Consider the following 123,091-nt stretch of genomic DNA (forward strand, 5'->3'; position numbering starts at 1 on the left):
GGATGTTATAAAAACACAGCCAGTAAAAGTAATATTTACAAAAGTTATAAAAACATTACAATTATAGGGAAAAAATGCCCATCTCTGCTTTTATTCCACTGCTAATCCAAATCTTGAATATCTCTGAAGATTATCTTGATAGAATTTTGAGAGAACTGTCTATAGACTGATCAGATTCTTCTGCTGCACTTACATTCGACTAGCTAAAATACCCTTGCGGATTTATCAAATTCTCATACAGTTTAAAAACACAGTTCTTTTTTCACTTAGTGGAAATAAAACTACAAAGTCCTGCTATTCATCTGAGAAATAAACCTTGCATAGAAAATTTCTTGAACTCTGAAATTGTTTTAGTAACTGAGCTACCAGAATGTTATCTCACAACTAGTTCATATTATATGAAAGTTCACTACAAAGCAGTCACCACACATTTAGGATTTTTCTAAATATAAAATAAGTGGGTTTATAAAAATGCTCACCAGACAAATAATTATCTCTTTATAACCTAGAAAGAATTACTTTCGTGATGATATAATTTTTAGTGTTTGGGATGCCGTAATGTTCCAAGTTTAATGCAATATACATGGCAAAAATTTACCTTTCCAATGGATACAATCTGTACCTGACTGAAAGCATAACAGTGAGTCACAGCGATCAGTCATGCAAAGGCAAAGAATAAAATCTGTTTTTTAAATAGCACAAGTTTTCCACCTTAGACAAGACAAATTAAGCACTGGTTCCATCTTCTTCAATAACTCGATTCATGCTGGTGCCATGTGTGATGTGCGTCATGGGATTGTTACTGAGATCTCTGATGCTACTATGTCGTGACTGTTCATTGAGACGGTGAGAACTACTATGCCTGGAGTGATCCGTTAGTCGTGACATGCTGCCATGAGGTAGTCTCTCCTCCATTCCTCTGTAACTGCAGGGTGTGTACCTGATACAAGAGAGTTTATTTTGAAGTGAGTAATAGAACACACTAGAAAATAACGCTAATAATTTTCACGAAAGTGCCTCATTAAGTGAATGATGAGGAAACCAACAGTAAGTAATAAACTTTTGATTATTCAGACTAATATCATTAACGTTGTAGAATTACTGACATGGCCAACAAAAAAGGGGAGATAATCCACTGAGGTTCAGAATTAGGGTCCTATTCCCTGCAAAAGGACAGAAGTGAAGGTTAACTGCTGAATGATCCGGAGCTATACTAAGTATGGATTCTGTTCTCTTTCAAGAATTTTGAGCACTGGGGTGGGTTCAGGCAGAGGAAGAACAACAATAGAAGAAATGTGGCCTTGCCCCTTAGAATCTAGAAGATTGGTTATATTAGTAGTACAGCAAACTCAAATTGTAGTAAAAGATTAGCAATGGAAGAGGAATTACTGTAACCTAAAAGAATAAGTGCACTTGGTAAGCAATGATGACATACAAGTCCACAGCTTATTTCCATACAGCCCACTTTTTCTTTTTTTTTTTTTTTTTTTGAGACAGGGTCTCACTCTCTTACCCAGGGTAGAGTGCAGCGGCATCATCATAGCTCACTGCAACCTCAAAATGCTGAAGTCAAGTGAACCTCCTGCCTCAGCCTCCAGAGCAGCTGGGACTATAAGCTTGTGCCACCATGCCCGGCTAATTTTTTTCCATTTTTTTGTGTAGAGATGGCGTCTTGCTATGTTGTTCAGGCTGGTCTGGAACTGCTGGGCTCTAAACGATAGCCCCCCAGCTCCCAGCGTGCTGGGATTACAGGCGTGAGCCACCATGCCTGGCCCAGATAGCCCAGTTAACAGCTGAAATAACTACCTATAAATGATCTTAATTACTTTTCATTAGAGCTTGAGGCTGCGAAGATGCTCTTTCATAGAAGCTACATTTACCTGGAAGTTACATCCTAGTACTGTGTAACCTACATCTCTGCTAAAGCAAATTCTCTACCCCCTGAGCCCGAGACCCAGCTAGAAGTATGTGAGCTGAGCTACACGGCTTACTGCAGGCAGTCTCCTTCCTCACTGTACGTATCTTGAAAGGCAACGGTGGGGGTTGTTAAATTTTCCTCTGTTGCAGTTCTAATTCACTGAGCCCCATCACAGGCAAGAAATTTTAAAAAATTCTCTGCCATGAAGAATAAGAGATTAGCTCTAGGCCAGTCAAGGTAACAAAAATCAATTACCATTTTTTTATTAGTCCTTTGCTTATAGAGCTAGAATGCTATTTATCAATGTTTCTGGCTTTATAGTGTGCTCTTTCAGGGTGAGGACTGTATTTTATTTATCTTTTAATCCCTAGTGTCTTAAGAAATATTTGTCTAAGAAACTTTTTGCTCATACTTACACTCATACATACACTCTTTTGTAAAAAGTATTTGATTTAGGGTAATAAAGCTCAAAGAAAGCTCAGTATAATTTATAACTTTTTTTTTTTTTTTTTTTTTTTTTTTTTTTTTTGAGACAAAGAGTCTCACTCTGTTGCCCAGGCTAGAGTGCCATGGCGTCAGCCTAGCTCACAGCAACCTCAAACTCCTGGGCTCGAGTAATCCTCCTGCCTCAGCCTCCCAAGTAGCTGGGACTACAGGCATGCACCACCATGCCCGGCCATTTTTTCTATATATATTTTAGTTGTCCATATAATTTCTTTGTATTTTTAGTAGAGACGGAGTCTCACTCTTGATGAGGCTGGTCTCAAACTCCTGAGCTCAAATGATCCACCTGTCTCAGCCTCCTAGAGTGCTAGGATTACAGGTGTGAGCCATCGCGCCTAGCCTAATTTATTACTTTAATTAACATATCACGTTTTGAGTAACATTTCTAAAAATAAATAGAATATAGCAGGCTGTACTTTTTTAATAGTCATCAAAACAACTAACCATAAGCATCTTGGATTTACTGTCAAAAAGCATTCACCTACTATTCCTTCATAATAATAATAAAATAGATTTCATGACTCAGTATGAATCACTTATAAAATTTAAAGATTTTAAAGAGATTCATACACTACTGAGGTGACCTTCTAAGTCTTATAGCAGTTTGCCAAATAACATTTTTATAAGATCACAGAGTTTAAAAATTGAGAAGCCCCTTGAAAATTATTTTTTTAAAAAGCATATCTTTTGGGCCGGGCGCAGTGGCTCACACCTGTAATCCTAGCACTCTGGGAGGCAGAGGCGGGAGGATTGCTTGGGGTCAGGAGTTTGAGACCAGCCTGAGCAAGAGTGAGACCCCGTCTCTACTAAAAAATAGAAAGAAATTATCTGGACAACTAAAAATGCATAGAAAAAATTAGCCGGGCATGGTGGCGCATGCCTGTAGTCCCAGCAACTCGGGAGGCTGAGGCAGAAGGATTGCTTAAGCCCAGGAGTTTGAGGTTGCTGTGAGCTAGGCGGGCGCCATGGCACTCTAACCAGGGCAAAAGAGCGAGACTCTGTCTCAAAAAAAAAACCATATCTTTTATTTCTGGTTTGAATAAAGCAAAAAAGAAAATTTAAGAATGAAGAGATAAATATTTAAATATTTTTAAAATTTCTGTTAATGAGTAAAAGAATATTTAATTCTTACTTATTAAAAAACATTTCACATTTAGTACTTAGTTTTAAGTTTGTACTCTGTGTCTGGTAAATAATTACAATGTTTATAGATGAAAATATTTCAGAATGAGCTTTTTATTCTAGTTTAACAATTATTATTTTGCATAATGGTTATTGCCCTAAAACTGAGTAAAAGATTTTTCTAAATTTCCAAATATGACTTGGCAACTGACTTAGAGATCTTTCATCTCTCAATGGCTTCATAAATATCTATTTCAAATAAATAAGGCAAATGAAAAAAGCAAAATATAATGTTCTAGCAATGATATAAAACTAACAAATCATTATGTAAAGTATGAATTGGATTTTTTTAAAAATAAAATATAAGCCTTTGAGTTACAAATAAGACTCAACGAATACATTTTCCTAGAAAAAATTACCACAGTGAGTAATTATATCTAATTATTAAGTGATAGATAAGGCCATACAGAAAAAATTTTACAATATGAACAACCTGCCCATGGAAAATTCAGAATCAACTACATAGAAAAATAAACTTAATTATAGTATTTAATCCCAATTGTATATGTAGGAATTATCACATTTATCTTTTGACAGTCATTTAAACCACTGTGACCATCTATTCTAATATACAACACAAAAATGTATATTAATACAAGCTTAGGCAAAACAATTAGGATGGTTAATTTGCTGCTACTGTCAAAAAGATAATATGGTGCATTTCAAAGTCAAAGTTTAAAAAACTTGAGAATTTACTTTTTGATTCTGCACACTGTTTGCTATCATTAATCTAAATAACTGGATTAACTGTAGTTTAACCAATATCTCCTTAATTTATTCCCTAGCTTTCTCTTGTCATGTCAACTACTTACCAACCCCTAATCACTCATCCCAAACCTCCACCTACCAACTCATCTACTTCCTTTTCTACCCACCCTCTCATCTAACCACCAATTACTTATTCTTTGAAGTTGACATATATGTGTAGGTGTATTTACCTAACCCTATTTTATTTTATTTTACATAGCACAGAGATCAATAATTATCCATCAAGGAGTCTGGGCCAGAGTGAGTATTAGGAAATGGGTATGTGTGTGATCTCACAGCCCAGAAACGATGAGATGATGAGAGAATGGCCAAAAGATAGTGTTAATATGTAAAGTTAAAAACTGGAGCAAAAAGAAATTGCCACAAGGTGGCTTTTAAAATTATAAAAAATCCTTGTTCAGACTTTTAGGTACGATGTGGTCTTAAATCTCTCAAAGTTGCCCTAATGGATGAAGGACAGAATAGATAGAATGGAAATATTTTAAATATTCATTTCAAAAATCTGGCAAGGCAAGGAAAACTAAATGATAGAAGATTTATCAGAGTCAAAGAAAGATTGCTGCTCTTTTATACACAGGGTAGCTGACCAATTTAGAAGGCAAAAAAAGGCAAGTTGAGAGGAACAGGTCAAAAAAGAGAATATAGAGTATGGGAATCACATGCTACAAGATGAACACAGGGAGAAGGATGAAATTGACAGGATAGAAAACTGCTGCAGAAACAGAGATGTCTTAAAGTAAACAGAATGCTCCTGATTTTAGGTGTCAGAATTTTCATTCTTTCAGTTTCCAAAACTACAAGTCTAAAAAAGAAAGAGAGAGAGAAAAATCTTTGGTACATTCCTTTTCTCCAGCTGCTAATATTCTAATAGCACCAGCTCCTATCATTTTTTCTTTCTAAATGTCTTTCATGTCAGCCCTTCCTCTTTCCCCCGCTTGCCACTACTCTCCTATAAGCCTTTATCATCTCTCAGCTGGATTACTGCAAAGCTCCCAGGCAGTTTCTAATTCTAGTACCTCATTCCTCAAATTTAACAAGAGACCCATAGCGAGGTTCTCTAAAACATCCTCACTGTGAAGCTTTTTTAGAAACTGCACCCCTCACCCCTCCACGACCAGAATTAGTCACTCCCTCCTCTATGCTATAACTGTATCTAATAAACAGGGATTGGCAAACTATGGCCTGCTGGCCAAACCTGGCCCCCTATTTTTGGAAATAAATTTTATTAGAACACAGTCATTCCCATTTGACATACTGTCTATGACTGCTTTCATTCTGTAATAGCAGAATTGAATAGTTGCAACAGAGACCATATGACTCATAAAGCCTAAAATATTTACTATCTGGCTCTTTATGGAAAAAGTTTGCCAACCCCCCTGGACTATACTCTTGTACTTATGTTTTACTTTAATTGTTCACTTATAATAACAATATGAGCTGATATCAGGCACTTACTGAGACAGGCACTGTCCCAAAGAATTAGGTATGTTATCTCAATTTTTAACCACATTATTAAAATGACTGTTTTCATTCTATAGATGAAGAAACTGAGGCTTATTCCAGACCAATGTTCTATACCAAAACACTGACTACACTTTCTAAACAGACTGTGAGCTTAAGAGCAAGAATCATGGTTAAGTCATCTTTATATTCCCAGAGCCTAGCACAGTGCCTGATGTGGCAGGCATTCCATAATTGTTTACTAAACTGATCTCACTAAAATAACTACTTTCACACTGTCGTCTCCCCACTCATTTCCTACAATGACCCCCATATTGCTTACGCATCAAATCTAAACTCAAACTCCTCTGGCTGGCTTTAAGTCTGATCATAATCTGGGATAATTCTCCCTAGCAAAGTTCAAAGGTTAATAATGTTCAACTTCTATTTCAGAATTGGCTACTCCTCTTTCTTAAGCTGTATGACCATCATTCAGATTATGAAATGAACTAAGCTACTAACAAAACTCACCTGCCGTCACGTGATCTGTGGAGGCTGCCGTGGTAGCTGCTCACTTTGCTGTGAACACTCCCTGCTTTGCTTCTCTGATCATCCACCATGGCCAGCTGCGTTGAGGAAGCATGTGTGGATGTTCCTTGAGTGGAAGTTCCCCTTGATTTTCTTATAATAGGAGTGTTTGGATCCCTCAGGAGAGACTGAGCAAAATCAGGCTCCTGGAGTACCTGTCGGCTCTCATTCACTATCCTAGACAACAAAAGAGTAAGTCTAAGAAACATACTAACGCCCCTATAGACCAATATGCAATATTTCTGTGCAATACTGAAGTTATTCTTGAGATTAATTGCTCTCCAAATTAGGTCTTTAGGATTGATTTAAGGTAACATTGTTGACGGAAAGAATAACAAAAATCCACATCAATCTGTCCCCTAAAGTGGTATGATGGAAAGAGGCCTGTTTTTGAATAAGGAAATCAGGATTTTAGTTCCAACTCTATCAATAAATATGTGATCTTAGGCAAGTCACTGTCCCCTTTTTCCTTGATTTTCCTCATCCATAAAACGAAGGTAAACCATTTCATCATTTCTAAAAAGTCCTTTTCAGCTGAAGAAATTTATGATTCTCAAGACACCGAAATATTACAAAGATATAACTATAAAATTGTTTTCTTGCATGTTTTATGGAAGTAGCAGAAGCTTCACTATAGTACGAACACAACATTTTTTTAACTTGTAAGAGCAGTTGTTTTAAGAGCAAGTTGATTTTATGGCAGAAGCGGCTGTCTAGTGCTGGAATAAACATAAGTGGTCATAATTAGAACAAAATAATATGAAAAGTTTAAGCAAACATACAATTAAGTGTCAGGTATATTAAAAGCTTAAGGAGAAAATTTTAGACGAATGAATTATTGTCATGAGCAAAAGTTTTTAACTGCTATGAAAGAGTTAAAAGTAGACAGATGTTTATGATGATGAACAGAGCAGTAATTAAATTAGTAAAAGATATAATTAAATAGTTGTAAAGATCAGTGTCTTGGGTTATGTAAATAAATGACTATGAGAATCAGAGGTAAAGTTAAAATTAGATAAACAATTTCATTACAAAAAAACAAACTCCAACACAAAAAGATTGGATCATATGTTGAGAAAATACATATATTCCAGGTTCTCAAATTATAAAAGGATTGTTATTATTGCTGTTATTTTTAGCACAGTGGTAGAAGGACTGAAGGAAGATAAATAGTTATTGAGTATTTATACATACATCCTCTTAATATTACAGAGATTAATGTCATCAGAGGATATTTCTAAGGGAATATGAGATACCTATTAATAATAGATACTGTGAACCCCATTTTATAGACAAAGAAACTGAAGTTGTAAGAGATTAAAGAACTTTCAAAAAAATCACAACAAAACCAACAGGCAAGGATCAAACTTAAGTTTAAAGTCTCAGAAGATAATCACAAAGTAATGATACAACAGTGTTACATATATCCCCAAAGTGTCAAAAACGAGATAGAAGAATAAGTCAAAAATAGTGGGAAAAAATATATATATAAAAATTTGTTCCTCTGTCATCAATAGCCTTATTCATCCTTATTCATATATACATACATCCCACCCAAGTCAGTCTTGATGGCTGACTTTATTTTCTAAACTCGGTTCAAACTGATTTCTGGTTGATTGAAACATTTAATTTAGCCTTCAAAGGGTGAAGGTTTGTCCCCTCATTTTACAGATAATTTCCAGAGAAATTAAGTAACATGACCCAGGTAATTCCAAAAGAGGATTTCTAAAAATATTTAAATCCATTGAGAATTATTAGCATAATGATGGTCTTAAATGTGGCTTCACTTAGGGGGAGAACATTAATGTGATTAGCACAATTTTAGAAGCCAGTTTCTTTACAGCATGGTATAACAGAGTCGTTTAGAGCAAAGCTCGAGGCAGACTGCTTAGGTTTGAATCTACATGCTAGCCATGCACTCACAGAATCTTGGCACTATACCTCAGTTTCCTTATCTGTAAAATGATCCCTTTCTTCACAGGGTTGTTTACAGGATTCAATGATTTAATAATGTGTAAAGTGCTTAGAACAGGGCTTTGAATACTAAATATGCCCAATACATTGGTAACCATTATTATGATTACTTTACAGTCGTTTCTCAAAGGCTAACCAAGTAAATGCTAGAAACCCAGAGCACCTTCCTGGATTGGAGGATCATGACAACTTTGTTGCTTGGGGATTCACAGTAGCAGAAAACCAAATAGAAGGACCCTTGGGAGTTTTGACCAGTTTCAAAAGGATTCTGCCCCAATCAGGATCCCCCAAATATTAGGATGAGTCTCTCTGTAAGGGTAGCTTGGCTTTAGTTCTATTTGGAATTTCTAATACAAACCTATTACAGAATTATTTGTATATGGTCCAGAAGTGCCCAGGAATGTTTAACTCAAGCCCTTTCTTAAGCATCATGTTTTACTGTGATTAAAATGTAATTAAATTTTCCAAAGGATACTCAAACAAATCACAGTAAATACTACAGGGAAGGGTACTCCATGAATGCAGGGTCTTGTTTGTTTGCTATTTAATCACTACTATCCCCAAATAGTTCATGGTACATACCAAACATTCAATAAGACTTTCTTAAAGAATGAATAATTGCCTAGGATATACATCTTTTTGTTGCTGTTGAATGAACCTCCCTGCTTTTCCTTCTCTTCCCTATGAAACTATATTTAAAGGAGAAATGCATTATCTGATATCACTACTAGCAGTTTCAGATATCATAAGAAATATATACAGTCTTCCCTCGATATCCTCGGGGGATTGGTTCTAGGATTCCCCTCCCCCAGGATACCAAAATTCAAGGATGCTCAACTCCCTTATATAAAATGGCATAATATTTGCATATAATCTATGTTCACCCTACTGTATACTTTAAATCATCTCTAGATTATGTATAACACCTAACACATCACTTCATTTGTGTAGAGTCAGTGTAGTGCTCAGTATGCAGCAAATTCAAGTTTTGCTATTTGGAACTTCCTGGAATTTTTTCTTCCAAATATTTTTGAGCCACAGGTGATTGAATCCATTGATAGAGAACCCTTGGATATGTAGGGCCAACTGTATTTTAAAACTGTTAATTCTTTTATCTCTGTGAATCTAATTTGTGTAACAGAAATTGCTATTTACTGGTATTTTAGTAAATATAGATTTTGTTAGTGAAGCAAAAACTAAGGTAACTTTAAGTAGTATCATATAAGAAAACTATTAATACATTAAGCATACACAACATTTCACATACAGTTTAAAGAGGTTTATAGACTATGCTCCAAAAACCATTTTCCACAAACTCTAGGTTAAGTAAAACCATAATAATGGATTCCACTAACTTAGAATTTGTGATATTTCAGATACAGTATACACATGAGACTTAAACTGAGTGAAAAGTTTGAAATCATTAGTTCTGCTATGAATATTGCAGGGCCTTTTTGTTTTGTTTTGTTCTATGAACTAAGAGCTAAAAAAATTAAAGATTCGTTAAACATACCCTTAAATGATTGCTTTGGTGAGTCTTATACTTTACCATGACGTTCTAATATGCAGTGTGGCCAACTCTGAATTAAAATAATTTCTTCAAACATAACTATCATTTTTCTACTTTTGCTTTGACATCAGACTGGAGTAACAGTCTATTTCTTTACGCCACTTCTGGTATACTTGGAAGAACAGCAAACAGCTGGAGATGGAAGTTAATCGAACTCTTAACATCGGCCCATCACTGCGACTGTGGCCAAGGAGGTTACTCCCTGTGTCTCTGTTCTGTCACCCACCAGACAGGGAGGAGGGCACACACCAACCCTCACAGGACTATCAAGAGGATCAAGTAAGAATGTAAAGAATGGCACTGATTTTTTAATTTTAAGAAAATTATAATTTGAATTTTTTCATAAAGATTGGCCTTCCTTCAAATATTCTGACTTGGTACAGAAATAGAGCACAAGCCTGGTTCTACTTGCCCATCTTTTCAAAATAAGTTTTTAGTTTTTAACAAAGACATGCTGCTGTGCCAATCACAACTGATGGTTGCTGACAAGGTTACGATCTTGTTTGAGTAATTCTCCAAATCCAAATCATTTTAACAAAAGCAACACAAAAACTTCAAATAAATACGAGGTTTGCGAACATCGTGAAAATTTATTTCAACTTACTCTTTCTTCCTACGACCATGAAAAAAACTGGCCCATTCAAAACATGTCTTTTTGCTTCCAACCCAAAAAATGGAGGGAATGCCAACTATGAGAGCCATCAGGTATTTCATCAGAAACAGAATCAGGTCTGGACGACTCATCTGAGTAACCTACAAAGATGGAAAGAAAAACATCTTAAGTATATTAAAAAAAGCTTTCCATTAAAGGCCATTATAAAATCTTTTAAATAAAATAAGCAATAGTGAAATAATGCTACAAATTTGATGTGCTCATATATATAAAGTTCTACAGGTAAATTTCTTACTACGTGGAAAAGATACACTCCTGAACATTTGGCAATTAATTTATATTCAATATATCAAGCCTTATATTTTCCTTATTGGCTGACACTAGCCATCTTCTAAATAAAAAGATTACTAACTTGGAAAATAAACCATGGACAGGAATAGAGGTTCAAATAATACCTATAGTCTTCTCGGCCAATTTCGCAATTAAGAAAGTATTAATCTTGTCCCCATCGTGTTATTAACTCTGTTCTTGTCTTTAACATGCCCTTCCTTCAACCTATTTCATGTTTACTCTCCTGGCTGTTTTCAAGCTTCCTCTTTAACCTACGAGTTATTTAGAAGTGCATTTTCCAGTTTCCAGTTAGATGGGCTTTTTTTAAAGTTTCTTTTTATTTTTGGTTTCCAGTTTAATTGCTGTGGTCAGAGAGAGTGGTCTATATGCTTCTGGTCTATATGATCACCTTAAATTTTGGAGATTTCTTTTGTAGTTTAGGACTCAGTCAATTTTTATAAGTAGGCCCTTTCGTTACATTCACCATCTGTTGCAAACGTATCTTGCTCTTACTCTGTAAACCTATCTTGTCCTTCTCAATAAACTGTTTCACACTTGCCTTGCTTTTGGCGTGTCTGGTCATTCTTCAGCCAAAAGCACACCAAGACCCAAGAACAGAAAAGACTGCCTACCCGATAAAAATATTTAATAGCAGGTCAATATTATGCCAAATATATATATATACACTAAGTTTTAACCAATCAAATATTTTTGTATATTAGGCAGTTTCTGATATTTTACTATAAACATACGAGTATCTTGTTTAATAAAAAAATTAAACAAATTTCTAAAAAAAAAATGTGTATTTCTTGTGTGCTCTACTGCATACCATTTGTTGGATACAAAATTTTCTATATGTATTAGATAAGATTTATTAATTGTGTTGTTCAACTCTTCTATATTCTTGACAAATTTTCTGATTTGTTTACCTATCAGTTTTAATAGAGGTATGCTACGATCTCTCATATGACTGTGAACTAATCAATTCTCCTTCTAATCCTACTTTCACTTTCAAACTTATATTAGGTGTATATAAGTTCAAGAATGCTCTAGCCATTCTTTTTGCTTTATTAAGGCTTTTTATTGTCTAACATTAATAGTGCCAACCAGCTTTTTTCTTCCTCATACCAGCATATTTTCACGGGTCTTTTCGTATTTACAAGTATATTTCTTTCAAGCCTGTGTTAGTTATGCCTCTTTTAAGCAGTATATAGTTTACCCCCACTAAAATGTAAGCTCCAGGTAGAGATTCCACCCCTCCCCACTGTTTTATTCCCAAGCCTAGAAGAGTGCCTGGCACATAGGTGCTCAACAAAGTATACTTACACAAACTTAAACTATATACTTGTACTTGGTTTTATTAGAAAAAATAGTTAAAATTATTCAGCACTTTTATCTTCTTCTTGAACAAGACAATGCTCCTATCTTTAGCTTCCTATCTTTCTCATTATTTTCCAGATATTCCAAGTACCCTTCAGTGTTAATTAACTTTGCCAAAAAGCACACCCATTCGTACCTGTGGATTCCCTTTTCTTTGTGCTAAAGGATGCCCTTTAGAATTTCTTTCAGATATAGTATGCCAGAGATAAGTTACTTTTTTGTCCAAAAATTTATTTTGCACTCAATCTTGAATGGTTGTTTAACTGAGTAAAGTTATCATCTCTCAGCATTTTAATATTGTCTTCTAGCTCCTACCATTGCTATTGAGAATAATTGATACTCTTTTGGAGATTTTTTTTCTTCCTCTCCGGTAGCTTTTAAGTATGTCCTTTATCCTTTTATTTTATAGTTGCACTGAACATTTCTCGTTTTGATTGATTTTTATTTATCCTGCTTAGTATTCAGAGTGTGCTTTTAATCTGAGGACTCAAGTTTTCCATTCTGGAAAATTCTCAGCCATCAGCTCTTCGGTCATTGCTTCTTAGTCATTCTTATAGTTTCTTCTGGAATTCCTATTAAATGTATAGTAAGTCCCTCTACCTATTTCTTAATGTTTTAACTGCATAATTATACATATCTGTCTATTCCAATTTCATTTTTATTTACTATACTTTCTTATTCTCTTAAAATAGTTTTTATTATTTATCTTTTAGAGAATCCTAAATATACTTATTTTAAAATAAGTCTTAAAAAAAATCAGTCTACTACTTTTATTTCATCTGAGAGTGAAGCCACCTTCTGGTTGTTAATTTTATTAAATGCCTTTCTAGGTTTACCTTTTTTTTTTTTTAAATCGTGATTTGAAATTTCAGTTTGCAGATCTTAAGTGAAAGAGTTCCCTCTCTCTCTCCCCATTCAGCTCACCCTGTCTCACGCCCTATCGTTTGCCTTCACCGGTGCCCATGAGGCCCTAGTCGAAAACCCGGTGACTAAAAGCTCCAGATATTAGGGCTACTACAGATTCAGGCACTGAGCCATTGCAGTTTGGCTCAATTATTTGTCTTCAGGGCCTCCCACATCTTTAGATAAGTATTTTTTACATAAATCACAGCCTAAGGGAACAGCTGGTGACACCTTTTATACAACCCTCCTTCCAGGAGAAAGGAGAGCCCCAGGAGAGCCCCACCTGTAATTCCTACTTTTAACCAGTGAGCCCAGCTGTAGTCTCCTGCCTTCCATGTGACACTCTGATTTCCCAGTACCCCACAGAAACTGAACCCCTGGTCACCTCCTGCCACTTTCAGACCTTCAGTCCAGAGGGCCCATGTTTTTCTCTCTAGACATCATTTTCCATTTTATTCTATAAATAAATTTATGCTGTTTTTTAGATCATGTTTTTTAAAGTGCTATATATATCACTGATATATGATTATGGCTGGCTTGGTAAACCCAAAACATAGAACTTAAATTATGTGCCTTTGCTTTCTGAGGGGGGGGAAAAAAAAAGAACTTAAACTATAATCATGATCTGAAATTAAGGTGTAATTCTTCTAGGTTTTACATAAAAATCAACCAATAAATATTTATGGCTAGCCTACTACTCTAGGAATAATACTGTTCAAAGTCCTGTGTGAGACTTATACAACAGAAGTAAGGCCTGCTCGGTGCTCCCACTAAGCTGATAACCTAGATGAAAATACAAATTAAAGAAACCACAGAACAGTTAAGAGCTATTAATACAATTAGGAAGAAGTAGGTGAGGAGACACTAAAGAACATCGTTAAAAAAGCTCCTTGTTAACACACACAGTAGCTTTTTGTTGGTGCAATTTTTTTTAACACTTCTCCATATTATCAGTTATCAATGACCATCTCATACTTCACAAAATTTTCACCCTAATCAGATATTACACTTTCTTCTTGGCCTCCCACACCTACTCTCTTTCTTTACCCTTTTCTCCCCCACTACCCTCTAGAGGAGTTGGTAAAGTCTCTGTTTTCTCTCTTTATACTCTCAACTCATCACCCAGACTTAGAAGCCATCTAAGCGTTACTTTTTACCTAACGAATTTGCTCTCAACTTTGTTGTTCTAAAATGTGATTAGTACAGTAGTACTGATAAAATACAAGGTTGCCTTGTCCACGTTCAAATAGCTGTAGCTGTTCTGCCCACCTGCCGTCATAGTTCTGTCCTCTGGAGCTATAAAAAGAACAAGGCTATAGCTAAGGTTCCAGAAGTCCTAGCCAATTCAATAAGATGTCCTGCCAGACATAAAACTAAAAGAACAGTGTAAGTATCGGGAACAAAGAGACAAAAGAGTACCCAGAAAATCCAAGAGAACCAACAAAAAATATAATAGAAATAATCAAATGGCTCAGTAAGTTGGACACAATTAATATACAAAAACCAAATCTTTTCTTATATACCACCAAAACCCAAGTAAGAAACATAATGAAAACAATTTCATTTATAGTATCAACAAAACTGTAAAACATCCAGGACTAAACCTAACAAAAAATAAAAAGAAAAATAATAAAACTCTACTGAAGAACATAGAGAAAAACTGAAATAAGTGGAGAAATATTCCATTTTTGAATTTATAAGACTATTCCACATTTGGTTTCACATTGAGCAAAAGGAAAAGACTGATAGCTTTGACTACTAAACATTTAAAACTTCTACAAAACAAAAAATCATATATCAAATTAGTAGACTAATGATTAAGTAGGAATATTAAGTGTATTATCAGTCAATAAAGCAAACCTAAGGAAAAGAAAATGAAGGATTAATAATTAAAAAATTAAGTAATTTAAGACTAAAAAGTCACAAAACTAATATTATTAACACATTGACGACTGCCAGGTGAATTGTACTTAACTCAGGCTTTTTTTTTTTTTTTTTCTGGAGAAGATGCTTTAAAACACACTCCCCTTAAAACATGTTCTTGGCTACAAAGAATCATTATCACAAAAATGCAGGTTCTCCTTAAGTCATTCAACACAATTCTAAAATTCCAATAAAAATACCATCAGAGTTACCTAGAAATTAGACAAGTTGATTTTAAAATTTATATGGAAAAACAAGCAAGAATAAACAGGAAAATCCTGAAAGAGAAGAGAAATATATCACTAAGCTGTAATAATTAAAACTGTAGTAAATGGGCATAGATAGTTTTAGTATTTAATATAAGTGATATTTCAAACCGTTCAGAAAGAACTTACTGAATAAATGGATTCTAGACAGGCATCTAGAAAAAAATAGAGCTGAAGCCATTCATCATACCTAAATGAATTTCTAGTAGATCAAAAGTTCAAATATAAAGAAGAAAATCCCCATAAAGTTCTAGATGAAAGCTTTTATAATTCTGGGGAGAAAGGAAAGAATGACTTTCTAACAATGACACAAAATCTACAAGGAGAGATAAATGTGACTACATAAAATCCCACATTTCTGGCCGGGCGCGGTGGCTCACGCCTGTAATCCTAGCACTCTGGGAGGCCGAGGTGGGCGGATCGTTTGAGCTCAGGAGTTCGAGACCAGCCTGAGCAGGAGCGAGACCCCATCTCTACTAAAAATAGAAAGAAATTATATGGACAGCTAAAAATATATATAGAAAAAATTAGCCGGGCATGGTGGTGCATGCCTGTAGTCCCAGCTACTCGGGAGGCTGAGACAGGAGGATCGCTTGAGCTCAGGAGTTTGAGGTTGCTGTGAGCTAGGCTGACGCCACGGCACTCACTCTAGCCTGGGCAACAGAGTGAGACTCTGTCTCAAAAAAAAAAAAAAAAAAAAAAAAAAATCCCACATTTCTGCATGGCCATAACTTCCATAATGGTCAAAAGACAATAAAAAAGCTGGCATAAAATTGTTGCAAATTATAAAGGAGATAAAGGGGCTAATTTCGTAAATGAAAAGAACTCCTACAGTTAAATAAAAGCCTACAACCTAAAGAAAATGGGCAAAAGATATGGACAATTTACAGAAAACAAAATACAAATATAAGAGCTCAGACTCATAGTTAAATTACATGATGGGTCTATTTTTCAACCTATTAGATAGGTAAGATCCAGAAGTCTGACAATACTTTGTGTAAATGTGTGGAGAAATACTCATATATTGAAGACGAGAATGTAAATTCATAAGCTTCTATAAAAGACAATTTGGCCATATCAATCAAAATTATACCCTTTGACCAAGCAATTCTTTTAAAAATTTACGATACAGATATATTTATATATGTGAAGTATGTACATGTGTTGTTTATAATAGTAAAATATTAGAAACAATATGATTTATCCAGTCAATGGAATACAATGAGGGCATGAAAAGATACTAAGGAAGTTTCTCTTTAGGTATTAATCTCCAAGATGTACTGTTAAATGACAAAAGGTGGGGAGTGTGTATGGTAGCTACCATTTTAGTAAAGAAGAGGTAGAAAAGGAATATACTTGCTTACATATGTACAAACACCTCTGAACGGATACACAAATTCCTTGTAACATTCCAAGTTAGCCTTGGGAGGGGCACTGGGAAACACAGGTAAGGACAGAAGGGAAATCTTTCCCATATACTTTTGTAGCTTTTGAGTTTTGAACCATTTACAATATATTATCCATTTAAAAATTTTAAGAAAAAGTAGATTTTTTAGAAGTATGAACATTCTAAATATAATAAGTGCTGGGTTCGGGGATACTGGGAAACACCCTTAATGTTGGTAAATTTTTGGTAAATTGGTATAATCTTACTGGGACTACAGGCGTGCACCACCAAGCCTGGCTAATTTAAACCATGTTTTGTGTAAATTGGTATAATCTTACTGGGACTACAGGCGTGCACCACCAAGCCTGGCTAATTTAAACAATGTTTTTGTAGAGATGAGGTCTCACTATATTGCCCAGGCTGCTCTCAAACTCCTGGCCCCAAGCAATCCTCCCACTTCAGCCTCCCAAGTGCTGGGATTATAGGCGTGAGCCAGAACTAGAAGATGTCTCTCCAAATACTCGTACCTGTGTTTTTTCCATAAGACAACTGTAGGCTTTGAAATCAGTTCACATCCCAACTCTACCACTCACTGTATCACTTAGGATAAACTGTATTAATTAGATGAGACTCAAGTTTCCTAATTTGTAAAACTGAATATAATCCACCTTACTGGGCTATTGTGAGGATTAAATGAGATAATGTACATAAATTCCTGAGCAAAGGACCTGGCACATAGAACATAACCTAAAAAAACTGGAAGCCACTGTGATTACTGTACTGTGGTGCTTCTAGTGTACTATTCTCATAAAATACTGAAATAATTTCCTTAAATTGGTGTGGTGATGCCTTCAAAAACTACTGGAAATAAGTTTTATGGACATGTGTTCATTATAGTGATGTATTGGAATTCATTTTTATTAACTACAGTGATAATAGTACTAGATTGTACTAAATATTTTTAATACTGTTATGCAGTAGAATAAAACAATGATCCTCGAAACTAGTAAGTAATAAGAATCCCAAAGTGACAATTTACACAGAATAGAAAAATGCCCTTGGTCACCAACAACTGTTATGAAAGAATTATTAATATCAAAGGTGACACAGAATAATGCTTGCTGTAGGTCAGGGGTTGACAAACGATATCCTGGAGGCCAAATCTGTCCCAATGCCTGTTTTTGTAAATAAAGCTTTATTGGAACACTTCCTTCCATTTGTTTGTTTATTGTCTATGGCTGCTTTTGCAATAAAGCAGCAAAGCTGAGTAGCTGCAACAAAAACCGTATGGCCAGCAAAGCCTAAAATATCTACTGTCTGACCATTTAAAGTTTGCCATGCCCTGCTGTAGATCATGGCAAGTACGTTGAATTTTTTCCTAAAAATGTGTAAACCGTTTGTACAACCAGGTATTCTGCAGTTAAAACTTAAAAACAAACATACGGCTTAGGCTATTCTGTTTAACAGAAGCCAGAATAATAACGTGTATGTTTTATCGTATTTATCTAAAAGTGTCATTTGACAGCATTTTACAACCTGTACATAGAAGTATTAACAGTTTCTATACATTTCTATGATATTCAATATTTCTGTATTTTCCTCCAAGAGACTTAGAATATTTTTTACTCTTTTCCTCTATTATAGAAACTGAATAATTCTGAGGAAAAATTAATTTGGTAGAAGGAAGTCATAGGCAGGCAGGATATTTATCACTTTAAAGATTAGTAGTAAAAAAAAGATTAGTAGTACTATTAATAGTATTTATAAAGAAGAATTATTCATTGTCTCTAATGTTGGAAGCATAAAACATACCCATTTCCCTCAGGTCCTTTCATAAACAATGCTGATTCCTTTTGGAACTTCCTGGTAAAGGGAAACACTCTTATCAGAAAATGAAGCTAAAATCATAACAAATTAGCTTTAATGTCATTCTGCTATTTTTGCATTTTTCTGAATCAAAACTAGATAAACAACAGATGGATTGCCTTGTGTGACTGGAACAATACATATGATATTTTTTGTTTTCTATAAAAATAATTTTTTAGACTTCTACAACTGGCTCTAATGTGAATTTGATAGTCTTAGCTAAGCTGCTTGTAGTATGGGAACACTTTTCTATTGTTAAAATAAAAGTTTTAGTGTCAAAATTCCTTGGGATATATAGCATTGGATTAGATGGATGCAAGAATTAAAAAAAATAAAGGAGCACTTTAGGAAAGGAAACTTTCTGCTTTTCAAAATCACTGTTTAAAAGAAAAAATGATTCTAGTACAGAATACAGGGATAATCCTTTTTCAAACTTATGTACTTGTAATAACAGAAGTTAATACTGAAATTTTACTTTGTGCAAAGCACTCTGGTAAGAGGTTTAAATGTATCTTATTAGGCCGGGCGCGGTGGCTCACGCCTGTAATCCTACCACTCTGGGAGGCCGAGGCGGGTGGATTGCTCAAGGTCAGGAGTTCGAGACCAGCCTGAGCGAGACCCCGTCTCTACTAAAAATAGAAAGACATTATATGGACACCTAAAAATCTATATAGAAAAAATTAGCCGGGCATGGTGGCGCATGCCTGTAGTCCCAGCTACTCGGGAGGCTGAGGCAGTAGGATCGCTTAAGCCCAGGAGTTTGAGGTTGCTGTGAGCTAAGCTGACGCCACGGCACTCACTCTAGCCTGGGCAACAAAGTGAGACTCTGTCTCAACAAAAAAAAAAAAAAAAAAAATAAATGTATCTTATTTAACCTTTGTAGCCAACGGTGAGACAAACATTACTATATCTAACATATTATTTCCTGCACTTTACATGACGAAATGGTAGAGAGTAAGGACATAAACCAGCCTGTCTGACTGTAAGCCCATATTTTAACCAATACATTATACTATATTCAAATGCTTTTCTAGAAATATCAACAATCTTTGAGAACTGTAACTCTTCCATAAAACGCTTTGAGTCTCTTAGGAGGCACTAAATAGAGGGATTTATTATTAGAGAAAAAAACCTCAAGTATCTGAAAAATTACTAATGTTACTTAAAAATACATATGATGAAAAAGCATTCTAGAAATAAACTTCACTGTAAACTGTGAAATAAACATCACTCTAACAACTCAGGGTATATTTCGTAATTAATTCTGAATTCAGGCACTAAATATTACTTTTTCAAGTATTATTTAACATATATCAAAAATGAATGTTCTTGCTAAAATAGTCGATTTTAAAATCTAGGCAGTGACATCAAAAACAAGGTAAGTCTGAGAGACTGTCACAGCAGGCTAAGGAGATATGACTGCTAATGTAATGTATCTTGGGTGGAATCTTGGAACAGAAAAAGGACATTAGATAAAAACCAAAGAAATCTGAATAAAGTATAAAGTAAGTTCCTACTTACTTTATATACTCAGTTAATAATAATATATCAATACTGGTTAACTAATTATAACAAATGTGCCATACTAATATGTTAATAGGGAAACCTGGGTACAAAGTATGTGGGAATTCCCTGTACCATCTTCACAATTTTTCTGCAAGTCTAAAGCTGTTCTAAAATTTTAAATTTTAAAAATAGAAAAAAAATCTAGGCAGTGAAACAGTTATCACCAAGAAATTCATTTTAAAGATTTTAAAATGTTACAACTAGCCCATTTTTCCTCAAATTATGAATTTATATTCACACGATTTACATTAAATCCAACTGATATTTTGAAACAGGATGATAAATGACTTCATAAACTGATTTTTCAAATATTTGAAAACTTCCCTAGTATGAGAGATGACCATAAGGCAACCTTACTATTTTTAAGCAGAGATATTCAAATATTATTTTCTCTTTTTAAGTCATCTGAAGCTACTCCATTATTGCTTAATACATTTTAAGGACTGCTCATTAGGAATTATCAGATCCTACTATAGGCATGCTCAGTGATAAGCAAATCTTATTCAATTACCTGTGGACCTTACTTCAAAATGAAAATTTTGGCTGAGCGAGGTGGCTCATGCCTGTAATCCCAGCACTTTGGTAGGCCGAGGTGGGAAGATCGCTTGAGGCCAAGAGTTCGGGACCACCCCGGCGAACATGGCAAGACTCTGTCTCCTAAAAAAAAATTAGCTCAGAGTGGTGGCATGCACCTGCAGTCCCAGATACTTGGGAGGAGACTGAGGCAGGAGAATTGCTTGAGCCCAGGAGTTCGAGCCTGCAGTGAGCTATGATCACGCCACTGTATTCTAGCCTGGGCAACAGAGTAAGACCCTGTCTTTAAAAAAAAAAAAAAGGTTAAAATGGTAGCCACATTACTTCTTTCTGCTTTAAAGGCTTTAGAATGACAAGAATGAGTCATACTATTTATTTCATCAGGTTGTTAGGGCTATCAAATAAGAGCACAGATTTTACCCGCAACAAAATCTGTATAAATAAGAGCTTTTTTTTCTTTTTCTTTTTTTTTTTTTAAGAGAGAGAGTCTTGCTCTGTTGCCCAGGCAAGAGTACAGTGGTGTGATCACAGCTCACTGTAGCCTTGAATTCCTGGGCTCAAGACAGCCTCTCACCTCAGCCTCCCAAAGTGCTGGAATTACAGGTATGAACCACCATGCCCAGTCAAGAGCTCACATTCTCTCTCACAAGAGCACTTCATCTTTTTTGAACAAGCCAGGGTTAACCCAACATCTATTTCCTCAAACAAGATTGGAAAGCAGAAGAGTCACCAGAGAATTTATGGAATTCATATACAGAATAAAGCTATCTTCCAGAACAGCCTCTAAACTATTATGCTGAAGAGAATATTACTAATTCTGGAAAAAAAAACACACACTGGAGGAAGTTTTAAAAATGCATATATCTGAGTGTTATTAACCCATGAGCTGTTAGAGTAAAAAACATTTTCTTCCATCAACCTTGGGAAAACTTCTGTGGAGGAAAAAGGCCAAAGATTCTCCAACTTGAATTAATAAAAAGTTCTCAAAAAAGAAAAATAATAATCATGAAGTTGCTTGCAGCTAAGTCTGTGAGACAGTGTGCGTGACCAACTTGATTAGTAATGGTCTTTTGGTTAAATTTAAAGTAACTATTAAAAATGCATTTAAAAAATTAGGAAGTATTGACAAAACACAAGTTAAGCTTTCAATTCAAGAATCTAAGGCTGGGCACAGTGGTTCGCACCTATAATCCTAGCACTCTGGGAGGCAGAGGCAGGAGGATCGCTTGAGCTCAGGAGTCCAAGACCAGACCGAGCAAGAGTGAGACTCATCTGTACTAAAAATAGAAAGAAATTAGCCACGCAACTAAAATAGGAAAAGAAACAAAAATTAGCCAGTCATGGTGGCACATGCCTATAGTCCCAGCTACTTGGGAGGCTGAAGCAAGAGGATCACTTGAGCCCAGGAGTTTGAGGTTGCTGTGAGCTAGGCTGATACCATGTCATTCCAGCCCGGGCAACAGTGTAAGACTCTGTCTCAAAAAAAAAAAAAAAAAAAGTTTTAGTGTTTCTTTCTTTGCTTCTAATGACTATCTTTCTTCCCCTTAATCTTGCTAAAGGATTATCTTTTTAATAAATTATTTCTGGTCTTATTTCATGCCTATTGCTTTCTTTAGAATTACTTTGTTTTACTAGATTTTTTTTTTTTTTTTTTTGAGACAGTCTTGCTCTGTTCCCCAGGCCAGAGTGCAATGGCATCAGCCTAGCTCACAGCCTAGCCATCATGCCCGGCCTAAGAACTTTTTAAAAATGAACTTACGACAATGTATTTGAAAAGTTAGATGAAATAATTTTTCACAAAAATATAAATTACCAAAAATGCCTCAAAAATAAAGCCATTACTATTAAAGATATTTAAATAATAATTTTTAAAAACCTAGTGTCTTACACAACTTCTCTCCTCTTACTTCAAAGATATGAAGACAGGGTTTTACAGGAAAATGTATAAATCCTTTCAAAGAGCAGACAGCTCTCATATGAAATGTAAGAACTGGAAAGTAAGCAAGAAACAAATCTGTCCTTATATGCAGACAATGGAATTTCTACAAAGATTATCTAAGAGAATCTATACACAGAGCTAATAAAAAAGTTCAGCAGGGATGTTTGATATAAGATCAATATACAAAATCAATCGATGGCATTTTTTGTACACCAGCCATAACGAATTAAAAAAGTGTAATGGAAAAAAGATCCCATTCACAACTGTAACAAAAACTAAGATATCTAGGAACAAATGAATAAAAGTATAAACAAGAAAATATTAAAATTAGTTTTGCAAAAATAACAATTCCCTCAGATTCATTTATAAATTGAAAAAAAAATTCAATTGAAATCCTGACAGTGTTTTTCATGGAAAATTGACTCTAAAATTCACATAGAAGAGCAAAGTACCAAGAATAGCTAAACTAATTTTGAAGAACAAAGTAGATGAAATGTGGAATTGACGTGTGGTTATATGAATGAGAGGGCCTAAGAATAAGACTTGTACATGACAGAGGCTACATTAAAATTTGGATGGACTATTTCATAAATGATGCAGAAAGCACACTGCTTATCCATATGGAAAAATAAAATTGTTCCATACAATATTGACAAAAATAAATTTCAAGGGATTAGCAATATGAATCCAAAAAGCGAATTGTAGAAACTGCTAGAAAAAAATACGGCAGACCATTTTTTATGACTTCAGAGGCAAGGAAGAATATCTTTCTTTCTTTTTTTTTTTTGAGACAGAGTCTTACATTGTTGCCCAGGCTAGAGTGAGTGCCCTGGCATCAGCCTAGCTCACAGCAACCTCAAACTCCTGGGCTTAAGGGATCCTACTGTCTCAGCCTCCCGGGTAGCTGGGACTACAGGCATGCGCCACCATGCCCGGCTAATTTTTTTCTGTATATATTTTAGTTGGCCAGATAATTTCTTTCTATTTTTAGTAGAGACGGGGTCTCGCTCTTGCTCAGGCTGGTCTCGAACTCCTGACCTCGAGCGATCCACCCACCTCGGCCTCCCAGAGTGCTACGATTACAGGCGTGAGCCACCGTGCCCGGCCAAGGAAGAATATCTTAAAACACGGAAGAAAGGCCGGGCGTGGTGGCTCACGCCTGTAATCCTAGCACTCTGGGAGGCCGAGGCGGTTGGATCGCTCGAGGTCAGGAGTTCGAGACCAGCCTGAGCAAGAGCGAGACCCCCGTCTCTACTAAAAATAGAAAGAAATTATATGGACAACTAAAAAATATATATAGAAAAAATTAGCCGGGCATGGTGGCGCATGCCTGTAGTCCCAGCTACTCGGGAGGCTGAGGCAGTAGGATCGCTTGAGCCCAGGAGTTTGAGGTTGCTGTGAGCTAGGCTGATGCCACGGCACTCACTCTAGCCCGGGCAACAGAGCGAGACTCTGTTTCAAAAAAAAAAAAAAAAAAAAAAGACATGGAAGAAAGCACTAATAAAGTAAAAAGACAAGCTATGCTCCGTTATGCGAATGACTGACAAAGAATTAATACTAATAATATTTAGACAACAAAAAGCAAATAACCCAACAGAGAAATGGACAAAGGCAACAGGTGAATTACAGAAGAGAAACCCCAATAAACATAAGAAAACACACTCAACCTTTCTAGTAATAAGAGAATTGCAAACCACTACAGAATTGAGATAACTATTTCAAAGGCTGGCAAAAACTTAAAAGCACCAAGATGAGGAGAAATGGGAAACTCATACTCTGGCATGAGTATAAATTAAAATAACCACTTGAGTTGAAGATGCTTATATGCTGCAATGCCAAAATTCCACTTTTTGGTATACAGTCCATGGAAACTCTTGTTCATATTCATATGCAAGGAATGAGGTATTACAAGAATCTTCACTGCAAAATGGTTTAAAGTAACAATACAATGGGGAACTATAAGTCCATCAACAGAAGAATGAGTGAATAAACTGCAGTATATTTACACAATAGCACACTCTACTGCAGTTAAAATGAACTTACACCACAAAGTAAAAGAGAAATTGGCATTCTCAGTGTTCTATACGAGCATTGCTGACCCCATACTCCTTGTTCCCAGTTAACACTGTTACCATTTCTTAAAAATGTCCCTTCTTCTCAATCCATATGCCTACATTCTCATTGCTATCATCTACTGACCTATAGACTACATATTCAAAAAATAAAAAAGTTCTTGCTTTCAAAGAGTTAACTGTCTAGGGGAAAGTGACTAGCAAACAGAAGTTATCTATAATACATAAGTACTTTACCAAAGGTATTTAAAAGAGTAACACATGGGTTGGGGGAAATGGACAGGTGGCTGGCACGCTCAGAATAGGAAACCTAGGACATGATGACTAGGAGACACCAAGTCAGAGCACTCTTACAAGAAAACTTGTTTTAAAAGAATGAAAGGAGAGTAACTGCTAGGGGCACAGGAGGATGGGAGATCCTCCTATGGGAGATGGGAGAGAGAAATACTTAGCATCAGCTCCTCTGAACTATTTTCCTAGACTATATTCCTCATCCAAGACTCAGTCCCAGTTGGTCATTTACTAAGCATGAGCAAGTGATTTGACATTTCAAAGCTTCAAATGAGGTACTAGATGTTTAAGAACTCTAAATTACAGAGGGAACCTGAGTGAATGATCTCTAAAGTTCTTTCTAGATCTAAAATCCTATGATTCTAGGACAATCAGAGGCTCTGAACTCTTTAAACTCAAAGGTGAATCACAAAATATCCAGTATGCAAAGAAGAAAAACCAAGACCATTAAGAGTTTGTATATTTGTGTAACTGCATTCTATCAACTTTGCAAAACTGTTAAAACAATTAATTCCTAATATGAACATCAGTAAAATTCCCACAAAGACAGCACCTTTTTATTAGAGTTGGTAAAGTGCTTCTCCCCTACAAACCTGCAGACTTCTTAAAAAAAAAAAAAAAAATCAACAAGCAAATGCTTTTGTGTAATAGAAGTAAACTGCTTAAAAGCCCACAGCTTAGACTTATAAGTCATCTTTTAAAATGAAGACGTCTATATAAATATGTGTGTTACGTATTTACTATAACATATTTGTTAATCATCTTCCCTTTAAATTTTTAGTGTACAGGTTTAAGGTTCATGAAGTTTTCTAAAAAATAGCTAAGAATAGTTCTTTATAATACGCTTTCATTTTACTATCACACATTCTGAAATTTATAACAAGGTTTCCCTTACCTGATATGGACATGGAATGTGATATTCTCTGCAGCGTTCTTGTATCCATGTTGTTTCCCAGATGCCACGGTAAGCTTGCTCATAAAAGTAGCATCCAATTACAACCAAGAGTGGTACAAGATAAAGAATGCTGAAAACACCAATCCGGATCATAAACTTCACTAATTTATCTTGATTCTCCTTTTCTAATGGAATCTCAATTCGAACTCTGTTTAGGGATATAATGCCAGCTAAGAGGAGAGAAACTCCAACTACCACATATAGGCAGAGGGGAGCAAGAACAAAATATCTCAATGCATCAACGTCGTAGAGCCCAACAAAACAAACGCCACTAATATTGTCACCTTCAATTTTATTCATCGCTAGAAGGATGATAGTTAGAGTTCCGGGGATGCCCCATGCACTGGCGTGAAATAGCAATGCTTTCTTCTCAATAGCTTCACTACCCCACTTTGGCACAGCTGCTAAGAACCATGTGATGGTGAGAATTACCCACCATACACTGCCAGCCATAGTGAAAAAATAGAGTACCATAAAAAGCATGGTACAGGCTTTATTATGAGATCCTTGTGTCACTGTGGAAGCCTTATACTGTGCAGGGCTAGATGCATTGCAGGCTACTCGATCCTCAAGCAAAAACCCAATGAAGAAAATTAATGATACCATCATGTAGCAGACTGCATAAAATATAATAGGCCTTTCAGGATAACGGAATCTTGTGACATCAATCAAAAAAGTTAAAAAAGTAAACAACGTGGCAGAGAGGCAAATGATTGAAATCAATCCTATGAAATAGCGAGCAAATGACAGTTCTTCTCTCCTGAAGTACATATTTGGGCAAGGCGGTGAACAATCACGCACGTGCAAAAAGGAATAACCGAGATCAGGATCAATTTTCAACTCTCGGGGACACCAAAAACCATAGTCCCTCTGCACTGCCACTGGAGCTCCTTCAGTTGGATCTCCAGCTAAGTTCAGATCCACAAGTCGAGGATACGGCTCATCACAATCTGGGAACCTAAAAGAAACACATAAGATGAGAACCATGTTTACTTATGGGGAAATCTACTGACACCTAATGATTTGGAGTTCCAAATTTAGCACCCATGACCTTATTTATTCCTACGTCCTTGGTGGGGCAGGGGGCAACTGCAGTAAGTAGGAATAAAATAAATGGTGACATCTTGTTTGTGGGCCATACAACTATATCTTCCATAGTTGTCAAAAAATGATATGGTTTGCTTTCAAAAGCAGCACTCTTTATTAAAACAGTCAAGCATATGAGCTTGGGAGTCTGAGGCTGCAATGAGCCATGATCATGACAATGCCCTCCAGCCTGCGCGACAGAGACCCCATCTCGAACAACAACAACAAAGTCAAGCATAACAGTATCCACAGAGTATTTATTTAGGATGCAGATTAGAGTAAGATTTCAAAGCATGAAAATTTATAGGTACAACTATGTAGCTCCAGGAGAATAGTAGCTAAAAGTTACTTTTTGCTATCCTTTAACTACATCATAGTCCTGAATTTAGCCTAGACTCAAAATAGAACTTAATCCCCATTGTAATGGCATTAAGAGGTGAGGCCTTTTGGGAAGTGAATGGATTAATGCCCTTATAAAAGAGGCTTCAAAGAGAGTTTGTCCCTCTGGCTCTCCTGCCATGTGAGGACACACTGTCCCTTACTAAAAAGACACATACCTTTAATAAAAGGATTTATTCTATAAAATTTGGATTCAGTCAGAAGGCGGCACTCAAGAACCCAGAAGGCCACAGGTGGCCCCAAGGCTGCAGGTTCCCCTGGGACACAGTGTTCCTCCCCTCCAGAGGATGCAGCGACAAAGTGCCATCTTGGAAGCAGAGGACAGCCCTCACCAGCCACGCAACCTGCCAGCACCTTGACTCCCCAGTCTCCAGAACTGTGAGATACAAACTTTTGCTGTTTATAAATTATCCAAACTGTGGTATTTTGTTACAGCAGCACAAACAGACTAAGACAACAGGCGCAGTAGGAACAAGGATACGAGAGATGTGGAAGAATGAAAGGTTGCTATGAAAGATCACTGCACCAGAATTTAGGATTTCAAAGTTAGGCAATCCTATGCTATAGTGAACACATAAAATAGGTTTAGGACTATCAAAACAAAGAAATAAAAGATTTTATAAAGAGATTTTTGGCCGGGCGCGGTGGCTCACGCCTGTAATCCTAGCACTCTGGGAGGCCGAGGCGGGTGGATCGCTCGAGGTCAGGAGTTCGAGACCAGCCTGAGCAAGAGCAAGACCCCGTCTCTACTAAAAATAGAAAGAAATTATATGGCCAACTAAAAATATATATAGAAAAAAAAAAAAAAATTAGCCGGGCATGGTGGTGCATGTCTGTAGTCCCAGCCACTCGGGAGGCTGAGGCAGTAGGATCGCTTAAGCCCAGGAGTTTGAGGTTGCTGTGAGCTAGGCTGACGCCACGGCACTCACTCTAGCCCGGGCAACAAAGTGAGACTCTGTCTCAAAAAAAAAAAAAAAAAGAGATTTTTATATTTATATGTAAGCTACTAAATTAAAAGACCCCTAAACAAAGGGAGTTAAATACAAGAAACATGAAATAAGGTTCCTGCTCAGGCAATTCACAACTGTTGTTTTAGAACAATTTACAGACTTCTAAAAGAGGGCACCTCCAGCTGTTTGAAGAGAGACTAGATAAACAGATGGGGCTGGATAATAGGTCAAATAGGTGGGAAATTGATAAATATGAGGAAGGAAAATGTCCATGAATTGACTACAGGAAGCTAATATAATAGTCTGCATTCAATGTTGTTGATAGGTTGTTATAAACTGTGCCTTTAAGCAAAACAACATATAGCAGGTCCTCGAATAACACCATTTTGTTCAATGTCATTTTGTTACATGTTGATGAGAAAAAATTGGGTTTCATTATATGTCACTTTGCTTAAAATCATGGTTTCCGAGAACCCATCAACAATATTAAGTGAAAATTTACTGTACATGCTTTATTTCTTAAGTTGTTCTGTCAAATGAGAGTAACATCACCTGCTTTACTTACCTCCAAGAGCTACTGCCAGATAGCAAACAAAACTACTTTTAAACATAAAGGAGAAAACAATGTTGCTTATCATGCTGGTGCAGATGCAGTGAAAAGGGAACACATATACTGTTGGTGGGAACCCACGGAGGTTAGTATGGAGATTTCTCAAAGAACTAAATCTACCATTCAGTCTTGCAATCTCACTACTGGTTATCAACCCAGAGGAAAAGAAATCATTCTATCAAAAAGATACCTGCACTTGTATGTTTACCTCAGCACAATTCACAATCACAAAGATTTGGAATCAACCTAAGTGCCCATCAGCGGATCAGTGGATAATAAAGATGCGGTATATTTATACCATGGAGTACTGCTCAGCAATAAGAATGAAATAATGTCTTCAGCAGCAGCGTGGATGGAACTGGAGGCCATTATCCTAAGTGAAGTAACTCAGGAACAGAAAAAAAAAATGCCATGCATACTAATTTATAAGTGGGAGCTAAACTATTGCTACATAAGGGCACACAGAGTAGTACAAAGGTCACTGGAGACTCAAAGGGGGAAAGGTGGGAAGAAGTGAGGGGTGAAAAATATTACCTATGAGGTACAATGTATACTACTCAGGTGACAGGTACACCAAAAACCCAGACCCCACCATTATACAGTATATACATGCAATGGAATTCAACTTGTACCCCCTAAATCTATTAAAATTTTACAAATAAATTAAAAAAAAAAGAATGTTGCTTATATGAATACTAAGAAAACACCCTTATATGAATAATAAATAAATGACCATCGGTAGAAGATGGCTAAATAACTATAAGATACTAATACAATTGGCTATTACATAGCAATTGAAAGGAATGAACCAGACCTACAGATATAAACATAGATACATGTAAAAAAAAAATTATGTTTTTATGGATATGTATGTAGTAAAAGTATAAAAACAAACATGGGAATGATTAACAACAAATTCAACATAATAATCACCTTACTCTTGGGGAAAAAAGAAGGGAATCAGATCAAGATGGGTAACAAGGAAGAACCTTCAACTCTATATTGTTTTATTTCTTAAAACAAAACCTGAAGCCAGTATTACAAAATGTTAAGACTGGACAAAGCTAGATAATAAAAGGTATGTAAGTGTTCACCTTATTATTCTTTACCCTTGAAATATTTCAGAATACAAAAGAGTAATTATATAAAATAGTATATTACTACTAATAATAATGTTCACTCACATAAAACTATAAGAATGTCTAACAAACAAATCCCCAACTTTTTTTTTTTTTTTTTTTTTTTGAGACAGAGTCTCACTTTGTTGCCCAGGCTACAGTGAGTGTCGTGGCAGCAGCAACTAGCTCACAGCAACCTCAAACTCCTGGGCTCAAGTGATCCTCCTGCCTCAGCCTCCCAAGTAGCTGGGACTATAGGCACTTACCACCACGTCTGGCTAATTTTTTGTTTCTATTTTTAGTCGGCCAGCTAATTTTTTCTATTTTAGTAGAAATGGGGTCTCATTCTTGGTAAGGCTGGTCTCGAACTCCTGCCCTCAAGGGATCCTCCCTCCCAGAGTGCTAGGATTACAGGCACGAACCACCATGCCCAGCCTCAAATCCTCAAATCTTTAAGAAATACTCACAGTCCACATATTGGATATAATTTGAAAAGCACGTGACACAGAAAACAAGGACTGATGGAACTACCCTAGGCATTACCACATCTAAATCATAAAGGTATTTTGAAAATAAAGCCCCCACAGTGAGGTAATAAATGATTATTTTCTTCTCTGTATTTTATAGTTTCTCATAAATGACACTACTTTTATAGCCCAGAAAAAATGTTTTAAAGAGGAAAAATCAACTAAATGACTTAAGTATTTCTCAATTTCTTTTAAAAATTTCTTCACAAAAATGTTTTCTTTTTCATTTAGTGCTTCCAGATTCTTAAGGAAATAAACAATGCTGAGGCCATGAAACTACTGTTCAAAATTAATGACTAATACATATACTTCAAAAAAGTTTCTAAAACAGATGAAATAGAAGGCAAGTAATTTAAAACATACTGCAACGTAAGAAATTATCCATGAAAATCTATAATTTTCGCACCTACTGCATTCCATGTCTTCAGGCCAAGGAACACCAAACATCTCCATGAGCTTCGAACACTCGCTGTAAGCCCGCTGACACAGCCTACGACAGGGAAGTGTGACACGTCCATATTCCATACAAATAGGAGCATAGAGCGCACAAAGAAATGGCCGAAAATCCCGAGAACAATCCAGATTCACCATAGGGTGGAATGGCTAGGAAAAAGTTAAAAGTGAATAATTAGATAAAACATTGTAAACAAGTTAAAGCGTCCTGTACAATTGCAACATTCATTTTTTCATTTAAAATAATTTCTGAGGGCTATACTTTCCTCAATAGGTGACTAAAGAGTGAGAAAAATTCTGTAAGAATATTAAAAAATCTAAACAACCCAATTACAAATCTGACCTAAATGACATATTTATAATCATGGCACCCAACAACGACTGGACCCTAGTTAACACACACTGAATCTTTTCCAAAATTGACCAATATTCTGGGTTCACTGATCTGACGGGAGGCAGAGCTCAGGCGGTGATGCAAGTTATGAGGTACAGCTGTAAATACAGATGAAGCTTCACTGGCTGACCTGCCATTCACCTCCTGCTGTGCGGCCTGGTTCTTAACAGATCATGGACCATACCAGGCCCCAGCTACCAACAATGACAGAAAGCAGATCAGTGGTTGCTTGGAGCAGTGGATAGACACAGAGGTGGACTACAAAGGGGTGAAAGGAAGCTTTTGAGGTGATGGAAATGTTCTATATCTTGATTGTGCTGATGGTTTCACAGGTTGTCAAAACTCCAACTGAACACTTTAAATGAGCATAGTTTATTGTACACATATTTTATCTCAATAAAGCTGTTATATAAAAACAAATCAAAATATTAATACTTTTCAAATAAGCAAATTGCCTTGATTTTAACCTTAACAATTTTTAACCTCAGCAAAATCTAAATTAAATAAGGTAGCCTGAATACTGAAAAGTTGAGAACAAATGTATAACATAAGGAATACTATTAAAGTTGTATGAAGCAGAAAAAAGGAACTTTAGCTGATTGGATTTTAAAAGAATCTTACTGAGTAGTTCCCTAAACAGTAATACTTTTGTTCACTAAATCAAGACCACGATATAGGAAGTTTACAAACTGGAAAGTAACTTTCTAAAATTAAATTTCTGGTTTCTGCAACAAAGGTGCACTACAGGGAACCTTCCATTCTTTGTTCAAATTCAAATCAACCAAGCCTTTGTGTTCCCATTCTCTTTCTTCTTTCAAATTTCCATTCCTGTTACCATAGGAACCTGCTAGCTGACAAGCCTTCAAGCATAGCAACAGCCCAAGCTTAGCAAGGGTGTGCAAAAGGGACAGAGTCAAAGGCCAAAATTTGAGTCATGAGAATCAGAATTCCAACCTTTGTCACTGTACAAAGGGTCTGGTAACCATGGAAACCATACCCTACTGGGTTTGGGAATATTATGACTAAATTCGCTAAATGTGAAACCAAATGTAGAATGCTCTTGTAAATTCAAAAATGGTGTACTCATAGCTATTTCAGATCCAAATTAGAATAAAAAATTATTCAAAAAGAACTTTTTAAAATAACTTCAAGTGATTAAAAATAAAACCTTTTAAAAACCTTTTTGTAACAGTACAATGCTTAATGAGAAAAGGTCCAAAACTTTAAGAATTATTTTATGTTTAAAAATCTCTAAGTTTACAAAAACAGCTTTAATCCCACAGATTTCTTTTTCAAATCTTAATTTTTAAAAATGTCCCACGATAGCATACTTTCCAATAGTCTTTCTGTGAGTTTGCAGAAACTTGCCATTACCACAGGGGCATATTTATCTTCATAAGCAAAAGCAGAGTTCCCAGAGCAATCAATAAATCTAACTTTTCTTTTGGAAGTAAACTTTTAATATTTACAATATCATGGACAGTTCTGAATTATGGTCTGTCTCAGAAGATAAAACTTTACAAATTCTACTACATTTAATAATTTAATTTAAAAGAGGTATTTTTAAGGTATTCCTTTAAAGTGATTTGTCACACAAGAAAATCAATTAAAACTGCCATTTTTTTCTCCTAAAGTCAGAAATGACCAAGTGCAATTCATTCTCCACTACTTGTATGTTCCCTTTGCAACTTACAGGCTTCTTAATTCCTGCCTGGTTCCCCCCTTCTCACAACAGGCTTCTCAAGCCACTTCACTAGATATTGTGTGTTTACGGAAAACTACCTTATTGATATTAATCTCAACAAAAAGTAATAGGAAAGTAGATCTTCTGGATAATACATGTATTCTAAAGATTTAAAACATGAATTCTATGAATAAATATTAATATAATAAAAGAAAGTTCATTTTTTAAAAAGCCTATCCACAAACCGTTAATAGTTATTATTGCATGGGAGTACATTATACTATTCTCTTAGGACAACAAAAATCAGTCTTTCAAGGTTCATTCAAATACCACCTGCAACTTGAAGCTTTCACTGACCACTCCCCCATATGTGATCCTTCTCTCTTTGAATCCCCTTACTATTTTGTCGCATTTACCAAGTTCTTCATTTGTTGTAGTAATTCAATCAAAATATGTTTAATAAATACTAAATCTTAGGCCCTACACTGGGAATTAGACAAAAAAAGAACAGTTGAGATTTTTAAAAATAAAATTTCTTTACTAATTTTGCTATTTTAAAACACAATGTGTTTCTTATGGAAAAATCAGAAAATACAAATAAAAATGAAGAACATAGAAAAACATAAACTGTGCTAATTTAGAATTCAGGAACAACTACTGTTGACGTTGGTAAAAATCCTACCAAATCGCTTACTCTTCATGAACATGCATTTTTTTTCCCCCAACAAAACCAAGATGATACCACACATGTTTTATCTATCCCCCCTCCCTTTTTACTTAACAATGGATCAAGTACAACAGAGTTCTGACAAACAAAGATGGAGGGTATTTACACAGAAGGAACATTAAAGGCCTAGAGACAGGAAAGTTGTGTTGCTTTATTCCTTTGCTTAATTATATCACTTATAAATGCAAACACATAATGTTGAAAGCTTTAAGTCACTTTGATTAAAAAAAAAAAGTAAAGTAAAATACTAGTGTTCAAAGGTATGTGGTAACCTTAGTATTATAATTACCATCACCATCCCCACCAACCATACTACTATTTACAACCCCAGGAGATTCAAAGCTTAGGTACAGCACCAAAACTATGACTACTGCCACCTCTAAGAGATTTATAGTTTATAAGGTTCATGAATTCAAATATTTATTTAGCAGTTAATATGTGTAAAGCACACAGAGATGAATAGGACAAGCTCTGTTTCCAAGGAGTTAAAATTCTTGTAGAAAAATAAAAATGTAAACAATTCCAACAGAATAATATACACACTAAAATAGAGGTACATATAGAACATACTGATAAGTATGGATAAGAGAGTCACTAACTTCTGGGCATCCCAGGTTTCACAAGAAAACAGCATCCAAACTAGGCCTTAAAAATTAAATAAGGTATCACCAAAGAGGATATTGGAAGAGTCTTCCAGGCAGAGACAGCATTTGCAAAGACTTGGCAGATTTAAGGAGTGCTAAGTTCTGTGCAACTGTGATGAATAGAGATTCTGAAGAGTAATGAAGCTAGGAGAAAAAGTTGGAGCCAATTTGTGAATGCCTATCGTGCTTTATATTTGATCCTCTGGGAAAGGGTTGGCAATGACATTTTTTTTTTTTTTTTTTTTTTTAAGAGACAGCGTCTTGCTCTGTGTTCAGGCTGGAGTGCTACAGTGGTGCGATCATAGCTCACTGCAACCTCCAACTCCTGGGCTCCAGCGATCCTCCTGCCTCAGCCTCCCAAGTAGCTGAGACTACAGGTACGAGCCACTATGCCCCGCTAAATAAAAAAATTCTGTTAACGTCATTCCTTAAAAATAAAATGAAACATATGAACCTAACTGTGCATTGAGTTTATACGGAGAAAAAGTATTTAAGTGACTTTAAAACACAATAATTTGACTGTACATCCTTGGTGAGATACATCCCTAAGGACAAAAAGAAATACAAACAAATCTTAAAACTGCCTTCAGTAATCATATTGTTAATAATAATATTGCTATTATTATTCTGAAATTACATGTGAATAAAGCTTCAGTATGAGAAATAAAAATAAATTTAAAGATGTTAAATATTAGCTTTAACTGCTTGCACCAGGAAAAAAAAAGATGTTAAATAAAAACCTTGCAATATTATTTGAAAGTATCAGTATAAACTCACAAGGATTTTCTCTTAAAAAAAAAAAAGTATTTACTAACTCTGTCTAGGAAAAGGTCTAAAAATGACTAGCCTAGTATCAACAGGCTTAGCACACAGAGAGTAGTCTCTAAGTATCATTTCCAGTTAAAAGGAACCAGTGCTCCCTAAAGAAATTGATAATTCAAGGTTTGAGGCAGAATGTTATTAAGTAAACTTGGATCATACCAGAAAGCAAAAGACCTCTAGGAATACTGTCAAAAACACTCAGAAGCTACCCTGTAGAGGATCCTACTACCAAAGATGGAACATTCTGAGCACCAATAACTATGGCAGATTAAAAACACATCAAACATGTTAATCCATGAGTTAATAATGAAACTTAAAAAAAAAAAAAACTTCATTGGTCACCTTTGGAGGATGCTTGGGAATCAATTCATTATTCTAAAAACTAATAAATAAAGAGGAACAAGCAAGTATTTATCCTTTCTTATATAAACTGTACATAAGAGTAACAAATAGTTAATGAGAGGAAGTTTCTGTTTATAAAGTATTCCAGCTGAGAAACAAAGAAAGCGGGTTAGAAAATCACTATTTCTCAAATCCCTAGAAAAATTATCGATCCAGGAAATCATCAATGGCTGCTAACATTATAAAAAAGAGTAATAATCTGATACGTGCCTCCTGGGAGGAGTATGTTATACTGCCTATGAAGTATTCTCCCCCCAAAAAAGCACACAGCAAAACAAACCAGAATCTACTTAAATAAAGCCTATGGAAACTCTATAGGACAAATATATTACAAGAAAAAAGGGGTAAGGGAAAGGGAAGGAAAATCTATAAATTAAAAGCAACTGATCAGACACACCAATTGAATGCAAGGTATGAACCCTGGTTTGAAAAAGCCAATGAAAAATAATTGTGAAACACTCAAGGGTAATTTGAACATTAATTTGATACTTGATGATACTGAGGAAGTAACAAAGGTATTGTGTTTATATATTTTGAAATAGAGCTTACTTTTTAGAGACATGTGTCAAAATTTTTATGGATGGAATTTTGCCATCTGGGATTTGCTTCAAAGTTTGCATGCAGCCACAATGAAACAAAACTAGCTATGAGATGGTAATTTTTAAAGCTGGATGAAGGGTATATGGCATTAATTAAGTTATTCTATCTATATATGTATATAACTGAAAATTTACATAATAAAAATTTTCCTAAATAAAAAGCTAAAATATGGGCTGGGCACGGTGGCTCACACCTGTAATCCTAATACTCTGGGAGGCCGAGGTGGGAGGATTGCTTGAGGTCAGGAGTTCAAGACCAGCCTGAGCAAGAGTGAGACCCCATCTCTACTAAAAATAGAAAAAATCAGGTGGGCGTGGTGGCACATGTCTATAATCCCAGCTACTTGGGAGGCTGAGGCAGGAGGATTGCTTAAGCCCAGGAATCCATGGTTGTGGTGAGCTATGATCACGCCACTGAACTCTAGCCAGGGCAACAAAGCGAGACTCTGTCTCAAAAAAAAAAAAAAGCTAAAATATGAGTTTGGATAACTGGGAGACTGGTTCGAACACACTTTGTTGTTAATGAACCATAAAAGACAACAAAGGATGTTCAAGCTTTTAGCCCTACGGAGCGCTAGTTTCTAGGGAAAAAAAAAAAAAATAGACAAGCAATCAACCTCCCAAAGACACTAAAGATTGCTCATTATACCCACTAACTGAAATTAAAGAACAGGGTGACAGGCACACAGTATTCACATAGCACTTTACTTTTTGAAGTTCTTTGATATAAATTGCCTCATTTGATCTTAACAATAACCCTATAAAATGGACAGGAGAAAAATTCACTTCCTAGAGGAAACCAACACAAAGAGGTCTCAAAACTAGTTAGTGACAGAACACACGTCTTCTATCCCTCTTCCAGTGCTTCTTCCACTAACCTGTTCCCTTCCTATCCAATTTGGTTTAATTATTCAGTTTGGGGAAAAGCCTGCCCAGATCTCTTTTACTACCACTGGAGTCATAAACACCTGATAATATGTGGCTCAGTAAAGATAGCTACTGACACTGTTGATTTTTGCTCCATGCTGGACAGTTCCCAAAAATTTACTTAACAATTTGGACAGCTCAAACTGGCTTAGAAAACTCAGAAATGAGGAAATTTTTTTCCTATCAAAAGCCACTGGTACTCAGGGCAAAAAGAGAAACATCAAGTTAACAATTTAGAAAAATTTAACATGGGTGTTAGTGTATAGAAATGCATGTTTTGGAAGGTAGGGACAGAGAAACATTAGCAAGGACCTTTTCCAACTTAATGGACTGACACTTATCCCGTTTATTTGAACATGTCCCAATTTCAATGAAAGTACAGACTAGGAACCCTCTAGACACAATGCAAGAACATTCAATTTACTGATTGTGAAGAATTAAATTTAAAATAACCCACATTCTGCACTTTCTCTCGTCCTTGGCAAACCTAGCTGACTGCCCATATACCATTCTGTTCCAGGAATTCATTTTAACTCACCAAACATCAGTAATGGAAGGGAGGCTTAAAGCCTGGGCCTGCTGAAAGATGCTATAACTAGGAAATTCTCTTTCAATTCAACCAGTCTCACAGTGAACACTCAAGAATGTGCTGGGACTGTCTGCTGCAATTACTTGCTCCTGGATCAGTAGAGGGATAGAGGTGGAGCGTGTCAGCAGCAGCTCTGAGCATGCTGTGCTGTCTGCTGAGTTTCCATGTCTTTTGCTATTACAGGAACTTCACACTTTCAAACTGTATCTGATGATTGTTTTTGTCAGTGGCATCACTGTTTGAGAAGAGCGCAGAGAGAGCCTACTACACCATCATTATGAATGAACCTACAACTAGCGATGCAATTTCCTTGGAGCAAATACATCTTTCTAGTACTTTCCTTTAGGTAATTTAGAAATGGAATTTAGAACAGAATTAACATTTGTGAATCACCTAATGTGTACCATGCATTGTGCTAGCTACTTGATAAATCTCTAATTTAATCCTAACAGGCCTTCAAGGTATTTTTGTTGTTATTGTCTTTTCACGAATGAAGAAAACAAAGATTAGGAATGTTAAGTAACCTGTCCAAACTCTTAAACCTACTATATGGCAGAGTCAAAAGCTGAACCCAAGACAGCACAAACATCTTAATGCCTTGCTTCTCACTACCTTATCTGCTTTCCAAAGGAGTTATGACTTATAATGACACTAGAAATAAGGGTATTTCTAATTCAAATTTTTATGAGAAAATCAACAGCTATAATACGCAAAGAATGTCATGCCTGGAACCAACTTATTGTATTAAACCAATACCTATTTTCATAAATGCTAATCTGACAGTCTATACCAAATCTCTCCACCAGTTAGACCTTGTATATTCAAATATACAAGGTCTAACTGGAAAATGTTTTGTTAAATCTCTATAGCATTTTCAAATATTTGAAATATATAAGATACTCCTCCATTTCAAAATCTATGAATAATCTTTCTACAAATTTTCCAAGATTTATGCTAGTCTACCTCAAAGTAATGAATCTTTGAGTTTTACTATAAAATGAAGAATTCCAAAATACGTAGGCTTCCATTTACTGAAAGCACTATAAAAATGGATTAAAAACTAAAGTATAAAGCCTTCCCTCTAAATTATGTAGCCACATTAATACAAGAACATGGATAAATGGTAAAAGTTATCACTTACAGAGTACTTAGTATGTGCCAAGTACTTTACACATGTATTTTCATTTTCTACCTTACAAAAACCTCTGCAATTATTATTAGCTCTATTTTGCAAGCAAGGAAACTAAGGTGAGAAAGTTCATATAACTTGGCCAGAATAACACAGCTAGAAAGTGTTGGAGCTAGAACAGAAATCCAGGTTGGTCTAACCCCAAAGCCCATGCTCTTTACAGCCACTATTTACGCCTCTCAGTTCTTATCTGGTAAATATATCCTTGTCCTCAATTCTGAAACCATTATAAGCAGACATACACACTTATTTAAACCTATTAACTATATCCATTAATCTGTCATAGTTTCTAAAGTAAAATCATTAAGAAGTGCCTGAAAAATTACCATTAGAAAAATTCAAATAAGAACAAATTATCATAATTCTGAGAGATCAAGAATGGATAATTCACATGACAAAAACTTCTTCATTGTATGGGAGTTATTTTTAAATTGATAAGAACATGGTATGACCAGGAAATCATTTTAAGTATTTAAGAAAATTCAAGGCCAGGTGCTGTGGCTCACACCTATAATCCTAGAACTCTGGGAAGGCCAAGGAGGGAAGATCGCTTGAGTTCAGGAATTCGAGACCAGACTGCATAAGAGTGAGACCCCATCTCTACTAAAAAATAGAAAAATTAGCAGAGCACAGTGGCACATGCCTGTAGTCCCAGCTACTTGGGAGACTGAGGCAGGAGGATTGCTTGAGCCCAAGAGTTTGAGGTTGCAGTGAGCTATGATGACACCACTGCACTCTAGCCCAGGTGACAGAGTGAGACTCTGTCTCAAAAAATAAAAAAAAATTCAAAGACTGTAAATCAAAACGTTGAACAAAAGAACTTATTTTTTAAAAATCACGTTATACTTAATGACTGAACTGTGAATAACAACATATTCTGCTCTTTATCCAAAGATTTTATTAATATTAGCCAAATTACAGAAGAGATGTAATCATAACTTGGACAATTTTAAACTTCTGAATGGCCCATGTTTCACTGTTCCAAAATTCTTTAGAAAGTGTAATGTCTAAAAAAAAAGCCAACAGTAACATTCCCTAAACATGAATCCTTCAGTCTATTAGTATCTGAACCAAAGCATATAAATCTTTAAATGTACAAAATATTATTTAAATAGCATATTCTTCTCCAGTTATCAAACACATTCATCAGATTAGTTGACAGGACAATGTAAGAGTCATTTTCGAAGAATTGTCAAAGAACAGATCAAGCCTTACCTCCATTGCTAAAGCTGCTGTCTGTTGGTCATAATGATTCAGAAGATTAGGCATGAAGGTAGTATTATAAGGCAAATCTTGGCACATCCTCAAGGTAATAGGTTCACAAGAAAACAAACTGTGCCCACCTATACGCCCCACAAACATAGTCAAGGGCCAAAGATAGAGGACAATCCAACTCATAGCCATCCTTCCTCGATCTGAATGAGATTCGGATGATCAGGGCCTACTCAATACGTATTTTAGATCTTTACACACCTGCAGGTCTCAGCTTGAAAGTACTTCTTGTATATCTTACTGTAAAGTTCTTCAAATAGTTAAATACTCTTTGTGCTGTCAGAGGTTCGTTAGCTTGGTCTCACAAAAGGCATTTGTTTTTGGTTTCACAATATGGGAAAATGACATCATCTTGTCTCTTCTTTTCATTTTATTACATAGGGCACATCTGGCCAACGATCAAGTTGATCAACCACATTCCCAAACAACAGATTCCATCTTAGGAGAAGAGCTATTTCTTCCTTTGATCGAAATATCTGAAAAATATTATTTAAAAAATGAGAGCAATTAGTCATTTTCTCTTAAAATACTGTGAACTTCATATTAAAATCTTTCACAAGAGATATCATACTGACCAAATAGATAAAAATACATGGGTACTTCATAAAGATATAATATGGGTTTTCTATTTTATCATTCATGTTATAAATATACTAAAATAATCCTTACACACAATTTAAAGGCAAATTTTTCTTCCCTCAGTTGCTTATATAACGCATGGTTTAACTTCTCAAGTATGACAGCAATTTTTCATTTATCACAAGATGTAATTGATCCATTTTGAAAGATTCTTAAGCTGTTGTCCTAAATTTTATTTAAATGATATCAATTATACTTATAACCTAAATTATTGAATTTGAAATTTATTATGTTTTAATCCTTAATAGCACATTTTTACACTAGTTGATTTGACAGAAGCCATCTGTGAAAGAGATCTGAAAAATAAACCAGAAGATACAGATTCAAGCCTCTTACAAGCTGTGTGAATGTAAACATATCACTTAATTTCTTTGAATCCAGAATTTTTCTTCCTGAAAATGATTCCAATACCACCTCTCTCACAGGGATGATGTATAAGTGAATCATGAGAAAATGTACGCAAAAGTACTTCATAAATGGTTATGCAGCATCAAATGTTAGGTATTTTTATTACTGAATTACAGCTGATACAAATGCTACCTCTATCAACCAATACTGAACTGACAAATAGAAGGTTATAAAAGTAATACCAGGAAATTTTCCCAATATTACATCATCTTTTTAGGCTGTGCAAAAATTTAATACCATAGATATAGCCTTTGAATTAGAAACATTTAACCAACAAATGGCCATTACATACAGCTAGACTGCAGAGAATAGAAATCATCCCTAAAAAGTCGCAGCAGAAATAAGAATAATTCCCAGTTATCATTTCCATTGAGCTTTAGAATTTCGGACTTGCCCCTACCTTCCCAGGGTTGGGAGGGTATGGGTGAAACAAAAAGCAGGTCTGGTAGAAAAAAAGAAAATTCTAAGCTATCACATTTTTATTTGGTTTAGTAATGACATTACCTTCAGTTTTATTTGATTTTGTTTCATATGCATTGGCTATTCTTGTGTTTGCTGTGCAAAGTCTGTGTTGGGAAAAGATGAGAAATTCAGATTCAGAAATTCTCAGAGACCCAGGTTAACAGGACCACTCAAATACTAGCACCCATGATAGCTTACACCTTGACACCTGGAACTGGTTTGGCTTAAGGAAGAAAAAAAAACTGTTCTTTGTGCATTGACTATCAATGCCTGGGACCTCTGTATCCCAAGTGTCACTGACTAGGCAGAAAACTATTTGGAGAAAGTAAAACAGTTGCTGAATCTTCCCAATTTCTCCCTCTCGTAGATAGTCTTGAGTGGTGGAAGAGAAAAGGAAAGTCTGAGGCCTCTAGAATTAGGAAAACTAAGGTTATGAGCAATCCCTGCTCAGAAAGCCTAAATCTCCCTGTGCTCTACAGCAGAGATTTCTGTGACAACTTCTTGGCCTGCCATATTTTTTTCCTCCTTCAGGTTGACCCCAGAAATGTTAAGACCTGGCTATAGAAAACTAATATTAACCATAACTAAAAACATATTTAAGCTTAATTACCATGTAGCACAGTAATAATTATGCATATCTTTAAATATATGTAAAATAACTGCTGCAAGCTTTATGTGATTACAGTTTTAAAACATCCACGCAAGTTCAATCTTTGTAGTTTACAGCTTATGCAGCATGTTCCTCTGCTTGCAACTAAAAAACAAAATTAAAGAGAACATTGCTCCCTATTGAATATGTATATAATATCAAGAATTTCAAAAATTTAATTTAGACTAATCTATTTTCAAGCCATTATAGGCTTCAAATTAACGGTTCAAAAAAGACTAACACCCAAGAGTTGAGGAAGAAACAGCAATATCTCACTGGGTTTTTAAAACTAGATGAAATGCCTCCTTATACTTCTGCCTACTCCATCTATTTTATTTGCTTTCCTCTCGATTATTCTTTTTGCCTCACTTGCAAGTGAGGCTTCCTCCTTATTTTAAAAGTGCTTCCACACGTACTATGACATCAAAATTACCACATTTGAAGACACTTTCATAAAATCTATTATGTTAAGCTGTAGAAAGACAATATAGCAAGATTGTAGTTTATGATTATTAAGAGGGAAAAAACAATGGAATTCAGTGAGACAAAAAGAAAACAGGCAAAATACAGATTTTAAGAATTTTCATTTCCCCAAAATATCAGCTCTCTAATTTTATAAAGTATAGCAGATTGATGGACCCTCTGCAGGTCTAAGCAATCTGAATGCTGGAGAAAAATACACATTCTGATGATTACCTCAGGTTACAAGTGCTCCCTAAGTCAGGTCTTGAGAAATGTTATCCTAAAATAGAATAATTAAAAAGAGTAAAGGTAATATTTGTATATAATTATATGCACAAAGTGAATTTCAAAAATAAAAGCAGATAAAGAATAACACTTTAATAGATGAGCGAACAATATAAATTTACAAAAGAAATACAAATAGCCAACAAACACATGAAATGATATTCAACTGTACTAATAATGAAAAATGCAAACATGAGATAACAGTTTTGCCAACCAAATGGGCAAAAATAATAATGATAGAACACCATATAGGAGAGGGCATAGGGAAAAGAACATTTTCGATGTTTCCACATTTTCAAATACTACTGGTAGGAAGGCAAACTAGTTGGTACTTTTTACCAAAAAAGGGCTACTTATATCGAAAGCCCTTAAAATGAGCACAATCTGATCCAGCAAATCTATTTTATAATTTATTCTAAAAAAATTAACACACAAGTACTCATGGTGCATAACCAAAATATTAGCATAGGCCGGGCGCTGTGGCTCACACCTATAATCCTAGCACTTGGGAGACTGAGGTGGGAAGATTGCGTGAAGTCAGGAGTTCAAGACCAGCCTGAGCAAGAGTGAGACCCAGACTCTACAAAAAAAAAAAATAGAAAAATTAGCCAGGCATGGTGGTGCACGCCTGTAGTACCAACTATTTGGGAGGGTGAGGCAGGAGGATTGCTCAAACCCAGGCGTTCGAGATTGCAGTGAGCTATGATAATGCCACTGCATTCTAGCCTGGGAGACAGAGACTCTGTCTCAAAAAATAACACTGTTTATAACAATAAAAAACTGGAAACAACCTAATAAGCGATTGGTTAAATTATGGTACAACCATATAATGAAATATTATAGTCACTAAAATGATGAGCATAAACCTGTACTTATTGACATAGTAAGCCAGTAACAAAAAGTAAAAAATTAAGGCCAGGCACAGTAGCTCATGTCTATAATCCTAGCACTCTAGGAGGCTGAGGTGGGAGTACTGCTTGAGCTCAGGAGTTGGAGACCAGCCTGAGAAAGAGTGAGATCCTGTCTCTACTAAAAATAGAAAAAGTAGCCGGGCATCCTAGCTACTCAGGAGGCTGAGGCAGGAGGATCATTTCAGCCCAGGAGTTTGAGGTTGCAGTGAGGTACGATGACACCATTGCACTCTACCCAGGGCAACAGAGCGAGACTTTGTCTCAAAACAAAAACAAAAACAAACAAACAAAAAATCAGTTTACAAAACAGTGTGTGTATATATATATCCCATTTTTGTCAGAAAAAATATGTATACATAATAAAACTACTTTGTTTAAAAATATTATAGCTATTCTATGGGAGTGTATAAAAGAATCCATGATACATTATTTTGTGCAGGAATAATTAACGTTGCTAAATCTATAAATGTGTGCTGATTAACTGACAAAATACTAGTTGAATGACTGGTTTACTGGCTGTTAATTAAAGCAACAAGCCAAGAGACACACACTACTGCCCTAATGTAGGTAGTAAGAAAAGCAAATAAGTGATGATCAATTTAGTATGAGTCAAAAACTGATTTTCAATACTGAAAAAAAAATCAGATCACCTATCAACAGAATCAAATGGTATGCACATTATTTAAAACTCCCCCACGCCTCCCCAAACAGGATCTGGCTCTGTCTCCCAGGCAGGAGTGCAGTGGCGGAATCACCGTTCACTGCAGCCCCAAACTCTTGCCCTCAAGTGATCCTCCCAAACCTCAGCCTCCCTAACTGCATATTATGGGCATGAGCCACTGCACCCAGCCATAAACCTTTGATACATATTCCCAATTACTCCTCAATAACATAATGAAATATCTGCTTCTTATCAGGATCATGTGAATGTATCATTTTCCGAAGGTATGGGCATCCATGCAAATGCTTTAAGCTGAAGTTCCAGACCTGCAGGACATAGCAAAGATTCTGAACCCAAAGAGATCCTATCAAAATATGGCAACTCATTAAATAAAGGTTAACAGTTGTTTTTGGCATTCTTATTGATATTATCATTTTTTTAATTACAGGAATCTGCAGTATTTCACCTGAAAAAAGCGACCTACTGGGTTAGCATAACTGGAGTAAACAGTTTTACAGGCTAGGCAGGGCCCAGGGCTATGGCAACAGCTGTTCACGCGCTACCTGCAGGAAAAGAGACCTATTCACTTCTGCATATAGCAATATTAAATATTTGGAAAACTGATTTCAGATTAAGTTACTGGGTTAACATTCCATCAGAAAACAAAAATGACTATGAATGTATAATATCAGGAATCCGTTATTCCCCGATTATTATCAGCTTTCTTTTTTTTTTTTTTTTTTTTTTTTTTTTTTTTTTTGAGACAGAGTCTCACTCTGTTGCCCAGGCTAGAGTGAGTGCCGTGGCGTCAGCCTAGCTCACAGCAACCTCAAACTCCTGAGCTCAAGCGATCCTCCTGTCTCAGCCTCCCGAGTAGCTGGGACTACAAGCATGCGCCACCATGCCCGGCTAATTTTTTCTATATATATTTTTAGCTGTCCATATAATTTCTTTCTATTTTTAGTAGAGATGGGGTCTCGCTCTTGCTCAGGCTGGACTCGAACTCCTGAGCTCAAATGATCCGCCCACCTCGGCCTCCCAGAGTGCTAGGATTACAGGCGTGAGCCACCGCGCCCGGCCTATCAGCTTTCTTATGATGATAAAAAGTAAAAGCCCTTGGCCAGGAGCAGTGGCTCACGCCTGTAATCCTACCACTCCGGGAGGCCAAGGTGGGAGGATTGCTTGAGGTCAGGAGTTCGAGAGCAGCCTGAGCAAGGGCGAGACCCCGGCTCCACTAAAAATAGAAAAACTTAGCGGGCACAGTAGTAGCACATGCCTGCAGTCCCAGCTACTTGGGAGGGTGAGGCAGGAGGATTTCTTGAGCCCAGGAAGGAGTTTGAGGTTGCTGTGAGCTAGGCTAATGCCACAGGCACGCTAACCTGGACAACAGAGTGAAACTCGGTCTCAAAAACAAAAAAACAAAAAAAAACAAAAAAAGTAAAATCCCTTAAAATAAAATCAACTGAGTATTTGTCCTGAAGGACAGCAATAAAGGCACGGATGCAACCTTGAAAGACTGTTTCCCAGCCTGGCTACAAAGCCAAATCCAGGGCTGGTCTAGGGGGTTTTGCAACGAAAGATTATGTTCAGCAAGTCTATTCCAATTTGCACTTTCTCTACAGAAAATGATCCATTTTATCATTCTGTTTAGATTTCATTTTCTTGACATCCTATAAATACAGGTAACATTTTGCATTTCCAATACAGAAATACCACCTAAAGGTTGCCTCAAATTAAATGCTGGATACACACTGGCTACAGTGGGAACAGAAGGGATATTCTTTGTCTTCTTTCAGACTCATTTTCCAAGAATGCATTGCAAGGACTAGCAATGACTACCTCTAAATAACATCTTTTCTCAAGGAAATTATTGTGTTGTTAGAGAGACAAAATATACCCTGAGAGTATACTTATTACTAGACTGTTACTTTCCTTTTCCTAAAATTTATATAGTCTTTGGTCTTTTGTTGTCTATTTAAAAAATACATTCATTCTCAAAATACTGCCTCCTGGTTGCTACAAGAAAGTTTATACAGCTTCATATTCTCAGGACCTAGATTCCTACTAATCTCAGAGTATCTCTTTTCCGACCTTTCCTATTTCATCTAATTTTTAAAGTCGATCTTGTCATCTGCTGATTATAAGTAACCTAACCCAATGTGTTGAGTCACATACACACATACGCAGGCTCAAAACTAAAATAAAGGGGGGTAGCCATCAAAATTCAGTCCAATTTACAAATTATTAATTACTAAGACTAAAGAGAAGATCTTTTAAAATTAACCTGAAAATAAACTGGAGAGTTAAAAGATGGATAGATTACGGACTTAAAAAAAGTCAGGCTAAAATTCCAGCCAGCTTCCCTTTCCAATTAAAATCTTTCAGAAAATTCTCTAATATCAAGCACCTGCTTTTCCCCCCCTAACAAGGTTGTACGCTTTGTTATGCATTGACTACAGAATCATTTCAATGAGATAAAATTTGGGAATAGGATCTGGCTTTTCAGGCCCACTAGCTTTGTTATATTTATCTCAAACTTGATTTGCAATGCATTCCTTGGATCCAAACTGTCAATACTCCTCAGCATGATGAATTGGAAAATAAAAAGAGGGAATTCATTTTTGACACAATAGATAAAACTTTTTCCTAGCCAGTGAAGAGTTGCTACTCTTCAGGCATTTGTTCCTTATAGAACTTTCACTACTGAAAACCTCATTTCTCTCCTCAAGACCTTGCTACACAGCTCTCCCCCATCTATACTGGATAATTTCTCCAGTATGTATTTTCGAAGCCATTCTTTTTGCCTTATTGCTCTTTGGGGGCACAGCTGTGGTTTTAAGCAGGCATAATTCTACAGTTCTGGGGGCGGGGGGGGGGGGGGGGGAACCTTGAGGCCCAAACCACTCATCCCTGTGAAAGAAGGTAAAGATGTGGTAAGAATTGTTTCCTACCACGTCTCCTAAAAAAAAAAAAAAATCAAAGTCGACAGCAGCCTAACATCAACAAACTAATAAGCTCAGAAGTTTTGAGTGGCCGGGCGCGATGGCTCACGCCTGTAATCCTAGCTCTCTGGGAGGCCGAGGTGGGCGGATCGTTTGAGCTCAGGAGTTCGAGACCAGCCTGAGCAAGAGCGAGACCTCATCTCTACTAAAGATAGAAAGAATTATATGGACAGTTAAAAATATATATAGAAAAAATTAGCCGGGCATGGTGGCGCATGCCTGTAGTCCCAGCTACTCGGGAGGCTGAGACAGGAGGATCGCTTGAGCTCAGGAGTTTGAGGTTGCTGTGAGCTAGGCTGACGCCACGGCACTCACTCTAGCCTGGGCAACAAAGCGAGACTCTGTCTCAAAAAAAAAAAAAAAAAAAAAAAAAAAGAAGAAGTTTTGAGTATAAAATCTTAGAGTTTTACTATCAAACCACTATGAAATATAAGTTGGGTAGATTTTTTCCTAAGGTCAAGTGGGAAACATATGACTTATTGTGAGCAAAAAACTACTCTCTTCTTCCCCAATGACAAAGCTTTCACTTGGTACCATACAAAGAAAGAATGTGCACTTCGCTATTAAATTCCCCTCAATCCTCTCTATTTCAAATATCTCAATCATGAAACTCCCAAGAAAAATCCACCTAAATGCTCAAAGCACAAAATAAAGCTCAAAGGAATATAGTAGCTAAGATGAGGAAAGAGACTACAGTCCTTTCTTTTCCTTTTATTAATGGGACACTGCTATAGATTTAGGAGAGATGCAGACAGACTATCAGTAGTGGATGAGGGGGGGAAAGCAAGAAGAAAGAGGGTAGAATGGTAGGTTTTATCAATAATTTACTTACTTTCCTAATACAGTGAAAGCATGGGGGAGGGGCACGGTAAGAGGAGGGCTGCGTCTTAGTTATATTTTACCTTCAGCTCTATCCTGCCAACCCCACCCAATCAAGCTTTTACACCTCTTTCGTATGCTCCCTAATTCTGAATCTTTTTACCTTTATTTTGTGGTTTGGTAGTTCAAGTAAATGGGGTTTGTTTTTTTTTTTCCTGGAGGAAAAAGATAGTATTGATTTGTTTAAAAGTAAAGATACAAAGTGTTATCTTCAGGAGCAACCGCTTCTTAATAAAACAACTAGGGCTTTCTATTCCTTTCCCAGCCTCTAATGCCATAAAGGCTACCAACACACCATCAAAGGCTAAAAGAAGGGTGAGGGAGGAAGGTAATATCCCAGGGTCGTTGAGGTCTTTGTTTCCTTGCTCATACGGTAGTGGCTCTGCAGAGTAACTCAATTCCTGTAAATACACCATCCAGGTCTATCAAAGCCACTTTTGCAAAATAAGATTTTGTTTGAATCCGTTCACACAGCACTCACTGATGCAGCTGGTCTCTCTGCTGCTGCATCTCCCTAAATTCAGTAGGGAACCACAATTCAAATTTTCATTTTACACTGGGCAAAAAACTGGACCTCTTTTATGAGGTAGAAATCTCTAAACTGTGAGTCTATTCCTCCGTCTAAATTAATGGCATGTGGCTTTTGTTCTAAAAAAAAAAAAAAAAAAAAAAAAAAAAAACCCACCCTCTTTCTTTCTCTTAGGGGAGAGATCTAACTCCCAGACTCCTAAGATGTGAAAGCCTCCAGGAAGATGTTTACATTTCTTGAAATGACACAAGACTACTCAATACTGCTTCGCGTTTTAACAGCTCCTTTATTTCGGAGGCCATCCAGCAGTGCCCACCCCACGGCACACACACACACCAGGAAAGGGGGCGGCGGGGGGAAGCCCTGGGAGGAGGGTGCCAGACTTTGCAAACTGATGGGCCGGAGGGGACAACTTTTAGGCGCCGGACAGACAAGGTGGGCCCAACGCCGAGCCGGGTCCGGGCCGGAGGAGCATCGCGGCGCGCGTCCCGGCCGGGCGGCGCGGGGGCCCTCGGTCATTGTCCGCCCACCCACGCCCCGCGGCCCCGCGGCCCGGCCCGGGCCCCGCTGCACCCGCGCAGGGTCTGGGCCGGCGGCGGGGAGCGAGCCGCGGGCCACACTCGCACAGGTTGCCGGGCGCAGGCTCCGCATGGCCAGGGTTAACCGTCCCCCAGGGCATCTCCCACCGGAGCCCCCATCTCCGAACTCGGCGCCTCCGTGCCCCCCGCCCCGGGCCCGGGCCCGGGCAGCCGCTCCGACCCCCGCCACAGCCCGGCGCCCCAGGCTTTTGTTTTGGCCGCGACGAGGAGAACGATCCCCGAGGAGGAGGTGCCGGGCGGCTGCTGGCTCCGCGGCACAGGGTGAGGCGGAGCAGCCGCACCGCGGCTCCTCGTTCTCCACACCCGCCGCTCCCCTGCCCGCCGCCCCGGCCCGGGGGCCGCTCGCCTCGGGGCTCACCTCAGACCTCGGGACCCGGCTCCGGAGGGCTGCAGCGCCGGCCGGGGGCGACCCGCGCGTCCCTCAGGTACCCGGAGCGGCCGAGGACCGTCCGCGCGCCTCGGAGCGACCGCGAGCGCCAGGGCGCGCGGCCCGGGGAGCGAGTGCGCGCGCACGCACGGCGCAGGCGCGCTGCGCACGCTTGGCCAAGCGCTCGCGGCGAGAGCCCGGCTGCGCGGGGCCGGCCCGGCGCGCTCCGTTGTGCTCCGCCTGGCGCCCTAGGTGTCGCCTGAGCGTCCCTGCAGCGGCGGCGTGCCGGTTCCGAGCCCCGCAAGCGTTCGTCCGAAGTGTACTGGGCCCTCCTCGCAAAGCGCTCCCGCTCCCGCGGAACCGGCGCGGTGACTCGCGGTCACACAAGCCGGGGCGGCTGTTGTGGCAAGACCGGCAAGCCTGGTCTGAGAGCCAGCGTGCCGGCCGCAGGACCCCGCGACTGGGGCTGGTCAAGAGGCGGGTCACCGGGTGCTCAGGAGGAACTGGGCGTAGGTAGCGGTCGGCACCTTTGCAGAGCTCCACGCCGAAACGGCGTAGCAGCCAGAAAGAGGAAAAGAGCCCCTTTGCCAAGACCTTGGTAAACAGGTGGAGCTTATAGTTACTGGTGCCGTGCCCCGTTTTGCCCTTTAGGAAATGATTCCCCTCACCTTTTCTACAGCAGCGGTTTTAGCGCTGAAAGAGGCCTTAGAGATGACCTAAACCAGCTTTCAGTGGAAGAAAAAAACTGCCCAAAAGGTTAGATGACTTACCCAAAGCCATGCACCATTTTAATGACAACGTCTAGATTCATTCAAAGCTAAGGCCGATTTTCTTTTCCCTACACCGTTTAACCTATTTTTCTTTCTCTCTTCGTCCCTCTCCAACCTAGACTTCACGGGCATCATTTTGTTCTGTTGGTAGCACACATTTAAAGTAATATTGAACAATGTGAATGTACTTAACACTATTGAATTGTACTCTTGAAAAGGGTTAAGATGGTAAATTTTATGTATATATTGCAATTCTTTAAAAAGCGCTCAGTAAACGTTAAGTAAATATTGAAGAGTACTGAGCGTAGACATAGAGTTTCACAACAGGTGAGCTGTGTAAACAAACATAATAAATGAGATCTGAAATGACAGTTTGCATTTTTCTAACAAGTAAACACTTGTGCAGTAACAATTTTTAAAAAATGGTAATATTGATCCTTAGGTCGATTCTAGGCAGGCCAGTGGAGCTAGTGGTGCCTCTGCTGAGGATGAACAGGGAACAGAGAGTGTATGGGAAAATCTGTGTGTGCCAGATCCTTGTAGCTGAGGACCTCTAGAGATGCATTTTTATTCAATTTACACACCATCCTGTAAAGACCGTCAGGCAGGGGCACATCATAGCTCACGTTGGGAGGTGGGAATGATGTAGAAATGATCACAGGTGTATCTGCAAGACTAAAATCTCAGAAATAAAATATTGAGTGAAAAAACAAATTATAAGATATGTAAATGATGATGCCTCTTAAAAAAACACCTGCCAATACTATATATTGTTTATGAGAGCAAACATGTATGTATAATAAAAGCGTAAAACATGGACAAGAAGATTGCACACCAATTTTATGACAATGACTGCCTCTATGTAGGCAGGGAGGGGAATGGGACCTGGGAAGTTTACAAAAGGAGCTTCTATTGTGTCTGTTACACACACACACACACACACACACACAAATTTAACATTTAAAAAAATCTCCATGGAGAATCAAGGGTGTTCCTTGCTAAACTTTTCTTTTTTAATTTTTTGAGACAGGATATTACCCTGTTGTCCAGGCTGAAGTACAGTGGCGTCATCATAGCTCACTGCAGCCTTGAACTCCTAGGCTCAAGCGATCCTCCTGCCTTAGCCTCTAGAGTAGCTGGGACTACAGGCACGCACCACCACGCCTGGCTAATTTTTAATTTTTTGTAGAGATGGGGTCTCACTGTGTTGCCCAGGCTGGTCTCAAACTCCTGGCCTCAAAGTAATCCTCTTGCCTCAGCCTCCAAAAGTGCTGGGATTATAGGCATGAGCCACCCCACCCAGCCTCTAAACTTTTTTCATTTCAAATGTCCCGCTTAAAAGTAATGTTGAGGCCGGGTGCAGTGGCTCACGCCTGTAATCCTAGCACTCTGGGAGGCCCAGGCAGGAGTATTACTTTGAGGCCAGGAGTTTGAGACCAGCCTGAGCAAGAGTGAGACCCCATCTCTACTAAAAAAAATACAAAGAAATTAGCTGGACAACTAAAAATATATATTAAAAAAAAAAGTTAGCCGGGCATGGTGGCACATGCCTGTAGTCCCAGCTACTCGGGAGGCTGAGGCACTAGGATTGCTTGAACCCAGGAGTTTGAGGTTGCTGTGAGCTAGGCTGACGCCACGGCACTCTAGCCAGAGCAACAGAGTGAGACTCTGTCTCTAAAAAAAAAAAAAAAAAAAAAGTAATGTTGACAAATCACAGACATTGAGTTCTGCATGTGCTCACTGTGAACACAGTGTGAGCGGCATGGCTCAGACTCCTAGGGGAGCCAGGTCAGAGGATGAGATGCAGACAAGAGGCCCAGAAGGCGCTGGGTGAGAGGAGAGACCAGGGCTAACCTGAGATGCTCTCTATGATCCCGTCTCTCTCTCATTCCATGTTGTAACCACCAACAGAAAGTCTTTAATGAGTGGGAACTTCACAGAGAGACACAGCACTCTCGACATTGTTAAAACTGGTCTCTTTCTGGATGAACCCGTTTTGAAACCATAAACGTTAACTGGTAATGCATGGTAATTTAGTATTGCATCTACACACCGCCCCCAGACCCTCCCCTCCCCTCCCCACCCCCAAGGCTTTGTTTATTCATTTATACACAACCTGGTCATGTGGAAAAATCACTAGGCTGGAATTCAGACAACCTGGGTTCTAATTTCAGTTTGGCCATACTGATCCTTTGTTAACGTAAGGAAAGCAACTTCTATGAGCTTCACTTTCCTTTTTCCTTTTACACTGGAGGGATACAAATGCTGCCTACTTAAAAACTACAAAACAATACACACAGAGTTTGTACATTTGTTTGAGTTGAAGGGGAGTACATTCTTATCTATTTTAGGAAACAAAAATAGAGAAGAAAATCTCTTTTTTGCCGTTTTTGTTTTGTTGTTGGTTGCTGCCTATAAGAACTGCTTTTCATTGACCAAAAGAGCTCTGTTTTGGCATTCTGATTTTGCTATTCTCCAGCACTTGTTTATAGTTCTACCACAGCTGTACGACTGACTGGGAGCCTTCCATTAGTTACTTCCTATACATTGCATTATGCAGTCTTCCTGATGCGATTTCTTTTTTATCCTTGTATCCTCACTCTGCTTCTGGCGCTCAATAAATTTAATTAATTAAATTAGACTGGATTTTTTGAGTTCTCAAATTTAGAGTGGTTCTTATTAAGGCATGCCATCTGCTGGTTCCCTGGTGTATCTGTCAACCAGCCTAAATTCCAAAATCCAATAAATTGAAATTTGTATTGAAGCATCCGTGTGTCCGTGTTGGGCAATTTCCCCGTGTCCTTCCACTTCCGGTTGCAGATGCTATTCTTTTATTAAGCCAGTTTTTCCTCCAACCCTCTTTTACCTGTTGGCCACTCTTAAAACCCGGCAAAGTGGAGTCGGCATTTCGGAGCTCCAGAGCGGCAGGGGCAGTAGGACCGGGCATGCTCAATAGGTAGGGCTCATTTGGAACACACCGTGCCTTGAACCAAGGTTTGCAACGCTGCCTGTTTCAGGATTCGAGGCATCTTCGTTCTCGACTTAGATCGAGATATTGCAGTCCCTCCCATCCTCTTGGCGCCCACGCTTTTTAATTTTATCCCTGTGCCCAATTTTGGAGCCAGCCCTCCTGGATCTCCCGGCCAATCAAGAGCCCACACATTGTTGCCTAAGAGACCCCGGATGCCGGCGACAGGATTTACAGATGGCGATTGGACTCCTGGAAGCTGGGAGGGGTGCGGGGCTGGAGGGAGTCAAAGAAAAAGCTGACCTCCTGCAACTATGGCAACGTCAGCGCTTGAGGCTTGAAGAGGGAGACGAGCTAAAAGAGGTGAGAGCTGTGGGCAGTGCATGGAAAAGGTGGAGCCTCTCCTTGGAGGGCTCCCGGGCTTCTCACGAGCCTTGCCGGTGCTCCGGGGATCATATTTTGCTGTCCCATGTCAGCTGCAGTTCAAGTGCCAGATACTGCAGGCTTGTGAAATTAACAACCAACAAAAACCCATATGCCTCTCCAGCCCGAGCTCTTCGCATTGTATTATACCTCTTGCTTTGTTTTGAACTAGTTAACTATAAGATGACTTTGTATTTAAGTCTACCCATACCCTATTTCCTGATAATATTTGAGATTCCCTTGTCTGATGATATTGCAGTTTACAGTGGATGAGTTGTGCGTTAGCAGAGAAACCCAATCCTATTCTGTTCTGTAGACTCCAAATAAAAATCCGATAACCCTGAGTATAACTCCAATGCCCGGTTCATAATGTTCCGAGTTTCACTCTACATTTCCACTAGTTTTAATCCTTAAACTCTTTCCGCCTCCCCCGGTGTTGTATTCATTCCTTCTGCTGATTTAACAAATATTTATTGATCACCTAGTATGTGCTACTGTGACTAGGATTCAGGTGAGCAGTATCAGAAAACCACATAAACAAAGAAGCATCGGAGTTTTGTGCCATGTACTCAGGGTGATCAGGAGTTCAAGTGTCTGGGCAGAGAGTGCATGAAGGGGGCAGAGAATGAAGCTGAAAAGGTGGGAAGTGAAATCATAGTGGACCTAGACTTCCACGCCAAGGAGTCTGGATTCTGTAGCCATTAGTGAGCCTGTGAAGGGTTTTGAGCTGAAAAGTGACATGAGCAACTGGTCTTAAAAAACAAAACAAAACAAAAAACCCTTGCTAAGGTAGACTATGAGCTCCATTAAAGCAGAGACTCTTATCTTCGTTCCCCCAGCACGTGCCTAGTGGACACTTAATAAAGTTGTTGAATAATGGTGACAGTGTGAAGAATGGCTCAGATCAGACTGGAAGCATGTAGCCAGAGGACCCGTCCTTGCTGTTGAAAATGGAACTAGAACCATACATTTGGGGACTGAAGCCATAGGTCCTCTTCCTACATTTTAATCCCAGGAAAAATTAAAGATAAGCATTCGAGGGCAGTCATCACAGGGAAAAGAGGTCCTAGAAAAGCAACAGCAAGACTTACCTGTGGAAGGAAGCGAAGACAATTTGTTTTGTTGAAGGAGTGGGAGCAATTCTTTTTTGTGTGTTTTATATAAAGGTTTTTGTCTTCTTAATAGTAGCGAGTGGTCTGTACTTTGAACATGTACGTGCATACAAGTACACACACTGCCCACCTTCTGGAATGGAGGAAGGAGGAAAAAATTATAAAAGCGTAATACCAAAAGACAAGGCAGGACACCCCCATCGGCTCGCTTTAGGACTATATTACCGAGAGGGCTGTTTCTTCTGGCCAGGCCCACGTGCTAAAAACCAAACTTTCCTCAAGTGGGTTTGTAGAAAGCCTAATATCAGTGATATCCAGCTCTGAGGAACCAGGAAAAAGAAAACAACCAGTGCAGGCCCTTGGGAGAGTCACCGAGAAAAGCTACTTTGTCCTAATTCGGAAGTTGTGCCTAGGATCAGTGAGATGGTTTCCTACACAAACTGAATGGAGAGTTTCCCAGTGTAGAGCAGGGGTAAGCTCTAAGCTTCCCTGGACGCTTTGAGGGAAGCAAAATTTTTATGTTCATGTACATTTTTCTAGAGAGATGATTCATAGCTTTCATCATATTCTCAAAGATCTTTATGATCCTCAAAAAAGGATTAAAAACAACTGGTTTGGCCGGGCGCGGTGGCTCACGCCTGTAATCCTAGCACTCTGGGAGGCCGAGGCGGGTGGATTGCTCAAGGTCAGGAGTTCGAGACCAGCCTGAGCGAGACCCCGTCTCTACTAAAAATGGAAAGAAATTATATGGACAACTAAAAATCTATATAGAAAAAATTAGCCGGGCATAGTGGCGCATGCCTGTAGTCCCAGCTACTCGGGAGGCTGAGGCAGTAGGATCGCTTAAGCCGAGGAGTCTGAGGTTGCTGTGAGCTAAGCTGACGCCACGGCACTCACTCTAGCCTGGGCAACAAAGTGAGACTCTGTCTCAACAAAAAAAAAAAAAAAATAAATAAATAAATAAATAAAAACAACTGGTTTAAGGAGAAGAACTGTAGAAGATAAATACGTAATAATGAAAAGAAATATATAATTTTTCACTGGGCAGATCTAGAATCAGTGGCCATGCTTTGTGTCTATAATTTGCCTGCTCACATGAACTTTTATCACTAGCTGCCAATGAATAATACCGTAATGAAATCATTTCTTTTGTCTTTGTAACTTACCTAAACCTGTGGTGACTCAGATAATTATCTGTTAGGGGCTGAGAGGAACCTGAGGGCTGATCTGAACACCTCCGTTCTAGTGGCAGCAGGAAGGCACTGTCTTGATGACACCTGGGAGGCTTTAAAATATTGGCTTTATCTTCTGTCATAACTTAAACCTGAGAGAGAATATTACAGGTCAAGTGAGAACCTCAGAGATTTCAGCATTTGGGGAAATCTTATATCAGCCAAAATAATCATGATTTTTTTTTAATTTCCCAGTATTTGCTTGTGTAGGGTCACTGGTGGAGCCCATAGGTTGGGCAGGCAGGCAGGCCCTGGTCCCCCTCAGCCATCACTGTTACCTGTCTATGGGAAACCCATAGAGGAGAACAGGCAGAAGCATCCAGAAACACTGAGGATATATATTGAAACTACTTTCAATCTTCTGTAAATGTCTTCTACTTTGAAATATTTTGTCACGGTCTTCCAAAGGACAGGTTTGCAGACACTGTGTAAATGCCAAGTTCTAGGAAAGGGTGCCAAGGAAGATATTACTTATCCAGGACACCTGTCTGCCAGGCCCTCTGCCAGACCCTTCTCTAATCTTTGCAATAGCAGTTGAGGCTAGATACATACATCCTTATTTTATAAATGAGGAAACAGAGTCTCAGACAAATTAAATAACTGGCAAAAAGTTGCACAGCTCGTAAGTGTTACAGCCAAGATTAAACCTGTACAAGGTAAACAACAATAAAAAAATTGTTTGCAAACAACAGAAACAGATTCTAGCTAACAAAAGCAAAACAGGCAATTCATTGCAAGGATAACGGGTAACTCACAAAATGGACAAGAAAGGACATGGGGCTTCTGGGGGCTGAAGTAGTGGGAACAACTTAACAGTCTGCTGGGGGCACCAATGCTACTTTGAATGCCCCCCTCGTCTGTAAAATCAGGATAGGCCATTGTCAATCCAACTGGCCTAACTTGATTTTATGACCATCTCTTGGCTAGGGAAAGACAGGCCACCTTGATTAACCAGCCCAGCAGGCTCTCAACAATGAGGGAAAAGAATTTCTCATGAAAATTAACGTGCTTTAATCAACAGGAGGCAGACTGTAGACTGGGTAACTAAAAACAGCAAATTTCCCTGAATAAACTCAAATCCGTCCATCTCCAAAGCCTTGGCTTTGTCCATGACACCATTCTACTTAAATATGGGAGTGAGCTGGAATTCTTGTTACTTGGATGTCAGAAAGTTAAGAGGGGAAGAGAAGGGTTGATATCATGAGGAACAAGAATGAAGCATTTTATATTGCACCATGATTTGAAATTGAAAATATTCTTTCTGGCTATTACGGTAGCCAGATTGATTCTGGGTTTACCTCTATGGTCCAGTGAAAATAAACTAGAGTTAAACTGGCCTGGGTCTGACTCCCAGTCCCACCACTTACTATCTGTGTGACCTTGGACAAGGTGACTTCGGTGAGCCTCATTCTCTTCATCATCTGAAAAATGAGCTGAAAGCCACCACCTCACCAGATGGTTGTGAGCTTCCATTGAGCATGCATGATATAAGTGCTTGACTTATAACAATAAATGTTCTTCCCCCTATTCTCTCTCCTAACATGCTAAAAAATTATACGGTATTAGTATTTTTAGTATTCTGAGGATTATGTGATTCATTTCTTCTGATAGGTATAGTCTTTCTTATGGAAGAATAGCCACTTATTTCGTGATGGCATTTGCACCTCCAAAAAGCATAGATGGTTCCAAAATGCAGACAAAGATGAGTACCTGGACACCCCTAAACCATCAGCTTTTGAATGAGCGGGTAAGTGGCCAGAGCTGTTTCGTCAATTGGATCCATGACTTAAAGAAAAAAATGTATTAAAAAATTGGCTACCTAAATATGAACAGGAATTGTTTAGGATTGTGTAATGGATGAGAAGAAAATGAAGGATATGTTCAAAAAACTTTTATTGCACCCTTGCTATAAGCACAAGGCTGGCAATAGACAGAGTCCCTGCCCAAGAAGAAAATGTCTTAGATGTGTTCCTTCCTCCACTGTCACTCGTTTCTCACCCCAGTTGCCTGTTTTCGTCCATCGCTGGTACTCCTCTAGAACCACCAGGACTGAGAGAAGAGAGGGTCGTCTGTCTGTGAGGAGTTCCCCAAACTCCAGCTCCACAATCTCAGTCCACACCCTCACCACCCTCTGGCCGCACATGACAGTGACCCCCTAACTGGTTTCACTGCCTCTATCGCTACTGATCCACCCTCCATTCTGGCCCCAGAATCATCTTTCTATTATAAAATACCAGTCCTACCATGTGAAACTGACATGGGCCCCACCCCCAAGAGTGGATTCCAGCCACCCACGCAGAGCATCAAGGGTCCGTCATGACTTGACCTCAGCCAACCTCGCAAGTCCCACCCCTGCTGGGGCTTCCTTGCACCTGGTGTCCAACCCAGCTGGGGTCCCAGGGGCAGCCTGGCCTCCCCCACCTCCGTGCCTTTGCACACGCTCTCTTGGCTGAAATGCTCGCTCCTCTGTGAGGCTGCCCCTGCTCCCTGCTCCCCTCCTCACCGTCACCGTTTATTGACTTTGCCGCTCAACTCTAATGTGTTTAAGAGTTGCGATTCTATCTTTTCTCTCTGTATTTTCAGTGCCTGATATGGTTCTTGAAGCACAAGAAAAAGAGTCCGAGTTCAACTCTGCTCCCTGACACCTCCTCCATTCACTCTCGCCCTCTCACTCCTTCCTCTCTCCTTCCTGAGCCCAGATCTGCCCCTCTGTTTCTCTGAACCTGACAGGTGTGCTGATCCCTCTAGCTGAGCTGGGTCACCAAACCTGCCCGCTCCTGCCCCGGTGGTGCTTTCTGTGTCTGCTCCTCTGATGTGAAACGTGAGCAATTTTAGGAGAGAGACAGAAGAGCCAGGGTAGGGATTGGAATAATGAGACGTAAAATGGAGACAGGGAGTATAATAAAAAGGAAAAAGATAAAGGAAATGAGGAAAGAGGAGAGAGAAAGAGAAGCAAAAGGAGAGACAAGGAGAAACAAAACAAAAGGCAGGGAGGCAGACTGTCGTAGTGGCTCATGCCTGTAATCCTAGCACTCTGGGAGGCCAAGGCGGGAGGATCCCCTGAGGTCAGGAGTTCAAGACCAGCCTGAGCAACATGGTGAGGCCCTGACTCTACAAAAACAGAAAAATTAGCTGGGCATGGTCCCAGCTACTTGGGAGGCTGAGGCAGGAGGATGGCTGGAGCCCAGGAGTTTGAGGTTGCTGTGAGCTACAATGACACCACCACACTCTAGCCCCCAGGCAACAAGCAAGACTCTGTCTCCAAAAAAAAAGGAAAGGCAGGGAAAGAGAGAGAACTCCAGCCTTCATCCAGCCATAAATACCAAACAAGTTTACTGAAAACCTTTTTTATTCAGCTCAACAATTACTTATTGAGCACTGTTTGCAGTGCTCCAACAGTTTACATAACAGCTTATCTGCTTTCTACCCCCAAAACTTCAGTGTTTAGTTTTGAAATATGTTTCCCCATAGAATTGTGAAGGTTTTGCACACATGTGAAAAAGTGACTTGAATTGAAATATGCATTTGTTGGATTCCTTGGTTTTCAGACATTTTCTTTGAAAAACTAGGAGTCTTGATCAATTTAGCAGCTGTGGAGAGAAAAGTGTCTTAATAACCAAAACTTGCCAGAGTGCCTGTTCCATGTTGGGTCACCAGAGAAGCAGATTCTGAGATTAGCGTGTAGGGCATTGAGTGGGGAGTGCTGTCAGGTTCTGCACGAGAAGGGAAGCGGAGCAGAGGGGAGGGGAGAGGAGTGCGGGGGAGGAGAGGAACGGGCGAGGCATAGGTGTGGGGCAGAGGAAGGAGTTGGGCTGGAATGCAGTATCAACCAGGTCTCCTCCACTGGCCCCATACGACACCCTGAAGCTGGCATGATCCTATAGCGTGATCCTACACTGCAGCAAGGGGGCCCGACCTTTACACTTTCACACTGACCCTTCAGTGGGTGCCAGCTCTCCTGCCCCCAGCCTGACCTTGGGCCAAGCTCGTGGCTGTCAACCAGCAGCCTCCCAACGGGGGTGGGGAGGGTTCAATCCTTCCAACCTGGAGGGGAATCAGTGCATCACAGCAAGCATGACGTCATCTTACCGTGGTTCTTTAATAGACTTTTATCAAGTGTAACAATCATTTCTAGAGATAGTATTTATTTCATTGTTCAGAACTCCCATTTTATTCTGCCCCCCCAAAATCATTTTTTGGTTTAGTTAGGTTTGTTGTTTGGAGTAAAATTATGTTTTAAAATCTTTGTGTGGATATATATACACACACACATAGAATTTGTATATGATTATACCAAACTATTAATACTGGTTTCCCCCAAAGAGTGAGATGGGCATTGGTGGCCAGAGGGGATGTGTCAGAAGAGAGCGCTTTCATTTTCTTACTTCATAGAGTGCGGCAAGGTTTCCATTTTAAGACAGTTTTAAAGACAAACATAAACGAATGCAAACGAAGAACAGTAACTCTGGGAATTGAAAACTCTGGGTGCAGATCAGCTTCTCCCAGTGCTTTCCTGCATGACTGAGTCCCGCACCCTCCCGGGGCCTTGTCCTCCTTTGTAAAATGAGTGGGTTGGATCAGATGACCTCGACGGTCCCTCCCAGATCTAACATTTTGACCGCGTGAAAGGGATTAAAAACAAATGCCCAAGGAGGCTGCAGCAGGCCAGAAGGCGTCCTGCAAGAATTTCAGGGGTGTTCTAGACTTCAGAGTCGGGGTACTCGTCACCAATGATCAGTGTAATTTTCAGATCCTGTTTTTTGTTTCTGCATTAATTTTGTCTTTCTCCTGTTCTTGTAGTAAAATGTGAAATATGTAACTATCTCAGACTAAAATAAGAGTTGCAGAATTTTAACTTCACAGCAGGCTTGAGGCAGAGAGTTTGAATTCAAATTTGGATGCCTAAAAAAACAGCATCATCAGGGATATGTAGGCATATGTAACCGAGTACAAAATAATTCAGGCGTTGTGAATTTTGAGGGGAGGAATATTTTAAAAGGATATATGTCTTTGCATCTAGTGTTTTAATTGAAAGTGATCCTTGTCTCTCTCTCACACACACACACAAAAATGACTATGGGAGGTGATGGATAGGATAGTTTGCATAACTATAATAATCAACGTCATGTTATACACCTCAAATATATATAATTTTTTAAAAGAAAAGAAAGTGATCCACATTTCTTTTAGAGTATGGTTCACACAGGTGGTACAGTACGTGTTAAGAGTGTTCTGAGGGCTGGATGCTGTGTCTCACACCTGTAATCCCAGGGCTTTGGGAGGCCGAGGTGTGAGGGTCACCTGAGAGGCCAGGAGTTCGAGACCAGCCTGGGCAACACAATGAGACCCTATCTCTACAAAAAAAATGTTTTTAATTAGCTAAGTGTGGTGGCACACACCTGTAGTCCCAGCTACTGAGGAGGCTGAGGCAGGAGGATTGATTTAGCCCAGAAATTCCAGGCTACAGTGAGCTATGATCGCGCCACTGTGCTCCAGCTGGGGCAACAGAATAAGACCCTGTCTCTAAAAAAGAAAAAAAAAAAGTGTTCTGAGAAAAAGCACCTAGTTACCACCAATTAATCATTATTTAGGAGCCCTAAATGTCTCCCTCCTACAGTGTAATGGTGTCACATAATGAAATATGTAACTGCAGTGTCAACAGACTAAAATAACCACCATGGATTTTGACTTAACAGCAGGCTCTGAGTAAACTGTGATGTAAACAAACTGCAGCATTCTGCAAGAAAAGAAGATCCCTTTTAACGTTTCCATTTTGAAGAGAGATTTTGTTTTCCAGCTCTTTAAAATGAAGGACCTGATTGCAAATCTTTGGAATGAACACTTGCTCCAAACTGGGGAATGTAAGACTGTAGATCCGACTGAGGACCCAACGATGAAATCATTTGCCCAAAGTTCTATTTCTTGCCAAGGGTCGAGTCAGAACCAGATGCGGGGGCTGCTGACGTCCAGCCTCTCCCCTTTTCTCCCGTCCGTTTCTGCGAGGGTCTGGACCCGTCTGACCAAGAGCCGACTTGCTTGGACCCTGCTTAGACTTTGTCGAATGTTGGCTGCATAACACTCCCCACCTCCCCCCATTCCTGCCCTGCTGCCTTCTTGGTGACTGTCCTCTCACATTCAAGTCCGTGTCCCTTTGTCCCCAAGGGGCCACACCCTCGTTGGACACCATGATGTCCCAGCCTCCTTTTGCAGGCTTGGTTGTGGTGTCAGCACGTGTCCTCTTCTTCCTACCGTCAGGCCACAGCATGGGCAGCCGTTCATCGGGAACACAGGGCTGGAAGTCGGGATGGGGAAGACCAGGCCCTAGTGAGGCACCAGGTGCAGAGTTGAGCTGAACAGAGAGTCTGGATTCAGTGATTGTCTCTGAAAAAAATCTACCATTGTAACCTCCTTGGGCCTCTGCGTGTCCTCTCTAAAATATGGGAATTGAACGAAAAGATCTTCAGGATTTCTCTTAGCTCTAAAATTCTGTATGACTGTTGAAGCTTTCTTGTGGCTGTTACTCAATCAGCAAAACGGTTTATCGAGGGCCTGCCATGGAACCTGAACTTGCTGGTTCTGTGGAGCACGCATGAGAAAGTGGTGTAACCTACACGGGACGGTAGAATTAACAGAAACCACTAGAGAGCAAAAGCAAACACTATAAAGTCTAAGTGAAGCATGAACTATAAATGGAGTAGGAGTTGGGAGGAGAGAGATCACTGTGCATCAGAAGTGACCTTGCTTGAGTGACAGGCGATGGACAGAGAAGGTGTCAGGAAATATGTGTCCAGATTTTTTTGAATCTTCTGTGCTCTATAGGTTTTCTTCTGTTTTCATCTGGAAATTCTGAGTTTATCTGTTGCCGTTATTTGAGGGTCCTAGCAGCCCAGGTGGCAGTTAACTAGGGAAAAGAAGGGGCCTCTTTTTCTTCCTCTTTTTTTTTTTTTTTTTTTTTGAGACAAAGTCTCGCTCTTTTGCCCAGGCTAGAGTGCTGTGGCATCAGCCTAGCTCACAGCAACGTCAAACTGCTAGACTCAAGCGATCCTCTTGCCTCAGCCTCCCGAGTAGCTGAGACTACAGGCATGCGCCACCACGACCAGCTAATTTCTTTCTAATTTTAGTAGAGACAGGGTCTTGCTCTTGCTCAGGCTGGTCTCGAACTCCTCACCTCAAGCAATCCTCCCGTCTCATCCTCCCAGGGTACTAGGATTACAGGCATGAGCCACCTTGCCTGGCCCTTCTTTTTCTTCTTTGATGTACAAAAAGTATCTACCTGTGAGATTCCCTGGCCGAGAGCAAAACTGACATTTCACTGGTCCCAAGGTGGTTGTTGAACCAATTATTTCAATTCCCATTTTGAATGTCCTTGGCAACCAGAGCTTGAGAGTCTAAAAAAGGAAGGCAAGCATTATCTGTTGGAAGCATAAAACCAACGCCTCATCCTCCTCCACAAAAAGGGAAGAAATAGGTCTGTGCCACCTCTCCAAGAAGGAACATTCTTACAGTGCTGGGGAATTTAGGGAATGCCAGCCAAGTGGAAGGGAAAAACATGGATCCCAATTCTGAAATCTGACAGAGGGTGTGTGCGTTGTTGCGAAGAGAGACATTCACATATGTTCATTACTCTCTCTTCCTCTCTTCATAAGCCCCTCTTCTGCCAGACATACCCGCATTAGTCTTCCCTTCCTCACTCACTCCAATACCATGTGCACTGATGCTCAGAAAACCACCTAGACACCAATAGATATACTCATATTGTACTGATATATCCATAATGATGTACATTCTCCAATCACATGCATTCAATTCAACAAGCATGGGCACCTGTAACATGCTGTGTATAGCGCCCCACACTGGAGATGGCAGGATGAATAAGGCATAGTGTCTGTCCTAAATAGTGTATAATAATAAACCGTACATTCCTGCAGCTGTGAAGCAGAAAAAAAAATAGTAATAATAATAATAAACCATACAGATACTCAGTTGCAAGCCCAGAGGTACACTACACATAAACAGGTATCTAATCCTACAAACACACAAGTACAGGGACACTCACTGGTATGTGTACACACTGAAATATAAAAGCAAAGCTGCTCGTTCATAAACTTTGTAAATACTCCTATCATTAATACAGAATTTAGGAGGAGGGAGTTCCATGTTCCTGTTTTTTTCTTTGTTAGTTTTTTCATCTCCTTTCAAATTCTAAAATCGATTTCTCTTTACAATTCCATTTTTCCATTTTTTTTTTACTTCCCTGAAGCTCAAGAACATTTCTTTTTAAAAACTACTAATATTACTTCTTCTTTTATATGAGTTATTCCACGTGGAGAAAGAAACTGAAAGAAAGAAAAAGAGAGAGATAAAACCTTTCCCTCGCATAGTTTTACTCCTCTCAGGAGTAAAATCTGTCTTTTTATATTCAGCTGATATAATGAGTATTTATCCACTGGTCCCTTAATGACATCTTTTTCGTAATGGGTATTTTGAACCATGATGTATGAAATCACTCTATTCTTTTTTACTTTTTGTAGGTATTTGAAGAAAGAAGAGCCCTGCTTGGAAAATGGGTAAATATTTAAAATATATCTATTTCTGTATTATATTGTTAAATGTTTTTGTATGTTCAGGCTACTAACCACAGACCGGGTGGCTTATAAACAACAGACATTTATTTCTCACAGTTCTGGAGGTTGGGAAGGCCAAGATCAAGGTGCGGCAGATGCAGAGCCTGGTGAGGCCGTCCTTGTAGGCAGCTGCCTCCTTGCTGTGTCCTCACGGGACGTGGCAGAAGGGGGAAGTGGAGGCTCCTTTATAACAGCGCTAATCCCATTCACAAGGCCTCTGCCCCCATGTCCTAATCGCCTCCCAAAGGCCCCGGCTCCTAATCCCATCGCATTGGGGGTCAGGATTTCAACATATGAATTTGGGGGTGACACAAACCTTCAGGCTGCAGCAGTGTCACAGAGCCCCAAGGACTCAGCATGGCTCACACAAGGGCTTGCTCATTTCCTGGGCAGCATGACTGGTACTTTCTATATGTAACAGTTAGGGTATGGTCAGGAAAACAGAAATCAGATGTTATTTTAACAGACGCAATTTAGTGGAAAGGATTGGTTAAACAAATACTGGAGAACGGAAAAGACAAAAAGAAAATGCTGAGGTTCCACGGAGACAGAACTGCAGGCATTAGCTACCGCCAGCTTTACGGAACCTACGAAGCTCAGGGGGAGGCCTCTGGCCCCACAGCGGACCCAGACTTCTGTGGAATAAAGTGCGTGACGTCATCACAGCCGATTCTGACCTGTCTGAGGAAGCCTGATGGTTCTGGGTGTGTGGACAAAAGCTGGACCCTGGAGTCAACTGCTACTGTCGGGGCAAAGAGTCAGGTGATCCCGACAGCAGCAACGGCAAGCAGAACAGATGGAGTGAGTCTCTTCTCCCTCGGTTTCCCACTGGCAGCATTCAGCAGGGAGCCAGGTGTCCAAGGTTGCATGGTTGTACAGTCCCAGCCTCCTACACTCACGGAGTAGAGCACAGAAAGGTGGGTTTGCATCTGAGAGACAATAGCGTAGTAACCAGCAGTTCATCCGCTGGCTACTCTGCATCTTATACCCCTTTCCACATATCCTTAGACACCCATATGAGAATTGTAACAACTTTATGCTTTTACCTCCCAATATACAACTATTGTTCATCACAAATGAGGACTTCCTCACCTGTTCCTCATAAGGGGAGACACAGGGTCCCAGTGGTCCTTGTCCATCCCTGGGAGATGATCAAAGTATCCACCTCTAGGCACTGTGTTTTACTTGCACATTCCTTTCCAATACCACCTAAACATTCTCTGCTACCCAAGAGAATTGAAAACATAGGGTCATACAAAAACTTGCACACTAATGTTCAGAGCAGCATTATTTGTAATGGTCAAAAGGTGTAAAAAATCCAAATGTCTATCAACGGCTGAATGAATAAACAAAATGTGGTCTATCTATATGATGGAATATTATTCAGCCACAAAAGGAAGGAAATTCTAACACGTGCTACAACATGGATGACCTCTGAAGTCGTTGTGCTAAGTGAAATAAGCCAGACACAAAGGACCAATATTGTATGAATCTACTTACATGAGGTACCAAGAATAGGCAAATCCATAGAACAGAGTAGAAAAGCAACTACTAGGCATGGGGAGTTATTGTTTAAAGCACAGAGTTTCATTCTGAAATGATGAAAAAGTTCTGGAGATGGATAGTGGTGATAGTTGGACAATAACGTGAATATACTTAATGCAATGAACTGTACACTTAAAAAAACGGTTAAAATGGGCTGGGCGAGGTGGCTCATGCCTGCAATCCCAGCACTTTGGGAGGCTGAGGCAGGAGGATCACTTGAGCCCAGGAGTTTGAGACCAGCCTGGGCAACATAGCAAGACCCTGTTTCTAAAAATAAAAGAAATGCATGAACACAAAATTTTTGAATGGTGGTTATCTCTGGGGAATGGAGAGAAATTTGATAGGGAGTAGTGGTCAAAGAGGATTTTCATGTTTAGATCTGTATGTACCTGTGTGAAACTTTTAAAACAAGAATGCATTCATACTTTAATTATGAAATTAAATTTTTGATAATAGGACTCAGAAACTCAACTCAGATTAAGATAGTATAACGAATAAACAAACAAAAACAAGCTTCCCTCTTCATCCTGCCCCTCCCCAGCTCCCCCAGGACCTCTTCTTGCCATTCGGTGTGAGCTGGATGGCATTTTATAGCTCAATTCAGGCTGGCAGCTCTGGTAACCTCCTCACTTCCTGAAACTGCAGCAAGAATCCCTGTAACAACTACTCTAAAAATAGGGTTAATGTGAGTCAAGAAAGCCCTATAAAAAGGCATCTTTCAAGAACGAACTGAAGTCATGTACCATATGTGATACTGGAACAGGAGCATAGTGGTCCTGACTGCTCCCCAGTGTCACACACTGGATCTGGTTACTATGTTATGAGCATTTCTACTAGAGAGATGATTCAAGAGATGTGGGAGATAATCAGATTCCTGTGCAGTGATCTCTTCCATGGATTCTCTACTTTTTGTATTATTCCTAGCACCTCCTAAATGCCGAAGGGATTTTCCCCTACTGTTATGCATTCTTCTGAGTAATCTTCCCACCTTTTTCAATTGTTGGCAGTTCAAAGAATGTAAATTAGTTTTCTATTAGCCTAAACAAACACAATTAGAAAGGAAAATCCCTCGAGGCAAAGAACACCTATCAAAGCCAGATATAAATTACCTTTGACTGTCGTACTCCAGGAAATAAATGAGAAACCGATGTAATTATCTTTTTAATCTCTAGAGAAAGGGTTTTAATGCTTTCTTTTATAGATTTCTCTGGTATTTTATAATCCTAATGTTCTTTTATATTCATTAAATCACTCGTTCTGTAAGCTGAGCCCGTTCCCTTTTGTGGGCATCAGGAAAATAGATGAGCTGACCTCGGTTATTCTAAATGAACTTCCCATCCTTGAAAATGCACAAACACGGTAATTTTATGCACATATCTTTTTTATATTGGTCTAGCCCACATACATGTTATTTTTAACATCACTATGGCATTTTATAATAATAGCTGCCAGGTCTACAATGAGTCATGCACTCTTAGGAATTTTATACATATATTTTGTAGTTAATCCTTGTGACCACCCTACCATGTAGAAATAATGATATTCTTAATGTAGAAATGAAAAAAAAAATTGAGGCTGCAGTATTTCTAATGAGTAAAAGAAAAAATGGAATCTTGGGAGTGAGGCAACAAATTGTCTGATTCCCAAGCCCAACATCAATCCATTATACGACACTTTCTGCCATCATGTTGATACATTATAGTTTGCGTAGCTGATCTGATGCTCTTAGGCATTTGGCATTTTGTATTATCTCTGATTTGTGGCGGTGATAATATCTCATGAAAATATTTTGCAACCGCCATCATCCTGGGTCCCCACGTAGCTTAGTCTCTACAGGCTCGCATAGTAATTTAAAGTAATTTAAAAATGAACTCCAATCTTCAGTTTGTCTCTCAAAGAAAAATCACAGGAGATCCATTGTAAAACTCACAGCAATGCTCCTCAAATCTCCTCCCTTCGTTCCCCCCACACTAACTGCTATGGAGGCCTCACTGTCTCTGTGAACCCCGCAACTCCCAGCAAGTCAAAGCCTGTTCTTCTATCGCCTCGCACCTCCCTTTTGGCTCTTTAGTTTATAGATCAATTCAGCTTCCAGGGCCAGTTCCCCTGACCCTAGCTAGGTCTGGTTTCTCTCTACTCATTCTCCTAATAACCCATCCCAAAAGAGCGGGGAAAGAAGTCTCCTTTTGTGAGAGTCGGAGATGGGGGTTGGACAGAAACAGGGATAGGAGAAGGCAGGGAACACTCACACGTGAATCAATTTCATTCCTGTGGTGTTTGTAGTTAAGGTTTTTGGTTTTTCATTTTAAAGTCCCCCTCCCCTTTGAATGGTAGTCTCCAGAGTGAGATTTGTGGGTCACTGAGTAAATCTATAATAGTGAATAGTTTTAATCAGAAAGTGGTCCTATTGTTAAACAAAATGTATGGGAATCCATTGTCTTGGACTGAGCTCCTGCACCAGGCCCCAGCAGACCACACCAAACCAGATCGGAGCGGCTCCCACGATCAAACTGGCCAGTTTGACATTTAATACAGTTTTCAAAAAAAAACCAAAAACAAGAAACCAAAACAAAATAAAACCCAGGAGATTGACAACAGCCAATCAGAAGGGCCCCAGTTTACCTGAACTATTAGTAGCATGATAAGAAAGTTCCCTCTGTTTCAACCTTATAGGAAAGGAACTTTGAAACAACCAATGCCCTTTTTTCCTTATTTCTGCTTTCTTCAGCCATCTTCTGCCTGTAAAGCCAAGCTCCTCTGCTCATCTGTTCTTTAGATGGGATGCTACCGAGTCATTAATCGCTGAGAAAAGCCAATTAGATCTTTAAATTCAATTTGTTGAAATTTTGTTTCTTAATATTACGAATTAAAAAAATACATTGTATGACTATAATGAAGTTCATTTGTTGTAAGGCTTGAAAGAGTTAAATTTTTGCCATGCCTTTATAGGTAGTCAGTATATTTTATGATTACAACGAAGTCATTACAAAATTCTGATTACTTTATAGTAACTGTACTAAATACCTATATGTGAAATGCAATAACATACAAAAATACAATTAGCCCAAGCCTCCCTAATTTCTCTTCCCTAATGGGCTAGGGAAGAAAAGAGAGATTTAGACTTCTGGTGAAGTGGCTCACTCAGCTATTAATATTTAATAATAGGCATTCTTCCCTTAAGAGCCTTTTTTGGGTCTTGGCCAATCCCAAGGTTCTCATCATTGGTCAATCCCCGATCTTGGGACTGGTTTATTAGGGTCATCTCTGGGAAGAATTATGAAGCAGCCAAAGCTTTTGTTGGACGTACCTGGCTTCCTTTGGCATTACTTTCTCTCTCCAGGTCCTCCCTTATCCCAACCCTTCCTCTCCAATCATTTCAGTCATTTACATGCTAGTAAGAATTTAACCCAATATACTTTCCTTCTCAGGGATATTTGCATGTTATACTTTATCTCCAATTGTGAATGCAAGCATTTGTTTCTCGTCCTGGAATTTTAAGCACTGATGAGATAATGTAGAAACTATTATACTTGAGGGGAGAGAAGTTGCCTGGGTGTCTTCTCTTGAAATTGCATTTTATAAGTAGGTATTTTCTCAGTTTATGAATATAGTCAGCTCCCAACTTACCACTCTCATGTAACTGCAAGTTTCGAGGTCAAATGCACTTCTGTGTGCACACTCCGGTCGTGCACACACACATAAAGGTAAAGAGGACAGGTAGGTAGCAAAACATGGAATTTACTGACGAGGGAAAGAAATAGATGATTTGCATTAGAAATAAATTTCTAAATTCACTTTTCATGCCATTCTCATCTCTTACTCATGATGAATCTTGCTATCAGACTAGACCTGGAGCTTTTTATGTGCTGTTTATTTTTCCAGTTTGACAAATGGACAGACTCTCAAAGGAGAAGAATCCTCACGGGCCTGTTGGAGCGCTGCTCCCTGTCACAGCAGAAGTTCTGCTGTCGAAAGCTTCAGGAAAAAATTCCAGCAGAAGCCCTGGATTTTACTACCAAGCTTCCGAGGGTGTTATCTTTATACATCTTTTCTTTCTTGGATCCCCGAAGCCTTTGTCGTTGTGCACAGGTAAAGGCAAAGAAGGGGCATGGGGCGTTTTGTAAGGGCTGCCTTAGGAAACTCTGGAACTTGAATAATTTAAGGAAACACACAGGCACACACACACACACACACACACGCACACACACAACCAAGAAGCAGACGAGATGGTCCATATGTTCAGTCTGGATAGTTCGAAGGAACCCCACCTCCTTTGTGCTTAAGTCTGTATTTAGTGCTCAAAAGGGAGAAAAAGTATGAGACACGTCAGTGTTCGCAAAAATGTATTGGCTAGTTGGGGAGATACACATGTAAGAAATGACCCATCAGTAGGACAGTCTCTTACTGCACAGCGTACAACAGAAGCCTAAAGTGTGTAGTGCAGGTAATTCACTAAAATAAAAAAGCTCACAGTAAGCTGCTAACGGGATATGTACAAAAGAGCATGAGACAAAAGAGACCCGAGTAGGCAGGGATGCTGGCAGAGCCCTTGGAAAAGGAGCTGTTGTTTTCTTGCAAGTAATTCTGTGGCGTATTAAAGTGAAGTTAAAATATTAGGTATAAAACTGATAGTCATTTTGTTGAGTCTTTCCTAGAGTCTAGGAAAACCAGAAATCACTTGCTACCATGCATTCACGTATGTGTAACATGTTAACTTTAGTTTTTACTATTAAGAACACGAATACAGCAAGAAAGATGAATTGTTCGATAAATGGTGTTGGGACAATTGGGCAGCTATCTGGGGAAAAGAATCTCAGTAGAATAAAGAGATTTATATGAAACCAAAGAAAACCATTAAAGTACTCAAAGAAAACATAGGGAAGGAGGACTTTGTGAGTATTCTATAATACCCAGAAGCCTTAAAAGAAAATACGTAATTGAAAATCGAGCTTTCTTCATTTTATGTATCATGAGCAAGAATGAAGAAAGCAAGATTTTAAATTGTGACTATAAAAATTAAAATATTCTTCATGGAAAATAACATCCTGAATACATTCTAACAGAAGACAGGGGAAAAAATCAGTAGATGGGGGGAAAAAATCTATTGCAAACAAAGGGCTAATTTCTTTATTTTTGAAAAAGCTCCTCATGCCTCAAATCGTAGCACTTTGGGAGGCCAAGGAGGGAGGATTGAGGGAGGCCAGGAGTTTGAGACCAGCCTGAGCAAGAGCAAGACCCCATCCCTACAAAAAATAGAAAAATAAGCTGAGTGTAATGGGACGGGCCCGTAGTCTCAGCTACTTGGGAGGCTGAGGCAGGAGGATCACTTGAGCCTAGGAGTTTGAGGTTGCTGTGAGCTATGATGAAGCCACTGCACTCCAGCCTGGGCAACAGAGTGAAACTCTGTCTCAAAAAGAAAAGAAACAAAATGAAAACACAAAAACAAAACAAAAATATGTTATCTGCCTTGGGGAAACCAACTTAAGTACCTAGGTCAAAATAAAATCTAAGGAAGAGGAGGAAAGGAGTGAGAAGGGAGACTTTTCTCCCCATTCTCTCCCTGAAAAATTCCATCTCTCCATCGAATTCTGAGTTAATTTACCATTTGGAGGTTAAGATGGGTGTTGTTTCATTTCTGGGCTGAACAAACTATATGTGGTTTCTGTTCCTGCCTGCAGGGCTCTATTGTCAGATCCTCTTTGTTCCTCCTTCCAGCTCCTGAATCTTTCATTTCTTCTAACTGTGCCCCACTCTCTGCTCAATGTCTTCAGCACATGAAACAATACTGACAGAAGGAACTCAACAGCTGGTGGATGGGAGAAGGGAGGAGGAGAGGGGTAGAAAAATGGGTGTATGGATAGCAAGGGCCTTTACAGGGTGGTCTTCTTTTGGGGGAGGGGCAACTCAAAAATTATTAGTTATGTAATTAATTTTGAAAAAGAGGCCAGGTTTCCAAGGATGAAATTTGGGCTTGAAGGCTATATGTCATCTTTGCAACTCTTACAAGTAAGGACACAGAATCTCTAATCTCACCTTTATATATGAACTTGATCCTAGTTTCCAGCAAGACTTATTCAAAACCTTGGGTAAATTATTACAACTATTGCTACAGAGTAGGGCCACCTCCATCATTGGCTGGATGTATGGGATTGGCCATAACGCTATGGAAATGGAATGTATGGAACAAATACTTTATGCTTCTTGAAATCCTAAAGGCTCTATAAGACATACCATATAGTATGAGTAACTGTGCTCCATTTATAAAATGTATATTTAGTGAAATTGTAAGAATGGAGGAAAAAGGAAGCACATCATGAAAAGATGCAATAATGTGCAGACCTGAGTTTATATAACCTTCATATAACTTTCATATGACCTCCAGGAGCCTTTAGGAAGTTTCAAGGTCTGAGTCTCAGTTTCCTCACTTGCAATATGAGAGTAATAATTATACTGATCTCCCTAGGTTGCCACGAGGATGGTTAATAGGTGCTCAATAAATATCAGTTGACTGATTCTAAGTCTGATTTAGCGTTTAAAGTATATCCTTCTAAAAAAAAAAAAAAAGAAAAGACATCCTTCTGCTTGCATGGATAGGAAGCACTTCAGGTTAGGAGGTAACTGTTTAAGCCATGCTTTGGAGAAAAAGGACAAAAAACTTATTTCAGGTCCAGGAGGACAGCTCAAAACCTAGAGAAAGTGGGCATGTAAACTGAGTAGGTCGTTTTGGTTTGTTGAATTGTCACTGTTTTTCCAGGTGTGCTGGCACTGGAAGAACTTAGCTGAGCTGGACCAGCTGTGGATGCTCAAGTGCTTACGGTTTAACTGGTACATCAATTTCTCTCCAACTCCTTTTGAGCAGGGGGTCTGGAAGAAGCACTATATTCAAATGGTGAAAGAACTTCACGTTACCAAGCCTAAGGTAAATTTCAGACAAAAAGCAGCGAGCTTACAAACATAAGCTGTTTACAAATTCTAGAACTAAGACTATATCAAACTGGAAGTGGAAGTAGTTCAAAAGAAATATAATGTGATTTCAAAATTCTCCTTTTCTGAGACTTGGTAGCCGTTTTCAAGATATCCATGTTAGTTGAGAACCCTCCTCTGACACTCCCAGGCCACAGCTGCACCCAGGAGATGAGGACTAGGACGTTTCTTCCTCTGCCGGGTCTCCGTATCTCTGACTCAGACACCAGACGGTTCTGACACGGGGAGTCCGTGGGCAATGTGCAGTATTTGTTATTTCTGGGTCTTCAAATTTTGCTTTACTAATTCAAATTTTCTATGACTCTATCAGGTGAGCTGAAGTTTATTTTTGTGTCATTTATAAGGAAAAGTTTTCCAAAAAACAAGTCCTTAGAGAAGGGCCGAACAGGCATATTAAAGTTCTTAGTTTTTGCTAGAAACTAAGCAATGTAGAGCATTTACATATAATGATAAAAAGCAAGTCATGCAAGAATAATTTTTTCTTGTGGCTTTCTGTGCATGGTAACCAATGTTTATATTCACTCTCATAGTCATAGCTAATTAGATAATTTATGAGCCATTTTTATGAGCCCTTTGTTTACAGCATTACCCATACGCATGCGGAGTTGTACATCATTTCTTACAATAGATGAGTTCCTGAAAAATTATGTGTAAATTAAAATTTTTAAATGATTTTTAAAACCACGGGGGTATTATAGCCTGTGGAAAAAACTGCAATGAATCCTTTTAATATTAAAGAATCCTTTTGAAATATGAATAGTCAACTCCTAACTTGCTTGTTTAGGTTTAGGTTTTATTGTGTTTTCTTGAAATAGATTCCATCTACATTTAATACAGTAATAAACTATGCATAATTAATATTGTTAGAATTGCAATGATAAAACTAGTCTTTCTGATTTCAGTAGTTTGGTATGCTCCTTGAGGATTTCTTTTAAAAAGAGAGTTTTAAATGCAGAATTTTTAAAAGAATTCCCCTAGTTCTGACTCCTATCCTCATAAAGCTTTTCTTAAATCTCATTCTCAGTCGGGGAGCAGAGTGGCCTTCAATAGCTGAAGCTCGGACTGTTTTGGGGGCAGAGAATAGTGATTAAACAACTAATAAAATGAGAAGAGGTTTTGAGTATTATCCATAAAACTGACTTTAATGCTTTGTCTTCAGCAATAACTCTTTCCCACAAAGTATTTATGCATAACTATATTTAAACATAATGAATATTGTAGTTTGGATGCAAGAAAATTGCCATCTCTTTGCTTGGTATTAAAGTTCTATAGGGAATATGTAGTTATATGAAACTTAAATTTTATTCTGTTAAAGAAATAGACCTAAGTCCGAAAGCCTAAGGTTAAGAAAATCAAGTTAATAGAGTTATCAGTTAAAGAAATAGACCTAAGTCAGAAAGACTGAAGTTAATAGTTCTCTGACTGAGGTTAATAAAGTCAGCTGTCAGCACCACGTATACTTGTACCATTTGTGTAATTCCCTGGGAGGTGGCTCCAATGATGGTGAACATAGGCAGCCCCTAGAGTACAGCAAACTTAACCCTCCCTCAAGCAAATTCACCACCCCCTTTTCCCCAATCCTTTGTACCTGATGTGTGCTCCAGCAGAGCTTTTGAAAGCATGTTATGAGCAGGTGGGAGTGGTTAATACTAGTTCCCCCAACCTTAACATGAGAGGGCTGAATGAGAATGATCTTCAAAACCGTCTGCGAGCCTACGTTATCCACTCCGGAAAACATCATTTCAAAAAGGCTTCAGACTAGAAAAAGAAGAGTAAATGAAACCCAAAGTAGACAGAAGGAAGAAATAATAGGCCGGGCACGGTGGCTCACGCGTGTAATCCTAGCATTTTGGGAGGCTGAGGCAGGCCGATCGTTTGAGCTCAGGAGTTCGAGACCAGCCTGAGCAAGGGTGAGACCCCCATCTCTACTAAAAAAATATGAAGAAATTATCTGGACACTTAAAAATATATAGAAAAAATTAGCCGGGCATGGTGGCGCATGCCTGTAGTCCCAGCTACTTGGGAGGCTGAGGCAGGAGGATTGCTTGAGCCCAGGAGTTTGAGGTTCCTGTGAGCTAGGCTGACGACACGGCACTCTAGCGCAGGCAACAGAGTGAGACTCTGTCTCAAAAAAAAAGAAAAGAAAAGAAATAATAATAAAGAACTGGAATTGATGAAATTGAAAACAGACAAACAATAGAGAAAGTAAAGGAAGCCAAGGGGACTTTTGGAAAACATAAATAGAAATAAGTTTGTAATTAGACTAATCAAGAAAAAAAAGAGAAAACACAAATTACTAATATGAGGAATGAAAGAAGGGGCATCATTAAAGATTCTGCAGATGGCTTGGTTTTCAAGCCTGTGGATCGATACTGCACCTAGCTGAGTTTTAGTACGCTGCAGTCAAATTGGCCAAACAGAACCGACAAATTGTATTTAACAAAACCAGTGAAAGGAAGGCAATGCAATTTTCCCTTTCCTTGGGAAGACACTGGTTTATGTCACTACTATATTCTGGTGAATGTTGTAAGTTTTCATTATGAAGACATTGGATTTATCTGAAATCCATTTAAAAAAATCAATATGTCTATTCCACCTGAGGGTTGTTTTATGCTGAAAACAAATAGCATTATTTTTCTAATATTGAAATAAGTGCTTCCACTGGTAAAATAAATGACTTATTTCAACTGAAGAAAATTTAAAAAAAAAGAGATTCTACAGACATTAAAAGAATGAAAGAATATTATGAACAACTTCATGTCACTAAATTCAATAACCTAGGTGAAATGGACAAAATACTTGAAAAATACAAATTACCAAAACTGACTCAATAAATAATAGAAAACATGAATAAAGCTATATCGATTTAAATTGAACTCATAATTTAAAAACTTTTCACAGAACTCCAGACCCAAACAGCTTCATTGGTAAATTCCCTCACACATTCAAGGAAGAAATAATACCAATTCTACATAACCTCTTTCAGAAAATAGAGGAAGAGGGAACACTTTCCAACTCTTTACCCTTATACCAAAACCAAAGACTTTACAAGAAAAAAAAACAAAACTACATACCAATATCCGTCATGAACATAGAAACAAAAATCCTTCAAAAGTATTAACAAATTAGGCCGGGTGCTGTGGCTCACACCTGTAATCCTAGCACTTTGGGAGGCCAGAGGAAAAGCTTGCAGCCAGGAGTTCAAGAACAGTCTGATCAAAAGCGAGACCCCCATCTCTACAAAAAATAAAAAAATTAGCCAGGGGTGGTTGTGAGTGCCTGTAGTCCCAGCTTCTCAGGAGGCTGAGGCAGGAGGATTGCTTGAGTCCAGGAGTTGAGGTTGCAGTGAGCTATGATGATGCCGCTGCACTCCAGCCTGGGCAACAGAGCGAGACCCTGTCTCAAAAAACAAAACAAAACAAAAAACAATTAACAAATTAAATCCAGTAATACCTAAAAAGAATGATACATGATGGCCAAGGAAAGTAAGATTGTCATGATAGCCCAAAAATCAATGTAATTCACAGAACAAAGGAGAAAAGATATATGATCATTTCAATATATACAAACAAAAGCATCTAACAAAATTCAACATCCACTCAGGATAAAAAAAATTCTCAAAAAGATTTCAAGTGATGTGAACAAATATTTTGTTTACTTAATTCAGAAAAGTTGTCACAGATTTCGTTATTACCTATTTTGTTGTTAAAGTGTGAGGCATTTTGTACTTTCCAGAATTAAGGATTTTTATATATAATTGCTAGCATGTATGCCTGAATTTTCCCCCTGAAGTTCTTTCTTATTTTCTTGTATTATTTATTCCCGGTCATGTTAAACTAGACATCCTTCAGCAAAAACAGATTTAATTCAATATAAGCTCAGGGAAATGAAATGAATGTCCATTCTAAATGAGACCTGCCTTCAGACATCTTCACGGGTCAAAAAATATGTTTAAAAAAAAAAAAAGAAAAAAGTTATTAAATTAAAAAAAATTAAAAATAAATGAGACCTGCATAAAATATTGAATATTAAGCCAATAATGAGCTGTCAATTATATAAATATAAAATGTCTGTTTAATCTGCTACTAGGCTACAATCATTCATTAAATGAATAAATATTTATTAAACACTGTTGTGTGCTAGGTGCTAACAGTACAAAGATCCTGACCCTGCTTCAGAGCCTAGTTTAGTGGCCCAGGACATAGACAAACAGATAACCACAGCCCTGAGTACTAAGTGTTATCCTGTAATAGAATTGTATGCAAAAAGCAGTTGAAACGAGGATCAGAAACTGACTGATTATGCTTGGAGGGACTGGGGAATTTCTTGATTTTCACAAACAGTAGAAGCAAACCGATTTACCAAGCAAAGCTTTCCTAATCTCTTAATGAACAAAAATTAAGCCCATAATGGCTTCTCCACATACCAATACCCATTTCCTCAGGCTACAACCACATTAGAACTTTATGAGTTTCACACACAAAAGACAGACTTTCGATTTTCAAAATTAAAGCAGAAGTATTCTTGGGAGGGGCTGAGGTTTTGATCATTGATAAAAGTTACAGTCTACCTCTATACAGCTCAAAATTGTCCCTGTGTGTTAGAGGTCAGTAGGGCTGGAGTGCTCTCTTGGGAACATGTACTATTCATCAGGAAATTAACTGTAGTTGTGACAAACCAGACAATGAGGTGATAGAACAGGTGGCAGTATAGGATAGGGAGCTTAGGCTTCTGGGCTTGGAGCAAGACAATCCTGGATTCAGATTCTGGCCCTGCACAATTAACTAGTTTCTCTGATCTTCAGTTTCCTCTTCTGTAAAATGGGAGTAGAAATGATTACCTTATAGTCATTGTGAAGCTTAAATAAGAGAATGCAGGCTGGGTGTGGTGGCTCATGCCTATAATCCCAGCACTTTGGGAGGCTGAGACAGGAGGATTGCTTGAGCCTAGGAGTTTGAGACCAGCCTTGGCAACATAGCAAGACCTTGTCTCTACAAAGAATTAAGAAATTATTTGGGCATGATGGCGTGCCCCTGTAGTCCCAGCCACTCTAAAGGAGGCTGAGGCAGGAGGACCACGGGAGCCCAGGAATTCCAGGTTACAGTGAGCTATGATTGGGGCACTGCACTCCAGCCTGGACAAGAGAGTGAGACCCTATCTCTAAAACAAAAACAAAAATTAAATTGAAAAATTGAAAAAAAAAAAAAAAAAGATAAGGCATGAAAACTGCCCGAGACAGTGCCTGGCACAGGGCAAGTACTCCTGGGGTGGTGGCTGCTGTGATCATCATCACCATTATGGTTACCATAGTGATGAGGATGATGATGGTAATGATGCTGCTACTGAAGATGATGGCAATGATGATGATGATGGTGGTGATGATGATATTCTTTGTTTTTAGTGTTATCATTAAGACAGTGTTTTGTGAACAGAAATACTTAACTTTCTTCTTCTAGACACCTCCAAAAGATGGATTTGTAATTGCTGATGTTCAGCCAGTTAAAAGCAAATCTCCAGAGGAAAAGCAGTCTCCTCTATCAGCTCTTTGGTCCTCTTCCTCTTTAAGAAAGAATAACAAACCAGGGAAGAAAGAACTTCCACCATGGCGATCCTCTGATAAGCATCCAACTGATATCATTCGCTTTAATTACCTAGACAACTGCGACCCCATCGAGAGTGTCTGGCTCGGGTAAGCAGCTCATGCCCCTCTCAGCTTCTTTGTTCTTAGAAAAAACGTTTTGGCACTTCATAGAAAGAGAAGAAAGTAGAACTTACTGTGAAATACAAAAACTTTTAGTAATTGAAAGGTAAATTAACCATTATTAGCAAATTTGCCCTGTCATGATTTGTTTGCATTTTGTAACTGTCATGATTCAACATTACATCTTCTTTTAATATTTTAATATTACATTGCAATCCAGCACTGTGGGGTTCATTCTGGCCTTTGCCCTTTCCCTCTTTGTATCTCCCTTCTCTAACAGTAAGAAATCTGGCTCTCATTATATTTACTTACTATATTTTACATAAAAATATATATTACACTTACTTATAAATTCTGAAAAGAAAGCCAGGTGAGGTGGCATGCACCTATAATCCCAGCTAGGTGGGAGGATTGCTTGAGCCCAGGAGTTCAAGACCAGCCTGGGCAACATAGTAAGACCTCATCTCAAAACAAAACAAAACAAAAAAAGAAGAAATAGATAACACAGGTAGCCTTTTATTTATTAAAGAAATGGATTCATAGTTAAAAACCATCCTCCAAAGAAAACTCCATGCCTAAGTAGCTTCACTGGTAAAGAAATGATACCAATTCTACAACAGCCTTTCCAGAAAATGGAGGCGTAAGACACTACACAACTCCTTTTGTGAGGCCAACGTTATTCTTTTTTTTTTTTTTTTTTTTTTTGAGACAGAGTCTCACTCTGTTGCCCAGGCTAGAGTGAGTGCCGTGGCATCAGCCTAGCTCACAGCAACCTCAAACTCCTGAGCTCGAGCGATCCTCCTGTCTCAGCCTCCCGAGTAGCTGGGACTACAGGCATGCACCACCATGCCCGGCTAATTTTTTCTATATATATTTTTAGCTGTCCATATAATTTCTTTCTATTTTTAGTAGAGATGGGGTCTCGCTCTTGCTCAGGCTGGTCTCGAACTCCTGAGCTCAAACAATCCGCCCACCTCGGCCTCCCAGAGTGCTAGGATTACAGGCGTGAGCCACCGCGCCCGGCCCCAACGTTATTCTGATACCAAAACCAGAAAAAGACATTATAAGAAAAGAATCTGCAGAGCAATACCCCTCGTGAAAATAAATGCAAAAGTCTTCAATAAAATATTAGCATAAACAGAGATAAAGAGGATAATAATCCTTCATGAGCAAGTATGGTTTATTTCAGGAAAGCAAGGTTGGCTTAACTTTTGAAAATCAGTTAGGATAATTCACCATGTTAGCAGAATAAAGGAGAAAAATCGTGATTGTTTCAAAAGATGCAAAAGAGGCATTTGAGAAGATTCAACATTGATGATAAAAACCCTCAGCAATTAGGAATATAAAGGAACTTTCAAAGACTTGCTCATAAGTGTTTAGGCAGCTCTATGAACGATAGCCAAATACTGGAAACAATCCAAATGTTCAACAGATAAACAAAAATGTGAGATATAATGGAATATATTCATCAATGAAAAAGGATGAACTAGTGATATAAGCAACAGCATAGGCGAATCTCAAGGTGGTTACGCTAAGGAAAAGAAGCCAGACACAAAAAAGTACAAGTCTGATTCCCTTAACATAAAATGCAAACCAGTCCATAGTGACAAAAAGCAAAACAGGAGACACCTGGGCTAGGGATGGAGGGTGGGATGGTCTGCAAAGGGGGGTAAAACGTTCTCTCTCTTGATTGTGGTGGTGGCTTCGTGGGTGCATGTGACTAGCAGAACTCATCTAATTTTACACTTAAAGTGGATGCATTTATTTAAGTAAATTAATGCTCAATGGAGTTGATTAGAAAAAAATTTTGATGAAAGGAATAGCAAGAAGGAAGAACGACTAAACTGTTATATTCAGGTGCAGATGTCGTATTGAAAAAAAATATTATTGATCCTTTGACAGAGACACCAGAAATCTCTTCATTAGCATCTCTCAAACCTAAAAACATCCTACCAGGGGCCAACAGGGCTCTAGCATAATATCTTAACAGCTTTAGAGATATGTCAAAAGTGCTTCCCCAGCCCTCTCCAAAGATGCAGAGTATGTGAAACAGCCCTGGGTCTTTGGGATTTCCCAGGCTCAAGCGATCCTCCCACCTTGGCCTCCCAAAGTGCTGGGATTACAGGCATGAGCCACCGTACCTGGCCTGTTTGACATTTTTAAACAGTTGGTTTATTTAGTTAGGCTCCAAATACGGTTTACACATTGCATTTGATCCATGAATCATTTCAGTGGGATTTTTTTTTTTTTATCCACAGGTTTCCCCTCTGTCCTTTTTTTTTTCCCTTGAAATTATAAAAATCACATCATTTATCATGGAGAGCTTCTCACATTCTGGATTTTGTTGATTGCACCGTCAACTTGCACCTTAACATGTTCCCCTGTCCCCTGCACTTGGCCGCACTGACAGACCTAGAGACTCGAGTATATGATGAACTGGGGTGTGTACTTCCAACACAAGGCACATAATTTCTGCTTGTCTCTCTTTTTGGTAGCCATGGACGCTCATTCCCTAGAGCCATTATTTCTGTAAAAAAAAGTTCTATAAAGGGCCAGGCAGGAAATATTTTAGTCTTTGCAGGACATATGGTCTCTGTCACAACTGCTCAACTCTGCTGTTGCAGCCTGAAAATAGCCATAGACTATATGTAAGAAATAAGTTTGACTATGTTCTAATAAAACTTTGTTTATAAAAAGAGGCAGCTGGATTTGGCCTGTGAGCTGTGGTTGGCTGATCCTTGCTTTATCCTAATATTTATGATAGTTTTAGAAAACAAATACTAATATTGTATTAATGCAAGCAATAGGGTTATTGAAAACAGTATAACATTTCCTTGCTGCGTTTTTGTCCTTGGGGTATATTCTACTAAGGATATTCAGAAAAATTACTGTGTTGGAGTCACATGAAATAACTCCTTTGTGTGTAGTAATGCCACCAACTTGACAGATAAAATCATTTGTTTCATTTTCCTTTTCAGATTTTAGGTATTTTCCCCTTCATTTTATTTTATAATTTTGAGAAAAATTTAGATGTTTCCAAAATTAAATATACAAAATAAGGTATATTTGGAGGGAAGTCTAGCTTCTGGTCCCTGTTCTTTCCTGTTCCTGATCAGTTCACATGGGAATCCTACTTACAGGTAACCATTTTTCACTTTATGGTTTAATCCCTCCGTTTTATTAATAAAAAAGTACAAGCAAATACATAAAATACATTTAGAAAGACATTTTAATAGCTCCTTTCTGAAATGAGTGGTAGCGCACAATACACGCCCCTTTATCCACCTTTCTTTTTTCATGCAACAGTATATCCTGGAGATTTCCCCACACTTGTACATAAAAATATCCTGCCCTCCTTTTTACAGTTCCTAGTACTCTATTGTGTGGCTGCGCCAGAGTTTATTCAACTGATTCTCTATTGATAGACATTTGGCTTATTTCCAGTTGAGTGGAGACAATCTTTTAAACCACAGGAACAACAAAGTCAAACGGACGAATAGCTATGCAAACCATCAAAGCTTTAAAATGATAATTTATAATTTTCCCATTGCTTTCCAATTTACAGAAGAAAGAAAAGAAATGAAACCACCCCAGACTTCAGCCGACAGTCACATGATAAGAAAAATAAATTGCAGGACAGAGCTGGGCTAAGAAAAGCACAGTCATGGTGAGTATTGCTTATAAACGACACAGCACCATCATGTTAGTGAAAACCACTAGATCTCCAAACCTATTTGTGAGACCGAATTTTTTTTTTTTAATCAGAATCGTCAAGTGGTGGTTTAAATCCTGGTCTCTGACATTGACTGACAGATGAGACGTGTGACCTTGAAGATGCTCTTTATTTAATCTCTCTGAGCCTCTGTTCTCTCATCTATTTTTTTACAAAAAGAGTGGATGAACTGATGTGTATGAAACTGCTTTGAAAACTATACGATATAAAGGGAGTATTATAATTATTGGTTCTTTTCTTCTGCCATGAGTCCTTTGAGGCAGGGGCAGGGGCGACCAGAAATTGCTTCTCTGTAAGGGAAGGTTCCAGGAACCTAAGAGAAAGGTATGCTTTCCATAGCTCTCCTCCTGCCAATGGAGCACGATCATAAAAGTGCATTTAAACTAACTTCAGAAAAATGAATTAAGAACTTTTCTTTCCCTAATTAAAAAACAGCGAACGGACTACCTAATAAAGTCAGTCATTGTGACTAGGGAACATTATCACTTCACAGCAGTTTCCCAAAAAGTGTTTCTGAAGCCCCGTGGATCTCTTTCAGCAAATTAGGAGAGTCTTTGGTGCAGAGTAGAAAGGAATGAGGGTAGCATAAAAATTCGTATATAGCAGTAAAGATTTAGAAAAGAGCCGAGGAAACACTCTCAAGGAAAATTAATATAAAATGGATGTCAACTGGGAGACGAGTAAGTATGTACTCGTGAATAAATCACTTTTATATCTCTGCTTTAAGGCTCTATTACTTTCTGTCTAAATGTATTTTCAAGTGTTATGTTCCCCCCAAAAAGAGAGAGATGAGCTTGCTTAAACGGTGCAGTCTGTATTCCGAGGGGCCGATTTTGTTGGGCTGGATGAGGCTTGTCGTAGACCCGCGTGCAGACGCCCAAGGGAATGAGGGAGCTTAGAGCAGAGCAGTAAAATTGTCAGTGAAACCATTAATTGAGAAAAATAACTTTATGAGGCTTAGCACATGGGCCATTATAGCACGCTGCTGCCTGACTTCCGGCCCCTGCTGGGCGAGGAATGGAAGAGAAGTCCAAGGGAGAAAAGGGAATTTAAAGGACGATAAAAGTTGATGGTGATGCATGCTTACAAATGATCAGCGCAAACATTTCTCCTGCCTAAAACGTGCAAAAACCAATGGCTAACCAGAAGCCATCCCCAAGGGCTTTGGACATTAACCATCTGTCCAACACTAGCGGAATTTGCTTAAGTCGAAATACTCCTTATAAATTAAAAAGTTAAAAAGTTGTGCTAATTGAGGCTGAAAGGGAAACCAGGGTAAATTAAGCAATGGTGGAGAACGATTAGCTATTAGTAAAGGAACTTGTGTTGTTTCGGTAAATATCCTAATTATAATCACTATTTATGTTTCGTAGTTTTGATGAAAAACATAAGGCATAATTAAACACCCCCCAAAGGTGTGCTGTGGTCTTTGACTCATTGCTGTGATGTGCTTGGCTATGACAAGCCTGTTTGGCTACAAGGCTGTGGGTGGCTAAGGTCCCCTTTCCACAAGGTGACAGTTTGCCCTCACCAACCTCCTAAGTGACGCAAGATGACTGTGAAAATGAAGAAATGCTGCATATGAGACCTGAAAGAAGAGGAAATGGGTATTGAGGAAATCCAATTAGGGCATTGATGGAGCGTAGAGAGTAAAACTCTGGCAACTGCAGCCACAGAGATCATTTTGTTATGACAGTCACAGCCCAGGTGTACTTCCAATGCAGAAAATCACGTATTCATCTGATAGGAAGTTCCCACCCCAGGTAGACAGGTTTACGGAGGAAGACTGCAGGAGGGACTAGAGGAACAGGTGAGCAGGAGAAACTCAGGGAGCACCTTCTAAAGGCAAGGATGACAGTGACATACCCTCAAACCTAGGAGGTTACCTGAGACCTGAACACCTGGAGACTTCTTGCTCCTATCATCGGAAAGGCGGGTGTATGACACGTGAAGTCAGAGCTTTGTTAAATGGAAACAGCTGGAAAAGATCACAGGCGTGTAAAAGGGCACAAAGAATATTCCTTAGGTCACCTCTCCAGGAACGTGACCATCAGACCACCGGGACACTTCCCTTTTTGCCATTACAGCTTTTGGATATGAGCGTTCTCTCGGAAAAGAGAAATGTTCTCAGGGAAATGGTTTCAAATCTACACGTATTGCTGTGAGCATGTGATGTTTTCTATTATTTAATAGGGTTCAGTTTTCAAAGCCTGCCCTCTTGAAAGGGTACCCGATTTCCTCTTCTGCTTTCAGTTCTAAAGGAGACCCCAACATGTGATAATTTTCAGGGCTAACGAGGAAATAAATAATCAGAGGGACCCCCAAGTGCTGCCTTAGTTACAGCCACTTAATCTAACCACTTTTTGATGTGAATGATTGATGATAGATGGGAAGAAAGCTTAGATAGGATCACTAATGCTTTGTAAATTTCAAAGACGAAAATGAAAATTATATAAATTTCGAGAAACCCCCGTTACTATTCGTTATAATAAAATACCACACAGAACAAAGCAGTTAAAAAATATAAACACCACAGCACAGTCAGATACCATCTTCATTCAACGTCAAAGATTTTTAATCTTGTGTAAAGACTTCTTTTTAAAATCCTAACAGCTGACCCCGAAATGCTGGCTGGGGAAGGACGGAGCTGTCTCCTGGAGGGAAAGATCTGAGAAGCAGGCGGGGAGGGCTGAGACCTTGAGGGGAAGGATGTTCCTGGCTCCGCGACTTCAGAGCGGGGGAAACCTGCTGGGCTGGAGATTAGAGGAAGAGTTTGTAGTTTCTGCTCCCGGAAAGGAAGGGAAGGAGAAGGAGAGAGGAGGAAAAGAGGAGAGCAGCTGAGATTAGGCAGGGCAGAGGGGCCAGGGCAGTATTGATACCAGCTGTTTCAATTGAATTGATTTGCTTGTACCGGGATGTAAAACCTCCTTGCATCTCTGTGGTAAATTCTACTCGATTTACACATGGAAGCAAGATCTCAGGGGCCTAAAAGGCCAAGAAAACGAAAGCTCTTTGAGACAACTCACAGAAAACACGGTGATGGGCTCTGGATTTCCTAGGCCCTGGAACTGGACTAAGAGGACCTCAGGTGACATCTTTTTTCACGTTTTCTTTTTCCTACTAAGTATAAAAACAAATACCTTTTGTCTCACCCTGAACTTTTTACATGGCAGTCAGAAGTCCTCACTTTCTAGGTCCTTCTCTAAAAGCTCACTGTTTCAGAGCATTCACCTAAATCCAAGTAACAAAAGTCTTTAATCGCCTGCTTGCTCTAATTGTCTTAGATTAGACCTTATCTTTTCCTGTGCTCTGCTAATTCCAGCCTCTGAAATTACCTTCAGATAACTTTACAGGGATAACCTGATTTTTTTAAATGCTTCCTCAAGCTTTCTCACTTTTTTTTCCTCCCTGGGTCAAAAGAGGGAAAAAAAAGGAATATACTCTAAAGTGATTCCGGGATCATGTTGTGGAAAGAACAATGGTTTAAGAATCAGGAAACCCTGCTTCTAGTTTCAACTCTACTGTTAACCAGTAGTCATTCAACCGCCTGGAGTTTTTGTTTTCCCATTTATAAAACAAGAGTTTCAGCCAGGTGCAGTGGCTCATGCCTGTAATCTCACCGCTTTAAGAGTGTAAGTTGGAAGGATCACTTGAGGCCAGGAGTTTGAGACCAGCTTGGGCAGCCTAGCAAGACCCCATGTCTACAAAAAAATTAAAAATTAGCTGGGCATGGTGGCATGTGCCAATAGTCCCAGCTATTCAGGAGGCTGGGACCGGAGGATCACCTGAGCCCAGGAGTTTGAGGTGACAGAGCAAGACCCTGTCTCTAAAATAAAAAAATAAAATTAGAGTTTGAATTATAACATCTTTAAAGTTTACACCAGGCTAAATTCTGGGCCTGTGGAGCCCCCCACAGGTTTCCAGGCGTTCACATCCCTCGCTCTCCTGACACCAGAACACAGCTGTGACTAATGTGACTTTACGTAGACTACCAAAAAAATAAGTTCATTACATTTGTGAATCCTAATTTTAAGCCAATAAAAACTAGTTTCTGTCTCCTCTCCCATCTTTTTCTTTTAACTTTAGAAAACATAATTAACTAAATCAGAAGAATTTACAAAACAGAGTTAATGCAGTGGTCTACATGCAGATGAGCTTTACTAGACTTCTCATCAAATGCTGATGAACTCCGCAGGTGTTGGTTTTATAACATCTGTTTGGTTTGAATGCACAAAACCAAAAATATCCATAGGAAGAGGTTTTTTTTTTTTTTTTTTTTTGAGACAGGGTCTTGCTTGCTCTGTCACCTGAGCTAGAGTGCAGTGGCATCATCACAGCTCACAGTAACTTCAAACTCCTGCCCAAGTGATCCACCTGCCTCAGCCTTCTGAATAGTTGGGACCACAGGTGTGTGCCACTACACCGGGCTAATTTTTCTATTTTTTTGTAGAGAAAGGGATTTGCTCTGTTGCCCAAGCTGGTCTCAAACTCCTAGGCTCCAGCAATCCTCCCAGCTTGGTCTCCCAAAGCGCTGGGATTACAGATGTGAGCCACTGTGCCTGGCTGGAAGAGATTTTTAATTATTTCATTCAACCAATGAAATTCCTGGGAATTCCATTTGGAAAGAACATGAGCTTTGCAGTCAGACAGACCTGGGTTCTCGTACTAAACAGTATGACTTGGAATAAGTTACTTAACCTCCCTAAGCCTCAGTTTCTTCATCTGTAAAATGGGAACAGTGACACCTACCTGGCAGGACTGTTGTCAGGACTAAATACATGGTATATAATATGTACTTAAAACATGTTTTTGTTCTCCCCCCATTCCATATAATCTTATTTTTTATTTTGCTGTTTAAGGACACAGACTGGGACTCAAACAGCCCAGGTTCAATGGCCATCTGCCACTATTTTAGTCGCTTGGTGATTTTGGCCAAGTCATTGAACCTCTCCGAGGCGCTGTTTCGTCATCTGTGAAATGGAGTTAGTGGAGCATTTAGCACGGAACCTAGCTCAAAGTAAGCGCTCAGTAGATGGTAGCTAGCGGTGGTAACAGCAGTAGCAGCAGCAGTAAAAATCACAGTAGGTCACCACCTGGGACCACAAGGAAGGATGAGAGAAATCTGACGGTGAGCAGAGGCAGGAGGGACTCGCCAGGCAGCGGGATCGCATTGGCAGGAGGCTCCGACCTGTGGAACAAGATTCTCCTCACTTTTACCTTGACCTTCCCAGGCTTTCTGTTTCTTTCTCCTTTGTCTTTTCTTTATCTTGGTTTCCACTGAGTAAGCCATGGTTGCATCAATGGCTGCATGAAACATAAGCCGTACGTTTTCTCCTCCTGCGCGACCTCTGTGTAGCCCGGTGCCTGTGCATACTCCCACGCGTGTACTCCCCACCGGGGCTGTGTGTTTCACTCCGCGCCCCCGGACTGCAGAGTGCACGGGTGTGGAACTCGCCGCCATGAATTCTGCGCTCTGTGCACGCCACTGCGTGAGAACCACAATCCTGGTGGCTGTTAATTTTTTGACACCTAAGAGAAGAGAAGTCCTGCTTGCTAAGAATCCTGGAGGCAAAACTAACTTGCAGGAGGGACCACGACTTAGGGTCTTGGCATTTCTCCTCTGCCGCTGAGAGAAGTCACTTTGTTACTTGTTCCGTCTTGTCGCCTCTGGTTTTACTGGGCCGTGCATAATAAATTACCCTGGTACATCCAACTGCAACGATTCTACCTGCTTCTCTTCCACTGAACATTTAGACAGGTGCCAAACGGCTATTTGTTTTTATTGAGAGTCAAAGACAAAATATTTGACACTAATTAGCTTCTATGCAGCATCTACCAGAGAAGAACTATGTGAATTATATGATATTACTATATACATATTAGTTATGATATGTTTTAAGCATTGTTACTACTGGGGTTTAAAATATATATGTATGTATGTAGCGTGTGTGTGTGTGTGTGTGTGTGTGTGTATGTGTGCAGCATTTAGTAATATGGTATTTCACCACAACCGTACTGGAAGCCAATTTTCTGAGACATGGATATTTTGAAATGTGAGTTCACAATCATTACCAACAATCACTCAGGCCTTAAGGTCTATGAAGTTTTTGCAACACATCCCTATCTTGTTTCACCTACTTGGATGGCTGTGTGATGTAGACACATGGTCTTAGAGTTAAATTTCAAAACCCTGGCTACAGTTGCTTGAGTCTTCCTCTGCAGCTGAAAGTATTACCCCAAAGTTACTTAAAAGATAGGCCAAGAACAAAGACAGGCCTGTGGCTTCTCTGAAGCTGCGTGGATTATTTCTTCCTAACACTTTGCCTCTATTTCTGGCAGAAGCAGAACAAGCTAGGAGGACAGGGGAACAGCCCCTTCACAGGTGTGGACCAAAGCAGGGGCCCCCTGGAAGGTGACCAGACAGGTCTGAGCAGCTTTCTGGGCCCCTAGGCGGACGGGAGACAGCAGGGGTCCCCCTCACAGAATTCCTAGCTGGAAACGTCTATGAAGCAGCTCCATCCTGGGGATGAAGGGTCAATTCCACTGGACGAAGCTGCCACTAGCAGTCACCCCTCTTAGGCCCTCCTCCTAGAAGGACGTCCCTTTGGGCGAGGCCTCCTCGCCGGCTTCTCTATATTCTGAGCCTTTCTCTCCACCGTGGACTCATCGTTCAGCCCTCCACCTATGCTTAGGTGATCTACAGGGGTCTGTTTAAACTGTGTTTACATGACTAGAACAAAAAACTTCTGATTTTATGATTTCCAAACATGATAATCCTTATCTCTATATAATATTACCTACATCACCCCTCAGCTGGGAGTCATAATAAAACATTGAGGAATAGATTCTTAAAAAGGGAAGAGGTAGGGCCTGGCTTGGTGGCTCACACTTGTAATCTCAGCACTTTGGGAGGCCAAGGTGAGAAGATCCCTTGAGCCCAGGAGTTCAAGACCAGCCTGGGCAACATAACAAGACCGCATCTCTAAAAGCATTTTTAAAAACTAGCCAGGTGTGGTGGCGCATGCCTGTAGCCCCAGCTTCCTGGGAGGCTGAAGTGGGAGGACCTCTTAAGCCCAGGAGTTGGAGGCTGCAGTAAGCTATGATCATGCCACTGTACTCCAGCCTGGGTGACAGTGACACACAGCAAGACCCTGTCTTAAAAAAAAAGAACAGTAAGTTCAACTCATGAGAAAAATATACTTAAATTACCTGGTTCCTTCCTTTCCTCTTCATAGGAGCAGGCTGAGGACTGGAATACTCTGCCATGATGCTCCAGCTCAGTCTGGGAATACTGGCAGATTGCACGGCTGTCGGCATCGTTGGCCCACCAGAAACAGAGAGCTACAGCAGACAGCCACGCACATTTGTAAAGATCATTTATATCACCATTGCTTGTAAGAGTAAGATATTCTTACTCTTACAAGTAAAACATCCAAAATACCTATCGATATGGTTCATCTGTAAATGTGCCATCGTATAACCGTTGAAAGACTGAGGAAGCTCTTCGTGTACTGCTTTGTGGCAATCACACACACACACACACGCACACACACACGCACACCATGCATATACTCTCACATATAAACTGAGCAAAAAGCGATGGTGTTTCTAGTATGTTACCAATTGTGTGGGAAAGAAGAGGAGGACAACATATGTGCATTTTATCTGTACATTTGCTTGCATATATATACAACGTCTCTGGAAGGAGACACAGAAACCTGGTAATCTTGGTTGCTCTTGAGGAAGGGAACGGGGAGGTTAGGGGAGGAGGCAGGGGGAGGTTTTTCACTGAACCTTTTGTACCTTTTGAATATTGAACTATGTATTATAGAAAGGTCACCTATTCAAAAAAAAAAAAAAAACTTAAATATTTTAAAAGAGGGGGAAAAGATCACTGAGCAGCCATAGGAAAATGCCCTTTAGGGAAGATCCCATGTAGGGTAGAGGCGTAGTGAAATATGCCTCGCTCAGTCTCGAGCTGCTCAGAAGTTAAACAAACCGCTCGATGTTAGGGTTCGGTTATCCTGAGATGCTCCTTGTCGTTAAGTCTATATGCTGACAAGATGGCCCTTTCCGGGGGGAAGGAGGTGGGGATGGATTCACAGCAAGGTAGCAAAGATCAGGAGGCAGGAGAAGGTTTGATGACCCCCAACACTGGTATAAAAGAAATTTCTAGCTATTCAACCAAGTAGTCAGATGCTATAGACCAAGATCCAGGACTGCAAGATTTTTACCCTTTTATATAACACCCCCATGTTTTCCCCTTAAATCTTGTCTTTTCTCTGGTAAGGACAGACATTAAAGTCTTAAGATGAAGAGGGTCCATGAGCTTGTTTTCCGGGACAACAAGGAAGGGTGGCCGTAAGGAGACCACCTTCCCGGAGCCCAGCTCGGGGGAAGAGAAACCCAACACTCTGGATGGCGGAGAGCAGGGGGAGGCCCTGCGACCTGCCACAGTGAGAAAGGAGGGTTGTGAGGAGCCTGCCTGGGCCTGTGAACCGCCCGGGGACTCAGGAGAAAGGGGTTCCTCAAATACAGTGACAGATAAGCGCTGCACAGCAATGGGATTAAATTTGAAACTGTTACAGGTGAGATGTGACGAGCCCATTCTTGTATGTCGGAGAGCTAGACTTTTTCTTCCTTCAACAGGTATTACTTTCTCTTCACTGTTACTAAAAGAGCACAAAGGCACATTCCTACTTACTCTCTTACCTTATGCTGATCTTGAAACAACACTGAAAATGCTTACTGGCCGGGGATCTAAAACCAACACTGAAAACTCCAAAGGAGGGAAGATTACTTACTCCCGTCTCTTCTCCCTTTTCCTCTTCAATGCTAACAACTTGCCACTTTAGCCCCCCCCTTTTTTCTTTTTTTCAAATTTTTATTTTATTTATCATTAGAAAATTTAAAATTTACCAAGAAAAGAATGTGCATATTAACCCCCCTTTTGCACACTCTTTCCCGGAAATATCGACAGACATGTCCGGACCTACCATAGGCAGGCACCTGTCGAATCCAGGAAGTGCAAGATTCCAGCTTTGCTCACAGGGAGCTTGCGGGCTCGTCGGAGGACAAAGAATCACACTCAGAAATGACTGCTAATGCCCAGGAGCAGGCGTCCACTGTTGAGTCAGAGGGCCCACCCATGACGGCTTCAGGAAGCCCACTGGAGAAACTCCTCAGGACTGAGACATGCAAGCTTCTTGGGGCAGGAGGGCCTTGAAGGACAGGTTAGATCTAAGGGAGGACCACAAAGAGCACCTCTGCAGGAGTGGGCATCCTTGCAGAATAACGAGGGACCTTGTCAGCTGGAGAGGAGGATGGGAGAGCTGTGACTGGCTGATGCCACTTCCGAGCCAATGGAAGCCTAAAGTAGGATTTTCCCAGATTTGTAGAAACCCCGTGTGTTGCCAATACACCCGCCACGGCATTAGAGAGATGTAACAAGTGATCTGATAGGACTCCCAGGACTTGCCAGCGGGCGATGGCGTGACAGGCAGGCACCATGCTCAGGGAAGGCCACCGTACCTGTGTTCTGCCGAATCCCCTATGTCTCTCTCCGCACAGTTGGAACCGAGATAAGGGCAGACTTTAGAGAGTGCAGCACGCTCTCTCCTTGCAAGCTCAGCTCAGATTATTTCTTTCTCTTCCTCTCCCCATTCTCTCCCTTTCCTGCTCACGGCCAGATGTCGAGGAGAAATCCTTCCCCACTGTGAGTTTTGGTTGGGATGCCGACCCGTGGCATTGCCTGTTTGGGAGATTGTGTGCATGTGCAGATGAGTAGAGTGTCAAACATGGGGACTAACCCAGCACCCCCCTGGCCTAAGAATCCCGTTTCCAGGCCCAGCTGCAACACTTTTTAGCTGTGTGAACTTGGGCTGTCACTAAACTGCCTGTTGCTCTGTTTCATTTATTTGTAAAACGGAGCTTGGTAATATCTTCCTACCTACCTTGGATGATTTTCTCGAGGTTCAGATGGAATAAAGTCTGCGAGAGCACTTGGGAGACAAAAGAACTTATTATTCGTAGCTCGGGGTGGAGACTGCATGGGGATGGAGGGGAGGGAAATCGGGGAGTCTCAGCAAGTCCCATCAGCCCTGGGAGTCCATAAAATTGTTTTATATCATTAAAACAAGTTTCACTAGATAGCTTCCTTCGCTGTTGTAATAACTCTCACTTTAATGATTCCTTCCCCCCACCCACCCAGATGTCCCTAAGTTCCAGCTCCCGGCTGAAAGTCCCAGCTCGTCTCGCCTGGCCGGCTCCTCAGTCGGTGGGACTCCCCGCCACAGCCGAAATGCTCACGCGGCATCTTCACAGACACTCTGGGCTTCACGACGTGGACGGACGTGCATAGAAATGGCAAGATGCTCTGCACGGCGGGGAGCTGCGTTTTACTGGGATCCTCTGTTGGACGCTCTTTCAGTTTAAGTACCTTAGTGTGAAAGTGGGTCCTACAGCATTGCAGTAAAAAGGATTTCATGGCATAAATGTTGACAGATTTACTAACTGGGAGATACAGTGATGGATACCAGGGGGTTGATGAGGGGACAGAGGATGGCTCCACTGGTGGCATCAGGTGCGTGAGGCAGGTCCCAGAAGCACACGGACGGCACACTCCCAGGGCTACGTGAGCAGTTCCATGAAGTTCTGTTTGCCACGGTGTCTCAGTTTGCCAGGGCTGCACCACAGACCAGGCAGCTTCAACCACAGCTGTTTGTCTGCTCACAGCTCTGGAGGCAGGAAGTCCAAGGTCAAGGTGTCCGCAGGACTGGTTCCTCCCAAGGCCTCTCTCCTCGGCTTGCAGGCGGCATCTTCTCCCCGTGTCCTCAGACGGTTGTCCCCCTGTGTGTCTGTGTCCTAACTGCTTCTTATAAGGACCCCAGTCATACTGGATTAGGGTCCACCCTAATGGCCTCATTTAACCCTAATACCTCTCTAAAGACCCACAGAAGTGCTGTCCAAGCAGAAGCCAGGACGAGTCCTATTTAGTAGTAAATAGGAGGGGGCACACAAGGGGGAGCAGTCCAGGGGAGGAATAAGATAGGCAGAGACCTAAGGCAAAACCAGGGTGAGGAACCTCCCGGCTTACCCAGGACCATCCTGGCTTTAGCACCACAAGATCCACATCCAGGAAAGCCTTCAGTCACTGTGAGTGATCCTTGGGACTGTCAACCGCCCAGCAGAGCCGCAGCCCAGAGGAGCAGGGCTGGGTGTGGCAGGGCTGGAGAGGGAAAGCTGGAAAGGCCTCCAGGAGCCCAGTGGGAAGCCACGCTGTGCTATGGAACTCAGACTTTATCTCACAGACAGTTGAGCAATCACAGGACTGTGAATAGGAGAGTGACTTGCTAGGACTTGCCTTCAGAGAGGGCTCTGGCTTCCGGAGAATTAAGAAGAGGGACAACACTGTGGACCACTCAGGGAGGCACTGCAGTTTTCCAGGGAAGAGGAGATGGTGACTTGACTAGAGCGGTGGAGTGGGGCGGAGAGAAGGAGAGGGGTGTGCAACATCCTCAGGAGAAACAGCAGAACTGAGAAATTTAGAGGTAGGCGGCGAGAGAGGAGAAATCCAGAATGACTTCCAGTTTTCTGGCTTGGGCAACTGGAAAGAGTCTTGGAAGTAATTAGGATGGTTTGGAAATACCTTCCCCACACCACCCTGCACCAGCCAACAAAGCAGCTATTCTTCTGCTTCCGTAGCTCCTGTCAACTTACAAGTAAGCCCAGTTGCTATGTAGCTGGCCCAGGCTCAGCAGAGCCGTGAGACTTACAGGAACTTCAGGACAAGGAGGAGGTTTGGGGGATGAGGGGAAGGCGATGATTATTTATTAAACTAGATACTCCCTTAAATTTTTTTTTCTTAGAGACAGAGTCTCACTGTCACCCAGGCTGGAATGCAGTGGCGCTACCATAGCTCACTGAAGCCTCAAACTCCTGGGCTCAAGCGATCCTCCTGCCTCAGCCTCCTGAGTAGCTGGGACTACAGGCATGCGCCACCATGCCCAGCTAATTTTTTCTATATATTTTTAAGTGTCCAGATAATTTCTTCATATTTTTTTAGTGCACAGCAACATGCCTAATTTTTCTAAAAAAAAAAAATTTTTAGAGACAGGGCTCTCACCATGTTGTACAGGCTGATCTTGAACTCCTGGCCTCAAGCAATCCTCCTACCTCGGCCTCCCAAAGTGCAGGGGTTACAGGCATGAGCCACTGCGCCTGGCCCCTAAACTGTTTTTATAGTGGATCTTGTTTAATCGAGTGGGTGGGTAGGCATTGTTATCCTCCTTTTATAGGTGCAGAATTTGGCATAAAGTAATGTGTCTAAAGTGGCCACAACTACAAAGCAGGACTGGAATTTCAGCCCAGATGTGTTTGATTCCAAAGAACTGCGGTTTCCACCTTGCGGCTTCCCCAGCGAACACTAGTTTCTACCTGATTGGATGTTTCTTCCCTTCTGCTGCCATGCCTCAATTCCAGCTTCACTGAGCATTTGTGCTCACAGGAAGAGAGGTTAGCACTAGTAGACAAGGGCACAGCCCCAGGGACAGGAGTGTCACCCGCCTCAGGACTCTAAGAGGCCAGCTGACAGCTGCTTCCAGGGGACTGGGATTGCAAGGCAGTTTCTTAATCCTTTGTAACTTGTCCATGTGCTGATTATATGTGCAAAATCCTAAAATCAGAGGACCTATATAATTATCTTTGCAGGCATCTGGGACAGGGGACGCTATGGAGGCAGCGTCCCTGCCGACAGCCAGTTTAGGGAAGAGGGTGTGTCAGGAGATGAAATAAAGAGATAGACAGCGATGGGAAGGGCGCTCCAGAGGATAAAGGAAAGCAGATGGGTTCCCAGGGCCTCCCTCTAAGGGGTTCGGGAACGTGACGACTAGACTGTATGGTCCCTACATGGAGGCTGCCCTCCCAGGAACAGACAAGCTGGAGCTAGAGCCATATTTAAACAAACAAACAAACAAAAACATAAAAAAAACCCAGTGCCATCTCGAGCTATTTCTTAACCAGCCAGGTGTACATGTGGATGTAAATCTCGACTTATGTCTCCTTCGAAGCCTCGATCCTTCCGTATTCACGCTGTGCTCTGGCCCTTTTGCTCACTCTGTCTGCTACTAGTTATTCCTGCATGTACCTTATTCCCCCTCTAGATTGGGAATTCTTCGAAGGATCCCAGTTTCACTCGCTCCAGATTTCCACATTTTCTTTTATGCAGTAGGCACATGATTGGCGTTTGACGGTAACACTGTCATTGGAAATGTGCATCTCAGCGGGCTTCTTCAGCCACTGACACTAGCAGACGAAGGACACTAGAGGGCGCGCCTTCCCCTCTTATCGGAGTTCGGGCAGCTGCGCCGCTCCTGCCCCTCGGGCCTGGCTGAAAAATTCAAACATGTCTGAAGTTTTGTTTTCCCCACCATCCGGGAGGAGCTTTGGGGAATTTTGAATACATATACCAACACCCCTAGGGAACTACTCATTTATTCCACTCGGGACTCCGTTTTTGAAAAACAGTCTTAATGAAGAAATACATATTCTAAAAAGTAACCAACCACTTTGCGCCCCTTAGGATGGCGATTATAATGACAAACAAGCCACACAGAAAACAAGCTGTCAAGGATGCGGAAAAGTCAAAATCCTCGTGCATTGCTGATGGGATGTAAAATCATGCGCGGCTGCTGTGGGAAACAGTGGGATGGTTTCTCAAAAAATTAGACACAGAATTGCCACGTGATCCAGAGATTCCACTTCTGGGTCTGTGCCCCAGAGAACCTAAAGCAGGAGCTCGCACAGGTATTCGCACACCCAGGTTCACTGCAGCATGATTCACAACAGCCAAGAGATGGAAGCAGCCCACGCGTCCACTGACAGATGAGTCAACAAACAAAACGTGTTCTAGACACACAGTGGAATATTGTCCAACCATAAAAACGAAGGAAACTGTGACTCATGCCACAATCTTGGATGAACCTTGTGGACACTATGCTAAGTGAAAGAAGCCAGTCACAACAGGACAAATGCACTATAATTCCACTTACATGAGGTCCCTAGAGTAGTCGATTTCATAGAGAATGCAGAATGGGGGTTGGCAGGGGCCGGGGGGAGAAGGAGGATGAGGAGTTAGTGTTTGATGGGGACAGAGTTTCAGTTTGGGAAGATGAGAAGGTTCTGGAGATGGATGGGGGTGATTCACAACAATGTGAATGTGCTTAACCCTGCTGCTCTGTACATTTAACAACGGAAGAAATAACCTGAGCAACATAGCAAGACCCACCCTCTACAAAAAAATTTTAAAAAGTGGCCAGGTGTGGTGGAGAAGTGGTATGATAAAAGAAGCACTTGTGGAAGATTAGTGGTATACAGGATAGATGTGAGTAAAAACTATAGGTAGGTGTATCAGTTAAGACACTGCAGCAAAAACTCAGGGACTAGATTAAGGACAGTGGCCCTAATGATTAAAAGAAATGGATGGGGGTGACTGTGGTGGCTCACACCTGTAATCCCAGCACTTTGCAAGGCCAACACAGGAGGATCGCTTGAAGCCAGGAGTTCAAGACCAGCCTGAGCAACACAGTGAGAACCCCGCCTCCCCCCACAACACACACACCACCATCTCTACAAAACATAAAAAAATTAGCCAGGTGTAGTGGCTTGCTCCTGTAGTCTCAGCTTCTCAGGAGACCGAGGTAGGAGAATTGCTTGAGCCCAGGAGTTTGAGGCTACAGTGAGCTATGATCATGCCCCTGCACTGCAGCCTGTGCCACAGAGCAAGACCCTATCTCTAAAAAATAGAAAGAAAGAAATGGATATATTAAAATGATGGGCCTTGGTGACAAAAACAATGGGGTGGGGGTTTGTGGGTGGGTCAAGGAAGAAAGTAGAGTCCAAGATGATTCCCAAGGATCTATAAAGGGTCCAGCAGAGACTTTGGAAGCCTGGTGGTAATACTCTACGTACAACTGCTGCATGTTGCTAAACAGAGTAAATAAAATCTGACAGATTTTTCAAAATATTATATGAGTGACTTGCAGATTTTTATAAAATATTGAAGTTCTACTCTTCGATCATTTTGTTGATTTTCTAAGTCACTGCCCTACTTAAAGATATATATAATATATATAAAATATATATAATATAATATATATATCTCTATTAGCCTTGCTCTTCAGTGATTCCTGGACCAATAGCATTGGCATCAAGTGGGTACATATTAGAAATGCAGAATCTTGGTTGTAACCCCAAGCCTAATGAATCAGCATCTGCATTTTTGAGAGCTTGTTTGGAGGTTCTAGCAGGGGAGCACAGCTGCTCATATGCCCCTGACCGAAGATCGGTCCTCCTCTCTTGGGGAAGGTCGTCCTCTTCAATAGAGCACACAGCTTCAGGAGGGACCCACATGGAGTGGTGAGGAAGGGAACACCCGCCTAGCCAGCCAGATCAGCTGAATCAACAGGGCGACAGCTGTCGCAGCCAGACGGCCCTCATATCCAGAATCTGCATTTTTTTTTTAAGACAAAGTCTCGCTCTGTTGCCCGGGCTAGAGTGCAGCGGCGTCATCGTAGCTCACTGCAGCCTCAAACTCCTGGGCCCTAGTCATCCTCCTGCCTCAGCCTCCTAGTAGCTGGGACTACAGGCACACACCACCATGCCCGGCTAATTTTTTCTATATATTTTTAGTTGTCCAGCTAATTTCTTTCCATTTTTTTTTAGCAGAGATGGGGTCTCGCTCTTGCTCAGGCTGGTCTCCAACTCCTGAGCTCAAATGATCCACCCGCCTCGGCCTCCCAGAGTGCTAGGATTACAGGCGTGAGCCACCGCGCCCGGCCTAGCTTTTCAATCTTATTTTCTCTTACTACAAAACATGAATTCTTTGCTTTCAATGTAATTTCAGAAAGGGGGTCACTTGCAATGACAAGTGATAGGAAAATGAGTTAAATATAGTTCAACACAACCAAATGAGAACCTGCATGCAATACTTGATTAAGTAACGATGACTGGCAGGAACAGTAAATGCTCTGGGTTAGAAGGAGAGAGTTGTCATGGTTTTTGAAGTTACTGGTTGTTTAAGGTTGGGGAGGTTTCTACTGACAGGCGTGAGCAGAGACAGTTCCAGTTAGGGGTGGGGAACCTGCGGCCTTGGGGCCACATATGCCCTTCTGGATCCTTGAGTGTGGCCTTTTGACTTTTGACTGAATACAAATTCTACAGAACAAATCCCTTTATTAAACGGGATTTTGGATTCCATTGAGGAGCCACACTTGGGGATCTGGAGGGTGGTGGCCAGCAAAGCAAAAAAATTAAAAAGCAAAAAGGAACAGAGATTAGACAACTTTTTCTGAAATTAAAGTGAGTAATAGTGAGGTTGGGAAAACCTAAGAGGCCAGGGTATTCACTGAGGAGTGCAATGTTTTCTCTAACTTGTTCATGATGGAATTTTGATATATCTCATTCCATTGTCAAAAAATACAAACACTTCTTAAGAAAGAAAATGACCTTTGGGAGGCTGAGGTGGGAGGATCACTTGAAGCCAGGAGTTCGAGACCAGCCTGGGCAACACAGCAAGATCCCATCTCTACAAAAAGTTTTTTATTAAAAATTAGCCAGCTGTGCTGGTGTGTGCCTGTAATCCTAGTGACTCATAAGGCTTAGGCAGGAGGATTGCCTGAGCCCAGGAATTCAAGGCTGCAGTGAGTTATGATAGTGCCACTGCACTCCAGCCTGGGCAACAGAGCGAGACCCTGTCTCTAAAACAAAAGAAAGAAAATGACTATACAATTAATCAGCACGTGCCCATGAGAAAATCAAGTTATTGAAGTAAATATGATATGCTGTTGCCAAATCTTTATTATTTATTTGCTGCTTGTTAATTCATTTTGTCATCTAACAATGACAGCAGATAAAAGTTCGGAGTCTTACTACTATGGAAAAACAAGTACACATGGGAAAAAATACAAGCTGAGAAAGTTCTACCCATTGACTTTTCTCTATGGATTGGGGAAAGGTCGTGGCTATCTGAGATGGGGGCAGACCACCTTGGTTCGGCTCTTAGAACACAGTCTTCCCAGGGAACGTGGATGAAGGCCTGACCGTGGGAAGCAAGGCCCCGAAAGGATAAACGGATAAACGAGTGCTTTCAGGCAGATTACTCTGGTAACAGTACACAGGATGGGCTGGTCAAGGGAGCAACGAGTGACAGGAAGACCAGATAGGAGATCTCAGCAGCAAACAGCAGTAATCCTGACTGGAGATGGAGCAATAAGACCTTATGTTTACACAGTACTTTATGTTATACGAATTCCTTTCACAGACACTCCTTAAACGATTATGTGAGGTAGGTAATTTTTTTAAAAGTTGGAGGTTTAGTTAAAAAGGCAGCTATGTGAGAGACATGTTATAAAGGAGAGTTGACGGACTCAGTGAGAGTTAGGGGGGCAGGGAAGGGACAGGAATCCAAGATGCTCCCAAAGTGCTTCAGCTTGGGTGACTGAGAGGATGTCGTGGCTCTTAACAGAAGTCTAGAGGGAAAGCTGGTGTGGAGGGGGGTTTGTAATGGTAAATTTTATCTTTTCTTTTTACTCTGAAATAATTTCAAATTTACAGGACAGTTATGCCAAAAGAATAGTACGAAATAACGCCCTGTCCATGTTCCCTTTGCCCAGAAGCTCGTTTAAGTCTCGCCTGTGGTCTCAATAACGTCCTTCATAGCAGAGCTATCCGATGGGGTCACACATGGCACCCGCTGTCGTCCTGCTGAGTCGCCTTCAAGCTAGAGCCAGTCTGCAGGCTGTCCCTCAATTTGGGTTTGTCCGGTGTGTCCTCACGATGAGACCCAGGTGATGTGTCTTTGACAGGAACAAAACACAAGTGACAGTCACTTCTCATTGTGTTTTATCAGGTGGTGCACAACGTCAATTCATCTCATTACCTGTGCTGTTAACTGTCATGATTTGAGGTGGTGTCTGCCGTGTTTCTCCACAGTAAAGTTTTTATATTTCTACCCCCTTTCTGATCACTGCAGTATTTTGTGAGGAAACACTTTGAAAGGTGCTGGCAAGGTTGGCTTCATGAATGATCCACCTGTATCGCTGCAAAGCATCCTACACTTAGAAGTGTCCCGGGCTTGGTTTATTTTTTGCTGGAGAAGGGAGGGAGGGAGGGAAGGAGAAAAACCGGAGGAAGGAGATGAACAGGCATACATTTAATTTTTGACTTTTTACGTTTCAGTTGTCAGGATGTCCAAGAATTAGAAAAGCCAAGACTAGGGCTTGGGAGGGAAATCTGGATTGGAGATACAGGCTGGGGCGGTACATGCACAGAGGTGGTGACTGAAACAGGGAGGACAGTCTCTCCAAAGGAATTAGGAAGAAAAAGAGGAACTGAGGACCTAACCTTTGGGAACACACCCAAATGCCACATAGAAGAAAGGGAAGCCAGCACAAGAGTTAGAGGAATGGAGGAGACAGTGGGAAATCCAATGGTGCAATGTCACAGAAGCCAAAGGAAAAGGGAGTTTTACAAGGAAAGGAGTCAACCATGCCAATGCTGTGACATTAAAGGAGAGGGCTGACCAAGAGAAGACCCCTGCTTCCAATAACCAGCCATGATAAAGAGATAATTTGTTCCTTTATTCATTCAACAAACATCTGTTAGGGCGTGGGCTTCAGGACAATGTGCTGGCCGGGCGCTTTGAAGGGTTCCAGGCTTGGTTTAACGTTCTGCTGTCGCTATCGTGAAATTCTTAATTTTTGAGCAAGAGACCCTACCCTGCACTTTCATTTTGCACTGGACCCTGAAAATTACGCACTTGGCCCACTGTGATGGAGCAAATGTCAACTATTCTTGCCATGGGAATATTTCTTGGTGACAGTGAGAGAGGGTGGTATCTCGTCCCGGTGGCAAAGTGGAGGGAAAATTTGATTGGCAGAGTGTAGTGGATAGTGGGGAGGGGTGGATTTACAGATTGAGGCAATAGATGGGTTCAAGCCCTTTGGTGCATCAGACTTAGCCTTGGAAAGGCAGCAGCACTGGAGGAAAGAAATTGAGGCAGAAAGACACAGGGAGGACGGAGGGGGCGGGGGCCGGCTGAAGGTGAGCCGCGCGCCCGGAGGAAACCGTGCGTGCAGCCTGGTGCTGCGGCGGCCTCCGGGCCGGGCTCCTGCAGAGTGCGCGGGGAGGCAGCGCCAGGGCGCGCGCCAGGGGCCAGGCTGGGCAGCGTCCCCGGCCGTCCACACCGACGCCAGGGCCTACGCTCGGCTTGGCGACGCGATTTCGATCCGCTGGCCCGGCACGACTCTGGGACAAAGGGGCTGATGGAGCAGCCCGGAGGCCCAAGCAGCCGACGCGATCGCGGCCTCCTCGCTCGCTCCGCCCGCTCCGCAGGGAGCGGCCCTGGGCAGCTGGGGGCGCCCTCCCCCGCGGGGCCTGGCGCGGGGAGGCCTCCGTGGGCCCCAGCACGTCCCTGCCGCCGCCGCCCTCCCGGCGGGGCTGAGCTGGCGGGGAGGGGCCGCCCTCCCCCCTCGGAGCCCGGGCGCTTCCGCCGGCCGCAGCCCGGGTCCAAGCGGCGGGCCCGGGGGAGGGGACCGAACGCAGCCCTTCCAGTAACTCGCCCCGCGCTGCGCGGGGGCGGCCGCCCCGGCAAGGCCGAGGACAGACGGGTTCCAACAGCCCGCTGCGCTCGCGGCGGGGGAGGAGCGCGCAGGAGCAGCCCGAGCCCACAGCGCCCCCCTCGCTGCGCCGCGGCCTCCCGAATCTACCTCTGCCCGAAGGGCCCTGCGTAAAAACTTTTAAGAAGGGGCCAGGAGCACATTAACCTGATTCCAAGAGTTGGGAAGGAATCCGAGCAGATTTGAGATCGTTTTCAACTTCCGTCCTCCACCTTATAATCAAAGTAATATGTGCTTAGTGTATAAACGGGCAAATACAGAAGAGTATAAATAATTAGACTCCCCCTGCCCCCTCAAAACCACCCATAATTTCGCCACCTAGAAACAAACACTACGTATTGGGATACTTCTTCACATTTTGCTACGTATATTTCGCTTTACATACTTGATAATTCTGTGCAAGTCATTCAGTGTCTTGTTTTTTGTATTTAATATCTTATAAACATTTCCCACTTCCTTAGACACATCATAAACATGTTTAATGGTTCTATGCTAACATCGTACAGCTGGTACCAAAATATGGCCGTTTTCATTTTTTTAAAGGATCAAAGGATACAAATATTTTTAAAGTTCTTTAATCTTAGTGTCGAATTGTTTTCCAGAAAGACTGTACTAATTTATATTTGCAGTCTGGCTGAGGGAAAGGCCACGTATAACAGACCAGGGAAAGACACGGGCCCTTGGCTAGGTAACACCGTCTCACTGTCCAAACCTTTGCTCTACCTTCCTCCCTTCATTAAAAATGTAAAGAAATTGCAGAGCCTTCTGGATCCAGACATTCAGACTATGGGAACTTCAGCCAGTTCTTGTTCTTCAGTTTCCCCACCATCTTCTTTTTTTTTTTTTTTTTTTTTAGAGACAGGGTCTTGCTCTGTGGCCTGGGCTAGAGGGCAGTGGTGTCATCATAGCTCACAGCAACCTCAAACTCCTGGGCTCAAGGGATCCTTCTGCCTCAGCCTCCAGAGTAGATGAAACTAAAGGCATGCGCCACCACACCCGGCTGATTTTTCTATTAATATCTTTTGTAGAGACAAGGTCTCTGGCTCAGGCTCCCCCATCACTTTCTATTCCCCTCAAGCTTAAAAACAATACCACCCAACTGGTACCTTAAAGAATTGGAAGAATCAGCAGAAGTCTCTCCCCTAGAGCCCTGTGTGCCCCAGGAGGCTCCTTCAGTGTGTCCCCCCCCCCACCCTGGGGGGCTCAGCCTACTAATAACAGGTAGGGCTCCCATGGGGTCGGGTCCCATAAGAAATCAAAGCTTAAGTGTTAAATAATTATTCCCATTAAGAATCCCCCAGGCCAGGTGCGGTGGCTCACGCCTGTAATCCTAGCACTCTGGGAGGCCGAGGCGGGTGGATCGCTGGAGGTCAGGAGTTCGAGACCAGCCTGAGCAAGAGCGAGACCCCCCCCCCCCCCCGTCTCTACTAAAAATAGAAAGAAATTATATGGACAACTAAAAATATATATAGAAAAAATGAGCCGGGCATGGTGGCGCATGCCTGTACTCCCAGCTACTTGGGAGGCTGAGGCAGTAGGATCGCTTAAGCCCAGGAGTTTGAGGTTGTTGTGAGCTAGGCTGACGCCACGGCACTCACTCTAGCCCGGGCAACAGAGCGAGACTCTGTCTCAAAAAAAAAAAAAAAAAAAAAAAAATTAAAATTAAAAGAATCCCCTGGAAAATTGGCCCCTGAGTGCCTCTCCAGGCAGGATTCTGGCAAATCATGGTCCTGGAAGAATTTATTCTCTGAGTGGCTGACAGTACGGAAGAGACTTTCTAGAGCTCCGGCATTGCATCATAAGAATAAATAATGACAATCACTCTACTGCACACAAGCCTGCACGCTCGTGAGCGTCAGGTCTTAACAGCCCTTTGAGGAAGGTGCTGTTATGGCCCTCACTTTACAGAAGAGGAAACTGAGGCTCAGAGAGACTTGTCTGATGTCTTCATGCTCTGTAACTAGCAACATGTGTTGCTTTCTTTCACCTTTCTCCCTTTACTCCTGTGGAAAGTGAATTCGAGTAAAGCTGCACATTTTCTTATATTTTAAACGTTTGTGTACCCTGTCGATGCAACCAGAGCATAGCACTGATGGGATTAAAAAATAGTGACAGCAACTACTTTTCACGTTTACTTCTATTTGGCGGCAAATTTGCCATCTCATGGTTTTCCCATACTCTATCCCTTAAGCTGGCCTGTCTCCCCAGCCCCATAAATTCAGCTCACTACCGGCTGCAGCTGGAGCGTCCTGTTTTGCCTTTATCTTTGAAGTCGGTTATATTCCGGTGTCTGTTTGGCGACTCCCATCTGGGCCACTGGCCTTGTGACATTTTTGAAGACTACTTTATTCTTCCCAGGGTGAGCTTGTTTTCTACCTCTTCTTTCAGGTTTCCTTAAGACTATTATCCATCCTCCTAGGATCATTAAATCAGGAAATGATTGAATTATCAGGCTAGAAAGGACTTTATCCACTGTCTATTCACCATTTTACAGAGGATTTGTTCTGGTCACTCAGCTAGTTGTGTCACCAAAGCTAAGACAGTGCTCTTTCTTGTAAAACAAGCAGCCTCTGGTCACTGGCTGTTTCTTTGGCTCTGGGCCCTCCTGAGCAAGCATTGCTGATAGGAGCAGATAACACAGCAAGGGGAGTAGGCCAAGCAGAGCTCTCTGTGTCGTGGCTACACAGAATGGTTGCTTCGCCAGGCAAGGATTCTTGAGCAATGTGGATTTTGCCTGTATTAACTCTGCAAACTGTCCTGATAAACTGTCCTGTTTATGGATTGGTATTGGCTAAGCATCTGACCCCTTGCAGCATGACAGGGACAGAGCAGTACAAAGGAGAAACCTTCAAAGAAACCGGAATACAGCGTGCAGAGGGCACGAACCTCCCCCTGCTGGCCCGAGTCTTACAGCTTCCTTACATCTGGCAAGAGCCTTATTTTATTGTTTTTTTCAAATTAGTTAAAATTTATTTTAAAACAGCACATGCATATAGCATATTCATACCTTTACAATTCATTGTCAGGTTTTTAAAAAAATATTGTTGTGTGTTGATATGATTTCTAGATTGTTCCAATTCTGCAATTTGCTTTCCTGCCCTTTGTAAAAAATTAAAGTGTAATTTACATACAGAGAAATGCACATATGACAATGGTATGCTTTGGTAAAGTTTCCCAAACTGAACACACCCAGTTGCTAGCATTCAGATCAGGAAACATTTCCAGCACCCCATATACAAGCACCCCTTGCAGAGAGCTTTACATTGTTGCTTGTTCTTCTTTCTTTTCAGAAATTCACCTGATGTGAAAATGGATTTTTCTCTGATTTAAAGATGTCACATTCCCCAACCTCCTAGCATGCAGAATGGGTACAACACAAGAACCATTTCTTTCTTTCTCACTCTGATGAGGCTAAGTTAAAAATCAAGTGCATTTAAAACTTTGGCCTCTTAGGAGAAAGTTTGAGAGTAGATGCATAGATTCGTAGATATTTAAAGTTGGAAGAGACTCTGGAAAAAGGAGGTTAGGGCCAAGCTGTAACACCTCACAAGTGGCAGATCTGGGACTCAAGCCCAAGCCTCCTAAAAACCCACCATTATTCTTTGCTTTGCTAATGTTATGTAAATAACCAAAACCCAGGGTGGCAACAGGTACTAGGAAGAGAGACTCCAGGAAGATTTCCTGTGGACAGGTGAGCCATGACAGGGTGGCAAGACTGTGACAAGGATACACAGTCTGCTCTTCCATTCTACTGGAGAGAACAGTGCTGCCCTCTGGTTGTCCCCTGAAATAGCCTCTAACAGTTTCCTTAAGTCCATGTTTCCCAAATTATGTGCCAAAAAGCCCTAGGATGCTGCAGCAAATTCACAGGGGCACCTCAGGACATTTTAAATTTTTGAGGGGAATACAGTGACATCTGATATCTGTCACACTGCACGAACTACTAATTAAAGGAAATTCAGTTTTGGCATGAGATTGCATTACATTCCTTTTCATGACATTCTATCTTTACGGAGTTAAGTTTTGGTGATACTATATTAAAAAGCAAGCAGTATGTGTGAAAATTGATGGGGAATAGGAAATATGGGTGATTGTGTACAATCTGATTCCAATGTCTGAGAAATTGTGCAGTGCTTAACAGGTGCATACATCCCATTAGAAAGCAACTGCAGTTTGAGCCCGGGAGTTTGAGGCTGCAGTGAGCTATGATTATGTCACTGCACTCCAGCCTGGGTGACAGAGTGAGACCCTGTCTCAAAAAAAAAAAAAAAAAGTAATTGCAATTATTTAAGAAAAAAATTAAAATATCAATTTCTTTTAATTTATATGTGTTGTTCTGCAAACAACTACTAAATTGTTAAGACATAAATACTAAATTGTTTGGAACTAACTTAATAATCCCTTAGGTATTTCTTTTGGCCTAGAGGCCCTGTGAACCTTTGCCTTAGGCGTAAGGCTAGGTAAGATCAGGTTCTTCAAGTTACTTCAGCATCCTGGCTGGGTGCTATGTGTCAACTAGATACCAGAGTCCAGGATGATTTTATTCAGATGAAGAAAATAAGTCTCAGAAATTAACTTGATGGAGTTGATCCACTCCAGGCAGAGTTACATTTTATGAAGTCTGAAGCTTATGCAATTGTTGGAACCCTTTTTAAGGAAAATAATGTAAAATTAGGGATTTGAAACTGGGTAAAGGGATTACAAAGGGCCTATGCAAGTGAGGAGCCCTGGAGCTTCTGGGTCATTCTCTTCATTAGCCTCTGTGACCAGCTGTAAGTAGTGGAAATGGAATTCAAACCCAGCTTTGACTCCAAAGACACAAAATGGGGATTTCTTTTTCCTACAGATAAGAACAGAAAACCAGGGCTGGGAAAGCACTCCTAGAAATGGGAGCCTAGTGGGTCCTCCCCACACTTGACTGTCTCAAGGAAGGAACCTGGGAGTGGGAACCCAAGTCCTGTATCTTCTCATTGGAAGGTTAAAGCTCCCCAAGCGATTGGAGAGGGCTTTGGTTTCAAAGCTGACTTTGAATTCTGGCTTCACCACTTCCTAGCTCTATGATCTGGGAAAGCTACTTACCACCTTTGGGAGTTCCTGAGGCAATTTACCCACACTCCACAAGACTGTGAGGATTAAATGAGATGCCACAGGTGAAAGTACCTGGGCTAGAGCAGGCACACCAACTGTGTTAATTAATCTCCCTCTCCTTCCTCTGCTCCCACACAAATATCATGTGTGTATGGACGTGAAATAAATATAGACAAGCTAGCTGATAGAGTTTCCTTTGCGTGTGGGTAAATTCAGTAAATGCACATATATGGCAAGCAACTGTCTGCAAAAGATGCAAATCAGACCGACTTGGCAGATCTTTGCCTGGTGTCTTGTCTTGGTTCAGTTCCGAGCTGTGTCTATTTTCAGGGGTTCCCTGTTACCCATAGACTAAGGTGGAAATTCCTTATCCTGGCACTTGAAATTTCCCCAAATCTGGCCTCAACCTAGCCCTCCAACATTTTGTCTCAGCACGAGCCAAGGCAAACCTCTCTTTAGCCCAACTTGTCTTCATTGACCCTTATAAATACATCCGCTGTGGCCTCCGCAGAAAGCTACTTCCACTCTCAGGACTTCACTCTCTTTCCTTAGTCCCAAATCCTACCCATCCTTCAGGGGCGGTTCAAGCCCTTTCTCGCAGTGAGCATTTTCTGCCCGATCCCAGCCCCTAGGTGATCCACACAACTCCTACCACACCCACCATTTGTACCATTCAGGTCTTAACCACATACTGCCTCATTTAGTTCTGTAAGTTTTAGGGAGTTTGCTTTTCCTTCCAACTGCTTTGTAAGTACAGTGCGATATCATGGAAATAACATCAGGCTGAAAGCAGAGATTTGGCTTCTGTTCCTAAGTTGCTATATAACCCTAGGCAAATATCTTTCCTTGCTTCCTTTAACTCTGAAGTGAGAGAGTTAAGATTAGGACCCTCTCTCCAAAGGGCCTAGACTCGTGATACATATAAAATCTCATTTAACCAACATTCAAATATCTGTTGATCACTTACACTCAAAGCACCGAGCTAGGTGCTAAAGGATGAATAAAGGCAAACCGAACAGTGGTGGCTCTCAAGAAACATGCAGTACACGGGAGGACCTGGTGCACATACTCACTTGTGGGTCAGGAGCTAAAAGATCAGGAATATCTGTCTAACATTCTGTCTAGTAGTTGCTTTATCTCTCCACGCCACTGTCTGGCCCCATGACTGACTTCATGCTCTGAACCCCATCTTTTTCCATTCCAGCACCCCACCATGCACACCTCTGTCCTCACTACCACAGGTGGTTGATGCCACACACGATGGCCCCCTGGTTTCTTCTTTTTTCTTCTTTCATTTGCACAGAAGGACTATACCCCTGGTTCAGAAGTCTGCTGTGGTACACTCAACCTGGGGATGCCCCAGTTGATACAGCTACCCTGCCCTCTGCCCTTCCATTCACTCTCTGCCAGCAACCTTGAAATCCGTCCTCTAACGCGGAGCCTGGCTGCAGTATGTAATGGAGGGATCAGGAAGAGTGGTAGGAATGGTAAGAACATAGCAAGGTGGCTGGCACAGAGTGATTTCTTTGATTGCTTTACTAGCAGCCACGTGCTGTTTGCACACTTTACCTGCATTCACTCATTTAATCTGAGCAACATCTCTGTGCGATAGTCTATCATCATCTTTGGTTTACAAATGAGGAACCAGAGGCAGAGACAAGGCAAAAGACTCACCCAAGATAGCAAGTTAGGTGGAGAAGCTGGGTTGGAATCCAGGCAGTCTGGCTCCACAGTTCACACTTAACCTCTACGTCAAACTACTGCCTCTCTCGTAGTGAAGGTTCCGTAAAAGTTCTCCATCTATTCTTTCTGCCAGTTCTATTTCCTGGAGCTACCTTGAGACAGACAGAAAGAAGGTAAGGGGCATTTTCCCTGGGGCTAGGGGAGAGATCTGGAATGTGTCAACTGAATGACAAAGGCTGGGAGCTACCAGTTAAAGGGTAGTCATCTGACCCTGAACTGCAGGAAGGGATCAGGGTGGAGAGCAGCCCCTGGCAATAGGGGGTCTGAGTTCTGGGTCTTGGTTCAGATCTAGGAAATCCTTTCACCTTTCTTTTCTTTTCTTAAAGGATCAGTTTAATTCAGGAATAATTTACATAAAAGAACAATTTACCAGTTTTAGTGCACACTTCAGTGAATTCTGACAAGTGTACACAGCCTTGCAACCACCACAACAATCAAGATAAAATACAGTTCCATCACCCCCAAAATTCCCTCGTGCCCCTTCCTAGTCAATTCCTTCTGCCCTTTCCCTATCCCCTGGCAACCTCTGATCTGCTTGCTGCCAGTATAGTTTTTGTCTTTTCTGGAATTTCACAGAAATGGAATCATTATAGTCTGGCTTTTTTCACATGGCTAATACTTTTGAGGTTCCTCCAAGATAGTGTTTGTATCAGTTTGTTCCTTTTTATCGGTGATTAGTGTCCCATCGTATGGGTATATTGCCCTTTGTCTATTCACTGTTCTGTTGATGGACATTTTATTTAATGGCTATTATGCATAAAGATGCTGTGAACATTCTTGTCTAAGTCTCAGTGTGGGCATATGTTTTAATTTCTCTTGGATAAAACCTGGGATTGGGACTGCTGTACGGCCAATGTATGTTTAGATTTATATCCTTCCATCTTTCTGAACCTCAGGTTTCCCCAGCCGTAAAGAGAGGGGAGGGCGCTGGGCCAGGTGAGCTCTACTTGGGTAGGCCAAGGTGTGCGGAGCCCGGACAAGGCAGGTCTGTGTGCGGAGGCGGGAAGCGGCGTGTTTGTGCAACAGGAATACGTACGTTCGGGGCTCGAGGGGGCGTCGCGTCTGTGGACAGAGGCAGGAAACTTCGGGAAGGGGCGCTGTCAAGTCGGGGATTAGGGGAAGAGGAGGGAGCCCCGCGGCCCGGCAGCGCGGAGGCTGCGTCCGGAGAAGCTGCCTGGGCGGCAAAGTCAAAGACCGGGCAGAGCCGGGCCCCGCGGGACCCAAGGGGCGGAGACGGCAGAGCCGGGCCCCCGCGGGCTCTGGGAGCCTGAGGCGGCCAGGCCCGGCCCCGCCCCGCCGCCGCCGCGCAGGCCCCGCCCACAACACGAGTCACGTGCGCGCCACGCACCCTCCCTCGGCGCGGGCTCTGGGCGCGCGGGCGGGGCCGGGCCGGGGGTCCGCGGGGAGCAGGCTCGGGGGCGGGCCGGGCACTCGGCACTTGGCCGAGCCGCAGGCGCGGGCGGGCGGGCGGACGCGGCGAGGGCGGAGGGCGGGCGGCGCGGGGCGGGGCCTGTCGCGAAGGGCGGGGCCTGTTGCCAGGGCTGGCGCAGGAAACGGGGCGAAGGGGCGGGTCCTCCTGGCCGCCGGTTCGAGCTGCCTGTTTACTCCAGGCGGGGGAGCTTTAACCTGGGGGCGCGAGGGCGAGGGCAAAAACGCGGAGCCGGAGCACCGAGCCTCCGGAGCCGGAGGTGGGGCGGGGGCGCCACGGGCCGGAGAGGGGCTGCCGCGGTCCTGGAAGGGTCGGGCTAGAGACGCCTTGGACTGACTGTTGGGTTTTCATTATCTCATTTTATAAAAATTCTTGGCCTGCTCGATGCTCCCTCCTCCTCCAGCCCTCCCTGCCCCCGACACACACACACACACACACACACACACACACACAAGTAGTTGGTGGACGGTGCAAGCAGGCAATCCTTTGGGCCCAGAAATTAGTGTTCTAGGGATCGGAGATCGCTGGCTTATGGATGTCTGATGTCTGGATCCCTGAGTGGGTCTCTGCCACTTTTCTTAATCTAGGAAACGATTCGACTGCAGTATCGTCATATGGTTTGTGTGACTACAGCTACACACATAAGTTGATTTTAGTCTGTATTCAAGGCAGTCTAGCCTCTGGAGCTTCATTTTCTAATTTATATGGTAGATGATTTTTTTTTTTGTAAAATGTAAAGTACTCCCAAATGTATTAACATAAAAATAGAGGACAGCAGGCACTGTTGCAATACCTTCTTCAACTAAGTCAGTTTTTCATTATCTGAAAAATACAGAGTACAGAGATACTGTAACACATAATTTAGTAATGTACTAGTAACTACCATGTAACCATTTTATGCTTGAAGAATTGCTCAAAAAGACACAGTGGTTTGTCAGAAGTCACACAGCTAGTAAAAGAGCACAGGGACACAAGTCCTGTGACTCCCAAAAGGCACCCCTTCTCTTCTGCTTGTGTTATGGACATATGTGATTTTCTCTGTCCAATGTTTCTTCCTGTGGGCGGTCACTTCTCTGTTCCCTGTGGTTTTATTTGGGAAGGCAGGCCTAGTATGCAACTTTCTGGCAACAGTGGTCCAAAGGGTGGGCATTTTAACTGAGCAGAATCAATTATAGTCTTTCCCTGGAACTAATATATGAATATTGAGAGAGAAAAATTTGTTTTCTGCTGGTGTTGCTAAATTGGGATGTCATAGTTGGGAGCTGCCAGCAACCATCTTCCCAACCCAAGTGTCAAGTGTAGGAGGGAAGTCCTTTTTTTTTTTAGTGAGGGAGAGCTCTTTTCAAGTAGGAAAAAATGAAAAACAAAAGCGGGGGTGGGGGTGGGGGGGACTAATATGAAGGGGCAAACAAAAATGAGAGATTTAGAGAACAAATCCTGACAACTTCGTTTAAACCTGGGGTCTGGCTGTGTCTGTGCCCAGTTGTACTCCTGGATTTCCCAGTTAAGTAAGCCAACAAGTTCATTTTTTTGCTTAAGCTAGCATGAATTGAGTTCCTGTCACTTGTCTCCAAAAAGAGGCCTGACTAATAAGTTTGGCACAGTGTTATTTATTTGTTCCTCAAAGAATAATGGAAGCTGGCCACAACTATCACTTCTTAAGTGTTCCACTTCCCATAATGAGTCATAGCAAGTGTGAGTCCTGTGGATATGGGTAGACAGGAGAAAATCTAATTTTTCCTCAATATTATTGCCATTATAAACAGAAAACAATTCAACAAGCCCAAATTAGAGGTTGGATAGATAACATTTAACCTTGGGACACTGTGCTGCTCTGAATCATGAAGAGGATAAGACTGAGATTTTTTAGATGAGATTGCGACGAGGTGTTTAGCAACATGAGAAAGTGAGAGAAAGAGAAAAGGAAAGAAAGAAAAAAAGGAAGGAAGGGAGGGAGGGAAAGAAAGAGGGACCAATAACAGTCATTCTATTCTCTCAGTTGGTTAAAGCTGAAAGATAGGAAGGTGAGTGGGTTAGTTTTAAAGAAGCAATTAGAAGACAGGACACTGAATTGCAAGGAGCAGGGACACTTGAAATCACAGAATTTTAGAGACAGATGGAGTCCCTGACAGGTCATTCACCTTCCTCCTGAGCAATTCTGGTAATGGACAGCTGGGTAGGTCACCAAGCAAAAGGTGGTCAGTGGTCCCTGGAGAACAGGGAGGGATACTTTTCACATACTTTGTCAGCCATGGCCATTCTAAGGGTCTGGGGATAAAATTCTAGAGGCCCTATACATACTCCTTGAGAACATATCAGGGAAACTGAGACTGGTCTGATGTTGTTGGCACAAAAAGAAAACAAATTTGAATTTAAAGTGTATACGATACCAATCCCAGCACCCTCCCCGACTTCCAGGGGGGCAGATTCTTTACTGGCTCAGTCACCATTAGGTCTTTGACAACATTGAGAGGCAGAAGTCAGGAGGAGGCTGCATTTCTCTGCTTGAGAAAGGAGGAGAGAGAGGAAAGGGGTAGTTAGGAAGTGAGGAGAGCAAGGTTGAAGATAGCAGGAAAGAAGGACAAGGAGAGAGAAATAGCAGCTGTGGGGAGTAGGACTTTGGGGAGAGAAATTTGGAAAGAGGATTTTTGAAAGCTTTGCTGTGTGTTGTGCAATGAAATTCCTCCTTGGCTTCCTCCTATAAGAATGTCAACAAAAACTTATGTTATTTTTAAGGCTTTTTTGAATTGCATTTGTTTTTCTCCTGGCTGTGTCACCCAGACTTCACAAGTCTGCCATCGGAGTTTCATGACCCTTCCAGCTAACCAAAGGTGCTACAGCATCTCACCTCCTACACCCTGTCCCAAACATAGAGGCGGTCAGAGTGACAATAATCACTTCCATTTATCAGGTGGTGGGTTAGCACATTGGGGATGGGGCCAGTGAGCGCTAAAGTACATGGTAGTAATGATTTTCCAGTCATTTGACTGTTAGTATTCATCTCAAGGGAGCCCGGCAGCATATTGGCTAGTGAATTTCAAAGACTCTTTTTGGGGTGATTAGTTTGGATCAGGAGATAAGCCATGATGGAAAAAGGGAACTATCAGGGGAAGAACAGTCTAGACTGGCCTGGGAGTGGATTGCGATCTAGTTCCTATATGTGACAGATCTTCACCCCCACCGTTGAGTGTGAAATTACTGAACACCTTGCGTTAGCCTTTTCTCTTGCCCTCAGGAATCACTGACAACTTGTCAGAGGCGATTTGGGAGGCAATCAATTACTCTATCAGAGGAAGAAGGCTGGGCTTTGTAAATCAACACCTTCTAAGTGAAAAGATTGGGAGATGGGCCATGTCCAAGACAAGCATTGGAAAATCAGAGTGCTCCCAGGTGGATGATACAGGAGGGTAATTGACCAGGATTTTAATAATTCACAGGACTTCCACTCCAATGTATTATAAGGATTACTAGGGCAGGATGTGGCCTAATGCCAGATGAATTGCAGGTTAGGAGAATCAGCGTAGTGACTCTGTATCTTATCAAGGTAAGACTCTGGGTTTTGTGGGCAAGTATTTGATTGATTCTCTCTAAAAAACCACAGAGAAGGCTTATTCTTCCTCACCCAAATGAATTTAGGCAGATCTATGAAAAGAGGAGAAACTTTCTGCCAGTAAATGATTTAAACTTGGTGTCTTGTCCATTTTGTACTGCTGTAACAGATTACCACAGACTGGGCAATTTATAATGAACAGAAATTTATTTTCTCACAATTCTGGAGGCTGGGAAGTCCAAAATGAAGGCACAGGCATTTGTTCAGGGCACTCTTGTTACATCATAACACGGCAGAATGGCAAAGAGAGAGTGAGAGAGAGCAAGAGGGCAAAACTCATGCTTTTATAAGGCACCCACTCTTATAAAATGGCATTAATCCATTTGGGAGGGTGGTGACCCATGAACCAAACACTTTCCATTAGGTCCTACCTCCCAACACCACTGCATTGGGGGTCAGATAAACTTTGGGGGATGCATTCAAACCATAGCACCAAGAAAATTTAAATTCAAAGGAGAATCTAAGTTTCAGACCTTGCTATCTATACTGCAACTCAAGAGGGAACTTCATGTTGTATGTCAACTCATTGTGTTTCTAGTGCTTTGTAATCTGGTCTTGTGGTGTTGGATATCCCACTGGGTAGTGAGGGAGGCCAGTCTCTGATGGGTGTAAGAAACAATGCTGACTGTGCATACCATAAGACAATCTGGTGCAAACAGGAAACAGTGCCTGTTAGTCAACCCTAAAGATCCAGAAATTGTCATAAAATGATTGGCAGCATTTAAAAAATGCTTTAAAAATAGGCTTTTAGGCCAGGTGCGGTGGCTCACGCCTGTAATCCTAGCACTGTGGGAGGCCAAGGTGGGTGAATAGCTTGAGGTCAGGAGTTCAAGACCAGCCTGAGCAAGAGGGAGTCCCTGTCTCTACTAAAAAAAAAATAGAAAGAAATTATCTGGAAAACTAAATATATATAGAAAAAATTAGCCGGTCATGGTGGCACATGCCTGTAGTCCCAGCTACTCGGGAGGCTGACGCAGAAGGATTGCTTAAGCCCAGGAGTTTGAGGTTGCTGTGAGGTAGGCTGACGCCACGGCACTCTAGCCAGGGCAAAAGAGCAAGACTCTGTCTCAAAAAAAATTAAAAAAATAGGCTTTTATATTTGGGGTTTCATCTGATTGGCTTATTGATTTATGGATTTTTTTTTTAAATTGTTTCATTTTGTTTGTCAAGAAGTTGTTCAGTTGATCGACCCCAAATCCTGGGCAGTGGTTAGTTAGCACATCACTGCTGTAGCCCTGTGGAAATTGGTATTATTTCCCAGTGCTTATGGTTCTGCCATTCCATGGTATGCACAGGTTACAGACCACCTGCGTGCTTTGCCAGGAGCTATGGCACTCCTGCACGATCATTGCAGCATGATCTGGGCCATTCTTACCCAGTGGGGTGGGAGGCATCGTGGCAGACACACCTGCCTTGGGTGGAGTTTGGTGCTGCAGAAGGATAAGGAAGAATATTGGAATCCTTATGTGGGGCTAGTGAATAGAATGGAATATGTTTGAGAGATGATGAAGTTTAACAGCTGGGCAGAAATGAAACTCTGGTAGATCCATTAAAGAAAAGGCCACCTTCCCCTTGCGGGGGTGGTGGTAGGGGTGATACTGCCATGGGACAGAGAGTAAAAATAAGAGCCTTAAGAGCAAAGTCACGTGACAATAAACACACTGCAGAAAAACAACTATTATGTGCTGATTAGAACTCAAGAAACTAAAAGAGGGGTGGCGGGTGGCCATTCACAATGTGCACTTTCTGCCAATTCTGCACTTCTTAGCGACTGTTTTATTTTTGCTCGATCTCTGCTCTCTGTCTTTTGGGAACTCCCATCTGTTTTTCTGGTATCATTTGTTATCCAGGGGAGTCAGATAACTTCAGGCATCCCCTGGGGCTATAACCCAGTCCTCTTTTAAGTCTAAGGTTCCCTGTGCTCTGCCACCTTGTTTAGTGTTGTTTATCTTTTAAACAGCTCCGTGTTATCTCCCTTGTGGGTGGGAAAAGCTGGCTGCTTCAGCCCCTGTTAAGAACTTCTATGAGAAGTCTGTTTCTTCAGAGAGTATAATGTGGGAGCCTGATGGGGAGGGGTTCCCAGTGAGATCAGGAACCACTCAAATTGTATTTGCGGGGTTGAGCTGAATTGGTATTTGCATCACATGGTATATGTTCCGATACTTGATCTGCTTTAGAAGGAGAGCCGTGTCTAGATAGTCATAAGCCTATGCAGAAATCTTTTCCTTGGCCATCCACTCCTCTGGTCTCAGTTACTAGCACCTCCTCAGAGGTACGACATAGGATGAAGCCACAGTTGATCCACTCTCAATATCATACTGTTCTGGATTTTATCATCCTGCCCTGAGCAGTGAGATAAACTTAACTTTAATCCCCATTTTTTATGCACTCACTAGAAAGCAGACAGGGTTGTTCCAGAATGGATTTCCTGTGTCATAGAAATCACAGAAGCATAAAAGGAAAAAACCAGATGTGTACGTTGAGACTGCCCAGGCTTACACATTCTTTTATACCCAGAGTCATAGGGCCTCATGTTCCCTGTTCCCACCGCCAGCTCATTTTTTTTCCCCTTTGAAATACGGACTCTTAGTCAAATTCCCAGAATTTCAGAGCTAAGAGGAAGCAGGCACAGATCTGGGTGTGTATGTGCAGGGGGGCATCTGTGGCCATGGCTGTCCTTACACAAGTGGAAGCTTGTTTGTGTGAAAGTGCCACCGTGCAGATCTAAGCGAGATACTTCAGGGATACATACCCATAAGCTTTGAACAACCTACTTGCAACCTCTCCATCCTTTCTCTTCAGTGGAATGCAAAGCCCACCTCCTCCCGCAAAGCCTTACAGATGGACAGATCAAAGGGAAGATGCCATTGGCCACAGGGCACACTTGCCAACCACTTTCCGTTTAGAATCCCCGACTCTGGTGCTTTTTAGAGTGAAAATAGTTCCAGTAGGTGCTGGGACTGTTTTTTTCCATTCAGATACATTGTAATTTCCTCAATGGAAAGAAAAATGCAAAGTATGCTACAGATGCCAAATTAGCAGTATTATTATTTTCACTTGAAACTCAGAGCCTGGTTTGAGACTGTGGTATGGAAGCTGTTTAGAACTGTGTATCACAGAGGTGACAGTGGTCTCTAGTCTACATGAATAAGCACAGCAGCAAACAATTGGATAGCTGGTATTCTGGTGCCCTACTTTAGGGGAGCTCATTTCTGACATTTTATTGAATGTCTACTATATGCAAGACTAGAAGCTGAGGATACAGCAGTGAACAAAAACAAAGTCCCTACTCTCACTGAACTTGTAGTTGATTGGATGGAGACGGAGTGTCAGGTGGTGATAAAGGCAAAGAGGAGAAATAAGGCAGGGCCAAGGGGTGGTTGGGTGGTGCTATGTTAGATATGCTGGGGAGGGAATGTCTCTCGCAAGAGGTGCACTGGAGCAGGGACCTGAATCAAGCAATGGCACAAGTCCTGTGGTTATCTGGGGAAGAGTGCTCCAGCCCAGAGGAACAGCCTTGGAAAGGCTGAGCTGGGAGAGGATCAGAGGAACAGCAAGGGAGCCAATGTGGCTAGGGGCTGGGCGAGCAGGGAAGACTGGCCGGTGGTGGGACCAGACAGTCGATTAGGGGCAAAATCAGGTAGGGTCTTGTAGTTGGTGAGATGGGAAGCCATTGGAGGTTTTGAGCAGAAAAGTGATATGATCTGACTTAGGTTTTAAAAGGATCACTGTGGCTGCTGGCACGTTGAATAGACTGTACAGAGGCAACAGAGAAAGCAGGGAGACCAGTCTGGAGCCTACCGTGGAAGGCCAGGTTGCAGAGATGGTGACGAGACTACAGGAGTTGTGCTGGAAATGCCGGAACATTAATCAGATTCTGGATATATTTCGTAGATAGAACCAACAGAATTATTTGATGGATTGGATGTGGAGTATGAGAAAGAAAAATAAAAAAGGAGTTAAGAATGACTTCAAGGTTTTGTTTGTCTGTTTCCTGTACAACCAGAAGAATGGAAGTGCCATTTACTGAGGTGGGAAGGAACATATTTTGGAGGGAAATCAGAAGCCTGCTTTTGGACATGGTACAGTTGAGATCTCATTAGACATCCAAGTGGAGATGCCAAATAGGTAATTGGTGATAAGAGTCTGGAGTTCAGGAAACCAGTTTAGGTATAAGTTGAGGCTCTGGTGGAACCTGAAGACTCATGTCATTCTGGAAGCCTCCTCTGCTCTAAAGAAATGGCTAGGAGGTCTTCAGTGGCCCAGGAATCTACTGAGCGTGGGAGGCATGCTTGCAACCAGGGATTGCCTGGACCATTGAATAACTCCCGTCTGTCCCCCACGTCCAACTAGCAATTCATTTATTAACAAATTTTTATTAAGTGCCTACTACATGCCAGCCACTGTGCCAGGTGTTGCATATACAATGGGGAACAAGACATATTCTTTATCCTCACAAAATATTTGGTCTTATCAGGCATTAGGACAAGAGAATGGAGATTTCAGTGCAATGAGTCAGGGGTGAGTATGGGGTGCTTTTGGACACGAGGGAGAGGCACCTAATCCGGTCTTGGAGGCCAGTGAAAGCTTCTCAGAGAAAATGCCATGTAAGCTGGCCCCTGAAGAATGACTAGGACTGGCCAGGAAGAGAGGTGAGGCAGTGGGGTAGAGAGTGTTCTAGGCAGAGAAGAGAGCATGTGACAAAGAAAATCTGTTCCGGCAAAGGACAAAAGTTCCACTGGGCATGTCTGGAGTGCCCAGTGAAGGGGGTAGAGGCAGAGAGGCAGTTAGAGGCTGGAGATGTCATCAGGAGGCATACCAGGAAGGACCTTAACGGGCAATGCCAGGACTTTATTATAAAAGCTATGGGAAAGCTTTCAGGCATTTTAAGGAGAGGAAAGAAACTGGGATAAAGTGGACTGGACGGAGGCAATCTCAGACTCATACTGCCCTAAAATACCACCTACAAATGTGTCCATATAATATGAGGCAGGGAAGAGGAGGCAGGCGCTGGGCTGGCTTTGCTTAATCTCAGATAATGGGAGATACTTTCTCCCAAGAGCTATTTACTTCAATGGGAACGAGGTACAAGATGCGTACATTTTACTAGGGGGCCAGAATGTGGGAGAAAGCAGGCTGAAGGGTAGTCCTAAGATGGGACAGCCTCCTAGGAGGGGCAAACTCGAGCCTCGGGGGGAGGGGGGAGGAAGACAAGGCTGAAAACCAAAAAGTGATTGTCTTTCTAGGTACATCTTGCTTTGTGTGATGTGCGTGCCGTGCCGTGTGTATTCAGGTCAGGGCCTGGATTCTTGTGAAGGTGCTGAGTGCTGGCGTGTGTGTGTGTGTGTGTGTGTGTGTGTGTGTGTGTGTTTGGGAATAGATATTTGCAATGGGATGTTTTCTCTGAGCCTGTGTTAATGTGCAGAGTTCTGGAATGCACACTGTGCAAGTACCTACCTGCAGTAAGAAGGGAGCTGCGTCCAACATATGCAGAGAGAGAGCATATGTCTTTTGACAGCCTGTGTTTGCAAGAGAGTCTCAAACAGAACAAACCATGGGTTCTGTTCAAATTTAGAGACTATTTTGGCTCACTTTGCACACAGCAGGCACTCACGTATTTGTCGAATGAATGAGTGTTTTGGTTTTATTAAAGTTCAACTGTTTTAGTAAATATATAGATTTGGTTAAAAGTTCCAACTAGATGTTTTAAGAAAAACAAATTCACAGCCAGGCACCATAATGCATTTACAAAGCCTAGCAATTTAAATCGTGTAATAGAGTTTATATACTAGCTCAAGTCCTACGTCCTATAAGAAATTTTCACTATGTCATTTTATTAAACAAACATTTCCTGAACACTTTGGCCCCATAGGCAGGCACTGGGCTGCTGCCACCGGAACTCATTTCCTTTTCCTCTGAGCCACCTTGCTCTGGGTGCTGCAATTCATGCTTAATTATATGTTATCTTGTATTGTTCCTTAATTGCTGCATGTGCATTGATTCACTTCCACAGAGGCTGTATGTTCCTTGGGGGCAGGGACCATTTCATAAACTTCAGGAGAGCTGAAGAATAGCAGGGAGGTGAAACATACAGAAGTAAGTAAACACGCTCTGTTTGAAGAAAAATGAAAACAAGAACATAAAACTATTTCTGAACTGTAGTAATATGTAATATTTACACTGGATCTTAGGCAAAAGGCCAAGTGATAATATGGAACATTTTAAAAATACCTTTAAAAAAGGGAGCATACATTGTTGTCAATTAACTGGAATATTTCTTTAATAATAAAATATAAGATTGGAATCTGCATTTTCATGTTAAGGGAAGGCTTTGTGTATTAATGTAACTGCTGGGATCCCCACAATGTTTTGTTCTTGTTATTAATGCAAAACAGAAATGTTTCCTTGAGGATGAGAGTTAAAGGGTAGTAGAACCAGTGTTTGGTGAATTACTTGATTATCCTATAGCACAGTGGTGTCCCCAACATTTTTGGCACTAGGGAGTGGTTTGACAGGAAGACAATTTTTCCGAAGGAGGGGGGCAAGTGGGAAAGGGAGGGACAGTGGCGGAGCTCTGCACCCCGTCCCTAACAGGCCACAGACTCCACGGACAGGTACCGGTTTGCAGCCTGGAGCTTGGCAACTGCAGCTATAGCACGACTTTTCAACCATGGCACCATTGACATTTTAGATTAGATAATTCTTTGTTGCGGGGGCTGTTCTGTGCATTGAAGGATGTTTAGCAGCATCCCTGGCCTCCACCCACTAGTATAGGCCAGCGGTGCCCGTGGCGCCCTCTGCTCCCAATAGTGACATCAAAAATGTCTACAAGGGCCGGGCACGGTGGCTCACGCCTGTAATCCTAGCACTCTGGGAGGCCGAGGCGGGTGGATCGCTCGAGGCCGGGAGTTCGAGACCAGCCTGAGCAAGAGCGAGACCCCGTCTCTACTAAAAATAGAAAGAAATTATCTGGCCAACTAAAATATATATAGAAAAAATTAGCCGGGCATGGTGGCGCATGCCTGTAGTCCCAGCTACTTGGGAGGCTGGGGCAGCAGGATCGCTTAAGCCCAGGAGTTTGAGGTTGCTGTGAGCTAGGCTGACGCCACGGCACTCACTCTGGCCCGGGCAACAAAGCAAGACTCTGTTTCAAAAAAAAAAAAAAAAAAATGTCTCCAGACATTGCTCACTGTCTCAGGAGCCTCCAACTGAGAACCAATATCCTATGGGAATTTTGGTTCTAGTTAGATAATTTTCTTATTTAACGAATGGTAAGAGATGGGGAAAGGAAACAATATTTATTACTCATTTGCTATGAGCTAGGCACTATGTTATTTTATTTCATCTTACAGATGAAGCCGAGGATCATAAAGTTAACTCAGTTAAACCAGGATTGCAAGTCAGGCTCGTTTCACTGCGAAAACTTTAGCCATTCCCTGCACACTCCCACTGTTGCAGGAAAAAAAAGCCAGCACACCTCAAATTGAAGGTGAACTGAAAATGCAAAAATTATGTCCGAAAAATATTTTAAAACTTTTCTGGGGGAGGGGAATTACTACTCTCCTATTCATTAAAATTTGCTTGACTATAAATATACATGCCCACACAAACAGACACTGGGCCCCCCTCCCTACCGTTGTAGCTCTGGTCTTATCTCTGAAAAACACGGAGCAACACAATGGAGCAGCTTCAGTTCTTCTTGTTACAGATTATCCAAAAGCCAGAGCCCAAAGGTGCCAAAAGCAACCAGTATTGTTTACATAAGGGCTGAAGGCTAATAGTTAACTTTCTTCCTTTTAATTCCAGAAACAGTAAATAACGCCTCACTTTACAACTACAAGGGAGTAAAATGTCACGAAATGGGGAAAAAAACATTAAGTCAAAAGGAAAATGGGAAGGCTGGCTTCCAGCGCTCGCGCCCTCGCGCGTTCGCAGCGCTTTGGGCTGCCCGGCTGCGCGGCTCGGGTCCCCGTCGCCCCCGCCCCGCTCGCGTCCGGCGCCCCGGCTTTCCGTCCTCCTTCCCCGCCCCGGGGCGAGCTCGGCCTCTGTCGGTGAAGCCCGTCCCAGAGCCAGGCCTGGAAAAACAACGGCGAGAAACTTTGGCTCGGTTTGTGGTTCAGTGAAAAAAAGCAAACACTCAAGTTTGGTTCTAGGCTGCAGCTGCCGGTTCCGATTTGGGGGCGGGAAGGGGGAGGGGGGGGGTCACAACTCGGTCAAGTTCAAGTGCGCATGTGCACGAGCA

At 41.2% G+C, this 123,091-nt stretch overlaps 2 protein-coding genes across 3 annotated transcripts; one reads left to right on the forward strand and one right to left on the reverse strand.

Moving 5' to 3' along the window:
- Positions 1-726: 726 nt before the first annotated feature.
- Positions 727-40,531, reverse strand: FZD3 (frizzled class receptor 3). Of its 2 annotated transcripts, none has more exons than XM_069485089.1 (6): positions 40,305-40,531; positions 31,130-31,262; positions 25,910-26,160; positions 10,549-10,697; positions 6,344-6,577; positions 727-940 (listed from the first exon to the last, which is right to left on the reverse strand). In XM_069485089.1, exons 1-6 carry the CDS (start codon positions 40,491-40,493, stop codon positions 727-729), a joined length of 1,170 nt encoding a protein of 389 aa, XP_069341190.1. In that variant the 5' UTR covers positions 40,494-40,531. The 2 variants fall into 2 exon arrangements, with proteins under 2 accessions (XP_069341190.1, XP_069341189.1); XM_069485088.1 differs by having other exon boundaries at positions 25,910-26,927; positions 31,066-31,262.
- A 17,839-nt stretch (positions 40,532-58,370) lies between these two features.
- On the forward strand, positions 58,371-85,584 carry FBXO16 (F-box protein 16). The gene is made up of 7 exons (XM_069484786.1): positions 58,371-58,466; positions 65,251-65,286; positions 70,771-70,977; positions 73,643-73,807; positions 79,329-79,561; positions 83,139-83,240; positions 85,560-85,584. The coding sequence occupies exons 1-7, from the start codon at positions 58,371-58,373 to the stop codon at positions 85,582-85,584; spliced, it is 864 nt and encodes a 287-aa protein (XP_069340887.1).
- The last annotated feature ends 37,507 nt before the right edge of the window (positions 85,585-123,091 follow it).

The sequence above is a fragment of the Eulemur rufifrons genome, chromosome 12 (genome assembly GCF_041146395.1).
Source record: "Eulemur rufifrons isolate Redbay chromosome 12, OSU_ERuf_1, whole genome shotgun sequence".
NCBI classification, from domain to species: Eukaryota; Metazoa; Chordata; class Mammalia; order Primates; family Lemuridae; genus Eulemur; species Eulemur rufifrons.

Excerpts from the sequence above, each read along its gene's own strand:
- FZD3 (XM_069485088.1), bottom strand. The coding sequence starts at position 40,493 with ATGGCTATGAGTTGGATTGTCCTCTATCTTTGGCCCTTGACTATGTTT. Across the intron at positions 31,263-40,304 it reads CAGCAGCTTTAGCAATGGAG|CCATTCCACCCTATGGTGAA; the intron begins GTAAGGCTTGAT and ends ACTTTTTCCTAG. Across the intron at positions 26,928-31,065 it reads GAAGACATGGAATGCAGTAG|GTTCCCAGATTGTGATGAGC; the intron begins GTGCGAAAATTA and ends TGTTTCTTTTAG.
- FBXO16 (XM_069484786.1), top strand. The coding sequence starts at position 58,371 with ATGGCATTTGCACCTCCAAAAAGCATAGATGGTTCCAAAATGCAGACA. Across the intron at positions 58,467-65,250 it reads ATCAGCTTTTGAATGAGCGG|GTATTTGAAGAAAGAAGAGC; the intron begins GTAAGTGGCCAG and ends TACTTTTTGTAG. Across the intron at positions 70,978-73,642 it reads GCCTTTGTCGTTGTGCACAG|GTGTGCTGGCACTGGAAGAA; the intron begins GTAAAGGCAAAG and ends CTGTTTTTCCAG.